This window comes from Urocitellus parryii, chromosome 12, assembly GCF_045843805.1.
Source record: "Urocitellus parryii isolate mUroPar1 chromosome 12, mUroPar1.hap1, whole genome shotgun sequence".
Taxonomy (NCBI): Eukaryota; Metazoa; Chordata; class Mammalia; order Rodentia; family Sciuridae; genus Urocitellus; species Urocitellus parryii.
Genome location: NC_135542.1, coordinates 55,353,789 through 55,497,967, shown reverse-complemented (window position 1 = coordinate 55,497,967; position 144,179 = coordinate 55,353,789). Strand labels below are relative to the sequence as shown.

At 45.2% G+C, this 144,179-nt stretch overlaps 1 protein-coding gene across 3 annotated transcripts; it reads left to right on the top strand.

Moving 5' to 3' along the window:
* The first annotated feature begins 42,945 nt into the window (after positions 1-42,945).
* Xdh (xanthine dehydrogenase) lies at positions 42,946-103,161 on the top strand. 3 transcript variants are annotated; one of them, XM_026412051.2, is made up of 36 exons: positions 42,946-43,062; positions 49,092-49,149; positions 52,194-52,290; positions 53,213-53,321; positions 56,368-56,494; positions 57,401-57,462; positions 63,510-63,578; positions 63,881-63,967; positions 65,302-65,443; positions 67,846-67,938; positions 68,519-68,670; positions 69,779-69,872; positions 71,177-71,286; positions 73,320-73,504; positions 75,552-75,723; positions 77,006-77,089; positions 78,268-78,437; positions 78,798-78,921; positions 80,559-80,678; positions 81,479-81,575; positions 82,438-82,562; positions 83,265-83,398; positions 83,837-83,924; positions 85,008-85,094; positions 89,934-90,125; positions 90,328-90,473; positions 91,186-91,267; positions 91,767-91,862; positions 92,472-92,600; positions 93,237-93,311; positions 95,215-95,267; positions 97,101-97,215; positions 97,977-98,042; positions 99,322-99,510; positions 100,821-100,997; positions 102,534-103,161. In XM_026412051.2, exons 1-36 carry the CDS (start codon positions 43,021-43,023, stop codon positions 102,582-102,584), a joined length of 3,999 nt encoding a protein of 1,332 aa, XP_026267836.2. In that variant the 5' UTR covers positions 42,946-43,020; the 3' UTR covers positions 102,585-103,161. The 3 variants fall into 3 exon arrangements, with proteins under 3 accessions (XP_026267836.2, XP_026267905.2, XP_026267985.2); XM_026412120.2 differs by lacking the exons at positions 97,977-98,042; positions 99,322-99,510; positions 100,821-100,997; positions 102,534-103,161 and adding an exon at positions 95,931-95,949 and having other exon boundaries at positions 97,101-97,176; XM_026412200.2 differs by lacking the exons at positions 42,946-43,062; positions 49,092-49,149; positions 52,194-52,290; ... (1 more) ...; positions 56,368-56,494; positions 57,401-57,462 and having other exon boundaries at positions 63,532-63,582.
* Positions 103,162-144,179: the final 41,018 nt, after the last annotated feature.

The window sequence follows — 144,179 nt, the reverse complement described above, 5'->3', positions numbered from 1 at the left end:
TCTAGAAACATGGAGATAGTATTTTTTAAAAATGTTTCATATACAAAAATATAGGTACTGATATAGTATAGGAAACACAGACTTTGCATTGCTCCAGATCAACTTCTAAATAAAGAAAAGAAAGTCAAGTTCTGTATGAGTGAAGAGTGATGTATTCTAGTACCCATGGTGGCTGCTCTCTGTCCTCTGATGTTGTTAACTGCTAATATGAAAAATAGCTATCTGATTAATTGGCACTTGCACAGCATTTAGAAAGAGAACTTAGAATATATTTGGTCCAAGGACTATGAAAAGGCTCCACTCCAGTCAATTATCAAATCATCTAAGCTAGTATGGCAATTTCTTCCTTCTTGGTTTGACTCAATTATTTGAGTCAATGAACTTGTTGATGGTCATCAGCTCTGATGGGAATGATGTGTCCTTTTCCTACACCATGAACTGATTCCACTGGGGGTGAGCATTCACCTCTCCGGAGCTGTGACTACAGGTAAGAGATGGTGCCAGGCTTGGGAAACCTTGGTTTATGGTTTATGGTTGGGTAACCTTGGCCCCATAGACCAAAGTCTGAAAAACTGTTCTTTAGAAACAAAACAGAAAACTTTATTTTTGAAAACTCCAGAGATTTATTATATCATTCAATAGGGGATAAATAACATGTAGGACAAGATTATAAAAGAAGAAAACTGCTCTCAAATGGTAGTTTGTTTAATTGGTCTCATTTCCCTGAGAATATTTTGCAGGTTCAATTAGGTCCTTCTCTGATAAAACTAGGCTTCCAAACACCTCCAAACACCTCCAAATACCTCATCTGCCTGCAATTCACTGGTTATATTTATGATTTTATTTTTCCACATATGAAGAGCTTCAGGAGCCTGATTTTTCAGGGATCTTTGTTCCCTTACAAAAGTTTATCTACTCCTTCCCTGTTTCCTTGTATAAAATGGGGGAACACAGTTTAACACTAGGTTTCTTTTAGAAGGTCTGCATATAGCATGTGTTCTCCTTCTCTACTGTACTAAAATACACTACATAAATAAAAATATGGCACGAGCCAACACTCCTATTTCAACAGAACAGTTTCTGCAGGCACTGAGATTTAAGTATCCTATCAAACGAAATCAGCCCCACACTGAATTTCCCCTCTGAGTGACTATATATCAGAGATCTCATTACCCTTGGCAGCAGGAGGAATTGGTCACTCTTCCATTCATTCAGGCTGGACAGACAGGGGAGTAAAACCAGGTCTCCTCAACTCAAGTGAACCCAAAGAATCGAGTAGCCTCAAAGGACACCATTTGCTGTTTTAACCTAAGAGTCTTAGCTTGTAGGGTTTGGGATTCGAAACAGGTGGGCCATCTCCTTAGGTTTCCACTTCTTCAGCTCTGTGTACATAAAGTTGACTCTCCATTCAAGAAGAAAGGGAAAATAAATAGATCCTGGGTGGAGGGAGTAAGAACAGAAACAAGGAAACCGTATAACCAGGCATTCGATGTCATAAAACCTTGATAAGAAGGTATTGTGCTTGTATTTTTTTTTGGGGGGGGGAGGAGTGTGTTATTGATGTAAGGTATGAGACTTTGAAAGACATGATGACTGGCTAGGGTTCTATCCCGGGTCTATCTGACCCACTCCCCAATCTATTTTTTTTCTGTTATCCCATACCACCTGGTTTCTTTTAGAAGGTCTGCATATAGCATCTGTTTCTCTTCTCTACTACTAAAGGAAAGGGAGAGACAACTTCAGGGGCCTGTCCTGTAGGGATTGAGAGGCTAAGGGGAAGACGACAGGCTAAGAAATACCCAGTTACAAGGCAGAGAAGTGAACACATGGTCCAAGGAGAGCTGAGAAAACTTTGAAGACCTTGTTTTACATTTTAATGGTTTTAGAAGGCTTTTTTGGTTCCTTTAGCCTAAAGTGAATGGTGCGTGATGGAGAAGGCTGTGTGTTCTACCCAGGAAGGAGGAGGAGTGGCGGGTAGCAGAGTTGTGTGCTGAGAGAAGGGCTGTACTTCCTGTGCAGAGCCAGAAAACAGGGGCTCAAACAGAGAACGAAGGAAAGCAGTCAGGGTGAGGTAGGGTGGTGTAAGAACCAGGTGGAGGTGGCAGACAGGGTGTCAAATGGCTGGATTTAGATTGTATTTTAAGGTAGAGCTAATGTTATTGCTGGTGGATTGAATGCAGTGTGTGAGTGAAAGAAAGAAATCAAGGTTCATGTCAAGATATTTTCTGGCTAAGAAATGGGTTGGAAGACTATTAACTAACTGTTATGGAGGAAGAGCAAAGCAGGGACATTTTCAGAAAGGTAGAAGGGAGCCCAGTTCAGATAGGGATATAATAACTTTAGAACATCTATTAGTCATTCAAGTGAAAACCTGGGGAAGACCATTGGATATGAGTCTGGAGATGCTCTACATGAGTTGCGTGTCAGGGGCAGGGTATGACAGCAATGTTAGGCATTTAAATCCATGGGATTGAGGGTAGGCGCCAGGGGAGTGAGTGTAGAAAGAGAAGAGGGGAGACCCAGGCACTGAGGGCCACTCTGGCTTTTGTGTTCAGAGTCACCACCTTGGCACCATCCTCAATTTCTCTCTTCTTGCATCCCCATCCAATCCATCAATAAATCTCTCTTCTCATCACTTTCTCGGCTATCCCCCTATTCCTGCCACTGTGATCCCACACATCAGTGATCCAAGTAGGATTCTGTCTGCTTCCATTCTTGGCCCCAGTCACCAATTCTCTCCCCCCTCCCCCCAATTGCCAATTCTTAACACAAAAGAGTGCTCCTTGTAGAATGTAGGTCAAATTATGTCACTGCTCTTAAACTCTCCTAGGGCTTCCCTTGTCATTCAGTGTAAAAGAAAAAAAAAATCCTTACAATGACTCATCGAGTGGCTATGCATTGGTTAGTCTGGGATAATTCATTTTATGCCTGTCGTCCTGTATACTTATTATAGGATTACTATAGTTATAGTTATTAATAGGATTAAGTCCTTTATTCTCAAAATGCCCTGGGTTTGTACACATTATTTTATCATTCACATTATATATGTTCTGGAAATGGTGCCCTGACCACCTCTCTGTTTTCATTTCATACTACTCTCCTTTGTCCATTCCATTTCAGGTGCACTGCCTTTTGGATTCCTCAGATGAATCAAGCATGGTCTCCCCTCAGGGATTTGCAACTTTTAGCCCTTGGGTTTGGAATGTTTTTGCTTTCTGCATCTGCAGGGTTGCCCCTCTGTTCCTGCAGGTATCTGCTCACATGTTATTAGAAAACCTTCCACGCCAGGCACATGGTGGGTTCTCAGATGCAGGACTGCCCTCTGTGTTCTTCCCTGTGCTGCAGGGACTGCATGGCAGAGTCTGTTCCCAGTAGACATGCAGCAGTGTTCCACCCAGGGAGGCATCTGTGCAAGATTACTGACCACAGGAAAGAGAAGCCATTCTGTTTATGGTAGTGACAGCATCTCCAGCAGAGGTATTTGTGGCCACAAAAGGGGTTCCAGCATGTCACAGGCTGTGATGATCTCACCTGGGACAGCAGGAACTGTGTGTGGCTTCGGAGGACCTCAGTGACCGAGGCAGGAGTCAGAGGCACCTGGCTGAAGGGCACAGGAGCATGGAGATAGAGGAGGAGCAAGGACTCAAATGAGTGTGGGTTCCAGAAGCCTTTGAGTGGCAGGACAGGTTCCCTGGGGGGGTCACTTGTACTTCTACAGGATCCTGTAGGAGTAGGGAGGTAGTGAAGCAGGCCAGTGTGGACCCCTTCAGAGGTTGTGGGCTGAATCTTGTTCCCCTCAAACCTCGAAGACTGGGTACCTCATCATGTAACTGTGTTCAGAGACAGTCTTTAAAGAGGTTGAAATGAAGACATTGGAGAGGGCCCTATCTTAATCTAACTGGTGTTTTTAAAAAGAAGCGGAAATAGGTTGGAGGTTTAGCTCAGGGGTAGAGTGTTTTCCAAGAATGTGTGAGGCCCTGGATTCCATTCCTAGTAAGGGGTTGGGGTCGGGGGAGGAAATTTGAGCCCAAGTATGTACAAAGGGTAGACCAGGTGTGGACCCAGGGAGAAGATGGCTCTGATAGCTGATTTTATGTGGCAAATATTATGGTTAAATATGATTCTGGGTGTGTCTGTGAGGAACCATGTTTCTGGATGAGATTAACATTTGAATCAGTGACCTGAGCAAAGCAGATCCCCTCCCCAATGTGGGTGAGTCCTTCAGATTTGTTTAAGGACTGAATGGAACAAAAGATGGAACTGAGGGAGAATTCCCTCCCTTCTGGACGGCCTTTGAGCTGGGACGTTGAGTCTTCTCCTGCTTTCAGACACAAACTCAGTCTGAAACTCACACAGTCCACATCCTGGTTCTCAAACCTCTGGACTTGGACTGGAGCTACACCATCAGCTTTCTTGGGTCTCCAGCTTGCTGACTATGGATCTTAGAACTTCTCATCCTCCCTGACCTCATGAGTCAATATTTTATAATAAATCTCTTCATCCATCCATTTATTGGCTCAGCTTTTCTGGACAGCCAGACTAATACAATGGCTGTATGCAAGGCAAGGAGAGAGGTCTCAGGAAAAACCAGTTCTGCTGATACCCTGATCTCAGACTTGTAGCCTCCGGGACTGTGAGAAAATAAATTCCTGTTGTTTAAGCCACCCAGTTTATGGTACTTTATTTTGGCATCCCTAGCAAAAACCCACTCAGGTGAGAGTGGCTTCTCACATTACCAAATCTCTCTTCTCCCTCCTTCCCACTTCCAGTCCCTTTAACACGTAAAACACTGTTTATTCTATTAAGTCACTGTATGCTTAAAAAACCTAAGGTGGTTTCTTTCCCCTGACTAAACCTGGCTGATACAGTATTTGCTATCAAGGATGACAGCTCCTACCGTTGGATCAAACTGCATTCATTGATAAGGGTGCAATTTCGGAGACTCTGCAGTCGATGTGTTACCATGGGCCGCTGGAGGGCTTACTCTCAGTTTGCTTGTTCAGTGGTCTGAAGCCTGGACTTGCCAGCGGCCTAATTCAGTGAAGTTAAGGTGCCTTGACTTCTCTAACGTAATCGAAAAGAGGGACTCCAAAGGCTTAGAAAGAGGAAGGTTGAGATATATTTCTTGTTCTATGTCCTCGGGAAGACCCAGAACATTAAGAAACACAATAATGAGGGAAACACAATGATTCTGTAAAGCTCTGGAGTATCTGTTTCCTGGACAATGTGGGCCCAGTTACTGAAATGGTTGTCAGGGTGGAGCAGAAATCAGATGCTGTGATCCAGGGTGGCTGTGTGATCAATAGACATCCAAATAAACTAATAAATATGATCAGAAAGGTTTGAGATCTGGTCAATAGTCACTATTGTCACCTTGTTACCACAGCAGGGGATTGTGGTCTTTCACTCTGGTCCCTGACAAAGCCAGTTCAGAGACTAGAGGAGAGACTGAGCGTCTTTGAGCAGGCTGCCATACTTCCTTGTGATACTACCACAGTTCTACAGTGAAAGTAGTCCTCTGAGGTTTCCCCAAAGGACCCGCATCCAAACATCATATCACTGTGAGTTGAGGAAGAAGAAAAAACAAGATCATGAGGAATTACAGGCAAGAAATTGAATCCATGTTAATCCCTGGGGACCTGAAACACATTCATGATCTACCAGTGTAGGGACTTATGGAGGTCGGGTGTTAAATGGATTGCTGGTCTAATACTACCTCAGAGTGGGTTTTAGAAAGTCTTTGAATTTTGAAAGTTCCTGGATGTCTGGTTGGAATAGACCTACTGGTACCAGGCAGAACCACCATGTTGGTTTCCTGACTTGTCAACTAAGGATCATTAAGGTGGGAAGATCTAAGCAGAAACCCTTGGAACTTCCTCTCCTTACAGGTAGTGCACCAAAGCCAGTGCCATACATCTGTTAAACTGTGTCACCATCAAAGACTTGAAAGATTCAGATGTTGATTGCTCCAATAGCCCCACTTGATCTGCCTGTTGGCTTGGCCAAAAGGTATCTGAGTCAAGGAGAATGACTGTATTTTTGAAAATTTAATCAGATGCAATATTTTTTTGAAAATTTAATTAGATGCAATTTTAATTGCAACAGTGATATAGTGGAAGCAGATGTCATGGAGACCAGAGGCCACCTGTTCATCCAACTGACTTCTGTTCCAGGACCATTCTACTTTTAATTATGGCTTGCTGCTATGCATGCCCAATGCTGCAAGCTGGGTTTCAGATAATAGCCTGCTCGTAATGAGTGCTGTGCCAATGGTATTTTGGGTTTCATGGTCAGACCTTCAGTCTCAACCAGGACTCAGTACTAAGCCAGGAACTTTTCCCTTCAAGGATAGTAATTATTTGGGTAGGAGACCATAGTTCTGGTCTAGGTGGAGTCTGTATCACCCCTGCTTACCCGAGATTCTATCACTGTCCTTATCTTCCACAGACACTGGGAGCATCATTGGAACTTCTAAATTATAAGTCCCAAGTAGTTGAGCAGCTTTCACTAATTGGACAATTTGCAGAGTCCTCTTAATTTTAGTTTCATTTATAGTTAGCATGCATATGGGCTTCATGGCCAATGAGTCAGAGCAATGCGCTTAAATGTGGTGTAGTGTAACATGGGTTTCCATCCTAATTTGCCCAGGCCAGTCTTAGTTGATTTAGAAGATATAATCTCAGCCAAATAAAGGGATACATAATGTTTTATTCCCTTGAAAAAATGCTTTCACTTTTATAGATCTTTACTTATATAGATTTTCCCCTGTGTGTGTGTGTGTGTGTGTGTGTGTGTGTAATAAAGTATGTCCCTTGGGTAAATATTATGAATTTTTATAGATCCTTTATATTTATTGGGCAGACGTGTTCTTTTTTGAATGTATACTATCAGTACCCATTTCAAATAGCCTGTTTGGGAAAGTATCTAATCTATGAGGGCAAAGTCTCATCTCACCATCCTGCCAAAGTCTCATTTCCCTATCAGGGATCTTGCTCTCTGATGATTTTGAAGAAATTCTGAGAGGATCCTCGGCTTAGGTTCATATAGGGAAGAAATGCTGATGCATAAAGGGTTGGTAGTCCAAACCTGAACCGGTGCACAGTCACCCTCTTTCTTCCTGAAAAGAAGTTTCTGCCAATAAGAATCTTCTGTGTCAATTCCAAGTCTTGGGTCTTGTATTTCTACAACAATCCTCATATGACTTCCCATCAGAAGCTTTTAAAAGCCTACAGCATGAAAATCTTGGTTGACAAATTGAATTTAAAGATACTATTTATTTTCTAAGTATTTGTGTTGTTTTCTAAGTATTTGTTTTCCAATATATGGGAACATATATTGGTCCCCACTCAATTTCTCCATTTTCTACATAGACGCTGTATAGAACACAGGTTTGGAGGCCAGAGAAGAGTCACAGAGTCAGAAGAGAAGTCATCTGGGACTTGACCTGATAGGACTCTGGGCACATGCTTAGCTCAGTTAAGATTTTCTTTTTGTAGTTGCAAACCTTAATGGGATATTACCAATTATAAAAAGAAAAAAAAAACCTACCTGAGCTGGTGGTCTACAGAGTACCACTTTGAACAGGAGAACTACCAAGGTCCAGTCACATCAATGGGGCCATTTAAAAGGCCTCAGTAGCATGCCCTTCTTTATCTGTCCTTCCACAAATCTCTCCTATATCTTGGTTAATACCTAAAATCCCTTTTACTGAGAATTGTATTATTGCAACTTAAGTGAAAGATGAAGAAGCACCTTAGAAGGGAGACAGAGCAGGGGTACATCATTAAAAAGAGAAGAGCCTGTGCAGAAATTGTAACAGATGCCTGGTGGATTTGGACAAGGATTATTTAAGCCTAGAAAGAACTGGACAAGGATTATTTAAGCCTAGAAAGAACTGAATTATTTAGGACAGTTTTGAAATCTTTCTGGAGATGGCCCCAGCCCTCCCTGCCTATTGCAGTGGGATTGGGCAGTCCCACTTGAAGGCAAGGGCATGGTATCCTTGGCCTCATCTCCAAGTGGGAAGCTGGAGATTCTATCTCTGCGGGAAGGGTTTGCTAACACAAAGGCTCATGGACATACAAAGTTTCCTCCCATCTCTGAGTCTTCCTGCATGTGGTTCCCTTTCCTCTTTGCTGAGACAACTTCTTACATTTCATTTTAAATGTCTCCTACTCTGTCTGGGAGCCAACTAAGCTAGGTGCTGCAATTCTTCATCTTTGTAGTGCTTTTCTAAGCACTACAAAGTAGTGTAATTTAAGCATTTATTTGTGAGACTAGTTACTTAAGGCATGTCTTTCACACTAGATCAGAGAGTCCAGGGAAGTCAGGATCATGTCTGTCTTTGTCACACTGCTGTGTCACAGCACATGCTGTTTGGAAAACATTAAGAATTAATGGAGGGCTGGGGATGTGGCTCAAGCGGTAGCGTGCTCGCCTGGCATGCGTGCGGCCCGGGTTCGATCCTCAGCACCACATACCAACAAAGATGTTGTGTCCGCCGAGAACTAAAAAATAAATATTAAAAATTCTCTCTCTCTCTCTCTCTCCTCTTTCACTCTCTCTTTAAATAAAAAAAAAAAGAATTAATGGAACAATTTAGAAACTTGATGGCTCAACAACAAACATAGTGCCTTACAGAGCAAAGGATCTCAATCAGTGATGGTGGAATTAATGGAATTCCTGGTTGTCGGATGACTCTGAGCTCCTTGGTGGCCTTTCTAGAACTTTCTTTCTGTAGCTTTCTTTCCCTGGCTTTGCAGGAAACCTGCTGGCTCAGCTCAGCTTCTTCTCCACTGGGTTAGGAAGTCTGAGGAGTCTCCTGGAACAGGCATCTAATAGAGTCAGGGACTTCGGTGCTGCTCCCACTGCAGTCCTGATGGGACCATGAGCAGGGGTTGAGAGAACAGCCTCACCTTAGGGGCCCATCTATGGAGAACACACAATTCAGTTTAGCTATCAGCACAGTTCCAGGAGCACTAGTAACTGTGCCCTTCTGTTTCCAGGCCCTTTGTGTCTGGGGACACCACTGCGTTCGTCTGGGAGCCTTCCTCTCCTTGCCCACCTGCAAACACCTGCTTACGTTTCCAGACTTGGTCCAACCCTCACTCTCTGTGGACCTTTCCAGGCTCCACCCTTATCCTCTGCCTCTCCCAGGATGGGCCACTCAGTTACTGTGCCTGCTCCTTTCTGTGCCCCAAACGGGCTTCAATAATTCCTCCTAGAAAAGCTAGCGTGGGGCTTTGCCTACATGTGGCTCAGTTCCTTTTAGGAATGCTTTTGCATGCAGATGCAAGTGAGAAATCAGCAATTTTTAGGTCAGTGTCTCTTGGATGATGAGGGCTAAGGAGTCCAGCTTATTATTTCTGCCCCTCAGGCCTTGGCATTTGCTGGGTGCTTAATAAATGCATGAATACACCTTGTCAGTGAATTGAATAACATGCTATGGCATCTGGGGTAGGGACTAAGAGGTGGCCTCTGGAGCCATACTTACCAGACGATAGTCTCCTTCTTCTTCTAGCTCTAGGACTCAGGGCAAGTTACTTACTATGGCCCGGGTATGGCTTGAGTGTTCCCAAGAATCCATTGTGGTGGTGGTCATGAGAAGTGCTGTGAATTCTTTAAAAGACAGGACCTTGTGGGAGGTCCTCAGGTCAATTGGGGACATGCCCTTCAAAGGAATTGCGGGACCCAAGTCCTTCTCTTCTTCCTAATCAAGAGGCAACAACTTGCTCCTCTATGTGCTCCCCCTCCCCATGATGTTCTTCCATCTGCCGGCCTCATCACAGGCCAAACCAATGGGACCACCAAATCTTGGACTTAGAATCTCCAAAACTGTGAACTAAATAAACCTCTTTTTCTTCATGAGCACCCTGTGTCAGGTATTTCATTATAATGACACAAAGATGATAATGTATTTCTTGGCCTCTCTGTGCCTCTATTTACCTGAAACAAGGGATAAGAAGAGTATCAGTCATATTGAAGATTGCCATGAGAACTAAAGAGTCATATAGAAAAGGTTAGTATCTTTTTGGATGAGTATTATTTGGCCCCAGTGGTTAAATTAGCTGCCTTTCTGTGTAGCTGTGCACAAATCTTTATGGGAAAGCTTAGGCCAACGTTGTGAAGTTTTACAGGGTGTGGCTACTGGGGTGGCAATAGGAAGCCAGGCATTGGGGCCTGGCCTTGCTCTTGTGAGGTTCCTTGACCAGGAGCTCCATGTGTGTGGGGTTCTTAACTCTCCTCTCCCCATTCCTGTTTCCTTTCCTTTTAACCCTTCACACCACACCCTGGGTTCACAGCAAGCCTGCACCCACACACATGCCTATACCCACACCTTTGTCCCCAACAGTGCCACATGGCCTCAGAGAAGTAATCAGGTCTCAGTTCTCATTAGTCCTCCAAGTCTTGAAGAGGTCTAGCCCCAGAGGTCACTGTGTGTGAGCAGCTCTCTCTGCTATTCAATATGGCTGTTCCACAGGTGGGAGAACTGGGCCCTTGGCTCAGGTCTTCTTGCTCACCCTCATGTGCTGGGGTAGTTGTGGAAGATGTGGGAAGGGTTTCATCCACTGGAGCATGAGCTGGAAGGGGCTGTGGGTCAGTGAACTGTATCAGATGGTAAATATCTTATGCTTTGCTGCCCACGCAGTCTCTGTTGCAAATACTCAGTTCGCTGTAGCACTAAAGAATCCATGGACAATGCATAAATGAACAAGCATGGCTCTATGTCCCAATAAAACTTTATTTATAAAAATAAATAAAGGATGAGATTTGGCTTACTGGCCATGGTTTGTTGACCCCTGTCCTGGAATATCCTAAATCAAACAAATTCTGACATTAAAAAAAACTCATCATTTTTCAAAAACTTACCTCTGACCTAACTAAAAAAAATCACACTAGATGGATTCTCTAGTCACATAAAGAGCATCAGCTCCCCTACTTTTTTACTTTCTATCACTGCCCTCGTGAACCCACTTCTCTCCTTATTCCACTTGGTTCCATGTGCAGTTGTTAAGACTATAATTAGTTGCTTTCCTGTGCTGGTAATTCTCTTACTGTGCTTCTTATTCTCATTCCATTATATATTTGCCAAACTCTTAGCCCTGAACAATTGACTCTTGGCTTTCTGTGCGACTCTACATCACCCTTCAGACTAGTCTTGCTCTAAATGGATGTCCACATGTTTTAAACAGGCCCCTAGCCACCTACCGTGTTTTGCTCACCAATTGCCTTCCTACTCTCAGTCACCTTGTCCATTCATACACGCTATGGTTTGGATGTGAGGCGTCCCCAGAAGCTCACATGTGAGTTAATGCAAGAAAGTTCAGCAGAGAAATGATTGGGTTATGAGAGCCATAATCCAATCCATGAATTAGTCCTTGATGGAATTAACTGAGTGGTAACTGAAGGCAGGCAGGGTGTGGCTGGAGGAGGTAGGTTCTTGGGAGTATGCCTTTGGGGTATATATTTTGTATCTGTTGAGTTGAGTCTCTCTCTCTCTTTCCTGGTCATGTGAGCCACTTCCTGATCATCATTTGAGCCACTTCCCTACATTACACTCTTCTGCCATGATGTTCTGCCTCACCTCAAGCCCTGAGGAATGGAGCCAGCTGTCTATGGACTGAGACCTCTGAAACCATGAGCCCCTAAATAAACTTTTCATCCCCTAAAATTGGTCAGTTCTTTTAGTCACAGCAGTGAAAAAGCTGACCAAAACAGTACATTTGCTTTTGTAAATAGCTTTATTCCCTGAACCTGAAGGTTATTGTTGCAATTCAGTTCAGTCCTGTATGGATTCTTGCTTCTTCTTATATCATATATATGTGGAGAGTTCATCTGCAAAACAGAGGTGACAGCATCTGTGTTGGGTTCCCTGCATTGGGCCGCTCAGCCTCCATCTCAGGATGGAGAGGCTAGAAAACTGCCTCTCTTATACTTTTCTATAGCTAGAGTTCAGGAGGTGAATTTGGTTTTGCCAATCATACAGTTTGACACTTGCGCATTTTCTTTTTTAAAATTAGAGGTGAAGTGGAGGCTATATTCTTGCAAAGAAAATTGTAAAAACATATGGCATTCCTACAGACGGTGCCAGAGTTCACCCTGCAGCTTCCTGTGAGTAGAGTGGCACTGTCCACGGCTTCATGATCTGCCTCTAATCCTAATTATATCCTGGGCTGTCCACTCTCCAATTTTGTGGGTGTGAGAGGCAGCCGACAGGGCAGTGGCTTTTGCTTCTATAGCCATAGTGACAGTCTTCAAGGTGTCACTCCCATGGCAGATCTGTTCTACGTCTCTGGAGGATTATTCCAAGAGGACCGGTTTGGAACCTGATCTTTAAGCCCTTTCAGTGAACTTGAAAAGATCCAATCCTCTGAATTTAAATCCCTTCCTGCTTGAAATTCTCAAAGTAGTTTCTATTTTCTGAACCAAAGAATGGACCCATGGGAAGGCAGGAGGGGCATTGCCTGGGGAAGGCCAATTGGCTCATGATGAGGAAGGCTCCCAAGGCCACGCAGCTTCCTTCTGTGAATGCACTCAGGGTAGGCCCTGAGCTCCCTTCCTAAGACCAGCTAGCTGTCCTAGGTCTGATGGGCCCGGGATGCTGACTCATGCTCTCGGGGAGAGGATTTATGAAACCAAAATGCTGATTTAACAATGTACACCAAGGACGGCACTGCCAAGAAGAGCAAATGGTGCAAGTGATAGCTTGACCAGCATTTCTTTGGATTGTGGTCCATCCACCCGGAAGGGAACTCAAATTTTTAAAGACAGATGATCAAGGGAACAAAGGAAGAGCCAGAGCAGGGAAGGACTTTCTCCCTGGGCCAGTCTAACTAAGGTCTCGGGCATCCTCTTCCTTGGATTGTGTTGGAATGGACTTTCCAAAATGGTGTCTCTGAGTTCTTCTTTTTTGCTTCCCAGAACTTTCCTTCTGATCCTACCAGTGGAAAGGCAGGCAGACAAGGGGGGAAAGTGCAATGTGAGCATAGATTGTGTCTCCTCAGGCTATCTCCCAATGAGAGGCTCAGCCTTGAGAGTTTTCTGTTGGAATAGAACTTTGCCCTAATTTCTGTCTAACCCTCACTATCTTAAAAGAAGTATGCAAAGATTGATCAAAGGTCAGCTTTGGTCAGGAAGAACAGGCTTAATATTGATAATGAAGAGTAAACTCTGCCTTGAGAGAAGGGACTGTATTTAACAAAACATCTCAATGCACTGTTTTTTGACATTAAAGAGTACCCTTTGGAGATTGGCATGGATTGATTGGCATCCATCAGATGCTAAACTCTACTGCACAAATAATGAAGGCAGAATTTTGAGTGTTAAAGGGCAACTTAAGAGGGGACAAGATGAAGGCAGACCCTTCATCCTCTGTCTTCCTCCCTTCATCCAAGCCACAAGGACTAGTCTAAGGAAAAGGGAGAGAGATGTGGGGGAGAGGACCTAATAAAACTATATGAAACAGAAGGTGAGAAGCTCTGTATCAGCACCGTGGCTTCCTTGCTAGTGTTCCAAAATCTTCAATAAAACCCTACTCTTCATACCTGCCCATGTGAGTGATACATTGGGAACTTAAGAAAAAAAAAGGACTGAGCCCCAAGTTTGGAAATTTATGCAAGATGGAGAATGAAAAAGCTTCACCAGATGTCACAGTGTAAGAATTCTGTGAAAAGAGGGATTAGGACCAAGCAATGGCCAGGAGAATTATGTCTCTATAAATTCCCAGAAATTGTGGCAGAGGGAGGGAGAGTACCAAATGCTTGTCATCCCTAGGATTTAGTTTGGTCTGCCTTTATTTAAATCTGAAAGGCCTGGATAAACATGGTGAGCTGGAGAACTGGGTGCAGCCTGGACCAATGCCTCTGTAAATCTTACAGCTGTAAGTTTGGGCCTAGAGGAGGAGGAGGGCGTCAGTTACAAGAGGACGTAAGGTAGAGTCTTGTGCCCTGCACACGGAGCAGGTACTTTGTTCTCTTGCAAGGAGCTAAGAACTTGGTTTTCCAGAAGTGGAAGCTTTGGTTTCCTAAACTCTTCCTCTTTCCCACCCCATGTGGTTTGACTTCCCTCTTATTCCTAAAAGCATCCCTGGACTCTCTTCTCACTGTAGAGTATGAGATCATGTCAATTTCATGCTTCTCTGGCTTTTAAAAGAAAACAGGTTACCACCTCTTTATTCTTAAGGAATTTTGATAGAGAGCAATAAAATTCCATCCCAGTAAAGACAGTAATTGCAGGGTGTTAAGTACCCGATGAAACACTCTTTTCCTGGAGAGGAGACTATTTTCTTCCAACTGGGAAAAGCAGATCCTGAAGCTCCAGTCATACTGCTTCCTGCCTGACGCTCACAAGAAAGCTTCCATGCCCTTCCCACTTGGGGTTGAAGTCCTGGGATATAAAGTTTCTTGTTATGGAAGAGAGCAAAGCTGAACCAGGAGAGTAATAGACAGCTCTGCGTGCCCTATGGAAGAATCAATGTGGCTGCCAAATGCTTCCCCTCAAAGAGTGTATGTAATAGAGTGCCTGTGAGAAGGTTTGACACCAGGATGTTTGAAGCTTTTAAGTGCCTTAGCTAGAGCCAGGAATTTTTATACACCAGAAATGATTTTGTGGGTAAAAGAAAGTTTTGGACTTCTTCTTTTCTTTCTTTCTTTTTTTTTCCAAGTTCAAGAATAGAACCAGAGTAAAATTTATAGGAAATAAAGATTAGTGAATCACGGCATCATTTTTTTTTACAATAATCTAAACATGGAAGAAAGCCAAATGTCCAAAACCAAATCAACCCAAATGTGGTAAACATAGTGAAGCATTATTTGATTTTACACACAGGCCATAACACAGATGAACTTTGATGCCAGCGTTTATGCTAAGTGAAACCAGCCGGTCGTAAAAAAGAGAAACAGTGTATGATCCTACGAGGTATATAGTAGGCAGAAAATAGGACAATGGCTGCCAGGGCCTGGGAGGAGGAGGGAATGGGGGGGACCAGTTGTTTAATGGGTATGCACTTTGAGTTTTGGAGACGGATGATGTTTGGTGATGGTTGCTCAACAATGTGAATGTCTTTGAATTGCACATTTAAAAATGGTTAAAACGGTAAATCTTATATTGTGCATATTTTTCCAGAATAAAAAGAAGAATGATGTTATATGCAAAATTTTGCCTTTCTTTAATTTATATTTTTTAACCTGTGTTCCATGAAACTATTCATAATGAAAAAAAAATTCTTTTGTGTGGATTAGCTATGAAATCTCCTCATAAAGCACCTTAACCAGAAAAAGCCTCTGAGAAAGCCCGCTCTGTCTGACTTTGTTTAACCCAGCATTTATATGTATATTATTTGACATTAGGACCCCCACGCCCCAGAGATGACTTCAATACCTATCAGAATTAATTTTCTTCAAAAAAAAATATCAGTTTGGAAAGCACCATTTTAAATCACTCTCCAATTTATAGAGTAGATGTGTCCAGAAAGCAATGAACGCTTTCCTGGATGGACCTCAGAAGCTCAATTCCTTACAGATGTATTTTGTGAACTTTGCAATTAGCAAATAGAGATTAATTTTGTTGTGTTTTGTTATTTCAATAAAGAGATCATAAATAAAAAGGTCTCTATGAGTGGACCTACTTACTTGAAAACTAGTTGTTTGGATGCTGCTGATATGAGGTACCAGGTGAATGATAGGCAAATGACTTGCAATTGAAAGTCAATAAAATGATAGTAATTGTCCCACAACTGTTGCCAGGGGTCCCCTTCACCTTGCCTGATATAAGGGGTCTATTGGTTCTGCTTGGATGAAGAGGCTTATGGAAGAAACAGTCTGACTCTTGCAGTTATTATTTCATGCTTGGATTCTCCCTTGTCCCTCCAGCCACAGTTGTAGGAAAAGAGATTCCCTTATAGTGTGTCTCATGTCCAAAATCAGCATTTGGGGGAAATATTTTTACTTTTTGGAAATGAGAAACTTGAATTAGATTACAAAAGTTCTGGCTAGCCCCCTACCCCAAATCACTTTTTTTCAAGTAAAAGAGGGATTTTCCTTTTTCTTGGCAAATCAGTGTTTCTGTCTTTACCTCACAAAAGTTTGAAGTCTAGATGCTTCCTTTTGTTTGGATCAATACTTTTTATAAGTATTTGGAATTTGCATACAGTTTCTATTTCATAACCACAAACCCTTTTCTTGTTCTTTTGCTACTTCTATTGCCAGAGTTTTGACAGATCATTCTTAGAAAGGGTGAAAAATTTTAAAACTTTGAAAACAGAACACCTAAAAATGAAACCAGGCAACGTTTCAAAACACCTGTACATAAGAACATTCAAGAACAACTGTTAAAAGAACCTAAGTAGAGTCAAAGCTGCCAAATCAGAAATAAAAAAAAAGCAATGGAATAAGAAAACAGCCATGTTACAAACTGAATATTTAAAAACCAAGTAAACTGTGGAACCAACCTAGATGCCCTTCAGTAGATGAATGGATTGAAAAAAAAAACCCATGGCATAAACACACAATGGAATATTACTCAGCAATAAAAGAGAATAAAATCATGGCATTTTCAGGCAAATGGATGGAGTTAGAGAAGATAATGCTAAGTGAAGTTAGCCAATTCCAAAAAACAAATGCCAAATGTTTTCTCTGATATAAGGAGACTGATTCATAGTGGGTAGGGAGGGGGAGCATGGGAGGAATAGACAAACTCTAGATAGGGCAGAGGGGTGGGAGGAGAAGGGAGGGGGCAGGGGGTTAGAAATGATGGTGGAATGTGATGAACATCATTATCCAAAGTACATGTATGAAGACATGAATTGGTGTGGATATACTTTGCATACAAGCAGAGATATGAAAAATTTGTGCTCTATATGTGTAATATGTAATGCATTCTGCTGTCATATATAAATAAAAAATTAATAAAAAAGAAATGAAAAAAGAATCTTATAAAAGCAAGCACAAAGGAAAATGGTAGGAACAATTCTAAATAATATAATAATAAATGTAAATGAGTTAAATATGCTAGTTAAAATGAACAATAGATTTGAAAATAGTTCACAAAATTCTGCCATGTGCTTTGAAAGACACACCCTCAACTTAAAGATTTGAACAAGTAAAATAACAGTAAAACAGATAGAAAAAGAACACATGCAGATCCTAAATCAAAGGAAGCTGGTGGCAAGACATTAATTTTAGGTAAAATAGACTTTAAGATAAAATGCACATTTAGGAATGAAGAGGTCTCTCTATAACATTTAAAAGGCTGAAATTGCTAAAAAGATGTCTCAACATAGTTCTAAAAATATAAGGTGAAAATCAGCAAAGTATCTAGAATTACTAGGAGAAATTGACAAATTTAGCATCAGATTAGAAGTTTTCAAGATAATGTTTTTCAGTCCCTGAGAGTTAGGACAGACAAACATTAGGGCTGTGGTCAGTCTAACTGATAATGTATGTCATTTAGCTTTTCAATTTGGTGGAGTGCCTAAGTTAGGGCACTAAGCCAAGTAGTATTCTAGACTTTGGATGGATAAGTGACATACATATATGGTCCCTGCTCTCATGGATCAGATAGTCTTGGCCCTGGGGCAGCACAAGAAGGTGACCAGGACACACCCTCACAGGACATACAATTTGGAGAGACTGAACGGTGGTTAGCTTTACATAGTTTAGACTTTGGTTTATGGGTCTTGTCTCTAGTTTATAGGAACTGCATGGCTCGGGACAGGAGTTTAATCTCAGTCTACAAAGTGGGATGTAATCCTCTCCCCAAGTATTGGTGGTTAATGTGGCATGAATATTTGAATCTTTTATCATAATGCTAGGCATATAAGTACTCAATAATGAGTGGCACTTATTATTACTTGTTATTTACAAAAATGCTTTGAATCAACAGTTGCTGCTAAACTTGATAATCAAGATTTAATAACATTCTGGTAAGTGATGTACTTTGGGGATGGGTATTGAAAAGATGAATTTTTTTCCCCACAAATCTTAGTTTATAGTTTTTTATTCTTTTTAATAAACTTTATGGTTTTGCATATTTTTGGACTCACACTTGATGAACTTGAATGTTATTGTTACTTTTAACAATTTTTTTGTTGTGTGTGTTTAGGATTTCAGAATTAGAATAATGTATTGTGTCTTCACATCCTGGTGAAAATGACCACTTTTCTGAGGACATGTCTTGACATTCTAACATGATGTTTGCATAAAACTCAGAATTTGAAATTATTATCTTAAAAAATATGTTATCAGTACATGCCTGGTTTTATGAGATGCCATTTCGTTTTAAGAGATCAGCATCAGATGTAGCCAAGAATCAAAATGGAGACCCCAAGGCATTTCTGCCACCAACAAATATTTATTACACGCTTCTAAAATGTCAGATTCTTTTCTGTCCAAAATGGTGGCAAATACAGCTATGAATAAGTTTTTTAAAATTTTCATTTTTTTCTTCTTAGTTATACATGATGTCTCATACATAATGGAGTATAACTTCCTGTTTTTGTTGTTATACATGATGTGCAGTTACACTGGTCATGTATTCCTATGTGAACATAGGAAAGTTATGTCTGACTTGTTCTACTGTCTTTCCTATTCCCATACTCCCCCCTCCCCACCATTCATTCACTGGCAAATACCATAATTTCATTCTTCTTTATGACTGAGTAATATTCCATTGTGTATATATACCTCATTTTCTTTATTCGTCTGTTGAAGGACACCTAGGTTGTTTCCATAGTTGACTATTGTGAATTGAGCTGCTATAAACATTGATGTGGCTGTGGCACTGTAGTATGCTAATTTTTATTCTTTTGGGTATAGTCAGAGGAGTGGGAAAACTGGGTTCCAAATTGTGGTTCCATTCCAAGTTTTTAAAGAAATCTCCATACTGCTTTCCATAGTGGTCGCACTGATTTGCAGTCCTGCAAGCAATGTATGAGTGTACCTTTTTCCTCATATTCTTACCAACATTTATTGATACTTGTATTCTTGATAATTGCCATTCTGACTAGAGTAAAATGGAATCTCAGTGTAGTATTAATTTGCATTTCTCTAATTGCTAGTGATGTTGAACATTTTTTCATATATTTGTTAACTGATCATATTTCTTCTTCTGTAAGGTGTCTGTTCAGTTCCTTTGCCCTTTTATTGATTGGTTTTTTTTTTTTTGGTTAAGTTTTTTGACTTCTTTATATGTCCTGGACATTAGTGCTTTATCTGTTACAGATGGCAAAGATTTTCTCCCATTCTGTAGGCTCTCTCTTCACGTTCTTGATTATTTCCTTTGCTGTGAAGAGGCTTCTTAGTTTGATTCCATCCTATTTATTGATTTTTGATTTTACTTCATGTGCTTTAGGAGTCTTGTTAAGGAATTCAGTTCCTAAACTGACATGATGGAGATTTGGGCCTACTTTTTCTTCTAATAGGCATAGGGTCTCTGGTCTAATGCCTAGGTGCTTGGTCCACCAAGAGTTGAGTTTTGTACAAGGTGAGAGATAGCGGTCTACTTTCATTTTGTTACATATGGATTTCCAGTTTTATGAATAAATTTTGATTCCTAATATAAAGGGTCTTTGTAGTTACAGTAGAAACAAGATAAATATAAAAAGCTACTCTCTCTATAAGCAAGAAGGATGTCTACTGCATTGTTCTGGATGTCCTAACCAGTACAAAGCAAAAACTGCAAAGAAGAATAAAAGATACAAACATTGGAGATAAATAATTAAAACTCCTCATCCTCAAAAATATTAGAATAAGTGAATTTATCAGTGTTACAGGGTGCAAGGTCAGTATTAAATGTATTTCTTTATATTAGCAATGAAGCATTGAAAAAAATGAAAATTTAAAAGTAATGCTACTTACATAACATAAGAAATTCCAGCTATCCCACTCCTTGGTCTATACCCAAAGGACTTAAAATCAGCATACTACAGTGACACAGCCACATCAATGTTTATAGCAGCTCAACTCACAATAGCTAAACTGTGGAAGCAACCTAGATGCCCTTCAACAGATGAATGGATAAAGAAACTGTGGTACATATACACAATGGAATATTACTCAGCATTAAAAGAGAATAAAATTTTGGCATTTGCAGGTAAATGCCTGGAGTTGGAGAATATCATGCTAAGTGAAGTAAGCCAATCCCTAAAAACCAAAGGCCAAATGTTCTCTCTGATAAGTGGATGCTGATCCATATGGGGTGGGGGACACGTGGGGAGAATGGGGGAACTTTTATTGGGCAAAGGGGAGGGAGGGAGAGGGAGAAGGGAGCAGGAACGATAGTGAAATTAGATGAATATCATTACCCTAGGGACATGTATGATTGCATGAATGGTGTGACCTTACATCATGTACAATCCGAGAAATGAAAAGTTGTGCTCCATTCATGTGCAATGAATCAAAAATGCATTCTGCTATTATGTATAACTAATTAGAACAAAAATAATAAAAGAAGAGAAAAAAACCAACAGAAACCCCCCAAATACTTAGATGTCCATTGTTCCCTAATTGTTTTATAGAAATTTAATCTCAAACAAAATCTCGGTAGACTTTTTTAAATTGAAATTTATAAACTGATTTTAACACTTACACAAAAATACTATAACAGATCCAGAATAGCCAAAACAATCTTGAAAAAGACAAATTAGAAGACCTTTTCTTTTTAACTTCAGACCTTATAAAATGACAGTGTATATGATAATGCAGCCTGGGTATAAGAATGATAAATAGACTCACTGAATGGAACAGAGAGCTCAGAAACAGATCTACCCATTTTTAAATTGTTAAGTTGCCAAATGGATTGGATGGGATATCAAGTTATGAAAGTTATTTAAAAAATCTTTTTAGATTTTTATTTTTATTTTTTTAGTTGTAGTTGGACACGTATTACTGTATGGGGAAACATGGACCTCAACGTACCTCATACCATACTCAAAAATTAATTTGACATAGGTCACAAACCAAAGCATAAATGCTAAAACTATAAAGCATCTAGGAGAAAACAGAATATTTTGGTTATTTTAGAGGAGATATTAATTTATTAAATAGAACAAAATTCATTAGCCATAAAATAATTAATAAATCATACTGAAGCAAAATTTGAAACTTCTCATCAAGAGACACCATTAAGGAAAGGAATAGCAAGCCACGGAGGGACAGGAACCTCGAGATTTATGTACTTCTAGCAGGTGTTTGAGTTCAGAATGTGCACAGAACCCCTACAGATAAATAATGCAAAGACAAAAACTTCAATTTGAACCATGGGATGCACAAAATATGTCATGTAAATATCCAGTAGGCACATGAAAAAATATTCAAATTTATGAGTCATCAGGGAAATGAAATTGGAAGCACAAAACACTACTTTACTCCCAATCCAGTAGAAAAATGAAAGAGATGGATAATATTCAATATTGGGCAGGATGTGGAGTAGCTAAAACTTATATTACTAATGGGAGTGTAAAATGTTACACCATCTTCAAGGATAATCAAGAAATTTCTTCTGAAGTTAAACATCCCTCTGTTTTATTACCCAGCATAATAGAAGAAAGGATAAAGAAACTGGGTATTCTTACACTGCAATACTATTTGGCAATAAAAACAAAAGAATGAATTGCTAAAGCACACAACAGCATGGATGAATCTCAACATCAATATTCTGCATGAAAGAAGACAGACACAGAAGAATGCATACTCTGGGTTCCTTTACGTGAAATTCGGAAACAGACAGAAGTATTGTAATCTACAGCGACAGAAATCTGAATAGCAGTTGCTACTGTTGGGGGTAAGGAGTGAGGGTTGATTGAGAAGGGGCTTGGAAGAACTTTCTGGAAAGGTAGAAATGGGCTGGGAAAAGGGGTCAAATACATTAGTCAAAAATCATTCAATTGTACACTGAAGATTCATGCATTGAATGGTATGTGAATTAACAATTAAAAACTCCATGAGAAGGTAGCAACTGTCATTGTACCAACTCCTAAGTTGTAAGTTTGAGGATCTTGCTCCTGAACTTCATTCTCCTTCACCTCCTGAGCTCTCCACTTTAATGACTCCATTGCTTCTTCTGTATCCACCAGAGCTTTCTTCACTTCCCTCTTAGCCAGGGTAGAACCCACAGATACCCTCACCTCTCCTCTCTTTTTCCATTGCATTTGCCCGTGGCAATTCCACCCTCCATAGACCTAGACTCTGCCCTTTCTGTGCCTACCTGTCTGCATGCTGCTGTGTGTTTCTGGACAAAAGTCCCATACTGGATGGGTCTTTTCTCTCCTGTGATGACCAATCTTTCTCTGGGCTCACGATTTCCAACCTCATGTGGGAGATTGGCACCACCAGTTGCCACACTGCTGGCCTCAGCTCATTCCGTTGCTCTCAAGGAATATTTGCAAATTCTCCAAGTTTCTAGTTGCACTCTTTCTGCCCTGGGTACCTTTTAGCTCGTGACCTTGGCTTGTATTAATTTTTTTTTTTTAAAAATTACAAATACCCTTCCTCCCCAAACCCCAGGGTGCAACACAAGAAATTCCACCTGTTCCTCTCCACTACCAAATCCAAACACCTGGTGGCATTACCTACCCAATTTTTTTTTCCTCTCCGGTGTCTCAGGAGAGGTACTCCCTCTTCCCCTCTGCAAAGCTGGGCTCCTCCCTAGTGCTCTCGATCCTATCCCCTTTTTGCCTTATAAGGTGGCTTCTTCCATTGTTAGCATTTTGGTCTTCATTCCCTATTGGATCCAGCCAATAAATATTCAAACATCCACGCACCACCCTTCTTGTCTTAACCCCTCCAGCTATTGTTCTGGCTCTCCGTTTCCCTTGGGAGCCTTTCTTGGGAGAGTTGCCTGCAGACATGTCCTCACCTCTTATTTCTTCTTCGGTGTATTCAGTTTGAGTTTCTGCCCCCTCCACTCCATAGAAATGGATCTGGCTAAGGTCACTGTCCCCAACTTCCTGGACCCGTCTGTAGAATTCTAGGCTCTTAACCACTCCCTTCTTGCCACATTATCTGATCTTGACTTCCATGACACTGGACTCCCTTGGTTTTCTATTAATTCCCTGGTCTGCCCAGACTCCTCTGCCAACAGTCCCCTCCCTCGCCATCTGCGTGCTCATACAAGAAGTCCACGATGCTCTTCTCCCTTTCAGTCCTCAATCCATCTGTCCCTGGAGAGGGGGGAGCTGAGGTTCCAAACCTCAGGTCTTGGATCCTGAAGAAAGAAAATTTTAAGTTAGCTATGGGAAGCCAAGCAAGAGAATTTTATTATGAGTGAAAGGACAGTAAGGCGCAAGTAGAGAGCACTCCTGAGAGAGAGAGTTGGTCATCTCAGAGCAGAGAAGGACAAAGGAAACAGGGCTGCTTCCAATTGATGTTTCATGTTGCCTGGAGAGCTGGGGTCCACCTTCTGCATTCTTCATCAGTCTGCCGTTCAACTCCTCCTTCACGTCCAACAGGGGTGGGTTTGACCTTAGTCGGTCCTCTCCAGAACTCTCAGGGTGGCCATCCTATTCAGGGGGCTTCACCTACAAGCCAATCCTATGTTAATATGTGTATCAGGGTCAGTATTCCAACAAACGTTACCTTAGTGCACCTGTGGCTACTGAAGAAATTTCTCTTCTGAAATTCACTGAGAAAGCTGTGGCCATAAATCCTAACTTTACAGTGACCTTGGAAGACTGTGTTACAATGACCTTGGAAGACAATGGGTTCGCCCCATTGATCTTTCTTTCTTGATGTATTTCTTAATTGGCTCCCTCTGTTTCTCCCTGTTTATTCTCAGTGTTTGTGTACCTGCTGTTTTTCTATAAGTTATTAAATTATTCATTTGCCTTAAAAATAATTAAAAGGAAACCAGTGACCCCTCCTTGTTATGAGTTTGATTCCACTGTCATTCCTAACTACTACCTCAAGCAGCCATTCCCATGACTTTGGATATCACAGTATGCTTATGACCCTTAAATGAATATCCGTGACTCTTTTCCCTAATAAACTTTTGTTTTCCCCCTTCCTGACCCCTCAGGCTTCTCCCTCTTTAGGGAGATGGAACTGGAGGAGAACTAGTTCTATCTTTCTTCCAACCTTCTTGCTCAGGGCAAGTTCATCACATTGTGTTATCAATTTTGCCTCCCAGACGCTTGGGGTTTATTATAGACATATCCATATCCATCTGCACACATCTAACCCAAGCCCCTACCATCTCTTGATGCCTAACCTCCACACTGGTCTTCCTGTTTCAACTGTGACCTTACTTTACTGCATTCTCCACGTAGTCGCCAGAATGAGTAGAGTAAATGGCCGTAGAGAAATGTCTCACACTCACACAAACTCCCCCAACCCCGGGGAACTACCCATGGCTTCTTTCCTGAAAAACGCAATCTAAAACCCCTCGTGTGGTCTCAAGCGTGACCTAGCTGTCCTCCCACCCTCCCATCTCCACGCCTTCCCTCTCACTCTGGGGCTTGCCCTCTTCCTACTGGTACCCAGGGTATATCAAACTCTTTTCCATCTCAGAAAGTTTGTACAAGCTGTTCACCCTGCCTGGAACGTTCTTTCCACCACTCTTTGCCTGACTAACTCAGAGTCAGCATTCAGATTCACCATTGCTTCCTCAGTGAGGCCTCGCGCTTACCATATCATGTTTCTGACAGCCCAGTCTTTTCCATTGTAACTTGTAGCCTAATCTGTATATATTTATCTGTATGTTTATTGATTTTATGTTACTTTTCTCTAATAATATTTAATCTCCGTAAGGGTAGAAATCAGGTCTGTTTTTTCCTTCATTGTACAACAGCAGGTACCCAATAGTAGATACCCACTAATTATCCGTTGAATGAATTTGTTGTTGAGTAGAAAGTAGATGAGGATAAGTTCTCTACCCCAGACCTGGATCATTGTCTGATTTTCTGTGTAACTATCCCCAGTCACGTGCAGGCAGCATATAGAATTTTTCTCCTACAGTGTTCTATGTTCTGGTCCTTTGTATTTATTTTTTGTAACTCTTAATGGTACACATTACTAATATTCACTGATATTCCCTTCTCTTCCACTTTGATTTACAGGGAGAATTTTATTTTCCTACTGTGATCAATGAAATCATTGTTTCCAGTGTCTGCCATCCTCCCCTGTGATAAAAGTAATTAGACCTTCCAGTGCTTTTACCATCACTCTTGGCCCTGTGCCTGGTGGTGGGAGCATCTCCATACAGAAGGCTTGTGTTTCTGGATGTCAGGTATTGTTCACATGACTCACTGTGGCCAAGGGTAGGAGCATGGTATGCCAACAGAAGCATTAGGGTCATTGCACCAATCTACAAGCTTTATTTTCTATTCATCATGAGAATGACAATGTCCCATATGGGATTGTTTCTTCAGTCTAGATCTCAGGGTGTTAGATCACCTGATGGCCATATGTCACATGAAATCACTATTTCTGTAAACCATTGAGAATTGGGGGTAGATCACTTTTGCAATTTAACCCAAACTAAGATAACTGATGGATACACTTCCTTGAAGTTGTCTGTGATATGTGACTGATTCTGCCTAAGTGATATGTATCATTTCCATGAAGATTTGCCTTGTTTGAATCTCTCCAGGTTTCAGAAATCAGAGTCTCTTGGTCTAAACGCAGTTGCACATAATGAATTGGGAGCACAATGTAAAGCAGATTATATATTTATGGTTTAGGAGGGAGGGAGCCAGAGAGAATATGAGATTGTTTATAAGGTCTTTTGCACTTAATAGAAAAGCACTTGGTTCTAACTTGATTCCTTACTGATGTCCTTTGGGCCACTAAGCATTTCTTAGATAGGACCTTGGAGCACCGTGGATTCTGATCTATAAAGATTCTGAAGCCCTGATTTGTAAGGTGTCCAAGACCACTCGGTCTAATTTCTGCTTGGCTCTCTGCAAGTGAGAGGAAGAGGACCTGTGCACTTAGTTCAGTTCTGTGACTCCAGGCTGGTCAGCACGCAGAAGCCCGTGCTCCCTCCCCACCTGAGTGGTCACTGGTGTGCCTCAGGATGGAATGTGGGGTGCAGGAGCATTTCCCAAGGAAGTGCCTAAAGAGCACCATTGTTAATTGTTAGATGCGCAAGGCCAGGAAGTTTTGGGGAAGAGTGGTCTAAAATACAGTATAGGGACTGCCAAGCTCCAACTTCTGCTTCAAGAAACATTTCTTAAATAGCTGCTCTGCTCCTGGCCATTACCAAATACTGTCTTCTTAGAACAACCAGGTGAGGAAAATATTACCATTTCCATTATGCAGATGGGGAAATAGGTTGAGAGAATATAAGGATCTGCCTATGGGTGCAAAGCCAGTGACAGGAACGAATTTGAATTTGATGCCTCTTTCCCCCCTGTGCGCCCACACTGCATGTTAGTGATGAGGATGTCCATACTCTAGGTATTCCCTTCTCTGAATCACATCCCTAGCACATTTTCCCTCGAAACCTCTTTTTACTGAACTGGTATTAATTAGACTGTGTGTGTGTGTGTGTGTGTGTGTGTGTGTGTGTGTGTCCTGGAAACAATCGCTTTGTGACAAAAATGAGTTCTTACACATTTGAAAAGAAAGTCCTGAGGGGCAACACTTGGGAATCAAAACAGCAAAGCCTTCTTTCCTGACTCCTGTTGGTTACTCAGGCCCAAGATGTGCAAATGAAACCAAGCCTTGGGCTGATGTAGGGAGCCAGGGGTGAGCAGAACTCCAGTGGGAGCCCCTGGGCTGAGCCCACCCTCTCAGGGAGGCTCCTGGGACCCCTGTGGCATTGCCTACTGCCATCTGAAGACACTGGGGTGCTCCAGAGGAGAGGCCAGGTGCAGGTCCCCTCTGCTCACACCGCTTCCCAGAACTAATGGTGGAGCTTCCCAAGTCAGAGAGCACACCATAATTAGGGGGACCCGCTGGGGCGACTGCTGGCACCAATATCTCAGACAGTGCCGTTAACTGCCCCTGCCCCTATCACATCTGTTCTGAAGCTGTTCTACCAGCTCTTGTTGGTGACTAATCCTCAGCCAGTGGCTCTGCAGGGCACTTTGGGCCTGCAGCTCTGTCCTTGAGGAAGCTGCTGGTGGAAATGTGAACGGCATATCAGGGTTCTGTTAAGCTTTGCACGCAAACAGTGTCTTCCCCCTATTCTCGATGCTTCTTTTCCTTTCAGTGGTTACTGGTAGGAAAGAGATGTAGCTCCAGTTCCTTGTTGAGGGAGAGGGCAGGTGCCAGGCGTGTGAAAGTAAGTCTTTAATCAGGTCATGCCTATTACTGCTTCTTGGAGTTGATATCTGATTCTCATGCCCTGTTCTTAGACTCTGAAAAACTGTATTTAGCCACATGAGTTGGGCATTACCATTATTCTTATCGCATCCTGCAAATCCCAATACAGATCATGCTGCCTCCACTGTGTAAAAATGAAAGACAGCCTACCTGCCCTGGGGCCTAGCAGAAAGGGTCTTAGTGTGGGGCTTTTGCTTTCTGAGAGGGCAAAAGGGGAACTTGGGGGAGCTTTGAGAGGGGAAAGGGACCCTGCAGTGAACAGGCAGCTTCTCCTTCCTCAGCAGGGAAATGGGAAGAGATTGTCTTACTTTCCAGGACCTTTAGTGAAGAGAGGCAGATGGCCCTGTCCCACCCATTCTCTGTGACTTCCTGCCAAGAGCTGACCCACCTGGCTTGGTGTGGAGTCCAGTTGGCATCATGCCACTGGAACCTGAGGCCTCAGAGGTGGGCAGGGGCACCGGCTCACCCCTCTTGTGCCTGGGGCCAGCTTTCCTTGGGCCTTCCTCACCTTCTGCCCAGACCTGTTTTCCCACCTGCCCCTTTTCTCACCTCTTCTTTCTTTACAGTCTCCATTCGCCCATTTTGGCTCACTTCCACCCCTTCAGTAAGCATTTTTTCCAAACCACTTCAGGAATGTTCCTCATGAGTGAGTTTCCTGCAGTTATCAGCCATGAGGGAAGTTCAAGTCAGGCGTAACTCCTGTACAATTGTCTCTCTTCTGGAAAGTCCTATTTTCCTTAAACCAGCATTTCTGGTGACTGGGGTTTATTTAAGCGGAAGTTACTTCCTTGTCCTTGAACTTTCATTGTTGTTGTTTTATTTGTTAAGCATTGAGGGTTTTTCCCCCCCGACTCTTCCTTGTTGGTGCAATCTGGCAATGAATGATTTGTGCTGGTTGGTTTCCAGGCTTGGTGGAAACAGCTTGGTTAAGAGAACAGGGGGAGCATAGAGGTTGCAATCTCAGGGATCCAGTGGAGGAAAAAAGCTCACTACTCTGGAAACTGGGGTTCCACCTCCACTTCTGCTGCTCACTCACTCAATCTATTTCTTCAGGTGAAAATGGGCTTTCCCTCAGCCTTCTGCCACTGAGCAGAGGTCTTTGAGCAAATATTTAATGGCTGCTCTTATGCTATTGCATATACGAAAATAAGTAAAATCTATTTCATACCTTCCTCTCTTGTGTTATATGGCACAAGAGAGGAAGTTATGAAATGCAATGGAAATAGATGAGGGAACAATATTGTTCATGGGTGTGGTTGTGGGTGTGTGTTTGAGGAGCTGATTTCACTGAATATGAACTTTAAAAGATTTTAGTAGGAGAAGAAGGAGAGAAAGGCAGTTCTAGGCGGGGTAAATGACCTGGGCCATGGAGACATGAACATGGTGGTGAGCTTATGGACCAAAATGGGTAGTGTGGGAGAAGTGGCCATAAATGAGGCCAGAGGGGGCCTGGTCTCTGGCCCAGTGGCGTGGCCCTGTGTGCTAAGACAGAGTGGTTGGAACCGGACTTGGAGTCTAGTTGCCTTGCCTTGATTTTTAGGAGAGATTTTTTTTCCCTTTAAAGTTGTGTGTCTTTTTAACTGCTCATCTATTTCCCCCCCCCTCTTTAATAATAAACAATTAGCTCTTTGTATCCGTGGCTTTCACATCTGTGGATTCAACCAACCTCAGACAGAAAATATTCAGAAAGAAAAATTATGTCAGTACTGAACATGTACAGACTTTTGTTTTGGTTATGATTCCCTAAGTAATAACTATAAAAATTATTTTCCTAGCATTCACATTGTAATAGATATTAATAGTAATCTGGAAATGATTGAAACTCTACAGGAAGGTGCATGATGTTGATATGCAAATGCGAGGCCATTTTACATAAGGACACCAGTAGCCTTAAGTTTTAATATCTGTAGAGAGCCCTGGAAAGAATCCCCCATGGATACTGAGGGATGAACCATTGTATCTAAAGCTGTTGGGAAGGCACCCCTTACCAGACCTCCCCTGCATTTACAGGGTATGGGGCAAGGGTACTTATGGAGAGACCTATGTGCTGTATGTTTACATATTTATAAGTTGCAAACTGACATTAAAAAAAACCTTAAATCAAAATACCCTGCGCTCCTCCCTTGACAAACCCTTGTAACTACCTCAAAGATCAGACTTTAATGGACGATTTCCAGACTCTGCACATCACCACCACCCCTCTCCCTCAGCTTGTCTCCCCTCCCCATTGTGACTTCCATCCCCAGCTCTCTCTCACTCTGGGCCAGTCATTTCTCAAGCACGTGAGGCGATAACACAGCCCAGATAGCCAAGCTAAGCCCTCTGCCCCTTGAGTCACCCCAGGGGATCTAGGGAGGGACTGTGGCCTGTGAGATGTGCTGTAAGAGGGCTGTGACCTGGACTCTGAGTTGTCACTTTCCTCAGGCCCAGTGCACTTCTTACTCAGTGGGGAGAGGTCTGTCACAGCAGAGAGCTCTGGAGTGCTGGCCCAGACCACCTCTTGCCGGGCCTCAAGGTGAGGCTATCAGGAGCCATGTCATACCTATGAGGAGACTTGCTTTCAGGGTTACTGTAATGAGTGTGCAGAAACAGCAGATCTTGACTCTAGGAAGACATCTCATAACCTCCATCCCCCAGTGGATGTGTGAACGGAGCTCACCCTACCTCTGGGTGAAGGAGAGTTTCAAGCTAACAACGTATTTGGTCACATCAAAAGAAAACTTGAGAGGCTTCCTAAAGAAAGGATGACTCAAGGATATTCTGTATTAGAAAATACTGGTCTAGGTGGTTACATAAAAATGACAATTATCCGAGAAACCAGAGTGCTTCCTTAATCTGATATGACAACCCTTTCTTTAGCCTTCTAGCCACACCAATGTGGGACGAGAAGTGGGAGTATCCTGTAGCACTGTCACAACCTGCTCAGAGATGGGTGGGACCCAGAAAGCATGAATAAAAGGCCATCATGCTCACAGAAAGGTCTTGTCACCAGGAAGAAGGATGCAAAAGCAATGATACCCCAGGATTATCCCAGGCCCTGATATGCTACACTGTCAGAGCTGGAAGGGACCCTGGAGTTTTATAGATGGGGAAAGGGCTGGCCAAAAGTGACAAAGAAAGGAGCAGATCACTGGATGTCACTGAGTTCTCTTATCCTGGGACTCTTTCCATGGTTTCATCTCAACCAGATATTTGGTTCCAAAATGTTCTAGAATGGTTCAATGGGGCCTCTGTTCATAGCAAAGGTAGGGGAGGTTGGCAAGATTCTGCCTAGGAACAGATAAATAGATATAAATACAGATGAAGATATATAGGTACCGACACAGATATAGATGCAGATAAGGTTTGCTTTTTGAATAAGTCCACAATATTTGCTCAGAGACACATGATTGAAGCACTCCCATTCAGCCTCCAGGCAAGGTGCTCCGAGAGTTTCTTGGAAGCTGCTGCTTCTCTGGCACCCCAGACATAGCCACAGGGGCTGTGTGTGACACATTCTCAGGCAGTCAGCACTCAGGTCCTTATTTCCCTGGTTCCTGCTTCCACATGGCATTCTCAGAATAATGGTGATAATAAGATAGAGATGATGAAAAGGAGAATTTTGATTTAGTGAAAATACTGATGGTCATCAAGACGATAAAATTACAGTGGCCAGGTTACCAGGGACTATTAACCATCTGGTCTGGCTCGTCAACTGGAGACAGAAGGCAATCAAGACTCACAGGGAGGGAAGGGGGGGAATGGGAATAGGAAAGACAAAAATTTGAATTAGACATAACTTTCCTAGCCTCACATATGAATACACGACCAGGGTAACTCCACATCATGCACAACCACAAGAATGGTGTCCTAATTAGAATAAGGTCTACTCCATGTAAGTATAATAAATCAAAATATAATCTGTTGTCATGTAGATCTAAAAAGAATAACAACAACAACAACAACAACAAGAATCACAGGGAAGCCAGGCCTGGTGGCGCACACCTGTAATCTCAACGCCGAGGCAGGAAGACTAAGAGTTCAAAGCCAGCCTCAGCAGCTTAGTGAGACCCTGTCTCTAAATAAAATATAAAAAAAGGGCTGGGGATGTGGCTCAGTGGTTAAGTGTCCCAGATATAAACAAAACAAAACAAAACAAAGAAACAATCACAAGGTTAGGAAACTTGACCAAGAGGCCATGGAGTAGTTGGTCCCTGAGGTCACCATGGCTGCCATTCTGTGCTCACCTTCCTTTGGACCCACCCCTTTTTGATTCATTCCTTCTTCTCTGCTTATTGTGCTGAATCCACCACTCTCTATTCTGGACCATCGGTGTTAGAAAGGAAGGGTTAAAATCTTCCTTTCCAGGTTCATGTTCCCTCCAGGGTCCAGGAAGTCTCCAGCCCCCCAGGGGGCACTGCTTTCCAGAAGCCTCTGGTCATCCTGACAGAATTAAAACCAAGCCCAAGTGTCAGGCAGCTCCCTGAAAGTGCTTCTCCTCTCCTCTTCTCTGCACACCTTGGGACTGGGACCCTCGAGGGAGGTGGCAATTGTTCACTTCTCCTCCCAACAGAGGGAACCTGGGACCCAGGCCCTTCCTTAGGTCCTCAGAGAGCCAAAGTGTCAGATGGAATGCTGGCTACACTGACCTCCCTGGGTCTTCTCCGTTCCTGTAGCTTCTTCACCTTCTACATTTCAGTTTTAGATCACGGAGCTTTCCCTGGTTCTCATAGTCAGAGGTCAGACTTCTGTTCCCTCGGTGGTCTCCATCCTCAGAGCACTTTAAAGTAACGCTAAGAGCAGAAACAGAAAGGCACCGTCTCCGTGTGTTAAAGGACAGGCCTGCAACCCTGCGCCTGCTTGTGTCATGGTGCACGTGTTTCCGTCTCCACCCTCCTCACTCTGGTTCTCTTCAGTCCAAACTTTCTCGCTGGTGCCAAGTCAGTGTCAGTGAAGCTCTGCAAAAGAGGTGTTCTCCCCTCTGCCTCCTCTCCCATGAATGTGAAAGGGCTGTTCTGGGTGGTGTCTGCCAAGGAAAGCCCAACCTTTGCTCTCCATTGCTGTCAGAAGATTCTGGTGTCACAGGACTTGGGTCAAATTTTGGTTTCACCTTACCAGTCATGTGACTTCACATGACTTGCTTAACTCCAGAGCCTAGTCAACTTTTTTTTTTATCTATATAATAATATATATACATAGATACATAGGTACATCGATCGATCCCATAGGATTTTTTTTTTTTTGAAAGATAAGTGGATTCTATAAGGATCACCTCTCCTAGGACCTGGCACACACTGGCAGCTTCATAAAGCTTTGTCCTCTTCATAATGTCTCTCACTGTGGAGGGGACTTCAGACTTCAGGACTGACCTCAGGGCTGGAGGCCTTTGGTGGCACCATCTATAGCAGGAACTATAACTTTCCTAAAAGAGCCTAAGGTTACTTGCTACATAGTAAGGAGGTGTGCATGTCCCAGCATTCCCAATCCCCATAAAATGCACTAAAATCAAACTAATAAATCAAGTTATCCCTTTAAACTCTTTTTGAGAGAGAGAGAATTTTAATATTTATTCTTTAGTTTTCGGCGGACACAACATCTTTGTTTTTATGTGGTGCTGAGGATCGAACCCGGGCCGCACACATGCCAGGCGAGCGTGCTACCGCTTGAGCCACATCCCCAGCCCCTCTTTAAACTCTTAATCTGAATAATTGTTCACTGCACTGAGGTGCAGCTGCATGCTATATATAGTTCATGAGTAAGACTTCATCTTCAGAAAAACATCATGAACCTTCTGGATTACCCACAAATAGCTAAAATCTCAAAAATTAATACACAAGTATACACAAGTGTGAACCATTAACGGGCTTTCCAGGCTCCGGAGATAAGGGCAGACCTTCTCCAAAAATGTGACAGCCCAGGGCAGGCATGGATAAAGCCACCACCAAGTGACTCATACTGTAGGGAAGACTGTCTGGAGGAGGCCAGTCCAGTTACTGATGTCTCCTGAGTTCCAGAAATACTGTACATACTCTAAAGAATAGGTTGGACGTGACTCATGTTGTACCCCTGGTTGCTTTAGGGACTTTTCTCCTTTGGGGGATGTATGCCTTGGGATGTAAACATTGGACTTCTTTTTTTGTTGTTGTTTTTCCCTCAGGAAAGAAGGATTTTCTTCCTTCTAAGAAGAAAACCAAAGCAAATAACAATAACAACCCTGTTCCTGTGGAGCGTTCTAGAACAAGGACAAAGGAAGAATAAGATCAGCAGGCGATCTTCTGATAAACTTCTGATCCCTAAATGGACTTTCCAGAGATTGTGGTAATAAAACTAGGAAGCTCTCAAGTTTTCATGCAAGAGCTGTTTTAAATGTATCCCTATGTAAGTTGGCATTCTATAGCCTTGCTTTGGGGAATGGTGATGTTTAAAAGGGCAATAAAGAGTTTGGGATCTAGTTTGTGCAATGGTGGCTCAGGACATTGTTGGCTGTCTATAAAGGAAAACAATAATATTCTTAGACCTCTTTGACCCAAGAGTTAATCAATTCATAGTTCAATTCTTGACACATCAAAGTCTCAGTAAAGTTGAAAGTAAAAAGATGGAGAAATTACCTAGTACAGAAGTTCTGTGGAGTCCACCATTAAAACAAAGTTTTAGCAGTGGGCACACTTGCGACTTAGTGATGAGACCAGGTTCTTCTACTCAGGAGCTCTTGATCCTGGGTGATGTCCCTCATGCAGTTTTGCATGTGAGCAAGCTAGACATGTAAGCCATGTTCTCTTTTAACTAAAACTTGACTTTTGTCTTTACTCTCATTCATCCATTCATATTCAACAAATATTTCTAAATGAATACAATAGTATCCAATAGTATCATAGTAATATACAGGGAATGTGTTCCAGGAACACTGGTAGATATTTGAAACCTTGAATAGGAATAATAAATATACTGTATTTCTTCCTATGCATGCATATCTGTTCACTTAAAACAAACAAACACCTCCTAACTTTTCTTTGCAATATCACTACTCTTGTTTTAGAATCATTAGCAAGTAAAATAAGTGTTATTTGATCACAAGCACTGTGATTCCTTGGCACGTACACCATGTATATACTGGACAGAGAGTGGACTCTTATTCTTGTGGATGGAGCAAGGAGTTGGAAATTTTATCACAGTACTTGGGACAGGGGACAATTTCAAATTTACAACTTGTTTCTGGAATTTCCCATCAAATGCTTTCAGATCATGGTTGATCGCAGGTCACCAAAACTATCAAAAGCGAAACTGTGGATAAGGGAGTAGGGGAAAACTGTATTGTGTCTGCCATATCCAGGCAGAATTTTGCATTGAGTCAAAAAGACAGCTGAGTGTGTCCCTGTAGAACTTATTGTATAATTAAATGTAATTCTAGATGTTATAGCAGATGAACCGAGAAACCTCAGGGGGTAAACACAGTGCAAGTTCATTTCTCGCTCAGGTAAAGTCAACTAGGCAGCAGGGGTGGGAGAGGGAAGTGTTCAGCTCATTGTGTTGCTTTAAGGACTGAGAGGACTAGAGGCTCCTCTGTCTTCGGTCTGTGGCTCCCAAGGTCATCCTGGGCATTGACATCTACTGTGGGAACTTGGATTGTCACCCATATTACATTCATTAGAACTCAGTCACATGGCTTCATCTGCACAGGGAACCTGGGAACGTCACTCCTAGCTGTGTGGTGGCCTCCCAGTAGGACTCCTCACTAGAGAAAAAGAATGTGACCATTTGGTGGGCGGGTTGACGTCCCTTTCCTGCTGACATCTTATTGGGTGTAGGAAGACAGAAAGGCTCGCCAGGCAGCATTTCAGATGATAAGAAAAATAAATCAGGGGAGGGGTGTGAGGGTGCAATGGTTGTGTAAATAATTTTCCCATCGATGACTCATTGGCCGGAATTGTCTACAGGGCACGTGTGAGCTGAGGCTTCGAGTGAGCAAAGAAGTAAGGACCCCCCTTCTTGAATTATGGGAGAGTGGTTCAGATTAGAGACGGGAGACCTTACTGTGTCCAGGTAGCCACCGAGTTCAACATCATCACCACAAAATAACCCTGGAATTACAAAATTTATTGAGTGTGAAGGATACTGTCAGGATGCGGAAGGATTATGCAGGTCAAAATGGTTGAAATTTGCTTCTGGGCCTTTTGAGTTTTTATGTGTCTGTGGTGCATAATCTGGCTGAAGTTCACATGATTTCGGTTTTGATTCTGTGCCCAATTTTGGATAATCTTTGCAGAAAATCAAAAGTTGATTTCTCAGCAGTAACAGAATAACATGGCCTTTATGCTGGGGACTACTAGCTGAATATCTAACAGAAGATTTGGTGAAAGGATCTGGTGAGAGAAGTCAAATGGTGCTAAGAATACACTAAATGATAGGAAGAAGTTCTGTGTTTAGAAAAAGGCAGAGGCTTAGGAAATGTCGAAACTCATCTCTTGCTTTGTGGACTCAATTAAACAAGGATTTGTTGATATTTCCTGTAGCCCTGGCCCTATCCTAGATACCAGGGATATGGAGATAAGTAGTTCTGCTTCTGATCTCAGAGGCTCACCATATAGGCATGAGAGAAAGACACTTTACTAACCCATCTTTCTTCGTAAAAGAAATAGACTTACATCAAAGGCTATATTTCAGGCACATTGAGAAGGCCATGCATACTTTGCTAAAATCCTGATTTTATTAGTGCCATTAAAGAGATCACTTCTTTGTTAGGGTATTGGTGACAAACATAGAAACTGGCACTTGCTCATCATGCAAAATTTGGCAAGTCCTCTTCTGACCCTCATTTTTCTTTGACTAGAGAGAGAAGATAATAATAACTTCCCTGCTCACTTCACAGGGCTATTATAAGGATCAAATGAAATCCAAGCATGTGAAATATAGTATTCAGGTGTCAAGAACTATTATTAAGTTAATAATATAGATGTCTGGGAGGACAAGGGAGGACTTGGGGTTTGGACAGTGATGCTCTGAGAACATGACACAATCTTTCATCCAGAATGGAGCATATGTTAAGAGTAAAACCAGTGTTAGCTAAAAAAAACAAAAACAAAAAAAAATGCCCTTCAGTGGATGAATGGATAAAAAAATGTGGCATATATACACAATGGAATTTTACTCAGCATTAAAAGAGAATAAATCATGGCATTTGCAGATAAATGGATGGCGTTGGAGAAGATAATGCTAAGTGAAGTTAGTCAATCCCCAAAAAACAAATGCCGAAAATTTTCTCAGATATAAGGAGGCTGACTCATAGTGGGGTAGGGAGAGCATGGGAGGATTAGATGAATTCTAGATAAAGAAGAGGGGTGGGAGGGAAAGGGAGGAGGCAGAGGATTAGCAAGGGCTGTGGAATGTGATGGACATCATTATCCAAAGTACATGTATGAAGACTCGAATTGGGTGTCAACATACTTTATATGTATATAGATATGAAAAATCATGGTATATATATGTAATAAGAATTGCAATGTAAAAAAAACCAAAGTACATGTATAAAGGCATGAATTGGCATGAACATACTCTATCTACAAAGATATGAAAAATTGTACTCTATATGTGTAATAAGAATTGTAATGCATTCTGCTGTCAAGTATTTAAAAAATACTTGTCATCATTTTAATTAAAAATTGTAATAAGTGAAGAAAATGAATGGGAGTTCCCTTAGATTGCAGACAAAGTGCACATCCAGATGCAAACAGAGGAAGTGAGCAGACTGGAGGGTTAGCTGTTGCAGAGCCCAGCAGAAAGGCTTCTGAAGGGAGCTGAAGGCATAGCTAGGGCACAAGGGGCCAGGGCACAAACTCAAGAACAATGCAGACTTCACAACTGTTGGCCCATCCCTGCCTTTCAGAGAACTCTCTGTAAAGTTCTTCCTGAACTGACTCTTCCTCCAGAGAACGCTTTGCCCTGAGAGAGCTCATGATTCCAGAAATAAAAACATAGCTCTTGGCAGGATTTTCATTTTTCTTATCACTTATGATTTCCTGAAAGTGCAGTTCCAAGGGGGAAGAGGCCTGTTTCCAGGAGGTTTTTCTGGGAATTCTGGGACCTTGCATGCCAATGCTGTACAAAGTAAGCCAAGACAACTCTTAATAAAGTGCAGATAAATAAAGGTAATACAATGTAAGTTTTATTTGGCCTATTCCAAGATCACAAAATTCCACTAATTCAGCCCCAATTTCAGAATTCATCCCACCTCGGAAAGAATATTTGGGAGGTCTTAAATTTGGAAAATTCTCATTTTAAAGTTGTTTTCCCCTAATTTATAATAACTTGAAAAATTGCAGAAAGGTATCTAAAACCAGCAAGTTGGCAGAATATGACTTTCTAGTGTTCATCCTTTTGTAAAAATATCAATTTGAACAAAAATACATGAAAGAAAATTCCTTCACAAGAGCCAAGAGAACCAATTAAGAGATTAAAACAGCTGGATGTAGCACAGAAATAAGAAAAGATGAACTGGAGATGGTAGGAAGAATAGCAGTACAAGGACACTCCCCACCACAAGCAGCCAAGAGTGGAGATATCTTCCACTTGGGAGAAGAAAAGGAAAGAGAGCATTAGCCTTTGCCCTGAAACCCAGCACTGGCCTGTCCCAGTAAACCCAGCATCAAGTAGGCCCCTAAAGCCTCAGACTCCAGGATAATACTTGTGTACTGAATCTCCTGGCCCTTGGTGCCAGGTGGAATCCCAGAGCATCCGTTTCCATCCCAGTACTGGAAAACCCCTGTAGACTCAGGTTAAGTGCAATAATGCCAGCTGAGCCTCTTTGTACATGGAAAGAGGCCTTCAGACTGGTACTCATGGAAACATGTCCTAAGTTCACCCTCACAGACCCAGGCTCCAAGACTACTCCTTAGAATCCTATCAACAAATTGGCCCCAGTGAATCCTGGCTCCAGGCTCAACCTTGTGGAACCCATTTCCAGACCTGGTGCCTGATGACCCAGGCATTAAGTTAGCCTGCTTGAGGACTTCAAGAGCAAGCTTATTCACAGACACTTTGCCCCAAATCTCTGGACTGGCCAAATTAAACAGCACCTGTAAAGGATCATTCACAGTGTTTAAGTGGGATGCAAAGATGGATTGATATAAGCAAATCTATAAATGCTATATGAAAAGAATGAAGGACAAAAAATTCATATAACCATCTCAATAGTTACCCAGAATTTGACAAAAATGACACAGACTCTTAAGAAATTAGATACAGAAGGAATGTGCTTCAACACAATAAAGACAAAACCACATTGAACATCATATTCAATGGTGAAAAGTTGAGAGCTTTTCCACTAAGATCAAGAACACGATAGTGGTGCCCACTCTTATCCCTTCTATTCAATATAGTACTAGACATCATAGCCAGAGCATGTAGACGAGAGAAAGAAATAAAAGGTATCCAAATCAGAAAGGAAGAATATTCATTGCCTCTGTTTATAAATGATATGATCTTATGTATACAAAAACCTGAAGACTCCGTGAAAAACCTGTTAGAACTAATAAACGAATTTAATAAAGTTGCAGGATACAAAATCAACCTACAAAAATCAGTAGTATGCCTACACACTAACAGCTATCTGAAAAAGAAATCAATAAAACAATCCTACTTACAATAGCCCCACCCCCCCAAAAAAAAAGTACTGAGAAAATTTAGCCAAGGAGGGGAAAGACCTATACACTGAAATTCTAAAACATGGATAAAGTACAAGAAATTGAAGATACAAATAAATGGAAAGATAGCCTATATTCATGGATTGGATGAAATAATATTGTCAAAATGTGCATATTGGCCAAAGCAATCTACAGATCCAATGCAATCCCTACCAACATTTCTGTGGCATTTTTCATAGAAGTAGAAAAACAATTCTAAAATTCATGAGAAATCATAAAAGATCCCAAATAGACAAAATAATCATGAGAGCCCCCCCCCACCCCATCGCCACCCTGCAAACTGGCGGCATCCACTACTTGATTTGAAATTATACTGTTTTGTTATAGTAATCAAAACAGTATGGGATTGGCATTAAAGAGAGAGGGGGGAGGGAGAGAGAGAGAGAGAGAGAGAGAGAGAGAGAGAGAGAGAGAGAGAGAGTGTTAACCCAATGGAACTAAACAGAGCCTAGAAATAAACTCACATATTTATGAAAAATTGACTTTTGAGAAATATGCCAAGAAAGTACAATGAGGAAAGAAGAGTCTCTTCAGAGGAGGGTATTGGGAAAATTGGACAACTGCAAGCAGAAGAGTGAAACTGAACCTCGTCTCACCCCACATATAAAGCAACTCAAAACAGATTAAAAATTTAAACATAAAACCAAAACATAAGAAGCAAAGCTACTCAAAGAAAACAGGTGGAAAATTTCATAATGTTGGTCTGGCAATTTTTTTTTTCTTTATATGATCTTTAAAGTACAAGCAACAAAAGCAAACCCAACAACTGAGACTAGAATAAATTAAATAGCAGAGACAGGCAAACAGCAGAGTGAAGAGGCAACTTATGGAATTGGAGAAAATATCTGTAAACCATACATCTGGTTAGGATTAGAATCCAAAACATATGAGGAACTCAGATAACTTAGTAGCAAGAAAATTAATAACCCAATCAAAAAATGGCCAAACAACCTGAATAGGAGTTTTAAAAGAAGACATAAAAATGGCCAATGGTGTATGAAAAAATGCTCAATATCAGAGAAGTGCAAATTAAAATATCAGAGAGTTATCAGCTCATAACGGTTAGAATGGCTATTGTCAAAGGAAGAAAGGAAGGAAGGAAAGAAAAAAAATAAGTGTAAGGTAAGGGATGTGGAGAAAAGGGAACCCTCACCCAATGTTGGTGGAAATGTAAATTAAGTTAAACATCCATTAAATTAAACAGTAGGAGGGGTCTCCCAGCAACCACGCTACTGGGTATACTTCCAAAGGAAACGCAATCAATAGGTTGACGAGATGTCTATACTATCATGTTGATCACAGCATTATTTTCAGTAGAGCCATGACATGAAATCAAATTAAGTTTCCATCAATGAATGAAATGCATAAAGAAAACTTGGTAAATACATATGATGGAATCCTATACACCCCTAAAATGGAAACCCTGTTATTTGCAACAACATGGCTGTACCAAAAGGAAATTCTGTTAAGTGAAATAATTCAGGTAGAGAAAGACAAGTAGCACACGATCTCACTTATATGTGGAATATTAAAAAGTCATATTAATAGAAGCAGAGAATAGAATAGCTTTCTAAGGATCGGAAAACATTGAGGAGATAGTTGGGAAAAAATACGAAATTTCAGTTAGAAAGGAAAAATAAATTCAAGAGGTCCATTGTACGACATAATGACTATATTTGATAATGTATTATATTTTGAAAATTGCTGAGATTGTGTTCTTACTACAAAAAAATGTCACATACCTGAGGTAAGGCGCATGTTAATTAGTTAGAGTATTCCACAATGTGTGCATATTTCAAAACGTGTTGTAATCAATACATTCACTTTTTAATTCGTCAATTTAAAAAACAAGGTCTCAGAGGAAGAAAATGGTTGCAAATATTTTACTGAGTAAGAAGTCATCATGGTTTTCAAAGTTTTTGTCAGACTTCAGTATCCGAGGTTCCAACCTGTCAATATAGAAGTGGACTTTCTGAATGACAACACAAACCCTAACTGAAAACTTCTTTTTTATCTTTCAATGCTCTGTAGAAGCAGAGAGGAATCTGGCCTCCAAACTCAAGAAAAAGGGGTAGAGATGCTCTGAGTGGGGAGAAGCAAACCAGGATATTATATGGAGCCTTTATTGTGAGGGACACACTTAACCTAGGTCTCATTTAATTTTCAGAGGAATTGGTTCTTACAAAGTAGGCACAGTAACCCCATTTTTTAAATGAGAATATCAAGGTCAAGAGAGTAATGTTTGCAAAGTTTGCATAAAAGTAGTGGAGGTACTATTTGAGCCCATCTACCTGACTCCGAAGCCTGAGCTCTTTCCTCAGCCCTTCCTTTGAACCTCAGGGTTCCCTGAGAAGTTGGTTAGGGACTGTCTAAGCAGAAGGGGCAGGCTTGTGAAGCTGGGTGGATCAGTGACTAGATAAAAAGCCTGTCAATCACAGAGGCCTGAGGGTTGGGAAGAAATGACTCACTGTAGAACATTCCCCAGGCCCAGTCGTGATTCCTCTTCCCACCTTCTTCCTTCTTCCTTTTATTGTAGGATTTTTCAACCTTGGCTTGATTGACATTTTAGGTTGGATGATTCTTTGCTGTGGGGAGGGGGGCTGCTCTGTGCTTTGTAGGATGTTTAGACACACTGCTGGCTTCTGTCCTCCATGTCTCCCTAGTCCTGACATTGAGACCGATCCCAGACATTGCCAAATGGCTCCTAAGGTGGGAAACCACCCTGGTTAACAACCAGTGTCTTGTACTGACCAGCCATCCCAGTTTGCTCTGGACTGAGGGATTTGCCAGAGATTTGGGGCTAAAATTGGGACAGTCCAGGGCAAATTGGAATGTTTGATGATGATATGAGTAAAAATTCCCTCTTCTGGTTGAATAACAGCTGTGCTGGGAGAAGGGCGGGGTGCTGACTCATAGTTTTCTGGGAAGTCTTCAGTGTCTCTAAGCTGTTGCTGCACCAAGCACATCTGCCTGTCGTTCCTTTATTCCCTGCACCTAGCCTGCTAAGGGTGTAGGGGACATCCTCCTTCAGGAAGGTTGGCTGAGTGCCTGTGCAGGTTGTTAGAGGACTGGGGAAGACCAGAGGGAAAACTGGTGTCTGGGAGGGGAGCTGGAGGGTGCTGGACTACAGAGAGCCCATTGGTTCTGCTTGGGTGGACCGTGCCCATGTATGCTTATACCAGGAGTTAATGGTACTGATGGGGGGAGGCTTTTCAGCTCTGTTAATGTGGTCTATGCCTAGGTGGTCTGTGCATTTTAATTTACTTGGTATTTTGAAACATTTTTATGAGTTACTCTGGCAGCTTATCAAGGGCATTTTCCTGAGAGAAAATTCAAATAAAAGAAAAATCTCAAAAACAGTTTGCTGTCAGGATTGTTTGGTTGTGTTGATGGCAATACCTTTGCAACAGTGTTAAATGTTTCTTTGCAAATTTGTAAGGCACTTCTGAAATAGCATTTGTCCCTCAGCCTTCTGCCCTGTATGTGGTTCTTGTGCCCCTTTCTGGGATGACTACTGAGTTCTGGAGCAGCTAAAAGAAGTCTGAAGTCCAATGCTGGGCTTTGAATCTGGCTCCCTGAGCTCTGTGACCTGTCCACTCCACCGGGTCGTGAGACAACAGCACTTGCTTGGCAGGGCTGCGTCTGTGTTGTTGTAAACCTGAAGGGGTGAAATGCAAGTGTGGACGTGGAGGGAGTGAATCAGCTTCGTCCGGACAGCAGTCACTGATAATGGTGCTTCCCTTAGGTCTGTCTTGCAACAAAACATGAGGGAAATGCCCCAAATCCATGGTCACCTGCACCAAGACATAGGCCCAGCCACTCTGTGGAAGCACTTTTCCTCTGTGCTCTTCTCCACAGCTGAAGAGTGTGACTGGTGTGTAGGGCTGTTTTCATTTTCCTGGATTATGTAAACCAGTGGCTTTGCCAAGAACTGTCTGTGCCCTGAAGCTGCAAGCTGGTTCTCTCCCATTGGCCGACTTGGTTTCATTTTATAGGAGGTGTAGCTTTCAAGTTGCAGAGCAGTGGTAACTGCTAGTGTCTCTTAGGAGTGTGGTGCCTGGAATTTAGGGACTCCACCGGTGACAATGACAGCAGATGAGTTGGTTTTCTTTGTGAATGGCAGAAAGGTAAGCCAGAGTTGACCTTAGGCTTGGAGTCCCTGCTCCTTGGGAGGGGATGCGTGTCCTCTGGAAGAGGCGTATTCTGCTTCTCTCTAGCCTGGTCCTTCTTGTTTTCCTCTCCTCAAAAGTGTTGTTGTGTTTTGTTAATATTGAGACAAGAAACCCTCTCAGGGCTAGGTCACAGGCCAGATACTCCAGGCACAAAAGAGTGAGGGGTGGGGGATTCTGAGTGCTTATTCTGCAGTAGGAGACATACTGGCAGAGCCAGGAAAAGGGACAAAGTTCTAGCTGAGTCGGGAAGTGACCAGCCATACCTATATTTCTGTGTTGAATTAGATATATCTTAATGATTTTGTGGCTTTCTTTACTTGTAGAAGGATCAGGAATATGTTTTTTATGCTAGCATCAGGATATGTAATGTGCAGAGCTTTTGATTCTGATATATTGTGTGTGTATATATATACACATATGGAACAGCTGTCCTGAATGAAGGTGTGGGAACATATACTGACACCTTGTGGCAAACATGATTTCATAAAGGAGACACTCCCCCTTCCCTGGTTCTACCAATAAGTATTGCAAAACTCTTACCTGCTTGGATTAACTGCATTGGTGCACTGGGACCTAAGAAAGGTGGCATGGGTGCGAGTCCTTGGGCATTGCAAGGGTGAGAATCTTTGCAGCTTTAATGCAGGTGCAGGCAGAGAGGGAGTGAAGCCATTCCATCGTCTCCAGCTCTGTTTGCCCTCCCTGCACCAAGAGGTTCACAGAGTTTGAATCTGGCTCCCTGAGCTCTGTGACCTGTCCACTCCACCGGGTCGTGAGACACAGCGCTTGCTTGGCAGGGCTGCGTCTGTGTTGTTGTAAACCTGAAGGGTGAAATGGCAATTGTGGACATGGAGGGAGTGAATCAGCTTGGTCCAGTGCAGTGTTTCAGCTCCTCGCTTGAGAATGGAAAAGGTCACAAAAGAGTAGCTGCAGTTGTGCTTTGTAACTGGCCATGTTGTGTGAATGATGAACATTCCCAAGGGGTCCCCAAAGAAGGGCACTTTTATCTGTCTCGCTATATTGACATTTTTTTTCCATTGAATTGAGAAGCTGAGAGACTTTTGAGGTAATTTTTAAGAACTAAAATGTGCTTCACAGGATTCCCAGACTTACCCTGTCAGGATGTATTTAGGTGGCTAGCAAGAGAATTTTCATCAGCCAACACAACATCAGTGCCGCAAAGACTATTGATGGTGGTGCCATCAGGGGTGCTGGGGTTCAGAGCTGTCTGAGATGCTTCCTTTTCAGGAGTGACACCTTGTGCCAAACCAAGAGGTATGGCAAAGCTCCCAAGCTGTGGTAGTAAGCCTTTTGCATCCAATTGCTTAAACTTCTTTGCCTTCAGCAATTACTTCATGGAGATGTAAGAAACGATTGTTTGGAATTGGCTTCCTAGAGAGGTTCTTACACAAAGACATCTTCTCTGGAATTTTTATAAGTGATTTAAAAAACTATTTCTAATTGTAGATGGACAGAATACCTTGATTTTGATTATTTATTCTTATGTGGTGCTGAGGATCAAACCCAGTGCCTTTCATGTGTGAGTCAAGTGCTCTACCACTGAGCCACAACCCCAGCCTCTTATAAGTGATTTTTACAGTGAGTAGCTGGATCCAGGGACTTCCAAAGCTATGCCTTACTCTAAGGTCTTCTTTAGTAAGCTATCCATTTGCGTGTGATAGCATAAGGTCTTGGTCTTCTTCAGGGATGGCTTGCTGTTATGTTCTGGGTCTAGATGGGAACATTTCAAAGTAAACTGACTTGGTGAAAGATTGTTTTCCCTTGAACTTTATTTTCAGTTTAGGAAAGGAATCTTAAATTTTTAGAGGGCATTATTATATCACACCCTACTATCTCTCTGGAAGCTTTTACTACTGCCAGATTCTGGGATGAATGTTCATGTCTGTAATTTATGAAGATGGGGCCTCTTGAGAAATACTGGAAAGATGAAGACACAGTGCAGAGAGTAAAGACGTGACTGTGGTGCTGTAAACACAGCCGAGTGAGGGACCCTGGTTTAATAAAGCAGCAATGAGTAAGCTTGTTCTGCTTTCATTCTTACGATGTTTCAGCCCTTTCGTGATAGGATCTTGTGCAAAGTAGTTACCAAAGAAGCTGTCCAAACTTGGTGACTTTTTTTTTTTTTTTTTTTTTTTTTTTTTGGTACTGGGGATTGAATCACAGAGCACTTAACCTCTGAGCCACATCCCCAACCCTTTTTATTTTTTTATTTTGAGATAGGGTCTTGCTAAGTTGTTTGAGGCCTTGCTAAGTTGGTGAGGCTGACTTTGAACGTATGATCCTCCTGCCCCAGCCTCTCCAGTTGCTGGAATTATGGGTATGCAGCACCACACCTGGCCTGGTGACTTGTTTTTCAATGTGAGCCTCTTACACAGCTTGTTCTGTCCAGGACTCTGTCTCCCTAGCTGGGGTCTACAGAGGGTGCTAGATGCAAAACATCAAACACCCAGAGGACCTTTTGGGGTGGGACAGGCCTGGGTGCCTACATATCTTAGATCTTCTGGTCTAGAGTCAGAGTCAGAGGAAAAGAGCCCCTAAGGATTTTATTATTGCAACAAAAATCCTTTTGGGTGGTCACTGAGTAATCACTCTGTTTAGTGGAGATGTTGGCGCCTAAGTCCAAGAGGATTCAGCAGTTAGGGTGCAGCTGGAGGTATCTAGGAGTAACTCCACAGGAACCCTATGTGGGCTAGAAAGAGCCTCCTGTTGGCTTTCACTCACTCACTCATTCTTGTGGCCAACATTTATCAAGTTCCTTTCAAGGCATGAATACAGGACAAGTACTGGAAGAATACCATGTCTGAGACCAGGCATTTGCCATTCAAGATCCCATGGATAGGTGAAGTAATGTATTCCAAATGTATTTTACAGGAAACTAGTCTCATGAAATAGTCTTCTTGGATACTCTTAAAACTCTCAGCCTAGTACTTGGTACATAGTAAATGCCCAATTAATGAGGGTGGAATGAATGGATGGATATTAAAAGCCCTGAGAAATCCTGAACTAAAGAAATACAGTTTTAAACCTTATATTTTTAAATTGTTTTAAATTTACAGAAAAGTTGCAAGAAGACTACAAAGCAATTTTAACTACCCTTTACTCAAAAGCTGCTAACCTCTTGTTATAGTTGCTTTATCCTTCAAACATGCACATACGCACAAAGATGTACAGATGTATATAAGTACGCACACAATTTTATATGTTAGGTAATATATATATATATAAATTATAATTTTTTCTGAATTATTTGAGAGTACATTTCATAATCATGCCCCTTTACTTCAAATCCTTAAAATAAGAACTTTCCTAGAGAGTAAGATTTCACTTATAGAATGCAGGAAATTTATCTTTGATATAATACCATCACCTATGGATCTTTTGCAAAATTATAATTCTCCCAATAATGTCATTCTTTCCCACTCTTTGCCCCCAGCCCAGAATCCAGGGCCATGCTTTACGGTTAGTTATTTTGGTCCTTTAATTTGAAATAGCACCGGTTTTCCTTTGTCATTCATGACATTGACGTTTCTGAAGAGAACAGGCCAGTTATTTGTTCCCTTGTTCTTCGGGTGGGGTTTGTCTCATGCTTTCCTGTAATTAGATTCTGAGTCAGCTTTTGGGGAAGGAATGCCACACAAGTATGTTGTCTTTCTCAGTGCGTTCTCTAAGGGAGTGCATGATCGTGACGTGAACTTTGATCTCTTGGCAAACGTGGGGTCCACTAGATTCCTTCACTGCAAGTAACTCTTTTTACCTGTATAATGAATCATCTGCAAACAGATACTTTGAGATTATAGAAATACCTTGTTCACTAAATTTAACCCACTAAGGATTAACTGGATTAATTGTTGTGCTGATTACAAGATGGCCAATCGTATTTATCACCTGATATTCTTCTGTCAGGAATAGCTTTCTCTTCTCTTCCATTTGTTCATTTATGGATCATTTATTTGGACTCGTGGATTTTAATCTTACTTCATGGGCTCTAAGGCTTTATAATCATTATTTCTCTTGATGCTCGAGTTTTCCCAGGGGAATCGACTGAACCCAGTTTTTCGTAAATCCATTTCCTCACCAGGTATTTTTGCTGGGAATACCCATCGGCAGCCTGTTGAGAGTGTTCTGCACACCTGGGAAGCCCTGCAGCCACGCTGTGACGGCAGCATGGCAGTTACCTGTGGGAATTCAATGGAGGGTGGGCCACCGTGGCTGGGGTGGCATGGGAAGCCTTGACTGGACAATAGGGTCTCCTGTGAAGTCAAGGTGCACGTGTAAGAGAGCAAGAATGCTGAAAGGTATGGGGGCTGGAAGATAGAAGAGGGATTTTCAGTTTGGTGTATGACAGGAGGAAGGAAAAACATGCAGGGAAACAACCATCTCTTACTGCTGTGCATGAGAAAGGTGAGAAGATCAGGATTATCTGCATTTATGATTTTTCCTCCAGGAGAAAAAAAATGACTCCTTGTGTGAACTTTGTAGCCAGGATGTTGAACAAGCTAGACTCAAGGGGTGTGATCATATGAGGCAATTAAGTTTATCTCCCCATGTCCTTCAAGCCTTATTCAAAGGGCAAACTCTTGGCAGTTTTATAAACTTTTTGATTACTTGCAGTTACAAAGAGTCGTATTATCTATGTAAGTTGCCATCAGGGTCTCAACTCAGGATGGCATGGTGGGGGGAGCAAGGAAGCAGTTGTTCGATTGATTGGTACTGCTGTCAGATGACTTCTGGCTTTCGGGGCTTTTCAGCTGTTTGGAGCTGACCCTTTTCCTCCTCCTGCAATGAATTTGCAGATTCTTCAGGGGCCACCACAGAGAGCATTCGTTTGCATGTCTCATGACAAGAGTCATATGCTTTCCTCTGGCTGCTTTCCCTCAGCCTCCAGGGTTAGGAGGTCCACTCCACAGACTCCCCATTAGAGGGCTCCTCACCCGCCCTTGGCAGTCTTTTTTGAGAATAATTTAAACATCTCCAAGCCAGTTCTCTCTCCCTCATGGATGGCCTGCACTCAGCCCATGGTCACCCATATCCTGGGCTCTGCCACTCTAGGAGCGTGCACTGGTCTCAGTTTAACCTTAACTAGAGGTTCAAGTGCATCCTCATGAGTTATTAATTGTATGTTAAGTCCACCTATATCTGTTTCCATATTCCAGACTACCATGTCCCCTAGGCTGCAAAGGTGGCGTTATGGTTTTATGTGCCCTGGGTTTGGGGTGTGAGGCAGATACCTCCTTCCCTTCCACTTTAGGAAACTGTGTGACTCAGTACAGTTCTCTCTGAAGAAGCCCTTATCACAGATTTTCTCCCTCAGTCATCTCAAGAACCCAGAACTATCCTGATGATACATGAGGAGTAGTGAAGAAGGGCTTCATCTATTTCCTTGGACAATTCATACTGGGGACAAGCCTCTCACTTTATAGATGGGCTTTTTTTCCCCTACCTTGTTGAACATACAGATAGGTCTTTGGCTTGAGATTTCTCCTCCATTCCTAACTGTGAATCCCCATCCCATACACACCTCTGCAGTGAGCACAGGCCAGATGACTGGCTTTCTCCAGTCACACACAGGGTCTGAGGGTGTCTGCTCAAGGAGACAAAGCCAGAGCCCGCCTCGAGGACCCTCGCAGCTGTCCCTGGCATTCCAAGATGTGGCCCAGAAGGAGAGATGGGATGATGTGCTTGACTCAGGGGAGGCTCTGCCCTGGTCAGCCCAGGATGGGAGGTGCAGGGCTGAGCAGAGTGGTAGAATCTGAGGATTTCAGGTTGTGAGACTGTATGGATTCCGGCTTGTAGTTTATATGTTCCTTCTTATGGGGTTGCCAAGAAAAATACCTTGGTTTTCATTATCGATTTGGCCTATCTCTGCTAATTCTACCAATTCTTGGATGAGACATGGGAGGGAGAAATCAATTGCAGAAGGATGGTCAAGTATACCCATAATGTATTTTTCTTTCATTTTTTGGTAGGTGGTGGAGAAAAATGCAGATCCAGAAACCACCCTTTTGGTCTACCTGAGAAGAAAGTGTATCCTGACTTAAAGTGGGGGTAGGGGAACGGGGGTAGGGTGGGGCAACAGGGTCTTATTTTCTGGGCTTGGTCATTTCCTAAGTGTGAATAGAGCAGCTGTGAGGTGTGGAGGAAAGAGCCCTGGATCTGGAGTCTGGACACTTGGGTTTAGCCACAGTGCTGTCACTCAGTAGCCGTGTGACCTTGTGTCGTCCTTGAGCTCCCTGCAGCTGAAACTCTCAGTTCCTGAGTGAGAGGATTGTTAGCGATCTCCTTGGAGATCTCTTCCAGCTAAGAGTCTAGGACTTCCAATGTGTGATGCTGTGTCTGAAAAAGGACCTTCTCTAGTCCTGGAGGGCTTCGTTCCCCCTGGGAGGAGTCAGTCCTTCCTCGGCTGACATTTACTTTTCCAGTTCCGTCTGGTGTGGAAGACAAGGGTACAAGTGTCTCCTGGGAGAGGGAGCCTGAGGTGGGAGCTGTGGCAGTGGCAGACCCTGGAGGCATCAAGGGCAGGGAACCCCTCAGGGGAGACTTGGGGTGCTGCTGTGCTCTCAGTGTGGGCAGGACTTCTGTCAGATCCTCTGCACATTTTGTCCTTTCAGAGTATTAAAGTATCCTGAGACTCTGGGTCAAAACCCACAAAAATAATAGTAGGTGCTAACCTTTAGTGAGCACTTATTATGCGCAGGCAGGGTTCAAGGTGGTTTGTACCGTTGCTTAATCTCCAGAGCCATCCCATGGAAGTGTACCGCTCCCCTTCAGCAGGGGAGGGAGTGAGGTGTGGGTGATGTGACATGACCTGCCTTACTGCCATCTTCTGGGCAAATGTGATAGAGGTTGGACTGAAGCCGAGAACATGCTATTGACCTCTCATCCCTACCAGAAACTCTCTGGGGGTCTATTGTCAGGACTGTGCTCACTGGTCCTGACGTCTGTTAAAGAACTCCCCCTTCTCCCAGAGGGTTGTCTGGTTCTCTTTCCAGTGATATGTTTGAGGACAACAAAGACTTGTTCCATACTCTCAGAAGTGGCCCTGGAAACCCTCGCCTTGACTGTGGCTCAGTGGTCTCCCATCAGACAGCACAGTGTTTGTGTTTGGTGACCAGAGATTCATAGGAGATGAACCTCGTGGTTCTTTTGCAGCAGAGGACCCAGTGGATAGGATGGGGGACGACTGCATGGAGTTCCGTTTCCAGCCCATCTGCCTGGGAGGTCTGGGAATAGACCTCCCAGGTCTCAGGTGTTGAGATCAGTTTCAGTTTTCTATTAGTTTCAGTTTTAGTTTTGAAGGCCCGGAAACCTCAGAAATGCCTTAATAGCAATAAGCTGTTTGAAAGGTCAAAGTGCAAGTGAAATCCCAAACTGAAAGTGCTGTAGGGACAGACCAGGCAAGGCACTGAAGATGGCAGGAAACAGTTTTATTTGGCTGCAGCCAGGTTCAGAGAGCACAGTTTTTGCTGTAATCAATTAATCCCCTGAACCCTGAGTTCAGGGAGTTTCAGAGTTTTATACCCAGCATGTAAGAGGAGGGGCTCAGAAGTTCACAGTCTGCAGAAGTTCACACAAAAGCAGGTTTTTCTCTCACTGTTCTGGGCAAGTTAACCCTTCAAGGACAACACCTGAGAAGGGGAGAGCTTCTTCTCCCCTTTCTTTCCTCCCCCTTCCAGCTGTTACCATGGAGCCCAATTGTAACTTATGTTAAAAATGTAGACATCTCTGTGAAGCCCAGCTCAAGGCCAGAGGCCTTGTTTGCACATTTCTTCAAAGTATTATACTGGATATGTTTGTAAAAACCTAGTACCAGGGGGTGTCCAGCACCTGGAGTGCTGGTATGTTCTCTGCCAGTGGCCAAGTAAACAGGGAGACACAAAAATAGGAAACTTATCTACATTAAACTCTTTTGCAGAGACTCTTTTGTTGACGGTCCTAAAATCAGCCATGGTGAAGAGTTCTGGAGAGACCCAGTTAAGACTTTTCAGTGGAGAAAGGGGGTGCCACTTCAAAAGTTGGCAAGTAAAGTCCTCACAGGTTATTGTTGTCTGGGCTGAAGTTTACTTTGTGGGAGTTCCCAGTAAGAGAGAAGGCCCTTGATTTCTACCCTGGCTTCTAGAAAGATCCAGAGGCCAGAATACCGTGCTGGACTTCCAGCTCTCACTCCCTGTCTTCATGCACCCCTGCCGATGTCTGAACGGCAGATAACTGCATCTACTTTGTGAAAAAACTAACCAAGGACACAGAAAGCTCTCCTCGGGTCTCAGGTGTGCTTAGAGAGATGGCATGGGGAGGGGGTGCACACCAAATCAGATGAACGTTGGGGCCCTAACAAGCAAGGGAACACTTGTGTGGCTCATGCTACATCTTGGGTCTCAGTTCATTTTTATTTTGTTTATCACTCTGTGAGAAAAATCATAGTTCCTACCCCAGCTGCTAACCAAATTCTTGTGAAGATCTTCTGGGCACATGGATGTAAGTGCTTTCCAAGTATATGATCTATATCATGGCTAGTTGCTCATTTTATCTTGAAAATGAAGGAAGTGACAGGTGAAAATAATCTCAGTCCCCTCAATCTGCTGTAGAGGGCTGGGGGGGTTGGACAGAGGCCTGTCACAGAGAATGTGCCCACCAATTGCTGTTCTCTAGAATCGCCCACTAGTGAGGTAAAGTATCAGATTATCTTTCCGTAGTTTGTGTAAGTATTGGGCCCGATTCTGGTCAACCGTCTCGAAAAAAACCTTTATTTTAATTTCTACTTGCACATATTATGGCTGGATATTTGAAAGCCTCTGATCTAGCTCCAATTTTGGATCCTAGGACTTTATCAGCTCTACAGGCATCCCTGGGGATGCTGTCAGATGAGAACCTGCTGTCTTGCTCTCTGTTCCTGCCCCATCAGGCTGCAGTGTCTCCTCTGAGAAGGCCCTGGCTCTGCTGCCTCCCAGGCGGAGGACCCTGAGCCCTGTGTGGGGATGGATGAGCAGATCCATGAGACTCTGCCCAGGCATTTCCAGCAATCTTGCAGTTTCCTTCCCCTAGTTCATGTTCCTTAACTCGAGACCACACAGTGGGGCTGAGCGGGACCAAGCTTGGCTGTGGAGAAGGGGGCTGCGGGGCTTGCACAGTGATGCTTTCCAAGTACGACCGTTTCCAGAACAAGATCGTGTATCCTTTGCCTGCTGCCTCATTGTCCTTGTGAGGGCTAAGATGCAGGGCCAGCCCGTGAGTGAGCGTGCGAGCGTGTGCATGCATGTGCACAGGTATGTGAGCCTGTGTTTCTGAGCAAGCTCTAACCACGGACAGGGACACTGTACAATGATGACTTAGCAGGTAACTTCCTGGCTCATGACTGTTGACCAGGTTCTCTGAACGGCTGTTGAAATGATCTTTCTAAATTCAGGCTCACAGCTCATCTCATGCGCTCCTTTGGTAGCTCTCCACAGCCCCTGCTGGAGTCCAGGCTCCTCCATGGTGCCCTAGCTCTCCTCTCCAGTTTCCCTTCTCATTGTGTGCCAGCACTCCTTCTAGGCCAAGATAGCTGTGAGCTACAGATGCTCATTTCTTGATCTTGGCAAAAGCTTTTTCCCAATGTCTTTTTTTCCAAGCCTCTCTACCTGGCAAACTGGTACTAGCTCTTTAGGAGTGGACCCCAAATCACCCCCTCCAGGCAACCTTCCTTGACTTCTCAAGACAGGGCTAAGTGCCTAAGTGCCTCTTGTCTGTGTGGATTTCAAAGTGCCCCATGCACAGCCTTCCTGAAGTTTTTAAATTGCATCTTCACACCCACTTTTATTTTCCTGGGTTGACTGCAAGCTTTGAAGGCTGGAGATTTCATCTCATTCACTGTCATTCTCCAGCTCTCGGCTGAGTGCTAGCATATAAATGGCACTCAGTCACTAATGTTGATTGTACATACACGAGAACCAGTGATGGCTAAGGAAAGCAGGCGAAGAAATTCTGGAGGAAGCTCTATTCAAGGGGCTGGTGTTTCCCGTTTCCCTCTCTTTCCCCACGAGGAGTTCCCCAGGCCCTACACTGCTCTGATGACCTGAGTGGACAATGGAGTGACCTTAATCTGGGGTTCTAGCCATTTTTCTGCCAATGCCTGCCTGGCCCCCATCTGCTCCTTGCATCATGTTGCCGTGACTACTGTGGAGGGAATAGGAAGCACCAAGACTCGGCTGCATCCTGTGCAGGTAAGCAGAGGGGAGGAGCTGTGCTCTTGGGGTCAGGACGTTTTGCAGGAAGGCTCAGGCCAAGCTGCAGACTGGTTTGGGGTTGTCAGGTAGAGTTTCACAACCTGAACAAAGATCACTTTCTCTTCTGGGTGCTGTGAGATGGAAAGAGAAGGCTTCCAAGCCCCAAACTCCCTCCTGTGGCCAGAGTGGACCTAACATTGCATGACCCCAAGGGATCCAAGAGATCAACTGAATCTGGTGATCAGGGTGGCCCAGCTGCCCCAGAATGGGAGGAGGAGGGGCAGGGTGCTTTCTCACCTTGTTCCCCAGTATGCTTAGGAGACCCTCAGTCTTCCCAGGTTCCAAATTCTCTGTGTCCCTTGATTAAAGGCTGATCTACTCTCCACTCCTTGGAGAGGTAATTCTGGTGGCAACTTCATTTCCTATCCACAGGTCATACAAGTGTGCTTCCAAGCCTCCACTCTCACTAGGATAGAGGTTATCAAGGGCTAAATAAGATAATAGTGATGGATGAGTGCCTGGCCAAGTCTTTCCATCTGCTTTCAGGTAGAATCAGACCACCTGAAAATGAATTAGAATTGGGAACATCTTTGGAGAGAGTGGGCAATAATAATCTGAGGGGTTTCTGGAGAGGGTCAGGATATCCTCAGGCCAAGTGGAAACAAATGGGAGCAGAGCACGGTGGGAAGGAAAGGCCATTGTTTTGTTTGGGGAAACTGAGGAAGGGGCACTTTGGGATTTTGCAATCACTCAAGGTTCCAAAGTTAAGCCCAGGCCTTAATCCTCCCATGACCAGTTGAAGAGATAAGAGATGTGCCCTTGAGGAGACCTTGCCTTCCCCGACACCTTTCATGACACCACGGAGCCAGGGTCTCCAGAGGAGTGAGCTGGGCCTGTCCCCAGGGCAGGGCAGGGTGGGGTAGTGTTGCTTTGCCTCGATCATTGTATTTCTTAGGCAGGAAATGGGGAAATTACTCGACTTGTCCAACCTGCAGGAGGTGTGAGAAGGGTAATTAGGGCTTGTCATTTCTTTGAAACAAACATGGAAAAAAAAAAAGAATGAATAAACTCTGGGATCTTATCTGTATGATCAGTTGAAACCCCTCCCTTTGCAGTCAGACCTTATTCCTGATGCACTTATTTTGGCACCAACTGAGCAACAGCTGGATTTCACTTCTTGTCCATTCATGTGTTTCTCTTGGTTTTGAGGCACTACACCCCTGCTTTTCCTCCCTCCTCGACGTCAGCATCCCGTGCTGGCTCCTCCTCTGCTCTGTCTTTCCTGCTGTGGGGTCAAGGATGTGCCCTTGACCCCTTCCCTTCTCCATGTCTCTCTTTGGGGGGGGGGGGAGTTTGGATCTCTCTATCTGCAAGGGGCATGCACACCCACGCCTTCAGCTCCCACCTCCCCTCAGGTTAGACTCACTTCCGGCTGCCTACTCAACATGGATGTCTAACCTCAAGCTTATCAAAACCTCATCCCCCTCCCCCCCCAACTTCTTCCTTCACAATCTTCCTCTGCCCAGTTGCTCAGGATAAAAATCTAGGAGTTGCCTTTGGTTCTTTCTCTCAAAGACCACATCCAATCCATCCACAAGTGGGGTCCACTCTACCACCCAAACCTCTAATGACATCTTCATTCTTTCAGTTGTCGTGATTGCTACTTGGGCCCAGCCACCATCCCCTTTTGTCTGGTCGGCTACGCTATCCTGAGGCCTGTTTCCATTCCTGCCCTCTGCCACCCATCCTCCACCTAGGAGCCAGGGTGATTCCTTCAATCCCCCAGTATGATCAGGAAAATTCCTTAAATCCCCCAGTGTGATCAGGAAACCCTCAGTCTTCGATCACACACTTCCTGCTGAAAATCCCCACTGCTTCCCATCACACCCTGATGAAGTTCCCAATCCCAACCCATGGCTCCCTGGCGTGGGAAGAGCTGCTGTGAGCCAACTTCTCCAGTCCCAGCAAGTCCCACCAGTGGCCTTCCAGCAAACCTAGCATGTTAGGCTTGTTCTGGGCCCAAGGCCTTCTCACTGCGGTTCTCTCTCCCTAGAATATGCTCTTCTCTGATTCAGATAGTGTTACTTAATTCAGCGTAAGGGCTCCCTTTCAAAGTGGCTTTTTCTGGCCACTGTGTTCAGCCACCATCACAATGGATCATGTCATTCTGTAAAAACTCTCTGTGCACAAAATCTCCACCTGGGATTCCTTCTTTGTCAGTGTTTTCCTTGTGAGAATGTAGGCTTTGGAGATCTCTCCTTGTCTCTCCTCTTCACTGTTCTGTTCCCAGTGCCTTTACTGTGCCTGGTGCATGAGAGATTCTCAGTCAATATTCATAAAATCAATTAATATATATACAGGATACTAAGGTTATAATATTCTGGCAATTTTATGTAACACAAGAGAGACTCCCAAGAGACCGAAAAGCAGAAGAAAAACAAAAAAGAAAGCCACGTGAATGAGGAAAATCTCCTTAGAGTAAAAATCTTCCTGCTTTGCATGGGAATCCTGTGACGTTCGATGCATAGAGTCAATTCAGTTTGACATGTTTTCCAATTCTCTGGCCTCCACGGGAGGAGTTGCCTCCACTTAAGAATACAGGAATGCAACGGGACTCTAGTTTGGAATAAAAGAGGTGCCCTGTTGGTCCTCCAGGAAGGTCAGTTGAGCTGGACTGCAGGGTAGTGTAGTCAGAGGAATACAACACAACTCTTCCATTCACAGCGTGTTAAGTTCTTATATTTCCTGGGCCTACTTCCCAGAATACTCATTGCACTTTAAAAGGGGTGGCTTACCCATGGTAACACTGCCTTCCTGCCTCCCATATGCCAGGCACAGGGCAAGGGTTTACATGAATTATCTCATTAAATCCTTAGAAGTAAAGAGTAGGACTGTCCTCCTCCTACAGACCAGGTGCCCAGGGCTGGTCTACAGGACCTTACTTCTAAGGAGGGGCTTGACCTGATCATTACCCCCACTGCCTCTCAGGGAATGGGGAGGGGGTCATGCCAACACAGGCATCTGTTTCATTTGTCCCTTTCAGGAGAGAATTGCAAAAAGCCACGGCTCCCAGTGCGGGTTCTGCACCCCTGGCATCGTCATGAGCATGTACACGCTGCTCCGAAACGAGCCAGAGCCCACCATGGAGGAGATTGAGAATGCCTTCCAAGGTACGGGCCTTCAGGCACAGCCAAGGAGGTGGAGTGGCAGAGGGGACCCTGCGGGGGGTGGTCAGGATGGGGTCAGGGTGACAGCCAGGAAGAGGCTTGGAGTGTTGGAACACCCTTTGGAGGAAAGGCGCAGGCCGCCCCAGAGCAATGGCTCAGATCTGCTATAAAGTTAGTTTCTCCTGCTTTGGAGAACACTTGGTTGGCTGATAGACCTCCTGGGGTCCCCTGCTTATGTCTTCCTGCCCTTCTCCAGCTTTGAGGTGGCCTTGGCACTGGGCAGCTGGCATGGGAGACCACTTGGGAAACTGCACAGAGTCCAGTGATACGGCTTCCTCTGATCAATTTCTACCAGCTCAGGATTCTTCAGGGCACAGACCACATAGGAGGAAGGTAGCCAGACAGGACTCAGCCACAGGCAAGGGCTGGCTTCCCAGTTTGCCTCCTGTGAGTGGGCCCAGGAGCCTGTCCCATGTGTCTGCTCCTCTGAAGTGAACAGAGAAGTTTCCCTACCTGTTCAACATTTCAATCTATTATTTCTCCAATTAAGTATTTTGAGTCCTGTGCTGAACAGGCACAAGAGGAAAGATGTAGTCCCTCCTCTCAAGGAATTCACACTCTGAAGAGGAAGTGAGTTTATAATGTCGTTTGATAAGCTCACTGATAAGGCCTGACCAGACACCCTGGAGCACCAGCAGGGGCCCCTGACTGATTCTGAGGGTGGGGGGGGTGTCATGATGGAAGTTTTGAGGTTAGAGACATGAAGAGGAACAGGGACCTTCCAGACAGAGGAGACAGGACAACAAAGGCAAAGCTGTAAATGGAGCATCCAGCTGAGCTGGGCAAGGCCACAAGCCCTCCCCTGCCCAAGGCCAGCACCAACGCTGCAGCTTTTCTCTTGGCCCACAGGGAACCTGTGCCGCTGCACAGGCTACAGGCCCATCCTCCAGGGTTTCCGGACCTTCGCCAGGGTAAGTGGGGCCCCAGAGCAGCAGGGGTCCTGCTCTTAAAGCAGCAACCCTCAGGGATCACAGCTGGGAGGGATGCCAAGGGATAGGGTCTCTGGGAGGAAAGGTGAGATGTCTAGTGAGCGGGTCCTTCCGCCGGGGACAGGTGCTGTGGGGAGTGGATTCTGCAGTTCTTCTCCATAGCCCGGGGCTTTCCTCCCAGTGCAGGCCTGGAGCTCTGCTTTCTAGAAGAGGCACCCTGCCTGAGTGCTGGCTTCCTTCCGTGCTTTCAGGCTTGGCAGCTTTTCCTAGAGACTGGCAGGCTCATGGGCGCTTAGCATGGCATCTCACCACAGCCCAGCCTGGCTCAGCACTTGTGCCCCTCCTCCTTCTCTCTCCTGGCTGTTTCTGAGGTTGGCACTCGGCTGGGCTTATGAAGCTGATAATTAGATCTCCAGACAGTTTGTGAACCCCTGCAGTGTTCATCTCACTCCACAGCCGGGTAGGTGGGCATTGATTATGTGACCAGTGGCATGTACCTGCCATCTGGCACGGAGCGCTGGCTTAGTCCCCTCAGCTTTTACCTGATTTCTCAACGAGGTCAAGTTGCTCCTGTCTCCCATCAAACCTTGTCATCTCAATTTGATTCTGGGTTCAGGAGACAGTTACAGACACCTGTGCTTTGCACTGACCTTTAGAACTGGCACGTCTTGAGAAGGAGAGTTGTGCCTACCTTATCCAAGAAAGGGTGGGGGGGAGGTAGAGGTGGGTCTTCACAAGGACAGACAACACCAGGCCCTGGAGAATGCAGTTGATGAAGTAGTAGGAGGTGTACAATTAAGTGAAAATCATTCAAAGTACCTATTCCGAGTCTGATGACCTGGGTTCAAATCTTTTATCATGATCCATGACCCTGGGCAAGTTTCCTTGTTTCAAAACTGGGAATGATAATAATACCAACCTGATAGTGTTTGTAAAGAATAAGTAGTTCCTTCAAAGCTTTTAGAACAATGCCTGGTACATCTTAAGTTGTCCATAAATGGAGCTGTGAATTATGATGTTGACACATTTCTTCTTCACCCACCGTATGTATGATCTCCGTTAATTGCTCAGGCTTCCCTGAGAACAGTGATTGTCAATCTTGCCTGTTTACCTAGGCACCTGCTCAAAGACGTGCAAACTAACCAGTCCTCACAGTGCCTCATAAGAGAAGGGCATTTGAGTATAGCAGACAGTTTCACTACTGCTTGAGGTCTGAGTTTTATTATCATTGAAGTAATATTCTGTTATGTAGCAGCAACTCCCTCCACCCAGCTGTCCTGCAGGTTAGTGCAGAACAAGGCTGAGCTGCCAAGTGCCTGACATGCAGAAGGTGAGAGGACGTGTCCTCATAATACTCACCAGAGGCCCCCAGGCTTTATTCAGAGACAATTTACCTTTATTTTACACAGAGTTCTAACAAACTTGATTTCCTTAGTTTTCCTGTATCTAGTACACACTAGAAAAGCTGAGCACACTTTTCACAGCAAGAATGACAATGTCCATCTGGCCACAAGGAAGGAAATGGAAAAATCATTAAAATAGGCACATGCAAGACTTCTGGCTTCCGATACATATGTAAGGAGTTTTGACATCTTCATTCCATCCTAAAAACAAGTAAAAAGCTGAACAAACTGAGAAATCAACCACTCTTCTTAGATTCATCCCAAAAACAAGGTTATAGGATGAACTCTTGTTTCTCAAGTTGGAGGCAGACAGGTGGATACAGAGAATCACAACATACTTGGCCATAAACACGTGAGCAGAAACCTCTTTATGAACGAGTCCTGCAACAGGGAAACTTGAGCAGTAATTGATGAATTGCTGGAACCTTAATGTGGACAAGCCTCAGAGATACAAACTCTAGGGGACCCAGGCATGGGGAGTCCTCCTACTTGGAAGAAGAGAAGTTCCAGCCACCCTGGCTCACTGTAGAGAGGAAAAAAGTACCTGAGAGACTTGTGACACTCACAGTTCAGGTACACAGACTCACCAAAAGACAGAGACCTAGAGTTAGGACAATAGGATCCTTCACACTTACCAGTATATTACTAAAGGCCTGTTCACAGCAGATCCTTTTTTCCATCACAGATGACTTAATTTTCAAACAACCCACAAAAAAATTCCAAGCATACTCAAAGGCAAACCCAACTTGGAGAGATGAAACAGCAGAACCAGACTCCACAGGGTGGAGATGTTGAAGTTATCAAACAGGGAATTTTTAAAGGCTGATTAATATGCTAAAGATTTTAATGGGAAAAAAATAGGCAGCATGCAAGAACAGATGGATGATGTGTGCAGAGAGAAGGAAATTCTAAAAGAGAAGTATTTTAAGACGCTAGAGATAAAAACACTATGATAAAATGAAGAAAGCCTTTGGTGGGCTCATTAGTAAATTGGACATATCTGAGGAAAGAATTTCTGAGCTGATGATGTGGCAATGCAAACTTCCAACCCAAAAGGCGGAGAGAAAAAAGAGTGTAAAAAATATTAAACTCAAGAACTTTCGGACAACTACAAAAGCAAAATATATATGTAGTGGGAATCCTGGAAGGAGAAGAAAGAGAGAAGGGCCCAGAAGCAATATCTGAAGCAATAGATGAATGAGAATTTCCTAAAATTAATCAGACTAAAATACTGGAAGCCAGGAAGTTCAGAGAATAGCAAGCCAGATAAATGTCAAAACAAAAACCCAAAGCCATTTGGAGCAAAACAACAACAACTAATCTAGGCATATTATATTCAAACTTCATAAAATGAAAAATAAAGAAAAAAACTCTTCAAAGAATCTAGAGGAAAACACTTTCACTTATACAGGAGCAAAGGAAAGAATTATATCTGATTTCTCAGAAACCATGCAAGCAAGAAGAGAATGGAGTAAAACATTTAAAGCACTGAGAAGGGAAATGCTCCCACCAAATTAGAAACTGCTTTTCAAAGGTGAAGGAGAAATAAAGACTTCCTCAGATAAACAAAACTGAGGGACATCGTTGTCACTAGACCTGCCTTTCAAGAAACATGAGAAGAGATTCTGTAGAGAACCAGGCCATGGGCTTGATCCCCAGCAGTATGGGGTGGGGTGGGGGGGAAGTTTTCAGAGAGAAGAAAAATGACAAAAGTCATAAACTTAAATCTACAAGAAGAAATGAAGAGCACTGGAGAATGAATACGTGAAGGTGAAATGAAAACCTTTTCAATTCTTCATTAATCTAACAGATAACAGATGGTTCAAAACAAGAATTGCAACATGTATTTGACTAATATTGCATTTTATGTATGTATATACATGATGAAAGCAATGGTAAAAAGAGAAAGAGGGAGAATATCTTGTTATAAGGTCTTCATACTATCCATGAAATGGTATATTGTTGTTTGAGAGTAAACTGGGATTTGTTATAAATGTATTTTACAAACTCAAAAAAGTAAGAGAAATACAATGGATATGCTAAGAAAGAAGAGAAAATGGAATATATATAAATGCTCTGTTAAAACCACATCAGAGAATGTGTGAAAGACAAAAGTAGGAACAAAGAATATGGGAAGCAAATAGAAAATAGTAAAAATATGGCAGATACCACTCTAGCTGTATCAATAATCACCTTCAATGTTAATGGTCTAAATATAACAATGAAAAGACAGATATTTTCAGAGTGGATAAAAAATAAACCCCAAATACATATTGTCTACATGCAACCCAAGTTATAAAGACAGATCTAGGTCAAAAGTAAATTGATGAAAAATGATATACCATGCTAATACTAATGAGAGGAAAGTGGGAGTAACTATGTAAATTTTGGACAAAGAAGACTTTAAGGAAAGGTGTCAGGAAAAAATAGGGGAATTAAATGACAGAGTGAGAGGGAATTTTCCTGATTGCTAAAGCTGTAGAACATTCTTTCATCTCTTTGTTGGCCATGGATAGTTCTTCTTTTGAGAAATGTCTACAGCATATTTACTTATAATTGTGAAAATTTAGAAATGGCCGAGGTGTCCTTCTGCAGGTGAATGGATAAAGAAGCTGTGGCCCATATAGACAACGGAATATTGTTCAGCACCAAGCCATGAAAAGACACGGAGGAATCTTACAATGCATATTGCTAACTGACAGGAGCCAATCTGAAAAAGTTACATGTTGTATGATATCAACTACATGAAACTATGAAAAGACAAAACTATGAGGGCAGCGGAAAGATTAGTGGTTGCTAGAGCAGAGGCAGGAGGGACAAAGAGGCAGAGCACAGAGGGTTTTAGGGCAGTGTGAGGCCCTTCTGTATGATACTGTATTAGTGGATACACATCATCATACATCTGTCAAAGCCCACACATTGTCCAGGTAAACCATGGACTTTGGGTGATGATGACCTGTTTGTGTAGCTTCATCCATTGTAATAAATGTACCACTCTGGTGCACATGCTGAGAGCAGAGGAGGTTGTATGTGTGTAGCCAGGGCAGGGAAGAGGGAGAAAGGGTATTTGGGAATTGTTTGTACTTTCTGCTCAGTTTTACTCTGAACCTAGAATCGATCTAAAAACAACAACAACAACAACAAAAACTAGTTTATTAAAAAAAAAAAAAAAAAGCACAAGCCTAGCAGTCTTAGTTCATAAACTGTGAATCTCAGCCTTATCCAACCTCAGAAGACCTGGAGGGCAGTGACTTGTTATTGAACATCACAATAATCTGTGTCATAAACATGCCAATTAATTTATCAAGGAAAAAGATCTAAGTGCGATTGTGCTGGCACCTTCATGATCTGGAAAATGGACCTGGGTGGAACGTCTCCTCCCTCAGGAAGGCCAGGCGAGTGAGGCTGATGCTCCACCACATGCAAGTTCCTCTCGCTTCCGTGGGCCTGAGAACTCCCCTGCATCACTCCTTCGCCCAGAAGATGAAAAGAGGCGTGAGGGAACCCGTCTTCCTTCCTCCTTTCCTATCTAAATTCAGGGGGGAAGGGCGAAGGGGCTGTAGAGAGTTCCAGAATGGACAGAGCAAAGCTATGAATGTGGGAGGCTCTGCGTCTCAGGCCCCATGGGCAGGGGTCGAGACCAGGGAAGGTTCCTCTGTGCTGCCATGGTCTGCCTGTGTTTGCCTGTCCACATCTTCAGCCTCCATGGTCTTCTGAGAGCTGTGTTAGGAAAGATGGTGAATCATGACACACCCTTGGAGAAATGACAGCCTGGAATGGTGTTTCCTGTGACTCACATGCAGAAGGGACTGTTCCCAGCCTGCTCCTTCGGGAACTGACTAACCCAGAAAAGTGCCTGGAAATTTTCCTCACTTTAGTGTCTCAGCACAGCCCCACAATTCCGAAATGTCTTCTGAAGCCCGGAGTTGCAACTCCTGCCTTATTAGGGCAGATGGGCCTGATGAACACATCCTTTCCTGGCTCTGCAAGACCTCAGTTGTGGGAACAGTGATTCTGTTCTTTGTTAGTGTTCTGCCGTTGGCATCCAGAGGCCCTGAGCAGATCCTTCACATGGGTGATGAGTGGTTCCCCCTGGACCCTTCCTCCAGAACAGGCTCACAATGAGGAGTGAAGCGTGTTCAGCTTTCTGGGAAGAAGTACCTAGTAGGTCGGGAGGAGGCCATTGGACACACTGGATGGACACATCTCTTGGATCAGCACTGGTCTTGGACATCCTTGGCAGAGTCCCACAGAATGCCCAGCCTGAGAGACACCCAGCCAAGCCCCATAGATGTAGAGCCTGAAAGTGGAGCCTCTTAGGTCCTGAGAGGACCTATGAGAAAAATACCTTTTGATAAAACAGGATCTAGTTTTGATGGAGACCATTTCCCTGTGACTCCTAAGTGTTCATCCGTGTGTTCTGTAACACACATCAGCAAAGCAAAGGATAAGAGAGCCGAGGCCTTGACTCTGCATGCAGGCAGGTGGGATGGGGTGGGGGTTTCCCTCTTCCTGTTGGTGCTGGAATAGGTACCAGAGCTGGAGTTCAGTAGATATTCATCATCAGGATTCCTCAGATTCTGTGAAATCTCTATAAACGTCTATGTGGGAATGTCATCTGTCTAGGATGGAGGATGCTGTGGGGGAAGTGGAGACAACCCAAACTGCTGCATGAACCAGAAGAAAGACCACACAGTAAGTGAGTCTTCTCTGCCTGGAGCCTGGGGGTAACTCAGAGGAGTCACTGAGCTCTCTCCACACCCCTGGCCGCGGTGGCTGGAAGAGGGAACTATGGCAAGATTTGGGGATGACCAGGTAATGAGAGTGGTGAAGGTGCTCATTAGCCCTGGGGTCCCCTGGCAAGACCTCCTTTCTTCTGCTTCCCAGGAGCTGCCTGCCCCTCTACCAGGGGCTGGGAACCAGCTCACCAGGAGGAAGGGCTAGATTAATCCTGAAAGGAAGAACTGCAGTGCCTTACATGTTCTCTCTTCCTGTAGGTCACTCTCTCCCCATCTTTATTCAAACCAGAAGAGTTCATGCCCCTGGATCCCACCCAGGAGCCCATCTTCCCTCCAGAGTTGCTGGTAGGTGATGCCGCAGGGAGAGTCCAGCCGTGTCTCTGTGCTGTGAGACCCAGAGACCTGCTTTATTTTTATATCCACTAAGAACCTTGTACCTTCCCTGTCATTTAGGTGTCAGTTCAAATTTCCCTTCCTTTTTCCTTCTTTCCTTCCTTCCTTCCTTCCTTCCTTCCTTCCTTCCTTCCTTCCTTCCATACTGGGGATTGAACCCAGGGGTTCTCTATGTCACCAGCACTTTTTATTTTGAGACAGGGTCTTGCTAAGTTTCTATGACTGGCCTCAAACTTGCTACCCTCTTGCCTCAGCCTCCAGAGTAGCTGGATTACAGGCATGAGCCATCACACTGGGCTCCCTTCCTTTTTCTGACACCCCTATGGGGCCACCCTCCACAGCTCCTCACACACGTCACACTTACAGTTGCTGATGTGATGTCTAATGTTCCTTGCTAGATTATAAGCCCCATGAGGGCAGGAAGTGGGTCTCTCTAGCACACTGTGCATTAGTAGCAGGTACCCTCTAGTGACTTGCGGACCTCCTGACTTTATCTACTGTGTAAGCCCACGAAGCCACCTATTCCTCTCTCTGTATCCAAACTATTTCTTTTAAAACAAACTGTTATATTCGAAGGACATGATTCATGGCTTGTAGTTCCGTCTTCAGGACACCTCTGTCGTGCCCATTTTCCCACTGACAGTTATGGCAGGGAAAACAGTCAGGCCACTCTGAGTTTTTCAGATATGCATTTCTTGGGATTGTGGAGTCTCTGCAGCCTCCCTCCTGGGTTTGACAGGCTGGAGAGGACAGATTTGCAGTAGGCCACCACTTCTTTCAGATTGTGAAACCTGGGAAACACCATCAGTTTGATTGGGGGGCTTTCTTTCCCAGCCCAGTGTCACCAGCTGTGCACCAGATCTAGCTCTCCTCCCCTTTCCCTTCTCACACTCCCTCCTTCTCCACCTCTGTTCCTTCTCGCACCTTGCCCACGGCGCCCCCTGGAGACAGCGTGGGGTACTGCAAGGAACCTGGGCTTTCTGTAAGGTCAGCAGGCCCCACAACCTCCTTGATCTCTCTGGGTTGCTCCTTTGCTTGTAAAATAAGACTCAGACGGCCTCCTTCATTGAAGTCAAGATGGGGAAGATGTGTTTACTAAGTGCCAGTGGAGTTCCTGCCTCAGTGTGTGCTAGTCTTCCCTCCTCCCCAATGTACATAGGTCTTTCTGGTGAACTAGGTATTAAGCAAGTCAACAGAGGAGTTGACCCCATTACAGACATAAAGCAATTTCTCGGGGGAATGGGAAGAGGAGGGAGACAGTTCAGTAAGTGTACTACAATTCCCAGAGGCTGAAGGACACTCCCCAGAAGCAGCTGCGCTTTGAAGGGGAACGTGTGACCTGGATCCAGGCCTCCACGCTGCGGGAGCTGCTGGAACTCAAGGCTCAGCACCCTGACGCCAAGCTCGTGGTGGGGAACACGGAGATCGGTAAGGGCCAGGGCCTGGGTACTGCCGAAGGTCTGGGAGGGGTTCTGGACCCTTCCTGCTTGCCCTCACCCTTCGCTGACCTCCCCCCATGCTGTACCCCACCTCTGTCCCACTGACTCCCCTGGGAAACCACTGAAGGGCCCTGGACACTCACTTGATTTCCCCTGCGGAGACCCTGGCTCTGAAGTCACACAGACCTGGTTTGAACCCTGGCTGGCTGTACGTTCCCAGGAAAATTCCTTGGCCTCCCTCACCACCATTTCTCATTCCTTCTATGGGGTAACTCCTCAGAGGGCTGCATTGAGTATCAAAAGAAATCCTTGCATGCTCATTGACTCTTCTCCCTGGACATCTACAGAGTGCCGGCTACAAGCCAGGGTCTCAGGGAAGGGCTTGGGACACAAAGATCAACTGGACATGGTTCCTCCCCTCAAGGCTCTTCTAGGTGAAGAAGGAGGGCTGAATGGAGGCAGAGTCTAGCCAGAGTTTTATAGACGCTGGGGAAGGGGCGTCTAGAAAGACCACACTTTTGCCTCCCACTACCCCTTTTCTGGAGGATGATGTGATAAGGTAAAGGAGAAGGACACAAGTTAGGGTGTCTGACTCATAGCAAGGAACATGTCCAGTGTCAGAGGATCTCTGAGGACCCTTCTAACCTCCTTAAGTCTTGCTACCCCTGGTCCCCAGGGCCATGACTATATGAGCAAAGAACCCTAGGGCCACCACTACATGAGTGGTAAAGAGAGGGAGTGTCACTGTGTGTGTGCTGCCTGGGACTGTGCCCCAACCTGGGATGTGGGACCCACAAGAGTTGGAAAGGCCAGGGAGGCTCAAGATGTGCAATTTCAGCCCCCATGCTCTTTCAGACAGAACAAGATGACAGGGAGGCCCAGGCCCTGTACTCTCCTTCTTTTCTAAGCCTGGTTTGGTTGGTGTCCACCTTGCTAGGTCCCGCACCTAGTGAGGCTCCCAGCTGAAGATCATGGCACAGTCAAGGTTTATCCTAGAGGACCTCTGATTGGGAGTGAGGTGGCATGCCATGCTTTCAAGTAGCCAAATGCAGAGGTTGGGGGTCTCTTGGCTCTGGTTCCTAAAGGAGTCTTCAGAATCTAGGTTCTATCTTCAGCCACAGAAGGGAGCCTGGCTTGGTTTAGTGCTTTTAGAGCAGAGAGCTGGCCCTGCCCTCTTAAGCACAGATACAGTACGGAGTCCCCAGCTGCACTGGTGTGACACATTGTGCCTGGTGAGACATGCCTGTGATGTGATTGTGTGGCTCTGGCTTAGTAGGACTCATGGCAGTTGGTGTTCTCTTTGCTACACTGCCTTTGCCCATATAGTCATGGCCTAGGGTCCAGGGCTTGATTGAAGGTAGATAGAAGGATCCCAGGATGTCCTGACACTGGACATGTTCCTTGCCATGAGTCAGACAAACGTTGGCTTCCAAAAGAAAGGAATTCACACACATTATATCAACTCAACACCCCAGGTAACCACCCACAGCCAGTGCAGGGTGTCGGGGGAGTGGGCTTAGAGAAAGCCAGATCCAGATGGGCCCCAGGTCTCCATCTGCATTCTGTGTTCTGGGGGTGAGGACACCCACACAAGCCAGGCTCGTTGCAGAAATGCACAGGCATGGGGCTAGGCCACCATTGGGTACTGGGTAGGGGGCTCCAGCATTTATCTCCAACCTTTCCCATCTATAGCCCCATGGGTGGGGTCAGGAGAGGTGCTGCACCAACTGGGTCTCGGGAACCCAGGTGTGCATGTATCCCAGAGGTCCTAACTTGCTTAGCTGAGATGACAGAAGCTGGACATGGTTGTGGGCATGTAAAGCCCCACACCCTGAAGAACTCAGATTCTGAGGACTGGAAGGAAGATTGCTCTCATTTTCCTTTTTCGCTTTAATTTTGGACTTCTATCTTTTTATTGTTATATCCTAAACTAATAGTAGCTCAAGAACTGAAATGTGCCTGTTCTTAGCTGTGTGATGTGGGTAAAAGCCTTGATCTCTCTGTGTCTAAGTTTCTTCATCTGTGAGCAGAAACCCACAATACTTATAGAGCTGCTGGGAGGATTAAGTTAGTTAAAAAAGGAAAGTTCTTGGAAGAATTTCCAACATACCCAGATCCCTGTGTTTTTTAATGTTGTTATTACACACACAGCACAAACACACATGCATACACACAGTACAGTAAATTTAAATTCATTTCATTTGAATATGGATAGATTTTTTTTTTTTTGCAAGGGAGAGAAAGACATAGTCTTCCCTAATCCCATGCCTTGCCCACTGTGTTTCCTAACTCAGCCCTACACCGTCCCCAGCACGTGGCAATTGGGAATATGTCATAAAGCTATGCATAGTGGGAGGGGCGGCTGAGGTCTATAATGGCTTCTCTCTCCAGGCATTGAGATGAAGTTTAAGAACATGCTCTTTCCTCTTATTGTCTGCCCGGCCTGGATCCCTGAGCTGAATATGGTGACACATGGACCAGAGGGTAAGGGGTTCACCCTGAGCCCATGGTGGCACAGTGATGCTGGGGATGTCCCCAGGCGGGTGGTGGGTGCCAGGACAGCCTGCCCTTGGCCTTTGGCTGCCATCTGCTTTCCCTGGAACTCAGTTTGCACAGGGGAGAGGGGTGACTAGAGAAGGGGACACCCCTCCTGGCCTTTCCTCCCCCAGGTTTCCATGGTCAGGTGCCAGCAAGCAAGAGTCTATGAGATTTTATTGATTTTCCTCAGTCCTGCCCACACATTAGAATCATTCGTGGGGTGGGGGGAAGTGGAGAAGTAGGGGTGGTAGTGCTTGGGTACTTTAAAAAAAAAAAAACAACGTTAGGACTTTACCCCTGCATATGCTGATGCTATTGGAGAACTGCTAGTTTAGAGGAAAGAAAATGGGTTACAGAGTCCAGAGGCCTGGGCATTTGGTAAGCAGCTGAACCTCTCTGAGCCCTACTCTCCTTGTCTAGTAAAGATGTAGGTCATGGTTCAGCTTTGCTTGAGTCTCTGAGGAGCTGTGTGGGATGTGTCCTCACGGTAGAGGGTGTGACTGTGATTCTGAGTGTGTGTGCCTAGGCATCTCCTTTGGAGCTGCATGCCCCCTGAGCTCTGTGGAAAAGATCCTGGTAGATGCAGTTGCCAAGCTTCCTGCCCAGAAAACTGAGGTGTTCAAAGGATTCTTGGAGCAACTGCGCTGGTTTGCAGGGAAGCAGGTCAAGTCTGTGGCGGTGAGTCCTCGCTCAGAGGCAAGCAAGGCCCATGGGTGTGGGCCTCTCTGCCGAAGGTGGGCCCCAGCTACAGATTCCCCCTGCTCCAGCCCAGTGGGCCCAACTTTTAGTGGTTAGCATTTCCCAGGATGCAGACCCCGGTCCCCACACTCAGAGATTCTGATTCAGTGAATCTGGGATGCAGCCCAAGTCTCCTGGATGCTTCTGATGAAAGTGGCCTTTGGGCCACATCAAGAAATAGTCCTCACCTCTGAAGTTTCAGAGGTACAGCTTCTGGCCTCCCTCTTCTTGATCTTGGCTGGGGCTCTCAGTAGGTGAATGAGAACTGTATTAGAGAGAAGGAAAAACTGGGCAGGGGGTTCCGTTTCAGAGTTTGGGGAGAACCAGATGGAGTCCCCCTGGGAGGAGGGCAGGGTGCACCTGTTGACTTCAATCAGGCTTCAGAGTGGCCCTCTGAAGCAGGCATCCTTTCCATTCCATGTTTAAATTTTATTTTTTTTTAAGAACATAACATTCCACTTCTGTTCCCCAAACCTGCCTGAGCACCTGCCACTTCTGATTGCAGATGAGGAGGTTCAAGCTCAGAAAGCTCCACTGTGCCCCCAAGTTCTGCTAAATCCGTTTCTAGGAAGGACTTTGTTTTCACTGTACACTTCCTCCTCTTTTCCAGTAATGAGAAACCTCAATCTGACTTTTCTTCCTTTTTTTTTTTTTTTTGCCAAGTTGCCAGGAAGTGCAGATCCACATATAGCAAACTGTTCACCCTTAAAGTCTTCCTCCTCTTTTTCCTTGATCTTTATCTTCTATTTCATTTTACTAGCTCCCTGTGGTCTCTGTGATAAACCACCTCAGTCAGTCCTTTCAGGAAAAGGTTGAGTGAGGTCAAACAATTTAAAAGGACTTGTCTCCATTTACTGACTCTTAAATTTCAGAACTGGGACCCAACCCAAGGGTTCTGATTTCAAGTCAAGCACATTTTTCTGAGGGCCCGTGTTATTGGGTTGCTCTCGTCTACCTGGGATGCAGGTCCTTAGTGCTCCCTGCAGACTGTGCCCTCTGCTTTGGGGTCCTGGGGTGGGCTGTCACTCACTCTCTTTGCTTGTCCTAGTCCATTGGAGGGAACATTATCACCGCCAGCCCCATCTCTGATCTTAATCCTGTGTTGATGGCCAGCGGCGCCAAACTGACCCTGGTATCCCGAGGTGAGCTGCCTGGAGCAGAGGTCCAGAAAGAGGGACTTGGGGGAGGAAACTCACACCAGACAGGACATTTTATGGAGAAGCAGAGCCTAAAGTTCAGTGCCCCAGCTGTCCTAAGGTTTGGATTCATGGAAGCTGCAGGCAATGCATCTGGGTTGGAGCCTGGGAGAGCTGTGTCTTTTCTTTGTAGAGAACTCACAACTGGGTCAGCTTCCTGCCTATCTTTCCCCAGGGTGCACTGGGGCCAGAATGCACAGGCTTCCCACAGCTGATTGTTCCATTATGGGGAATCTGCAAGCCATTTGTTAAACATGGCCATTATTTAAAATTAAATTACATAAGCATAGAATGAAATAAATTATTTTCAAAACAAAGGTGGTAAATACTCAAAATCCTTGAATTCCTATTAGACTTCATTTGACTATTATGCCATGCTTTTGAGGTTGTTTACGTCCACTGTATCTGTGCTGTGGAAGTGTTCTGCCGTGGTGCTCTCCTGAGCATCTCTGCCTTGTTGGAAGGTCCCTGAGACAACCCTGGGCTTGGTGATGTGCTAGGAGGATCCAGCACGGAGTCTTCCTCAGGTTTATGACAATGGAAGGACACAAAGCTCAGTCAGCAAAGGGGAAAGATGCATGGGTGAAAGTCCAGAGGACCCCAGGCACAAGTGTCGGGATGCCCCACAGGGGTCAAAGGACATGCTTAATTCCCTGAGCAATGAGTTATGACAACACACGTGAAGCATCATCCACCAAGGAAGCTTGCTGGAGACTCAGCGCCCAGGGTTTTCTTGGGGGCTAGTGACTGGTCACACAGGCATGTACCAGAAGTCAGACTCCCAGCAGAAGAGCGGGTACAGACTGTATAGGTTGTGTCAATGGCAGAGGCATAGTGAGCCATTTTTATAGCAGAATGGTGCAAACCCTTCCAAAATCCATGCTCCCAGATGCCAGCCAAGGGCCATTCTTGTAAGCCTACCTCCTCACAAGGGACAGCAGCCCGGGCTGCTGTGTTAACTCTTTGCTGCACTTGTCCCAGCCTCACATTCAGTGATGTAACATGGTCACTTGGCTATGGAGAGAGCATTTACACCACAGATTGGCAAATGCTATGAATCAGGGATTCCCCTGACACCCCCAGCACACCGCTGCTTTAGGACTTCAGGTGGAGGACTTGGCCTTGATTATGTTCTAGCTGGGTGTCAGAGAGCAGGGAGAGAATGGATTTCACTGGCGGGCTGTCCTCTGCCCACTGTGCAACCCCCAGCCTCTACCTCACGTTGGCCCTCTTCTTCCTGTCTCTATCAGGCACCAGGAGAACTGTTCGGATGGACCACACCTTCTTCCCCGGCTACAGAAAGACCCTGCTAAGTCCAGAGGAGATATTGCTTTCCATTGAGATCCCCTACAGCAGGGAGGTGAGAGGCAGGGGTCCAGGCTCTGCCCAAATTACCCATGCTGCTGGGCTCAGACCTGGAGACAAGAGCCTGCCTCGGGACCAACTTTAGCATCCCTTGACCTTGACACTGATGTTTTTCTCTCTGCAATTTGTCTCTGATGAACCAACCCTATTCCTCTCGGGACAATGGGACATTGAAGGACAGGGGTACACAGGGCATGGGCATAAAGTCACTTAGCTAGACATATGATCCTGAGTGAATCATCTTAGCTTTCTGAGCCCCAATGTTCCCACCTGTAAAGTAGGCACAAATGTTACATACGTGCATGGTCTTGTGGGGGGCTGAAATATTTCATAAGATTGTTCCTGGCAGGTGTCTGGAAGCCGTGGAGGTTACCAACATAGTCCTAAGAGTAAATTCAACAGTTGAGTGTTCCTGTCCCATGTCAAGGACACAGTTTACTCATAGTGAAGAGTGTAGGGCTTGCCTGTGGAGTGCAGAAGATGTCTAAGACCCTCTTGTGCTGACCTTGGCCTTGAGGAGGTGTTAATCCCCTGACCTTGCTCTGGGCTGGCACTGCTGGATTTCTTTTTTGTGAACAGCTTTTCTCATCCATTCGGGCAGATCTGGGTGCCTTTGCCTGCTTTGCTCTCAGGGCCTGGAGTGGCTTGATCTGGGTGGTTCTCTCCTTTCTTAGGAGCCACTGACTCAGGACACATCCCACAATAGGCCTTTTGGAAAAATGGTCTGGAGAGGTGGGGAAAGCAGTGGGCAAGGAGGGTGAAGGGTCTACGGCAGCTCCTGCTCCAGCAAGGGTGTGAGGGATGTTTGCCCTTGCTAACTTTGACCTCTTTCATGAGAATGTGAATCCAATTACAGCAATGATAGCCCTGAACTGGATTCTTAAGGATTTTCTAGCTTGTCTTTGCAGAACATTTTGAGCAGTGACTCCCAAAATTTTGAATTTTACAGATCACTATTTTTTTTTTTTTAATTATGAGTCAAGGAAGCGGGAGGAAACAGGCTTAGCACTACTTAGACTTTATTTTGCCAGGTATGGTCATTAATGGAAAATACCATTTTGTAAAAGAAAGGAGATTTTAATACCCAGAATTCGATTTCTCAACAAAGGATGCTGTTAACCTGATGCTGAGCACTTCTGCACTCGAGTGAAAATGTCCCTGAATGACCCTGAGAGTGAACATCTGGAACCTCTGCTCCAGAACCAAGTCCAAATGCTGGGTTCAGTGCCCAGGAATATGAGCTTAGTCTCAGGAAGGGCTTCACAGCTCCAGAGAATCGAAATCTGTGCCCCTTGGGGGCTTCAGCAGTGGGCTTCATTATGCTTTGGGTGGATCTTTCCTTAACCTCCCACTTGGTGTTATTCAGAATGTGCAATCAGTGGGGTACAACCTCAGCACCTGCACGGAAGAACTGAAGTCAGATGGTTCTTCCCTGGAAAATGACTTCCACTGTCCTCCTCTCCCCCAAGACAGACCCTGGCTCAGACCCAGGGGGAGAGCAGGTTCAGAACACAGAGGGAACATTGTTTCCTAGTGGATCACTTTCTTGCAGAAAATGAGATTTCTCAGTTGACATTAGAATAGTCATGGGAGGGACAAGGAAGAGCGTACCCACAAGTGAGATGGCTTCCGATTACCTGTGCCATCTCCCTGTCCCTGCTTGAGAGGCAGCCAGGTGCTGACTGAGGCTTCATGAATCTTCAGAGAGGTTGGGTGGGCCCTGACCCTGGGCCCCAGGGTGGGTCTCGGGAGCCTACTTCTCCCGGCTAGGATTCGTGTCCCTGACTCTCAGCATTCATGACCAACGGGGAGAAGTCCCGACTCTTTCCAGCTTCTGGGAATGTGACCTGGAACTCCTCCTATAGTGTGGTCCTTACGTCTTGTCTTTGATCCCGAGACAAGGTCCCCACAGCTCTGCGGTGGCATTATCACCTCACTTCCCCTCACCTCACGGTCCTGTTTTAGGCCGGCCACTTGCAGTCCTTGCGAAACAAGGTGGAGAACAGGCATCTACCTGTTCTTTTTTAGGGTGAGTTTTTCTCAGCATTCAAGCAGGCCTCCCGGCGAGAAGATGACATTGCCAAGGTGACCAGTGGCATGAGAGTCCTATTCAAGCCAGGGACCACAGAGGTGAAGGAGCTGGCCCTTTGCTATGGAGGAATGGCCGACAGAACTATCTCAGCCATCAAGACCACTGCAAAGCAGCCGTCCAAGTAAGAGCTAGTACCAGTGAAGCTGCTGTAGCTGCCGTTATTATGGCTACTGGAGTATTACTATTGCCACTACCACTTTTATTATTGCTGCTCCGGCTGTTGCTACAGCCACTGTTGCTACTGATATTACTAGAGATACTAGTGTTACTACTAGTACAGTCATGTTGATCACACAGTATGTTGATGTTTTGAGCAGTGATGGGCCACACATATGACAGTGGTCCCACAAAATTACAATGGAGTTGAAAAATTCCTGGCACCTAGTATTTTTATTGTATCTTCCCACATTTAGATACCTGTAGACACACAAATACCAACCATTGTGTTACAATTGCCTATGGTATTCAGTACAGTCACATGCTGTACAGGTTTGTAGCCTAGGAGCAATAGGCTCTACCACATAACCTGGGCAGTAGGCTATACCATAGGGGTTTGTGTAAGTGCACAAAGAAACAGCCTAACACACTCTTTAGAATATTTCCCTGTTATTAATGACATGTGATTCTAGTTAGTATTACTGGTGCTGTACTACTATCATGTGGCTACCACTGTTGCTACTGTTAATTCTGTTTTTACTGTTAGTGCTTCTGTATTGCAGCTATCACTATTGTTCCTATTGCTGCTGCTTCTGCTACCGTGGTCACTGATATTGCTTACTAGGACTAATGCTGCTGTTACTCTTACTACTGACATCACTATCATCACTGCTGCTACTAGCACTGCTGTTATTCTTACCAATATCATGATTATAACTAGTATTCCTACTGTGGCTATTCCTGCTATTATTATTGTTACTACTATTGCTGCCTTTTCTACTACTGTTATGATTTTTGATACTCCTATAATGATTGTTGCTTGTAGTATTTACACTAATAGCATTACCACTGCTGCCATTACTACTACTGCTATTGCTACCACCATCATTACAATTGCTGTGAGTACTGCTGCTATTCCTATTGCTACTAGTAGTAGTTTCACTGCTGCTCCTACTACTATTGCTACCTTCTAGCTTTGCTGCTATTGCTCCTATTATTACTGCTGCCACTGTGCTAGTGTGACTAGTAGTGTAAATCACTATTGCTACCACTAATTGTACATAAATAGTAGGGTTTCTGCAGCTGTTTTCTGCTAAGAAGATTGCTTCTCGCATACTATTGTTACTACTTCTGCTATCATTACTGTTGCTACTATTACCACCACTGCTATTGCTACTGCTGCCATTGCTGGTATTCCTACTAGTAGCATTGATGCTGCTACCATTACTGCTAACGCCACAGCCACTGTTACTCTGGCTGCTGTTACTACTTCTATTATTAATCCTGCTACCACTATTCCCATGACTGCCATAGGCAGCAGTTGAACCAAGTTCTTCATTGGCATTATCCTACATAATCCTTACAAAACCCACACATGATAAAGCTTAACTTGAAATTTGGCTTCTTGGTTCCACTATTGACCAGGAAAGTAACATAAGTCAAGTTCCACAGCCTCTCCATGCCTCAGTCTTCTCAGTGGTAACGTGGGTGTGAGACTTTTTCCCTACTGTAGTTTTTAATTAAATTAAAAGTGATGATTCACATAAAGCAGCTAGGACAAGGCCTAGCATGTTGTAAAAACTCAGAAGACATAACTATTATTGGGGCTGGGGATGTGGCTCAAGCGGTAGCTTGCTCGCCTGGCATGCGTGCGGCCCGGGTTCGATCCTCAGCACCACATACCAACAAAGATGATGTGTCCGCCGAAAACTAAAAAATAAATATTAAAATTCTCTTTCTCTCTCTCTCAAAAAAAAAAAGTTTTTAAAAAAGAAGATATAACTATTATTATTTTGTGATTTTTAGAGTATATCTACTTTTAAAGGTGAGGAAACGGAGGCCCAGGAGGTGAAGTCACTGGTTAAGCGACTTGCCTCAACTCACACAGCTCTGAGTATCTGAGCCAGGTTTTGAACAGAGGTCTGCATGGCCAGGAGGCACTGGGTGCTGCGCTCCACATGGCATGACTGGGGCGGGGGTGAGACGCACTCCCCACATCTGTTCTCTGGCAGGTTCTGGAATGAGGAGCTAATGCAGGATGTGTGTGCAGGCCTGGCCGAGGAGCTGCACCTGGCCCCCGATGCCCCTGGCGGCATGGTGGAGTTCCGGCGTACCCTCAGCCTTAGCTTCTTCTTCAAGTTCTACCTGACAGTGCTTCAGAAGCTGGGCAAAGAGAACCCTGAGGTGGGTGAGGTGCAGATTCTTGGCAGCAGGCGTGTTTGGAGGCTGGTCAGGGGTTAAACCTGTTTCTTCACTCTGGATGTCTGAAAGCAGGAGCAGGAGCCAGAGACGCAGACATGAGCCAACCAGCTGGCTGGGTCAGGGACACGGACGGGCTCTTGTCCTGCCAGTGTCATGAGCTCACTGGGGAACTCGAATAGCCACGCCTCTCTCTTCCTCCCAGCTGTGGAATGTGCAATAGGGGCCGGTGGACCAGATGGCCCTTCCAGAAGCAGAGCAGACACGACTGTGGCTGTGCATGTAGGAAGGGAGCAGAGGGGGAGAATGGAATGAGGACGAGGGTCGTGGAACACAGGATGTGCCTTCAGGCTACTGTCAGGCTGAGGTGGAGCCCTCCTCCCAAGATTCGTTGATCACGAGCATTTGTTTGTTGCCTGTTACAGACCATGCTACCATGGTATGTAACCATGGGACGAGGGGCAGCCTAGTGTGGGGCAGAACAAGTCAGCAAAGGCCAGCTGGTGTGACAACGAAGAAGGGCGGGGTGTGGAGGGAGCACAGAAGAGAGAGGCGGACAGCTGGGCCAAACCCCTCTTGAAAACATTAGAAATACTTCCATTTTTTAAAAATTAAAGATTTATTTTGGAAAGCTTTAAAAATACAGATTATAAAGGAAAACTAAAATTACCCCGTATTCTTAGGTCCCAGAGAAAGTCACTGCTTAAGTTTTGATTTTTCCCTACACTTCTCTAACCTTTTCCCTACAGGCTGTTTGCCCTGTCTGTCATGGTTTCCATCTGTCCTTCCATCGTCTCTAAACACACCTACCATCTTGCGATCTTTTGATCTGGAGATGTCATTTTCTAAATAGATTTGGGATCACCCGCATGAAGACTTTTATACCCACCTTACCTTAGTATTGTGAATATCCTCCATGTCATCAAGTACCTCCCACGGGATGGAGGGGGAAGGGAGACTTTTCTGGGAAGGGTGGGGAGGAAGAATTCCCAGCAGAGAGAACAGCACGTGTAAGGCAGAAGGGGAAATCTGGAGGGTGGGAGGAATCAAGGAGCTCTGGGTGTGCTAGGTCAGGTGGCTGGAGATGGAGCCGAGGTGGTTGTTAAATTCTGAGGGCTCAGAGCCCACGTCTGGACGAGGTAGACCCCACCAGTACTCAGAGGGTAAAACCTGACGGGCTGAGGGGAACTCTATCACTTGGGGGCACCAAGAAAGGGATCAATGATGCACCCGTGTCACGGCCACCTCTGTTGTCTCACCTCCACAGAACTGTGGCCTGCTGGACCCCACCTTCACCAGTGCCACTCTGCTCTTCCACAAAGACCCTCCAGCCAACGTCCAGCTCTTCCAAGTGAGTACCCATGTGTGTTCTGATATGGAGGCCAGCTCAGGCCACCCCTGACGGTCGATGGCTGACCATTGACCAGTGCCCAGCTTGAATCATACATAGATGTGAAAAGCTCCCCACTCTGGTGCCTACAGGTCCAGCATAAGAAGCGGGAATCATACTGATGGAGCTGTTTCCCCTTTGTTGGCCTAAATTTCTTTCTTAGGATGCCTGTGCCTTAAAGAAAAAACAGTTTTTTTTTCCATTTATCTTTTCTATGTAGGACTCAGTCTAGACTAACTCCAGACGTCTTCCTGAGTAGATGTGCACACACACATACGCTCAAACCATTCTATCAGCTACAAGTTTTTGAGAGTAACTGAGCAAGGGATTAGCAAACGTTTACTATAAACTGTTTAGATTTTGTGAGTCAGACAGTCTTTATTGCAACAACCACCTCAGCTTCGTCTCCAGCCACCTGACCCAGAACACCCAGTGCTCCTTAATAATGGTCCCTGGTTCATAGGATGGCCAAGCATTAAATGTGTTAATAAAAGTAAATTGCTTAGATGATTCCTGGCATATAGTAAAAACACTCAGCAAATATTAGCCATTATTATTACTTTGAAGAAACAAAAACAGAACTTTATTATAAAATTAATATATATCTTAAGATATTTTGGAAAATATAAAGACAAAAATAAAAATCACCCAAGAGAGATTCATTGTATTTGTTTAGTTCTTTTTCCCCCATTTATATATGAACACACATATATGATATTTAGAGCATATATTATTTTCCCTACATGATTAGAATCATGACACAGAGAATGTTTCATGTCTTATTTTTACAATTAGCATGTGCATTCTTTCTTTTTAATAAAAATTCTTCAGAAATATGTTTTGATGGCTGCATACTATTTCATTGTATGCTATAGCATAACCCAGTTCTCAATTGATGGACATTTAGTTAGTTTCCTCCTTTTTTGGGGGGAGGGGTCCCTTGATAGACTTACACTATGAGCACCCTTATCAGTGACTTCTTAGGTGCCTCACTGTTACTTTCACCCCTAAAGCCTTTCTACCTCATTCATTCCAACCCTCTGGGTTTGCTTTGGTATCTGGCCTCAAGGACTCCCCAGCGTCCATGGATCTCTAGGGAAACAGTGTCCTCAGCCTGACTGGTGACCATGCTTTCCCAGGAGGTTCCCAAAGGTCAGTCTGAGGAGGACATGGTGGGCCGTCCCATGCCCCACCTTGCCGCCAACATGCAGGCCTCTGGGGAGGCAGTGTACTGTGATGACATCCCCCACTATGAGAACGAGCTGTCTCTCCGGCTGGTCACCAGCACCAGGGCCCATGCCAAGATCAAGTGAGTGCAGCGGCCGTGGGGAGCCCGTGGCGCTCCAGGGGGAGGGTGCTGGGAGCACCTGAGAGGCTTCCCACACAAAGATGACCTTAGCAAGCGTCTTCCAGCGCTTCCCAGCCTAGAGATGAGGATGGAAGATCGTCTCCAAATCACCATCCAGAGCGCAGCAGGAGGAGTGAGGGCTCTGTGACTCCGAGGAGGGTCTGCTCCCAGGGCTGATGTCCCCAGAGGCGGGCAGGGGCCAGATTGAGAAAGCCTGGGGGGATTGAAAGCTCATTAAAACAAGGCCAGTTATCCAGTCCAGGGGATGGATCTCCTGCTTCAGTTTGCCCACCTGGCTCCTCCCGTGGCTCTTTCTTGCAGGTGCATAGACACTTCAGCAGCTAAGAAGGTGCCAGGGTTTGTTTGCTTCCTCTCAGCTGCCGATATTCCTGGGAGTAACACAACTGGACTTTTTAATGATGAAATAGTCTTTGCGGAAAGTGAGGTATGCTTGGATTTTATTTTGTATGAAATAAATAGAATAAGTATTGAAGTTTTAATTCATGCTCATGGCTCCAATTTGTCCTCATCTTGAAGATTATACATTTGCACTTATCATGACCTTCACTCTGGCTAACATTATTCAGTACAACTCATGGTGGGATAGAATATGTTATTATTTAAAATGTCAACATTTAATTGATGGCTGCTGTTTGCACATAGCAGGGTAACTCTGGGCCTACATGGCAGTAAAGCAAGGCTGGTGATTATAGAATTGGGTTCCTACTTTTATTAAAAGAAAAATAAGAAAACATTAAATGAACTAACTAGAAAAGAAATAATAATACCATCACTTTGTGGATTGATAGCTCACATATATGAAAGTTCATCTATCGATTCCAACTATATGAAATTCTACAGCAACATCGTTTCCAAACCTTTAAGACAGTTTCTACAAAAGTTCTTATACTTTACTATAGGATAGTTCTCAGATGGTCATTTCCTAGTTCTAACACACATCAGATGTTGCCGATCTGATGTGGGTAGGTATCCCTGAAAGTTAAACTCACCTTATTATTAGTGTAAAGGTGAAAGAACAAAAATCTAAAAATATGAAACCCGGAATTTGTAAGGACTCCTTAGAAGAACATATCGTTTTACAAGCTCCAAGAGCCTCCAGGAGTACTGCTAGCATTTTGGTTAGTGGGGATCAGCTATATACACTATCACTGCATTAACCAAGCTCATAATGGAGTCTTTAAGAGAAAATTATCAGAGACTTGCATGCTAAGTATTGGTTCATATTGTTAGAAACCCTATATTCCAAAGTGATGAGTTGGACAATGTATTTTGTTGTTTATTTTAGGGGGAATGTTTGATGGAAATTATCCCTGAAGGAGATTCATTAAGTTTTTATGGAATTGAATTTAAAGAAAAAAAAAACAATTGTTATTCTATAAATTGAAAAATATCTTATTTATAGATCATTGAATTTAAGTCTTGTCTTTCGTGAGCTACTGCTTTTAGGGCTTCTAGATAAAATAATAAGACATGATTGTGGCTTTTGAGGAGCTCTTGGTATAAATCTGGGAAATAGCACATTAAGAGAATGATGAAGCGGACCAGTAATAACACTGAGAGTCAAGACCTAAGGTTTAGTCATGATCTGGTAACTACTAACCAGTCTTGACGGTGCCTTCTGGTCACCACCTCTTCATAGGAAGACTCAGCTTGCTGGAGTACATCTGATTTGACCTACTTGGGCACCTTATCTCCATTCTGCTCATGGCAGACAGCCATAACCAATCACTATACTCTACCCTGTGCAGCTTCTCAATACGCTACCAGTACTAAAAACTCAGACTTGGCCCTTGAGATGAAATCTGTTTCTGATACCAGTGATCTCTCTGTGCTCTGTTCTGTTCTACTGATTCTAAGCTCTTTTTAAGAGGCTCATAACCCCAGTTTTAAGAGGTTCATACCCCCAGTTACTGGGATAAGGAAACTTAAAAAGCCCCAGGACATTCCTAAAATGTTCTTTGGGAACGTGGGGACTTCCTTTGCCTTTTTGAACAATTTGTAAATAGTACACTTCACAAGAGCTGTCAGTCATGTTCTTTGACAATCTGCTCTTGCTCCTAGGTAACTTGTGTTGGGCACATCATTGGTGCTGTGGTTGCTGACACTCCAGAACATGCACAGAGGGCAGCTCAAGGGGTGAAAATTACCTATGAAGACCTTCCAGCTATTATCACCATTGAGGTAACTGCCTGTGTGTAGGAGTGAGCTCCCTGTCCCTGCAGGTGTGGTTAGAAGGATCCTTCACAGGAGATTTGAGCAGCAGGTGGGAATTTGGCTACCTGAGGTCCTCTTCTTATCATGGTGCTACTTAAATGATTTCAAAATTTTCAACTTTACAATGGTGTGAAAGCATACACAGCTACCATTGTTTTTCACTTTCACTACAATATTCAACGAATTACAAGAGATATTCAACACTTCATTTTAAAGCAGGGTTTGTGTTAGATGGTTTTGCCCAACTATAGGCTCAGGTAAGTGCTCTGAGGTTGCTTAGGTAGGCGAGGCTAAGCTGTGATGTTTGCTAGGTGAGGTATATTAAGTGTTTTTTAATTGTGATACTTTCAACTTATGATAACTTGATGGGTACAGCACTCCATTGCAGATCAAGGAACACCTATAAGTGTATTTTAAAATCCCTTACCACCCTCTGTTTTTTTTTTTTTTTTTGTCCTTTCCTTTCAAACATCATCTTGGGCCCAGTCCATCAACAACCAAACAGAGTGGAGTTCCTCTTTCCCCAAATTTCAACTCCAGTTGTTTTTTTCTGGGATTCTTTTCTTTTCCTTAGGATCCATGTACAGCTCAGGAAATAGGAGTATGTCTTCCTGGGCCACAGTGGAGCTTGTTTTAAGTTGGTTCATGAAACTTGTGGAGATTCCTGTCTGAGAAGAGAGGCCACAGTTCAGAGACCTCCTTTCCCCAGGCAGACGCTGTCTTCCTCCCCCTGAGTCAGGCCACTGAAGCTTCTTTCTGATCCTCAGGATGCTATAAAGAACAACTCCTTTTATGGATCTGAGCTGAAGATCGAGAAAGGAGACCTCAAGAAGGGATTTTCCGAAGCAGATAATGTTGTTTCAGGTACAGCTGTGCATTATGCAGTAGGCATGGGGTGACCCTGGTTTGCACATTAAATTCAAGAGATCCACATTGAGCCCTGGAGCAGGAAAAGGCGATTCCCCCAAATTTCCTAATGGAAGATCACCTCTGACATCTCTAACAGAACAGTAGACAGCGTTGGGACAGAGGCTCACCCATATTAACCTCCACTCCCCTGTCCTGGGCTGGCTGTACCTAAGCATCCTAGTATCCTAGAGAGAGTAGGTGTGGTGTTTTCTGATTTGGAAGACTGTCCAGGGAAGTCATATCCCAGATGTGGCCAGCTTGGAGCTGCCAGACCTCTAACCTCTCCATCTGCCTGAAGGTGCTCCTCTGCTAGCTCACCCTCCTCCCCGTTGTCCCTGTCCCTCTGTCTCTGATTCTGTGAAGTCAGGTCCTCAGCTCTTAGCCTACAACAGGCAGCTGATCAGCCCCTTTTGGAATTGCTTTCCACATTGGCTCCTGGTCATCGCGAAGTCACCAGCAAGCCAACTAACTCTCCAGCAGGCCTGACAGCTTTGGTTCTGCAAGATGCTCTGGTTTTCAGCTTTTCAATTACATCTATTAATTCCCTCTTCAACTTTTCTAAATTTGGGGGAATCTGTGATTTTTCAATGACTGCACTAAGAGCTCTCTGCCTGATGTATTTCAGTGTCCTTCTAGTTTCTTTGTGGGAGGTTAAGACTTTGAGACTCTTTCCCACCAAACTTGGGGAAACCAGAGGTTACCTGTGGGCCTGGGGTTCCCGCTTGGGCCACTTGGCAGAGTGCATGGCTTCCTTAAGCAAGCATGCATGCCCCTCTGCTGCAAGGGACTCACGGTGGGGCTGTCATTGCTTCCCCAGGAGAGTTGTACATCGGTGGCCAGGAGCATTTCTATCTGGAGACTCACTGCACCATCGCTGTCCCGAAAGGCGAGGAGGGGGAGATGGAGCTCTTTGTGTCTACCCAGAACACCATGAAGACACAGGTAGATGGATGACCTAGGGATCAGCTCAGGGCACTGGAAAGATGACAACAGAGGCTGTAGCAGACCAGGAGGGCAGTAGGGGAAACGGGAAGAGGGAGATCTGGCTGGTCCTCAAGGGGGCTGGTATCTCTGAGTTTGTCATGTAAGCTTTCTCTGCCTCAGTTTCCTCTTTGGTAAAATGGAGCCTGGTAAGGTTGTTATTATCAATTAGACGAGTTTCAACAGTTGCACCGGAGCCTGGTAATTCTTAGTTCTGATGATTCCGGTGCTAAATAGCTCTGGTCAAATCATGTCTTGCCTTCATTTCCTCATCTTTAAAATGAAGGAGCTGGGCCCAGTGATATTCACAGGGACCACTAACTTAGTTGCTATAGCTCAGATATTATCTATCACCTGTGATGCACAGTAATTGCCAGCATTTTGGGGTAGCTAGTCTTACCCAGACTTACCAGCCTCTGGCTGAACGGAATGAGTTCTGGCTCTGACAACATACTGTGATCTTGTCCCTCTGGTTGAAAACAAGTGTCTGGATGGCTGAGTTCAGTCTGCAGTGACCTTGAGTGTAGGACCCTGCACCACTAACTAGGAAGGGAGGGGTTTCACTCTAGGAATTTCAGAGTTCACAGCAGCAGTCAGGTCCACGCTTGTGGGGTGGGCTCATCCAGATGAGGCATCAGTGAAAGAATTTTTTTTCCTCCATAGAGTTTTGTGGCGAAAATGTTGGGGGTTCCAGAAAACCGGATTGTAGTCCGAGTGAAGAGAATGGGAGGAGGCTTTGGAGGGAAGGAGACCCGGAGCACTGTACTGTCTACAGCAGTGGCCTTGGCTGCATACAAGTAAGTCCCAAAGCCTGCTTCCTCCAGCAGCTCTGGGAAGAGGATAAGGTCACCTCTGCTAGGAAGGCTTTCTGGATTTCCCCTCATTGGAAGTCATTTTTCCCTGCTTTGAATTCTCACAGCTCTTTTTCTTTTTAGAACCCTTGGGCATAAGGATGAGGGTAATATAGCCTATTTCTTTGTGTTCTGACCCATGGGTCCCAATTTTATCTCCTCTACCTAGCTGTGAGCTCCCTGAGGGCAAGGTGTGCCTCTTGTCCTGATATTATCCCCTGTTCCTGTCCTGCATGGTGCTTGCACAGCTGAGCAGCTCAGTACAGGTCTTCTCAGTGTGCCTGGCGGGAAAGGAAGGTCCCCTTGCTGTTTGCATCTCTGAGACTCACAGGGCTGGGTACCATTGAAGGCTCACAGGTTTCTAACCCTCCTGGTTCCCTCCAGGACAGGCCGCCCCGTACGCTGCATGCTGGACCGTGATGAGGACATGCTGATAACTGGTGGCAGACATCCCTTCCTGGCCAGATACAAGGTTCTGGGTGGGGGTGTGTCAGGGCGGGGAGTGCCATCTTGGAAGGACCCTGGAGGGAAAGGTCCAGGAACCCTGGACTTGCTCTTACTTTTTGTATGACTATCTGTAGAGGTTCAAGAAGAAATAGCACCCAGAGAAACTGAAACCAGCCATCAGCAACATGGAAGGGTGTGTTAGAGGAGGCCACAGGACACTCCCCAAGAGATGTCACAGGGTGGTATTCATGACTTCTGTGAATCTGTCAGTGGCCTGGGGTAATCCATCACACAGAGCGTCTAATGGCAACATGCTCACCGCCTGATGTAGAAATCAGAATGACCTCTTAGCAACTTGCCATGAGAAATAAAACCTCCCAGAGTCCTAGACAGGCACAGGTTGTTACAGTGGGCACCTGGTCTGCCAGAGCATGATTGGGAATCACCCCAACTTCTCTCTGGGACGGTCCCTTTTCTGGTTTTCTGTGGATGACTGGTTCTGTTCCCACCAATGCCTCCTTTCCCTGTGCACAGAGATAACTTGACAGGGCTCAGCCCAGCTCTGTAACCTGGGAGTCCTCTCCCTCCACAAACAGGCCTTGAATAACTTCCCTTTGACCTGCTCTGACTGGGTTTCATGATTTGTCTTCTAGAAAGGGATTGCATTTCTTCTTCCTAAGTTCTTGTGAACCTGAAGAAAGCAATGTGATCTTTTGGGGGGTCTCAGTTTCCATACTTGTCAAATGGTCTGTAAAGATTTTCTCTTTTATGTTAAATAAGGTCAAGTATGTGCAAGCACATTCAGGATCTTGCAGAGTGGAGCTTTTAATATCTGCTCGCCAAAAGCTGAGAGGGTACTGTCCTGCCCTCTCATGACCAGCTTTCTTTTCTCTACCTCCTTACTCCTTTTCTCAGGAGCTGGGGGGCGGGTAGGAGTGGAGTGTGGGCCAGAGCGTCTGGAGAGGTCAAGTTCTTCTCCACCTGCTGCAATCTGGTGGTTGCTCAAGGTCACCTTCTATTATTTGTCCTTTTTCCTCCAGCCTAAGTGGGAGGGGGATAATCAGAAAGAGAGGAAGGGCCCTGATGAGATTCACTCTCCTTTTATCAGGTTGGCTTCATGAAGACTGGGAAGGTCGTGGCTCTGGAGGTAGATCACTTCAGCAATGCTGGGAACACTGAGGATCTCTCTCGGAGTGTAAGTAGGATCTGCTCCTGCATCCAGCGGGTGACTGGGAGGTCAAGAGATGCCCCACAGCCCAATGACACACACAGGCCCAGGCCTCCTAGCTTCTTGTCTGTTATTATTGCAACAGCCTTCTAACTGGTTCCTACCTCCAGGTTCTCATCCTTGATTAATCTCTGGCTAGTACCCCATCCGTCCTGCTAGCATCCATCAAAGCCAGCAAAGCTTGTTACAGATCTTTATGGGGTGTGGCCATTGTGTGTGTGTGTGTGTGTGTGTGTGTGTGTGCGTGCATATATTAATTTGCATATATCTGTACATAATTAAAATAAGAACTTTAAGCAAATTAAATTAGTTTAATTAAACAAAAGAATGGATTGTGTATCAGGTAGCCCTTAGAACCAGAAGTGTTCAGAGAACTCTGCTTCAGTGTGGGCAGGTGGCATCTATGGACAGAAAACAGGAGTGAGATCTAAAAACAGCTTGATTGTTTACAGCTGGGCGTTTGCCTCATCTGAACATGATTTGATCTGTTGGCTGCCTGTGAGTAACTGAAACTTGGCTACTGTGTTTGAGATGCAGTTATTTGTTACAAAAGTAAATTGCTATGTTAGATTTCCAGTTAGTTTATGAACTAAGTTAGGTGGCAGTACTTTACATAAGGACTCATCTTCCTGCAAAGTTTAGTGTAATTTAACAATGTATACAGTAGAATTTTATTTTTTTTCACAGTTTTGAAGGCCAGAAGTCCAAAATCAAGGTATTGGCAGGACCCAACTCCTTCTGGGAGTGCCAGCGGGGATTCCTTTCCTGGGTCCCTTGCTTGAGGTGGCATCTTCTACCTCTGTCTGTCCCCACAGCACCTCCTCTGTGTGCCTGGTCTCATCCTCCCCTGCCCTCTCTCTAGCAATGCATGAGATTACGTTCAAGGTCCCCCCACTTCTCTCAGCATCCTTGACTTGATCCCATCTTTCACTACATTAGGTAGTAGTCACGGTTCCCACGATTAGGAAGTGAATATGTCTTTGGTGAGGAATTTATTTTTCCCACTATACATAGAGGTTCCTATAAATGTCCATTAGATCCTGTTGGTTGATGATGGTATTGAGTTCTTTTATATCTTTTCTGATTTTCTAGTTTTTCTATCAAATTTGAGAGTGCCATTGAAATATCCAATTGTGGATTGTGGATTTTTTTTCATTTCTTCTTTCAGTTCTACTGGTTTTAACTTGACATATATTTTTTGGCTCTGTTGTTTTTTAATATTGGGTTCATTGGTAGATGATGAAATGATGATGATAAGTCCTAAGATTTTAGACAATATTTAATTTTCTATTTTATTTGGCTTTTTTCTGCGTTAGCATGGGGCAGAGTTGGTAGGCGCCACCTAATTACTGTTAGGTAGGGATACAAGTCTTCATTTTCCACTGGCTTTTTTTGACACCTGGGGGTGGGGCATCTCCTTCTTCCTGCTGGGCAGGAGTGGACGATCTCAATCTCTCATGTTCTCCCTGGCATCCTGGTGTTCTCCTTATCGCTGTGCTGTGATTAAAGGCTTGACTCCCTCATTAGGTCTCCCTTGAAACCACCCAGCGGGGAATGAAGGAAGAGTGGCTGCAGGTGTGGAAGTCCAAGCTTCTTGTGTGTTCTCTAGGGACTCCAGGGGTGTGGGTGGGGCCTTATCACTGACCACCAAAGACAAGAGTCTCAGCTTCCTACCTGACCTCCAACCCTTCCCTGGCAAGACTGCAGGGGTGCCTGGTGCCGCCTCATGGATGCACAGAGGTTTTACAGGTGTGAGTAGGAGTGGGACCACAGATTCTTTTCCTGTTATTTGGCTGGAGCAGAGTAGCTATTGTCTAAAAGTTTTCAGTTTTGCTGGGTTCCTCCTTTCCTGGTGTTTTGGCTGGAGGGAACAGGGTTTAGGGGATAGGGGGTGCCTCTTTGGACTCTGTAATCATTGGTATTTGTGGATTGCCTGCTCTTGCTCCAAGTTTAAGATTCACGAGGCAAAAGGAATCCACCTGGGACTCATCATCCTGTCATGCCTCATGTCCTGAGGTCCCTTGTGGGCTGGCCATTTTTTCTTCCTTCAGAGTTTCTTGTGTTGCTGTTTGTGTGTGTGTGCGTGTGTGTGTGCGTGTGTGTGTGTGCGTGTGTGTGTGTATGTGTGTGTGTGTATGTGTGCATGTGTGTGTGTATATATATATATATATATATATATATATATATATAAAGTTTTAGTGTCGCTTGGTGGGAGTAGAAGTCCCCATACTGCACATTCATGCTAGGTTTCTCCCAGAATAGAAAACACTGAGTAATGTCAAATGCAATTATTAGGTGCTTTCATATTTCGTCTTAGTTGAGGCTCCTTTGATCACAGTATATACGGTAGGGAAACATGAGAAGTGGGAGTTTGCACTCCTCATTATCGTGATCACAGCTTTAGCAGATGAACTTGGAATGTTGAGTTGTTTAGAAGATAACTAGAGTCCTTGGATGAAATGCAATAATTTGTGAGAATTGACAAATTTACTTCTATGGTACTACTTTTCAAAGCTTATTAATTCTTAGTTTTATAACCATGAGCTACATATATATAAATTCTTTAAAAATGTAATGCTTTTCAGGAAAAGCAAAATTTTCTCATTATACCCTTGGGATCCCACCCCTCTCTGCTAAGGGCCGTCTAATTGGCTCCATTAGGGGAATTTATACTTCAGATCTAGTGCTAAAATTGTTCAAAAAGGAAATATTTATAGTGTTTTCATCATGTACAACACATGCTTTTTTGGTGTTGTAGTGAAAATCGACACTCACAGTACTTGTCCTCGAAAATCTTACAAGATTTTTAATTCACTCTGGTGAATATTTCTTGACTATCCAGGGTGGTAACATCAAGAAACACATGACATGGTTTCTGCCCTTAATAAGTTCACCAATGGCAGGGGAAATAGATTTTAAAAAGTAATAGAAAGTACAAGTTGACAATGTTCTAAGGGAAAGCAGAAATGCACTTAATTGGAACACAGAAAAAAAATCCTCTAGGATGACTAGGGACTGAAATGATTGAAGACACATAAAACAACTGTGGGAAAGAGAGACTCCACCTGGGGAGGTAAACTAGAGCCAAAATGAAACCAACAAAAACAATTAACGCTATCATTTATCTTCTCAGAGAAGTTAGGCATTACACCTGAAAGAGAGAACAGGATGCTGTAAAACTGAAACAGTCCAAGAATAAAAATGTGCTCTTGTGAATTAAAACTATAAAAGGGGTTGAAAGAAACTTGATGACTCTCCCCCAAACAGAAAACAATATGAGAAAAATACAGGAAAATTCAAGGACTAGTCCAAGAGGTCCAAATGATAGAAATAAAGAATAAAAGAAGACAGAAGAGAAGCTACAAGAAATAATACAAGAAATACCTTCCAAAACCAGCAGACATACATTTTGAAATTCAAAAAGACCCTCCAACAACCAGTACAATACAGGGAATTAGGCTTATGCTAAGTCAGATCATTGTGAAAATCAGAAACCTGGAGACAGAGGGATGCTATAATTTTTGGGAAGGTAAAACCAGAACACTTTCCAAGAATTAGAAAGTCTTGATTGGACTTTTCAATATGAGGGAGCTAGAAAACACTAGTACCAGGCCTTCAAAATGCAGAAAGAAACTGGAAAACCCATATCCAACCTAGAATTGTAAACCAACTAAGGATAGGTGTATAGTGAAGGCATTTCAGACATGAAAGATGTTGAAAAGGTCCTTCTTTGTACACCCTTTCTGGAGAAGATATTGAAGAATACATTCCAACAAAACAAAGGTGTAAAACCAAAAAAATATGGGGCAGGGAAGGCATGGGATCTACCAACAGAAGATTCAACATAGGGGAGAAAGGAATCCCTGGGAGACCGAGGGAAACTCTGAAGGCCACAGCTGAGTGGAAGCTTGGTGGCAGCCAATTTCAACTGGAGGTCAGACAGTTTCAGGAATGATTTATTTAAAAAGAGGCAACTGATAGAAATTTTAATGTGAACATATTGAGAACATATTTTTAGAACTGGAGAAAACTTTAAGTTGGCCAACTAGTAAGTGAATGGAAAATGAAGCTCATGGAAAAATATGTCAATTATTAACTTCAGGGTGAACAGTGATATCAAGAAAGGCAGAGGTGATTATAGTGTAAGTACATGGTTCAGCTTTAATATTTGCAGAGTTATTATGTCCAACTGACTATTGATCAGAACAAAATACAACTCTATTGGGGGACAGGAAACTGGTATATTATATGTAGGGAAAAGGCATCAGGCAGGAACTAAACCCTCCCTCTTTATAGGGGAAAGATAATATAAAAGCCTAAAAGTGGACAAGCCAAGAAGTAGCAATAGAAAAGCTATTTAGCGATGTAGGAGTTAATCTAAATAGCTACCAAAGGACAGGTGAGGAGAATCACAAGTGGTGACTGTTGGGGAGGGGAAGGAAGGACAGTGGAGGGGGCTGCTCTTTGTCACAACGTGACCCATACAAGCATTTGACTCTTAAGCTGTTTGCAGTACAACTTGAGTGGAAATAAAAACCAATTTGCAATGAATGTAGTGAAAATCAGCTTTTAAAAAATAAATAGGAAGGTGATGGATGGGTTCCATCTAGAGGTCTGAGAAGGATCCAGGGTCTGCACAGGTGGATAAGGTGCGGCAAGGAGGCTGTTCAAAGGCCTGGGCCCGGAGAAGAGCAGGTGAGGGCGGGGCTGGAAAGGCAGGCATGGCTGCAGCCCTCACAGTTGCTGTTTGAGGAGCCGATGATTATCTTGCTGTGTTCTCTCCTACTTTGGTTTCCTTGGCTTCAGATAATGGAACGAGCTCTATTCCACATGGACAACTGCTATAAGATCCCCAACATCCGGGGCACTGGGCGGGTGTGCAAGACCAACCTGCCCTCCAACACAGCCTTCCGGGGCTTTGGGGGTCCCCAGGGGATGTTAATTGCCGAGCAGTGGATGAGTGAAGTCGCAGTGACCTGTGGGCTGCCAGCGGAGGAAGTAAGCTGGGAACTCGGTGGCATAAGTCAGAATGGCTGAGTCTGTTTGGGGGGGAAGAGGGATTTGTGTCTTGGGCATCTCCCCTGCAGACAGAGGATGGGCAGGTGCTGCTGAGGGGACTGGAAGCTTAACTTTAGGCTGCCCCGCTCCCACCCCAGCATCTAGCCACCAACAAGGTCTCGGTGTCTCTCTCCTTGGGAAGGTGCGGAGGAAAAACCTGTACAAAGAAGGGGACCTGACACACTTCAACCAGAAGCTTGAGGGGTTCACCCTGCCCAGGTGTTGGGATGAATGCCTAGCAAGCTCTCAGTATCACGCTCGGAAGCGTGAAGTCGACAAGTTCAACAAGTAAGCCCCAGGAGGAGGGAGTCCCGTCTCCCTTGGGTTTCCTGCCAAACCCTAAATATGAAGCTGGTCATTTGATGGACAACCTGTGAGGCTGTGGAAGCTGCCCGCTCATTGGTAGCTACCCCTTTAAGATCGTGTAAAGATCCTCAGCCTCCAGGTGGACAGCTCAAGCCTGCAGTCGGCGTCGTGGTCCATCTACTGTGGCCTATCATTTGAGCAAGGATGTGTACACATTATTGACAGCCCTGGCCCAGCACTAAGGACACTGCAGCCACGTGCCTGTCTCTGATGCTAATTTATACACTTGACCCTGGAAATCATTCTGTCTCCCTGGAGTGGGCCTCAGTCTCATTATCGGTAAAGTGGGGATAATTGCACAGAGAAGGCATTGTTATCTTTCTCTCGGGCACAGAGACAGTCCACGATCACTAGGGCACACTGACCCAATGCAGGTTCCACCCAGGGAGACAGAATGACAGTGAGCTCTGCTGCAGCTACACTTCCTTCATTTTGACTGCACTATCGGGGTCCAACTCAGTTATGGTGAGAACTACACAGTTATCGCCATGGGATAACACATGCCAGGGCAGCCTGGGATCCTGGGATCCAAGATGTCCTATTCTGTTTTGATACAAAGATATTGACTAAAAATATGCCCAAACTATTAAAAATACATAGTGAAAACTCTTTAAGAATGTTCCTTTATCTCCAGGGAGAATTGTTGGAAAAAGAGAGGACTGTGCATAATCCCAACCAAGTTTGGAATAAGCTTCACTGTGCCTTTTCTGAACCAGGTACTGGCTTTATATATATATATTCTTCCATCTCCACTGGACTGAGGTCCCATTTCCCTCGCCTGTTGCAGGGTTAATCCCATGGTCACTGGTAACCAGAGCTGACCAGGGAAGCACTTTGCTGTTGGAGTGCAAGTTGAACTTGCATATCAGCATCTGTATAGTATGTCCCAGGACTGTGAGAGGTGGAGATCTGGGGTCCTCACCTTTCCCAACGGCAGGGCTTGGACAGCCACTGTGCTTTCATGTACACAGGGAGGACAAAGATCAAAGACAGATGGCCTGCTTCCCTCTGAGGATGAGACAGATGCAAAAGCACTTTGTGAACTGCCGAAGGCCACCTAATTAGATGAGGAGACTCACACTGTGCAAATGTTGTCTGGGTCTATATCCACAGTTGCTTGCTTTCTTTTTTTCTGGGCTCCATTCCTTAGGCCCTAAGCCTTAAAATGAGTGGGATTTACTGAATTCTGTGTCTGGCATCCTTCTTTTTCCTCAGGCAGGAGCCCTGATTCACGTGTACACAGATGGCTCTGTGCTGCTGACCCATGGGGGCACTGAGATGGGCCAAGGCCTGCACACCAAGATGGTCCAGGTGAGCACCCGGGGCTGTGGACATCCTCTCGGATACTCTGGTGGCTATTGTGAGGGAGGATGCTGTGTGAGAACTGAGCATGTGAGATGTGCCAGGGCAGCCAGGGCCTGGGATCTCAAGTACGTGTGGCCTTGGGCAAGCCTTCTCCCCTCCTGGCCTCAGTTTCTTCATCTGAAAGGGGACAGGCCAGCTCTCTGAGAACGCCTTCATTATCACCATGCCAGGGCCCTGGGGCTCTGTGTGTGAGGTGGGGACGTTGAATACATAATGGCAGCTAGTTTCCCACACTCCTTGAGAGCTCTCACAGGGCCGCCAGGGTAATGGGGTTGCATGATGGTTAGCACATCTGCTGGACCCCTGAAAATTGGCCAAACTGTTTTTTTTTTAAAGGTCCCTTTAGTCATTGATGGGTTTATGAATGTTTTAGCCTCCAAACCATTTTATAAGGGGCTCCTTCAATATCAGCCAGGTGCAAGAACATCCCAGAATCAATAGGATTAGAGTTGACAAAATTCTTTTCTTGTCTCTAACAGGGAACCTGAGCTGTTTTAGGGAGAAGGCAGCCATGATAGCCTCTTCCCTACAGGGTGATGTCCTCTCTTTCTGCAGGTTGCCAGCAGAGCTCTGAAAATCCCCACCTCCAAGATTTACATCAGTGAGACGAGCACTAACACTGTGCCCAACACCTCTCCCACGGCTGCCTCTGTCAGCACTGACATCAATGGTCAGGCTGTTTACGTAAGGAGCCTGCAGGAGCCAGCACGTCCGAGGGCCAGCTCAGGGCTGGGGGCCTGGAGAGCCTCCTCTGGGAGTCAGGATGAATCTTTGACAGTTCCCTGGCTATGGTCATACCTTTGGCTCTGTTCCCCAGGAGGATGTTGCCTCCAAACACTGAGCAAAAAGAGAGGTCCAAGAATCCAAATCCAACTTCCATCAAAGCCAAGGGCGATGGGTGCAGAAGGGGAGGGAAGGTGGAGGGAAAGCCGAGTTTTCAGGGAAGGCACACCCTTTGGTGTTGAAACTGGCCACATGGTAACTGGCTGAAATGGAAATTTGATTATGGGAGGGGTTAGGTCAGACCCACTTGCTTCTCTCCCGTGTAGGAGAGTTTGATGGAAGAAGGCACCTCCTTGGGAGGCTTGCAAACATTCCCTGTTGGCCCAGGAGCTAGGTCAGGACAGGTTCCCTAGTGTGGACCTATGGCAGCCCCTTAGGCAGAGCCCTGTGACTTTTATCCTGGGCCTCAGTCATTCTGGAGGGTGGCAAGGCTGTTTGAGTGGAACCCTGGGCACAGCATGGTTTGGAGGTGGCCTTACCCTGGGCTGCAGAGGGCAGAGGATTGACCTGTCCTGTGTATGGTGGGGGTTTCTTCAGGCAGCCTGTCAGACCATCCTAGAAAGGCTGGAACCCTTCAAGAAAAAGAATCCCAAAGGCTCCTGGAAAGACTGGGTAAGTCTGAGCCCATCAAAGACACTCTTGCAAACGGAGAGAAGCTAACAGCAGCAGGGCCTCTGTCCCTACCCTGAACACTGTAGGAGCATTATGATCTAGTCACACAGGCAGAGGAAGTTGAGGTGGTCTGCAAGGTTTCACAGGACAAGTAAAACTCAACCTCTCTCGACCCCTTTCTCCATAGATGTCAGAGTTGAGGGAAGTATCTTGAAAATATTTGATCCAGGATCCTGACAGCCTGTGGGGATTGGGGTTTGGCTGCCCCAAGCCTGAGAGGGCGGGATGACTGCCAGACACACCTCCCTAGGAAGTCCTGGCTCTCTTGAGCCTGGTCCCACATCACGTTTTGGATGGAGCAGCCTCCATCTCTCTGAGGGCTACCCCTGGCAGCCTCTCCCCTCATTCACTCTTGGGTCTGGGTCCACTGAGTTGCCCTTTGTGAGAGAGCAGGGAGGAAAACATCCTCCAGGAGCTTCCATCACTCCTGTGGCCTTGGGAATAACACAACACCCACTCCAGGAAGAGTGAGCCCAATGCCCTGAATTCTAAACCAGATGCCTGCACACAAGGAGCCCTCAGAGGGAAGCTGCTGAGGACTCTCTCGGGCAGGAGATGCAGCTCCTGCAATAGGCAGGAATATCAACGGAGGCTCCAGCTCTTGTCCCAGTACTGGAACAGGAGAACTGGGCATAAGAGTAACACACTGAATGTGATTGCACGTGGACCAATCTCCCTCAACACAGCCAAACCTCCTCATCTTTCCAGGTCTCACGTAATAACCTTGACTTCCTTCCCACACTTACGGATATCATATGCATAAATAGTGCTTGGATGTAGCTTGTTCTGGTAGTTTGCATTTTAGCATGGACTTGGCAGGCAATTTAAATGTTTCTGTCATGTGACCAGCTGATCTGAGCTTTGTGCTCTACTACCAGCCATGTCATTTCATGTCCCTTGAAGCAGACAACCATGCTTCCTAAGCCACATCACCAGCATGTATGTGCACATACACAAAAAATTATATCATAGGCTTATTGCAGATCCTAGCTCAAAATATTTTCTGTAAGCCTTAGTTTTTTCATCTGTAAAATGAGGATAATAGTACAAATATTATAGGGTTATGGTGAGTATTAAGATAAGATATGCAAAGTGCTAATTAGCATCTGGTACCTAGTAAAGAGCTTGGTAATTGACAATGATGGTGATCCAAATTATATCAAGCACAGTTTAAATCTTCATATGCCAATGCGTGGGAGTATCCCAAAAGCTATTTATTAGACATTTAAAGTATAGACGAATAATTTTATTGCTAGGAAACTATAAGTAAAAGCATAAGGTTAACATGTGGAGTATGAGGAGCACCCTAGACCGTTGCTTTTAAAATGGCCTGAGTAGAAAATATTCACCAAAGAGAGGTGATTAAAGCGGTGAGTTTGTGCTAGTCTTGGAAGTAAAGGATCTGGATAGAAATAGTGGAGGAACGTAAATGTGGGGACGTGGAGGAGTTGGGAAGGGGTCACACTCGAGTTTGGCTGGGGTGGTGATGGTGTGCTGCTGAAGGCAGAGGGAAGGCTGGCTCCTTAACGTCAGGCATCTGCTCCACAGGCAATAGGGGGTCACCCAGAGCTCTAGAGGAGGGAGCTGCCTCGGCAGTGCCGTGTGTTAAGGTGGCTACTCCGGCTGGGCTGGGGAGGTGCCCTGAGGCAGAGAGGCCAGTTAAGAGGCTACTATTGCACTCCAGCCTCCAGACGATGAGGGCCTGGTGGAGGTGGGAGGAGTGAGGAGCCCCTAGCAGATCAGCTTCCAGATGAAGAGGGTGAGCTCATGAAAGCAATGAAGGCAAGTCAGGCTCTTGGGAAACCACACTTGCCACTTCCTGATGGCCATTTCCTCCCCTCAGGTCAAAGCTGCCTACGAGGATGCAGTGAGCTTGTCTGCTACTGGGTTTTATAAGTAAGTGTGATCCTGCCCTGCCCGTCTCGCCATGGGTGGTCATCCTAAGGTCCAGGTCCCCTCCAGCTTCAAATGCTGTCGGTCCATGCTCAGGAGAGGGCAGTTCTACTGAAACGCTTATCTCTCCAATGGGTTTCCACTGATTTGAATCTAAGGGTGCTTTAGATTTGTGGGATTACCAAACCATGAGTCAGGAGGGCAAAAGCGGGAGCTGCTGTATTGGGAGGTCAAGTTCTAGTTCGGGTCTTTGAGTGTACTCCTTCCTTTGGAGAAGTACATGGTTCCTTTGGCGCCTGTTTCCTCCCTTTCCAGATGGGGCCAATCAACTATTGACCTTGCCCCGGCATTTTGCAAGTTCTGGGGTGTCTGCTGCTTGAGTTGGGTAACCCTTGTGTGCTTCTTTGTACTGGGCATCAGACTGCTTCAGAGCGGGTTTCCCTCAGAATGGAAGAGGACATGCAGGGTACAGGGGAACCTTATTAATGCAGTGAGATTTAAAAGAGAGTATGTACCTTCTGCAGTTTTAAAATTCAGTAGCAGTGTGAATAGCTAGAGACCTGCCCATCTGACTAGGAGCTGTAAAAAAGAGTTGGTCATATTTACTGTCAGTCATAATGTTTTAGCTATCTCTGGGAAATTTAACTAGGACCTTTTCTTTCACAGGTCAAGAGATTGAAGAATGGTTTGCTTTAAAAATGTTTGCTTTAAAAATTCTTGCATGAACGTATGAACATTATTAATATGCATGAATATATATTCTCTCTGTATATATACATATACACATATATATGTGTGTATATGTTATATATGTGTGTATATATGAATTGGTTGGCCTATATTCTCCAGGTCATATAATATTGGGCTTATACGAACACAAATTAATGCAGATTTTTTAAAAGTTTCTATTATATTTTTGAAGTTCATAAAAGTAGGGTTTTATAAAGGAGAGCTAGATGAACATGGTGAAGTCCAGAGGTCAAGTGCTGGTTCTGTTGGGAGGAGAAGTCTTGTCCCTTGGTCCTATATTAGTTTATTTTTGTGGTTTCCTGTTCATATCTGTTCACATTACTTCTGTATAATATATAAAATAACGCAGGCCCAGTTTAGTAAACACTGTGTGACACAAAAGATGCACATGCATGTGACTTTTGGGCTTTTGCACGTGTGTGAGTGTGTACAGTGCTAGGGATTGAACCCAGGGCCTTGCTCGTGCCAGGCAGGCATTCTACCACTGAGCTACATCCCCACCCCACAAAATCAGAATTGTATAAGGTTCAAAAAAAAAAAAGTCTATCAAGAAACATTTGTTTCTATAAATAACATTTTTCTCAAATCTCTTGTTGAAATTTTGAAAGTGTCAGGAAGTAGGGAGTGGCACTTACAGATGCCCCCAGGCTGGCATGAAGCACCTGGGGGAACTTTCACTTGAGAAAGGTAAGCAGCTGAGCTTGTGTGACTAACCCAAGCGCCATCACAGTTCTGAAGACTTGGGATTCTAGTTCATTCCATCCTTCAGAGTGACTTTCGTGTCCTTTGTGAACCCTGGCCAATTCGCCACCTCTGTTTCTACCATGCAAAGCCAGCATGCTGATACTAAATGCCACGAGGCTGTGCAGAAAGATTATAACACAGGCCTTAGAAAAATGGAACGGAAAATGCTTGGTAATACCTGAGTCTCATTAAAGTTTTAGAATATTCAAAATAAATGGGATTTTTTAAATAACTGAATGGAGAATAAAATGATTAGGACTTAAAGGTTTTGGAACAGGCTGTGGGATATGGGAAGGGGTAGGCTATCCTAATACATGCAGCTTCTTCCCTTTTCTTTCCAAGGACACCCAACCTTGGCTACAAATTCGAGACAAACTCCGGGAATCCCTTCCACTACTTCACCTATGGGGTGGCTTGCTCTGAAGTAGAAATTGACTGCTTAACAGGGGATCATAAGGTAAGGAGTTTGCAAAACCTTAATCCTGAGGGGAAAAAGAGAAGACAAACAACTGATTTGTAATCCTAAGAGCTGATAGAGTCAGGGTCATTGGTTGGGAAAATAATGCCTAACATCAGGAATAGGCAAATATTGCCTACAGGGTCAAAAAGAACATATTTTAGGCTCAACAGGCCACAGAGTCTCTGCTTCATCCACTCAACTGTACCATGGTAGTTCTTATGTGTTAGCACTCAACATGGATATAAGCAAAGAGCACGACTATGATCCAGTAAAATGTTATTTGTGGACACAAATTTGAATTTTGGATCATTTTTTCTTGTCAAAAGATATTCATCTTTTTATTTTTTTCACCCATTTAATAAAATAACTCTTAGCCTTTGGGCCCTACAAAACCAAAAACGGGCTAGATTCAGCCCCTGGAACACAGTTTGTTGACCCCTTTCTTACAAAGTCTACCCAGACTCAGGTTCAAGCCCACAGGCCCCTGGGAACCCGCCCTTGCTACTCATGCACGAGTGGGTGTACAGTTAGTTCTGATTGCTGAGAGATCATTGCTGCTCCCTGTCCCCTACCTAGCTGCTAGGATCTCAAACTACAGCAGTGACAAGGACAGTCAAGACATGGTGGAAACTTAACTCTTCTGCCTGAGTGTGCTCAGGGATCTCTGTTTGTGAAAACACTGTCCGGGCTGGTCAAGACCCATGTTAGTTTAAACATTCCTTTCTTCTCAAACTGCTTCTGTTTGCCATCTACTGCAGAACCTCCGCACTGATATTGTCATGGATGTTGGCTCCAGTTTGAATCCTGCCATTGACATTGGACAGGTAAGGCCCATGGGAGACCAGAGTGGTGACAGAATGGGCCATGGATGTACTTCATCCCCACGAGGGTCACCAGCCATACAGCAGATTGTTTAATGTTATTTTTAAACAGCCAGAAAATGGCTTGTAGGGAGCCTCCCCCAGAAGGGCACTTAGATTGATGATAGCCCTCCCAACTTTCGAGGCAGGAAATAAATGAATATGGATTAACCTGGAAAGGGCACTCCCACCCCGGGGAACAAGATGATGAATGGCAAAACACTGGGTGTCTGTGTGTGCATATGCGCACGCGCATGGAGATTGAGTTTGGGATCGATGCCCAGGGAGTAGGGTCTGAGGTTAGAAGAGTCCTTTCTCTCCTCCTCACTCTTTCAGCCAAGACAGCCTTTATCCTCCAGGAAGGCAATCGATGTAAGCAATGAGCATGGGGTATGGGAGGGCCCTGGGGGTCAAAGACGTGGGCACAACCAGGAGTTCAGGAATGACCCAAAGAAAATCGCTTTTGGAAAGTAGAGGATGACATATAGCAACAGAAGAGAGAGGGAAGAACAGAGAGTTGAGATGTAGTGAGCAGATGGTAGAAAATAAACATTGCATTTCTCAAAAAACGGACAATTACTGAGGATACGGACATCTAGTCATTAGTCAATCTGTTCACTTGTTCGTTGAGCAGTCACCTGGGGAGTCCCCCCCGGTGCAGGTACTGCATTAGGAACTGCAGAGCCAAGGATGGTTACCAGCTGGCCTTTCCCTGAAGGCTCATTCAGTCATGGTGATGCCCCATGTCACCCTTCTGAGCTGGGACAGCAGTCATGGGGCCAGTGTAGTATGTCAGGTGCCTTAGACGAGATCTTTAAGCCACAGCAGGGACATCTGCTCCCAGAGAACAGGCTCAGTAAGACTGGAGGTCAATCTCCAAGAAACTACTATCCAAGAAATTCCTCCGGTGAGCTTACTTCTCAGTTTGGGGCCACAATTTCTTCAGTGATGATGTGGAAGGAACATCTCCATCTGCAGGTGATAGGTTTTAGTGGGAAATTATGCCTGCCCCATGTGACCCTCCTAGAATTGCCTACAAATTCTGACATTGACCTTCAGTCTTCACGCCTTTGTTTTGTCTAAGCCAAAGGCCAACTAGGTTATTGCAGGGCTGCGGTAGGAACCAGGTGATGAGTAGGGGACTCTGTTAGTTTCCATATAGGTCTTTGTGTTCATTGCTGCTAGTGGTTCTGTCCTTGGGGAGGGGAGAGGCAGGTAATGGTGGTCTTCATTTATCTTGCAGGTGGAAGGGGCATTTGTCCAGGGCCTTGGCCTCTTTACCCTGGAGGAGCTGCACTACTCCCCCGAGGGCAGCCTGCACACCCGTGGGCCCAGCACCTATAAGATACCTGCATTTGGAAGCATCCCAATTGAATTCAGGGTGTCCCTGCTCCGCGACTGCCCCAACAAGAAGGCCATCTACGCATCCAAGGTACTGTGGCTCTGAGTCCGTGCTGCCTTCCAGGATGCCCTGTGGGAGGCCACAGGTGGCAATGAGGGGCTTTAGATACCCACCTGGTGGGTCTGCAAGGGATTCTTCTTGCAGAAAGAAGAGGGCCTGACACTGGCCTTGGTGAGGACAGCAGATGGCTGGGCAGTGCCACCTGAGAACCACTTAAACAGGGTTGAGGGCATCACCTTATTATAGTCTGAAGCCAGCTCCTGCGGTAGACCGAGAATTCCTTAATCATACCCTATAGAGCAAATCCCAATCTACACCTGTATCTCAGGTGTGCATCCCTGGGGCTTGATCCTCAGAGATGGTTTTACAGATGCAGCATCCTTGTGTCCCACGGGAATCAGCATATTCCCTGAGGGTGGGAGAGCAATGTCTGAGCTCACCCTGGAATCTCCTTCAGGGACCCAGACCCAAACTTATGATTTGATCAGCATGCCAAAGGAGTGTAAATAACTATCCTTTATTTCTTCCTTGTTCCCAGTAAGTATGAAACAGAGTTTGAAAATTAATTTAGCTGATCAGTATAATCCTAGACCTACAAAGGAAGGCTATAATCCCTATGAAGGAAGGTGACCAGTGAAATATCCATTGGCTTATCTCACCCTTTACAGTGGGAGGGTCCAGAACACATTGTGACCTTTCCCACTGGCTCCCACACTCTATCATCATTGGAATCACCAGGGTTTGTGATTAAATTGCACCTCTATGGAGCCCACCCCAAGAAATTTTGATTTGATAGGTCTGAGGAGTAGGTTCCTGGAACATGCCTTTAAAATAAGTATCCCTAGTGATTCTGATGGAGGTGGCCTCTGATCTATGCTTTTGGGGAAAATTAGTCAACCTCTATGAGAAAGTGTTTTAATTCCTACTGGTCATGCCCTATAATTCCAGAAGATGCTGCAAATGTAATTATGGTGCCCATAAGATACTCCCCCTAGGCTAGTAACTTTGAAGAAAGGGTTAAAACTCATGTCATGTTTTTGAATCCACAAAATATAATTATTTAATGTAACTTATAAAGGTACATTATATTTACCAAGTGTCATCAGAGGAAATCACATAGCAAGAACTTACAGGAGCATGCCCATGAGGTCCAGACTGAGGGTTCTCAGTCCCTGATGAGTTCTGACTACCTCTTCCTGTTGGATTGGGTGCTGCCCTGCTAGTGCTGGGTGGGGCTTTCTGGCATCACCAGCCCCCCTGGTGTGGACTTGCTGCCTGGTCTCTTGAGTCTGTGTGCGGGGTCAGCTGCTGATGCCCTCCCCTGCACTCTGGCCCTTCAGGCTGTTGGGGAGCCGCCCCTCTTCCTGGCTGCCTCCATCTTCTTCGCCATCAAGGATGCCATTTGGGCAGCTCGAGCTCAGCGTGCAGATTATAGTACGAAGCAACTTTTCCAGCTGGACAGCCCTGCGACCCCGGAGAAGATCCGCAATGCCTGTGTGGACCAGTTCACCACCTTGGTAGGTTGCCTCTCAGACCCTGGTCCCTCCAGGGGGTGCTGGGGATAGGCTGGCACGCTGCAGGGGAAGGTTCTACAGAAAGGAGAAATGCCAGGGTCTCTCGATTGGGCAGCCCTGGGTCAATGGCTGAATTGCTGTGCATGTTGGGTATGCACTTGAACTTGCAAGGGAAGAAGGAGAAACCCCTTTGAAGCTGCAGCTTACCGCTGGGCCTGCCTAGAGGTGGGAGGAAATTGTGGTATATTGCCATTCCCCACAGATTTCACCATTTTCCATCTAGTTTCAGGCGATGGAGAAAACTCCAAATATGCCAAATCTCTAGTGTTGGTCACTAGTATTTGGGGACCCCTCTAATAAAGACACTGTATGAGGCACTAGGGAGATGCGGTGGAGGGGGAGAAGAAATTATTATCTAGATGAGCCTCATTTGCCTCATGATTACCATATGCCACGCCGATACTCTGAACACGTAGGTGCCCTTGAGGACTTTACAGCCTTTTGGGAAACCAGATGATGGCTTTATGTGGTGATTACCACCGTCAGAACACTTTGGGAAGTCCCTCTGTGACAAAATAAGAGCCTGCTAGGACTACATCTTCCACTGCTGGGCTCTCAGAACCAGCCCTGCTCTGAGTTGTGTTATTGGTCGCTGTGTGCACTGAACTCCCATCTCCACTGGGTTAGCAGAACCGGATTCTATCTGATACTCAAGCTGTGTTTCCTCTTTTTGAAATTTGATAGGCCTTTGGGTCTAGCAATGAAGTGGGTACTCATGGACCAGAAGTCTTCCGAGCATGGGGAAAGGGTAGGAGAGTCCGGGAGTGGGAGGAGCAGTGTGCATATCTGCCATCCCAGACCTCTGCATTGAGGGTGAAAGAGCCATATGGGTCCCTGGTCAGGTTCCCCTCAGGTCTGCCTATAGCTTAGCCATGAGATTAAAAACCACACAGACCATGTGTAAGCTCCTAGACAGTGAAGTTCCCACAAACTTTCCATGGCCCACAACCTGTGATGGCCCCCAATGCTGAGTTTCCTTCATTACCTGGCATTGCAAGGCTTCCAAGGAGCTCACAGGTACTGCAAGGTTAGATTCTTACAAACAATCCAATGTGGAACTTAATCATTTAAAGAGGCCCTCTGAGGCCTCCAACCTGAAACAAAGATTCTTTTCTATGTAACAACACATCAATGATTTAAAATCCATGTAATGGATTTGCATGAGCAGCGGATTCTGAGTCAATTGTGCTTTTTAAGGATTGAGTGCCACAGTGAGGAAGGACCACTTCTAAATTGGTCATTACCATATCTCCAGAGCCTAAGGGAATGGCTGCCATATGGAAAGTGCTCAGTAAAAATAAATGAATGGCTAGGAAACCAAAGGGTCCTGCCCTGGGGCATTCCCAATGGCTGAGACTATAGAATGCTGTTTGGTCTTAGAAGGGTGGCTGGCAGTGGTGGGAGGTGACATGTGTAAGGCAGGGTGGGAGGGGCGCCATCAGAAGATCCTGGCAATGAGAGCTCTTCATTCCTTCCTAGTGTGTCACTGGAGCACAGGAGAACTGTAAGCCCTGGTCTCAGAGGGTCTGAAGAGAAAGTCCCCAGCAGAGTGTTCTTGTGCTACAGTGGAGCTTCCATGGAGCAGGGAGCACATACTACAAAACCCAAATCTGTACAAGCTGGACGACAAAGCTGTGATTCAGCAGGAAGAACTGGAATGCATTGGAAGATTTTTAAAAAATATGATTTGCAAACAATGATGATCAAATTTAGAACTGTGAAGCCTAAGAGGCAGAGAGGCAGTTGGGGTCATTTCAAGAATGATGATTTTTTCTAGAATGTTCTGGAGCAAGTCTGTTTTAATCATGGATTTGGGGAAGGTTTAGGAAGTGTTTGTGCGATGTCCCCACTCACTGGACAGCCTGTGTAACCTCAAGTGCTAATGGTGTCTGTCCCTCCAAGAGGATTCCCACAAACCTCCAGAAACTTAAACCAAAGTTGTTCTAAATCTGAGTGCCTTCCTCAGGAAGCCTTTCCTTCAAACCAACGATTACCATCTTATAACTTCAACCATACTCACATTTTACAACGAAACAGTGAGGTGAGATTAAAACCTCTAACTACCTTTTCATCACTAGAGAAAATAATAAAGAATGAAGGAAATCCAGGGTTAATTGTATCTAATTTTGTTAATCTGCATAAAGTAAAATTACTCTATAACACAAAAATCCAACTGTCTCACTTACTGAGAACCTGCAATGTGCTAGATTTCTTCCCTTTGTGTATTACAAAAAAAGATCAAATTTAAGATCAGATTTTCATTTGAAGCCAGAGTAAATCTCACCTGGAAATGATGCTATTGAAATCAATACCAGCCAGAGGGAAAGTGAGGAGGCCTGGGTTCTCATCCAGGCTCTGTCCCTGCCTGTGTGACCTTGGAATGTCATTTCCCCCTTTCTGTGTTTCATTTTACTGCAAAATGAAAGGATTGGATGGGAATAATCTCTGAGATCTTCTTCTGCTCTAAGTCTATAAATACATGACCTGAAAACTCTAGTTATATAAGGGACCTGCAGCTATCAAAGACTTGGCTCTCTTACTATGAAGCAATGTCTGGGCTGAATGAACTCCACTTAGAATCCCTCAAGCTCTTGCGGTTGGTAAAGAACAGAAGAGAGACAAACGTCTCCTTTGGTTTCTCCAACAGGTGATTTCATCACAATGTAGTACTGGGTGGCCGATGAGACATTGTCATGTGCCTTCACTGTCTAAAATATCCAGCCTGCCAGACAGAGTCTGTGGTTCTGGCCATAGAAGGAGCACGATGGAAACTGTGCAGTTGAGCTGGTGCTTGGTGTCACTAATAAATGAAACTGTCAGCTGGTTGGCACTGGAGAAATGCTTATTAGTAATCATAATCACACCAAATGCTAGTATCTTCCACTTCTTAGCCAGATTTCATTTCTAAAAAGCATAACCACTCATGTGCATGTGCATGCGCGCACACACACACACACACACACACTTTGTTTTTTTACAAAAGTCCGTTTTTCAAAGTATTCCAGATGTGCAGTCTCTTTTACAGCATGGTTAAGGCTGAAATTTTAAACATCAAGGTGGTATTTACAGTGAGACGTGCAGGTCTGCTTCAGATGATTTTCTAGAATGTTCTGGAGCAGGACCTGAGACGTCATTGGTGAGGCTCTCAGAGCTGAGCTGTGACTCAGAATTCCCATCTGTGCTTTGGTAACCAAGGCAGAAGTAGAGTGGTCATGGAGCTCCAATGAGCAAGATTTGTGAGCTATAAATCACTGTTATTTAAGAGGCGCTGTCCTCCTCAGACACCTTGCCTTGCTCTGCAGTAACTGCTGCAAACCCGGAGAGGGAGGTGCTTTGGTCTTTGTGGGGCTGCACACCTCCAGCAGTCAGCACCGCCTGCAGTGCAGATCTGTAACCTGCAGAGGGCGGTAGAAGATTGAGCATGAGATGCAGTCTCCAGATGGCACAGCAGCACTGTGGTTAATTACTAAGTTAGTGTTTCAGGATCTCAGAGTAGATCAAATGTCCTCAAGGGCTTCTCCAAGAGCCAGATTTGAAGCTGACTGGCTGGCAAAATCTTCTCAAAGGAGCTCTTTAAGAACATGGGTCAGCCACGGGGACTGAGCTCCAGATGGAAGGTTAGCAGGGGAAAAGCAATTCTTATTTTCTGAGCATCTGCAATGTGCCAGGTGCCAAATTTAATACTTCACCTTCATGGTCTTGTTTAATCCTCCCAGTGGCTCTAGGAGTAGGTAACCGAATCCATGTAATCACACGAAGGAGAAGCCCTACCCTTCGCCATGCCTAGGAGCTAACTCAGGAACATTTACTCCTAGAAACCCACCACAAACAGTGGGCAGCTCCTAGGAGGGGAGACCTGGGATACGTTGGGAGTTGATCTGCCTGTCAAAGTGGACCCAGGCAGGATCATGGAGGCTGATGGAGGCACCAGAACAACTATCTGTTTCTCACAGACAGGGGAGGCCACACAGGCAGGGCGACACTGTTGAAATATTGCCTGAGCCACTGATGAACCTCATCCTCCTCCAGGACCGAGGTGACTGGGAGGCCAGGATGGGGAGGCCAGGGTGGAGGTCATAAGAGGAACCCTGGACAAGGGATAAGCACAGAAATAGTGCTAGCTGATTGATTTATGACTGGGAACATCCCTGAGCTCAAGATATTTTTATTTTTAGCTGAGGGGGAGCTTGGAAACCAGCTCACTGTGCTCCCAGTTGGGGATGTGGGGAAGGGCTATTCATAACAGGCAGCTTCCTTGAACCAGTGAGTCCTGGGAGCACGATGTGCCCCCTGGGCCTGCCCTTTTGTTTTGTTTCTATCCTAAAGTGGGGGAGGACATGTCCCTAAGATAGGAGATAGATCCCATGACCATCCTGTCACCTGAAATAAAGCAGCCCATTCATTGAAGTGGAAATGCCAGGCACTGCCCAAAGGGATTCTGGCGTCATCTCTGACCTTGAACTGCCCTGATCCCGGCCAGCCCCAGGCAGTCCCCCAGACCAACTCAATATCCTGGAGCTGGAAGAACCTTGGGGACATCAAGCTCAATCCATTTGTTTTAGAGATAAGAAACATAGTCCCATAGAGGGTAATTGACTTGTCTAGGATCCCATGGCTCTTTACTGGCAAAGCCAGGCTTACAAGGCCACCAAACTCCTGGGCTAGTCAGAGGACCCTTCTCTGATGCAACCTTTGGGTTGGGGAGTGATAGAAATTTAGCTCTGTTGGTAGAGAAAGGGTGTAGACAGCTCAGAGCCCAAGAGGGACTCCGGGCAAGGAGGGACATTTGCCTTCTATATCTCTATGTCTCTGCTTCTGTGACAAGATGCTACGATGAGATTCTTCCCTAAGCCCACAGGCGGGGAACAAAATAGTAAGTGCAAAAACATCCCCTCATTCCAAAGTGAGGTGCTAAATCGTCTATGCAAGACTTGCAGAGTGGGTGGCTGGAACGGATTTTTGCCACCTTTAGCTCACCACCCACCTCAGAGGAATGAAGTAGTAGAGTGTAAATTTGAGAGGAAGGAGGTTTTCTTGGGAGATAAAAAGCTGTGCATCCTCCCTGCCAACAAGGAGAACGTGTGCATATGTATGTGTGTCTCTCCCCCACCCTGCGGGGAAGGAGACCCAGCATGAGAAACCTGCTTGGGAAGCTGTGGTTGGGTAAGACTGAGATATCGGGGCACCAAGAAGAGGGGACCAGAGCAAACTCCACTTCCTGCCATGGTGGGGCAAGATGACCAGCCGTGCCACTCAGGAGGACTGCGAGGGGAAGGGACCACCTGATGCCCTAGGACCAAAATAGTGGACAGTCAGCTGGCTCTGGTGAGGTCCTGAGGACTACCATCACACCCTTGCCCTGCCTCTCACGTCCCAGCCTCCCATCTTCCCCTCCTCCTACACATCTTCTAGTAGGAAGGAAGATAGCAGAGCTCTCCATGGGGCCTTTGTGACCAGGAATGAGACCAGAGATCTCATTCCTGGAATTGAGCCATAAGTATTGGGAGGAGGGGCATGAAAGTGGGGTACCCAAGCTGCTTGCATTGTTCTGACGTGCTCCTGCATCAACCCTGGGAACTCAGAGCACATTTCTAGAGACTAAGTGGTATGTGACTTGCTCCCCTCTCCCCCAACCATTGTCTTCATCCCATCCTCGAAGGTACCTCGAGTTGTGGCTTTCAGGCCTTTGATCATGCCTTCCAGGGGTAAGACACCAGGAAATCTCGAGTAAGCTTTTCAAAACTCAGGTGGAAGGGAAAATGCAGGAATGAGCCAAACCCTCAACCATAATGAGATATGGGGAGATGGGGAACAGGCAGCACATGGATGACTGTGGTCTGAAGCAAGGTAAGAACAGTTCACATCGTTATATTTTAGCCAAAATAACATAAATGATTGATTGTCATGTCTTAGCTTCCCACCCTGATGTGATTTTCCCAGCATCCTGCCCTGGGCAGACTCTCAGCTCCCCATAGCTGTGTGGCACAGATGAGATTGGGGAAATGCCCATTAGCCTCACCCAGCTGAATTCACAAGCCTTTATCCCCAACTTGCAACCCTATTTATTTTATGTATTAATTTACATCCTAGGCCCAGCTGCCCGAGCGCTGTCGGCTTCCGAGCATCAGAAACATTTAGATATCCTACTTCCGCACAATCTGTTTTTCTACATTGTCAGTATTCACTGTCAATTAGCCATTCCTTTCTACATTTGCAAATATTCCTAGGGTCCATATTTTCAATTCCTAATTGCCATAGCAATTCATTTTATCAAAACAATAATTATCCATCCAGGTGGTGAGCCATTTTTCCAACAAAAATTTAGCACTGACTCTACAGGACTTGCTGTGCTATGTTCTGAAAAGAAAATAAAAACGAATCAGCCTGACATATTGCCCTGAGTAGCATATAGTCTAATAAGAGAAATTTCCCATGTATATCAATAGCCCAAAGGCCAGGCAGGCTATGGCAATGACAGGAGAGACTCGGGGACAGGGGGCTTGGAAAATTCAGAGGAAGGATCATCCTTAATGGAGGAATCAGAGGAAGTTTCTTGGAAACGGCATTTGTATTAAAGGCTGAAGGATGGCATGTATCATTGCTTCACATTACCACAATGAAACGCCTGAGGCATGACATTTATAAAGATAAGTAAGTGATTTATTCGGCTCATAGTTTTGGGGGTTCAAGTCTAAGACTGGGCAGTCCCGCTGATATGGGCCTCTGTTGAGCGCAGTGCATCTTGGGTGGAACACATGTCAGAGCAAGTGCTCCCATCTCAAGCCAGGAGGCAGAGAGAGAAGACCAGTGGTGTCCCCTAACATCCTTAAGAGTATGACCCCAGTGACCAAAGGGCTCCCACCAGGCCTCACTTCCCAAATGTCTACTATCTCAAAAAACTGCCACCTTAGGGACGAAACTTTTATACAGGGACTCTTGGGGGATACTCACCAAAACCACAGCAGTGTATTAGTTTTCTTTTGCTGCTGTAACAAGTGACCACAAACTTAACAGATTAAAACAACACCTATATTATCCTACAGTTCTGTAGGTCGGAAGCCTGGGTAAAGTGTTGCTCTCCTGGGTTCTCGGCTGAGAGTTTCACAAGGTCAAAATCAAGGTGTTAGTAGACTGTGATGCTTTCTGGAGGGTTTGGGGATGAATTTGCTCCTAAGTCCACTCAAGTTGCTGCCCACATGGGTTCCTCACTTCCTTGTGGACTGTCAGTTGGGGGCTGACCACCATCCTCATGCTTCCCATGTGTGCCTCTCCAGCAGGAGAGGCAAGTCCTTGTAATGTGCCCAATCTCTCTGAGCGTTTCTGCCACCTCTCTTCTGGGTGCAGCTGGAGAAAGCTCTGTACTTTACAGACTCATGTCATTAAATTGGGCTCACCTACATGATTCAGGCTCCTCTCCCTATTTTAAGGTCTGTAACCTGCAAAATCCTCTTTGCTATGCCATGTAACATATTTATAAAATCCAGGAATTAGGGCATGGACATCTTTAAGGAGTCACTTTTGTGCCTCCCACAGAATTTACATTTGCCAAGCCATGCCGGAGGGCTCTTCAGGCAGAGAGAATGGAAAGAACAAAATCTTGGAGGCTGGAAACCACCGGTTTGAAGAATCAAGAACAACTCTCCTTCCTTGGAGGGCAAACCAGCTACCTCCTCCAAACGATGAGATATGTGTGTGCCAACTCTTGGACAGAGTAAGATCTGTCGAAGGCAGGATGAGACTAAGATGGCTGAGACTGTCCAAAGCAGAATGAGACTTTTACCAAAGCTGAGACTCCTGACCCAAGGCATATGGAACATTCAGTGACATTCCTGCCTGTTGTGCAAGTGAGATTGTTATTGTAGTATTTCTACACTTGCTGTTCATCCTCAAGATGTAATCATGTGAAGCTGGGCTCCTTTAATAAATAACTTGTTTTTTTCAATATTATATATCCCTTGCACAGAGTTCTAGAAATTCCGAAGAATGTAACCATGACCTGTGATCCCAACACTCCAAACAATTTTGAACACTTTGGTATTTTGTGAGAGGCCCTTAAAACTTGACAGTATTTCCTCCCGGCTCTCTGTGTCTATTAATGTTCTTCCTCCATGTTATTTTTAATGGATGCATAACTTTCTGTTGCATGAATGGCATCACAGTTTATCTAACCGAGTCTCCCCATGTTGACATTTTGGCCTGTTCCCAAGTTGTTTTACTATTAGCAAGGCTGAGATGAACATAACAAGGATTGTTTTTACGGGCATGTTAAACAGGATGTCATCAGGTCAGCAGGAATGCAGAGAAGAGCCTGGGTGTAGATACAGCTGGTAAGATGACTGGCCCTTTTCCCAGTTTCCTTATGGGGGGCCTTGGCAGAACCACCCTGTATTGTTTTGTCCTCAACTTGATCCAGCGGCATTGAGGGCTCCAGGTGGGGCCTTTTGGTAGACAAAGAAAAGGTGCAGGTGCTGATGCTGAAACACTGGGGCAGGCTCCTAGGAGGAGCAGGAGGCAGCGGAGCACCTGCAGTCAAACACAGTGGAGGGCAAGAGGGGGAGGCCCCAGGTGTGTGGGGTTGGCAGGCTCCTGAGCCTTGTGACACCAGGGAGACATGCTGGAGCCTGCTGGGACCCTCTCTGGGAAGTTGTTTCTTTTGGAAGGAAAGAAAGCAACAAATGGCTTGAAGCTTGAAAGAACAAAGCCTTGCTCCAGGGGGGCGGTGGCGATATTAGTGCTGCCTGCAGGTCACCAGCTCCTGCTGTTGCCTCCTGCTTCCAGCCACCCGAACAAACTGCACAAACCACAATACTTTACACTTTTTAGCTGTTTCCCCTGGAGGGTGGAGATTGATTGGGAAGGTCATAGGAATCTTTCTGGGGGTGATGGAAGCATTCGGTATGTTGATGGAATTATGCATCTATCCAAACTCATTGAATTGGTGCAGTTACTAGCTGTGCATTTTGTTATTGTCAGGTGTGGTGGTGCACACCTGTAATCCCAGTAGCTCAGGAGGCTGAGAAAGAAGGATCATGAGTTCAAAGCCAGCCTCAGCAAAAGCAAGGCACTAAGCAACTCAGTGAGACCCTGTCTCTAAGTAAAATACAAAATAGGGCTGGGAATGTGGCTCACTGGTTGAATGCCCCTGGTACCGCCCCCCACCAAAAAAAAGGGGGGCTGTGAATTTCATTATACATAAATGATCTTTAATTTTTTTTAAAAAAACAAAATGTGTTCTAGACTTGCAAAATAAGATCTTGATGTGTTACCATTAACAGAAATGAAGGAAGACAGTAAAAACAGAAAGAAATGCCCAAGAGAGGCTGTTCAGGGGCTGACCTCCCCTCCATAGGATCCCGCAGGGAGGGCTCCTGGGTGTGTGGGGGGGCATTGCACCCTCAGACCTTCAACCCTCTCATCTGTATGAAGCCCCACTTCGAAGGTCTGCACAGTGTGGGGGGTGAAGGTCCACGTGTGAGTCCAGCATGGCACCTGACCAGAGACAGGGAGGTAAATGTGGGGGCCATCTGGAACCCCTGGGAACTTTCCTGGGAAGATCTGCAGCCACCACTGGGCTGCTTATATGCTCTGTGGTTTCCCCTGTGGGAAAGTGGTAAGTCAAGGGGCCTCTGGGAGGAGAGGACAGGAGATATGGGCTGGAGATGCTGCCAACTGCTTATTGCTGAGGGCCAGAGAAACTTCCCGGTGCAGCCCCACTGTGCCTATCCAGGGGGCGTCTGAGGGCAAAGTTAAGAGGAGAACTCAGTGAGGGCCAAGGAAGGGACCTGAGGAACTGGCATTTCTGACGGAAGGACATGGGCCTAGGGTTCAAGGGAATATGTCTTTTTCTTCCCAAGGCAATTAAAGGAAGGAGTCACCAAGGCTCTATGCTCAGAACCTGGCCCTGGCTGTTCAACCTCTCTGCAGGACCTCCTCATTCCCCGCTCTACCTCACAGCTTCACATGGAGAATGCACCTGATTAACACAATACAGTATCAATAAAAAGCAAATTTTGGAGAAATTATAGATGCATGCATCTGTGTTAGCTCTGAGGTTATTTATATTTGCCCAGCAAGATAGATGCCTGTCTTAAATCTAGTTATTGGGAATGTGTAGGCTCTAATTTGTGTTGATGTCAATCTGCATCCCTACACTTCACAGGACTTACCAGATCACTCAGAGCAAAGCAAATCCATAGTAATATACTGACCATATGTTACCATTCGATTTCAAGAAAAAAGCAGTAGTAATGTAAAATTATTACAAATTCAGGATAACAGCAATCTCTTCCAGATGGAAAAGGGGACCTGCAGTGACCTTTGGAGACATGTACCCCATAGAAGTCTGGTCCTGCATGGCTGCCTTCTAGCAATAGGTTGTGGTTCACTGTAAACCTAGGTTCCCGTGGTATGTGTTTGTCAACTTTCTCTCATTGGGCCAGAATACTGAAATAATTAACGAAGGAAAGGTTTATTTTGGCTCACGGTTTTAATCCATGGATTCTTGGCTCTGTCACTTTGGGCCAGTGGTAGCACAAGTACATCATGGCAGGACTGTGGCTGAGAAAGTCTGTTCATATCATGGCAACCAGAGAGCATAGGAGAGAGAAGAGGCCAGGGTCCCAGTATCCTCATTAACGGCCTTCCCCCTCAATGACCTAACTTCCTCCCAATAGTTTTTACCTCTTATAAGACCCACTACCTCCCTATGGTGCTGCTGACTGGGGACCCATGGCCTTTGGGAGACATTTCAGATGCAAACTACAGCTTGTGAGTTTATGAGTTGCGAATAATAATAATTACTTTGATAATCCACTAAATAGGATTTGGAAAATGATCTCATTTTGGGGGAGTACTAGGGATTGAACTCAGGGGAACTTGATTACTGAGTCATATCCCCACACTATTTTGTATTTTATGTAGAGACAGGGTCTCACTGAATTGCTTAGTGCCTTGTTTTTGCTGAGGCTGGCTTTGAACTCTCGATCTTCCTGCCTTAGCCTCCTGAGGTGCTGCTGTTACAGGCATGTGCCACCGCACCCGGCTGGTAAATGATCTTTTAATGTAAAAATTAAGGAAGGACCAGCAAGTGACTTATCAGAAAAATCCTTCAGGCATTCCATGGGGATAAATATGATACCCCGAGAAGCTTCAATGACAGCAACAGAATCACTTGAGCTGGTTATTGAAAATGAAGTGTCGCAGGTCCCAGAGATTCCATAGGCCCAGGAATCTGTATTTTAAACAAGCACTAGAGCGATTGCTGGGGTAAATGGTCCACAGATTTAAACTGCTGGAAATGCCCAAGAAAGAAAAAGTCCCACTCTATGACAGGTGCCTTGTGCACCTGCTCTTCTGAGTGCTTCCGGGACAGGAGTTGCCTCCATGAGCTCTGGGTGGGAGGCAGTGCAGCCTGGCTTATGTAACCAGAGACAGGGAAGACGGTGAAGAAGGGCCCAGTCGGGGTGGGGACATTTTTGGTTTGACTTTTCAGTCATGGCAGCTTAAAGGGGACTAAAGATCTCTTTGAGGGTGATGGGTGTAAGAATGAGGGAATTAACAGTCAGGGCCAGAGAAGCACTGGACAAGGAAGGGGACTCTGGAGAAGGATGCAAGGAGACAGGAGAGCTGAGGAAGAGAAGGAAATGCACATACATGAGGCACCAAGGGCATACCAAGGGATATACACACATTATCCCACACAACTCTTTTCAACAGCAGCCTGAGAGGCAGGAACATTTCCTCTTTACACAGGAGGAGATGGTGGCTCTCAGTGGTTAAATGTCAAAGGCTAAAGGTAAGGGCAGAGGTCAGGATGTCATCCCAGGGCCTGCGGCTCCTGAGCTCTTACTTCACTGTGCGCTTCTTGAGGCAGGTAAACAACAGGCAGCGCTCCATCTGTCCCTGAGTTCTTGCATTATGTCATTCATTCACCCCAAGAATGAGCTCCTACTAGGCGACACACAAGGAGACAGGGGTTGGGGATTGATGGGTAAACAAAAGATGCCGTTCTAGAAATCATTACACACCAAGCACTCACTTTACAAACATTTGTGAGAACTGAAGAGGGAAATTGCTGGCTGTGTGAGAAAGCAAGCAGGGAATCTTAATTTAGACTGGAGGGTCAGTAAAGGCCTCTGTGGGAATGTGATATTTAAACTGAGACTTGAAGAATGGGTAGGAATGAGGGGAAGAATGTTCTAGAAGTGTATTAACCAAAAGAACTTTCTGTGATGATGGAAATTTTCTGTATTTTCCTGTCTAACATGGTAACCGCTGGCCGCATGTGACTATCGAGAGCTTGAAATGTGTCTAGTGTGACTGAGGAGCTGAATTTTTAAATAAATTTAGTTAATTTAAATGTATACATATTAAACAGCCACATGTGGCCAGTGACCACTGTATTGGACAGCACAGCTCTAGAGCAAACGGAAAAGGGATTGGCAGCTTCCAGAGGCGGGAGTGCAGAGGTGCAAGGTGGAGAGTGAGGAGGGTTGAGGGCTTGAAGGAGCAGACTGAGTGTGCAGGGAGCAGGGCTGAGTGTGCAGGGAACAGGGATGAATGTGCAGGAGCAGGCTGAGTGTGCAGGAAGCAGGGCTAAATGTGCAGGGAGCAGGGATGAATGTGCAGGAGGAGGCTGAGTGTGCAGGGAGAAGGGCTGAGTGTGCAGGGAGCAAGCTGAGTGTGCAGGGAGAAGGGCTGAGTGTGTAGGGAGCAGACTAAGTGTGCAGGGAGCAGGCTGAGTGTTCAGGGAGCAGGCTGAGTGTGCAGGGAACAGGGTTGAATGTACATGGAGCTGGGATGAATGTTCAAGGAGCAGCTGAGTGTGCAGGGAGCAGGCTGAGTGTGCAGGGAGCAGGGCTGAGTGTCCAGGGAGCAGGCTAAGTGTGCAGAGCAGGCTGAGTGTCCAGGGAGCAGGCTGAGTGTGCAGGAAGCAGGTCTGAGTGTGCAGAGAGCAAGCTGAGTGTGCAGGCACTTATAAGCCTCTTGAGGGGTTTTCAATTTTATTGCAGTGGGGAAGTTGTTGAAGATATTTTTTTTTGATTCATGAAAATAATTTTCATTATGATAAGTCAATAAAAATTTAGGTATAGCTTCACAAATACCCAGGAGTTAAAAATATACATGGTTAATTAAACAGTGAAGGAAGCCGTTGAGACTTTGTTGAAAAAAATAGTCTTTGTTAAAAATTATAAAGCCTATAATTTTCATATGTCATGAAATTTTGGCCCATTTGTCTTAATGCCATTGAATCAAGAAAGGAAATAATTAGCACTGTAATAAACGTACAAGCTGAAGCTTCTCTGAATAACAGCTAATTATTTTACATATTATAAGTTTATTTTTGAATTATATGTTTTTAGGAAAAATATTTAACCAGGAGACTGATTTTTTCAAGTAAAAATGAATTTCAGCGTACTTGAAAAACCACAATGCAAATAAACATGAAATAAAGTTATAAAAATACACTTTTATGCTTACCCAGCCAAAACATATAAACTGAATTAAATTAGTTACAGTTACTCAAATTTAACTTTCACTCCACAAAAACCTTAGTACCTTGCAAAATGCCATACTTTTTATTGGTGCACTATAATTATACATGATAGTTTCATTTATTATGTCTGTTGAAGAGTTTCAAGAGGAGAAATTTCATCATTTTTGTTTTAAAACCACTCTGCACTGTAGCTAATGGATCCTAGGACTGAGCATGGTGGTGCATGTCATAATCCCAGTGATTTGGGAGCATGAGGCAGGAGGATTACAAGTTCAAGGCCAGCCTTGGCAACTTAGTGAGACTCTGCCTCAAAATAAAATTAAAAAGGCTGGAAGTGCAACTCGGTGGTAGAGCGCTTGCTTAGCATGTGTGGGGCTCTGTGTTCCATCTCTGGTACAGTAAACAAAAGGATTCTAGGGGGCTAAAGTTGGAGAAGGGAAACCAAGGAGGAAACATGGTCACTTCCTAGGCAAGAGATAATGGTGGCTCGGCCCAGGGTGGAAACTGGGGAAATGCAGAGGCATGGGTGGATAAGCATTAATTATAACTTTCAGATAGAGTCTACAGGACAGTTTTAAAGAGGCAGAATCCAGAAGCTTAGGGCTGTGATGTCTAACATGGTGGCCTCCAGCTCCTGTGACTGCTTAAAAGTCAATTAATTAAATTAAATGAAATTTTAAAATGTTGTTGGGCTGCACTGATCACATTTCATGGGCTCAAAGGCCATGTGAAGCTGCTGGCTGCCATTATTAGGCAGGGTAGCATTTAGTGAACATTCTCATCATGGCAGAAACTTCTACAAGATAATGCTAATGTCATTGGGAAATAAATGCATTTAAAGATGGATAAAATGAGATCAAAGAGGCCAGGCATGGTGGTGCATGCCTATAATCCCAGTGGCTCAGGAGGCCGAAGCAGGAGGATCTTGAGTTCGAAGCCAGCCTCAGCAAAAAGGAGGCACTAAGCAACTCAGGGAGACCCTGTTTCTAAGTAAAATACAAAATAGGGCTGAGGGTGTAGCTTAGTGGTCCAATGCCCCTGAGTTCAATCCCTGGTACCTGTCCCACCCCTGGAAAAAAAAAAAGAAGACATCAAAAAGGTCATCAAATTCAACACCTCACTTAGTGGTGATGTGCCAGAGGACACAGTGAAGGTCGCTAGAGGTGACAGCCTACTCCACTTGCAAGCTTTTGAAGCATCATGGAGGAAACAACAGCTTTCCCGAGCAGAGGCCTTTGCTTCTGGAGAGAAGGCTCACTGCACACCCCCAACCCACCCTCCAAGTGAGGAGGATGTGAGTGAGCAGAGGTGAAGGTCCTATAGATGGAGTAATGACTCCCTGTCAGCTGGCTGCACTAGAGAGTTGCTAGCAGTGACTGAGTGAGGAAGGTTCCAGGAAGTCTCAGGACTGGTTCTGACTCAGGCTACTTAATAATGCATGGCAGCCCGAAGAAGGAGGGTGAGACACACACAACACAAACACAGCCCCCATTATCGTTTCCAGCTCCGGGGGCTGCCTCTGGACACTCAGAGAAGCTGTTTTCAGTTCCTTCTGCAGAGAAAGAACTGAATAATGCACAGGGAGCCTTGCTCAGCCTCTCCAAAGAAACACTGGAGACTTGGGATCCAAAGTTACACTGCAGGCTCACACTGGACACACCGGCTACACCCCAGGGGCTCTGTTGTCTCCAAGGAAGCACAAAGGAGAGAAAGAAAAAACACAAAAATGCCTCCTGGTGACCTGGCAATTCAGGAAACAATGAAGAGAGTTCACAGATGTTAGAGAGAGAAAGAAAAAAAAAAAAAGCCTTGTTTTCTTGCCTCTGAGCTTCTGGTCATGGGCAAGGCTGAGCTTCTTATGAGTGCATGGTGGCCTGGAAGGGGAGGCAGCCTGTGGAGCAGGCCTGGGCAGGGGGGAAGGCACAGCAGGAGGAGGGCCCATGTCCAGGGGTACATGACCACCCCCCCACCAGGACGCTGGCTTGCTAAACCTGGGACAAACATCACTAAGTGACATTGGGTTAATCTCTGTGTGCCCTCCCCTGGCTCAGGCAGGACTGTAGGGCTCAGGGTCAGAGGCACATAGATCACCAGACTCAAAGGTGGCTTTGTTGCCCTGACCATCTTCCAGCATTTCTGGTTTCCCTGTACCTTCTTGGCGTGTGAAGAGATGGCCCATGACTATTGCATCCCGAATGCCACATCCCTCATTTTGTACTTGATTTTCTGTCTTTCATATCTGCATTGTCATTACACTTGAGTGGGATAACCAGGAAGTCAGTTGAGTAGTACCCGTGTGCTAGGCACGGTGCCAAGGGCTTCATGCACATGATCTCGGGTAAACTTCAAGCCGAATGCAGTGGTGCACTCCTGGAATCCCACTGACTCAGGAGGCTGAGGCAGGAAGCTCATGGGCCCCAGGCCAGCCTGGGCAACCTAGTGAGAGAGACCCTTCTCAAAAATAAAATAAGGAGGGCTGGGGAGGTAGCTCAGCAAAGGGTGACCAGCTGAAGCACGAGGGATCCCATGGACCCACCTCTCCTCTCTTTTTGGTCTTCTTTCCTCCCTGGGCTTCTAGGCTGGATCCACTTCCCTACTCTCTTCCAAATAAAGCTGCTGCCGGGCTCTGTCTTGAGCCTCGGCAAAGGTACAGGGCTTTACTACCCCTGGGCCAGCCAGTCACTGGACGCAGATGACCTGGGAAGATGATGTGACTTTGATCCAGGTGACTGTACTCTATCGAGGCAGTTCTAAGGGGTTATCAACTGGAAGCACTCACAGCAGCCCAGGGAACAAGTGAAGAGTGCTGAGCTGGGACCTGGCAACTCATCAGAGCATCTATAAGGGCCCAGCCTTTGTGCCGCTCAGATCCTAGTCTGAGGAGCTCTGGAAGCAGCTCCTCCCAGGACTGCTTCGTTTTCCTTTACTGTCAACCTCAGGCCAAAGAGCACCAAGAGACACCCAGATGGACTACCTGGCGCTGAAGGTTGTCCTCCCTGCCCCCACTGAGGAGCGCAGCCCACCTCCTCCTGCGGTTCAGGGCTGGACCAGCTGTAGCTTTAACTAACGCACGCTGCTGCGTTTACCTCTATATTTCGGGAAAGGCTCCTCTGGAATACAAAAAAACATTGCAGGTAGGACTCAGATCATCTTGTACTCAGGAAAGGTGCAGGGTGTCCTCCCAGCCCAGGGGACATCTACCTGTAACCTTCTCCGTGTAGACCTTTCAGCCCGATTTCATGACTGCCTACCTGGATGTGTTATCTGTGTGTGTGTGTGTGTGTTTCTGTTCATCTCTTTCTCTTTCAATCACTGCCTGCTCTATAGGATCGAAACTTTCCTCAGCATCCCAGTCCCTCCCTCTTGAGGAGCAAGACCAGGCCACTCCTTGGTGTCTTGGAAAGTTCCGGAAGGACCTGGTGGCTACAGTCTTGATGGAGCCATTGGAGTAGAAAAGGCAACCACTTCCCCACTTGGTGACAACAATTGGCTCTTTCCTACTTTTTATTTTGGGTTCCATTCTAAGTAGGGACCCACAGGCCTTCTGTATGCACATCATCTCAGGTCTTCCAGGATCCAGAGACACCCCTGCCTCCGGCTTTCCTTACCGAAGCTCCTGGTGCAGAGGTGCCCCGGGCCCCGGCTGGAGTCCACCAGCCTCAGCGTTCTCTTGGAGGGGCTGCTCTGTCTCTGACCTGGGAGGGCTCTGGTGAGTGAGGCGCCCTTTCATGCGCCCCTGGTATTTTTAATCCTGGTGTTTATGGGATCTGAAGCAGAGTGGGGGCCCAGCAGGAGCTCCGTGGCTATTTTTTTCTTTTCCGGGACAATCAGCTGAGCAGGAATTCCAGGCTGGATATATTTACGGAAAGCGGCAGGGGGTCTGGAGGGAGGAAATTCACACACTGCCCTCCATTCTGACCACCCTTCTCCTTTCTGCCCCTCCCAGCCTGATGCTTCCAGCCTAGGACACCATGCAGGGTAGATCTCGGAGCACTGTCAGGGAGAGGGGAGCTGGGCAGAAGAGCTTCTCATCTCATGACAGCTTCTAATCGGGGCTGTCATCTCACTTATGAAAAAATATCTTTCCAGAATGTCTCTGGTAGACACAGCTGTGCTTTCCTCACTCTGGGCAAACTGCTAAAGTCCAGCCACATAGGAGCAAACAAAGAGACAAGGACATCAGTGTGGTCCCTGTCACACAGATACACCCAACAAATACTAAATAAGCAATATTCCTGGCTGACACCACAGACTCTTGCTGACAGCCGGGGCTTCTTTTCCTCCAGCCCCACCCATAGCCCCATAACTTCTCATCCTGAGCTTGCCACATGACCCCCCCAAGGAAGGCCAGCAAGTTGCTGTGTGGGTTTAGAAGCTGGCCTGCGCGTGGCCGACCACCTCCTGCCTCCATACTGGCCCCAAGTCCTCTGCACAGTTTCGTAGGGTGCTTACTAATCTAGGCACAGACAACATCTCTCTCCCACAGTAACCCCCGCTGTTGGCAGGTGTGAAAGGCGCTGCGCGCAGACATCATGGTCTGCTGACTTAATTACTGCTCTTCAGAGCAGCTGGTTTGGGTTTGAATGCTCAGTCATGGCAGGTCTATCGGTGGAACAAGAGCAGACATTGTGAGCTTTAAATAGGGGGTTGACAGGCCACGGCTGACAGTGCCAGCCAGTCAGGCCTGAATGCTCCGCTCTGGATCCCTTTCTCTTCTAGCCTCCAGGGTGGGGCGTGGTACTGAGATGAGCTCTGCTGCCAGCCAGGAGGGGCCTAAAGCCACTCAAGGCAGGGACACCCCCTCAGAGGGAGCTGAACCATACCTGGCAGTGGCCAAAAGACACACGTCCTTTTTCATTTATTCACTCAACAAATGTTTATTAAGAACCGATGGCCAAACACGGCTCTTCCCTGAAGACGCAATGGTAAGCCCGATGAACGTCCTGACTTTGTGGAACTTTGTTCTCTGTTGTGGCTGGCTCTTGTGCCTGGCCCTGAGTTGATGGAGTTTATGAAGGTTTCATGGCACAGTGACTCCTTAAACGTCATGTGGAACTTGGCCCCAGGCCTGAGGGGGAGCCAGGGATGGTCCTGGAAGACCCCAGTGAAGAAGTGTGGTCCTGCCAACATCCTCCTCTAACACAGTCTGGCTGCCCCAGACGGCCTGGGGGGCCAGCTGAATGGCGGCTGCTCCTGCCTCACCAGAAGCCTTTTCTTTTTTTTTTCTTTTTTTTTTTTTTTTTAAAGATAGAGAGAGACAGGAGAGAGAGAGAGAGAGAGAGAATTTTTAATATTTATTTTTTAGTTTTCAGCGGACACAACATCTTTGTTGGTATGTGGTGCTGAGGATCGAACCCAGGCCGCATGCATGCCAGGCGAGCGCGCTACCGCTTGAGCCACATCCCCAGCCCCCAGAAGCCTTTTTTGATGTGATGCATTTAGCAGGGAAGCAGTGGACTGCTTATCTGTAAGGACCGTCCCTTATTTCAGATAGTCTCAGGACTATGAGAGGAAAATCACAGGCAACCCAAGTCATCTTCCAGGAAGGTCATCTTCCAGGAACCGACAAGACCCCTCCTCTAAGCTGCTTAAAGACTTCAGATCAAGTCTGAGTCCAACATGTACCAGCCCCCTGTGGCTCTTGGACCCTCTCTGCTATGACTTGAATACAGTTTGTCCCTCCGGAACACTTGTTAAAATTTGATTGGCATGTGGCAGTGTTGGGAGGTGGGGCCTTTAAGAGATGGCTAGGTAGTGAAGAGGAGGATTAATGCCTTTCTCTTGGGAGTTCTTGCTCTCTCAGTCCTGGATTAGTGACTAGAGAGCCAGCTGTTATAAAATAAGGCAGCCCCTGAGTCTTCTTTTCCCTGCACACACCACTTTCCCTTTCACTTTCCACCATGAGTTGAAGTTGCACCGTGTTTTTACCAGACACCAAACAAATGCTGGTGCCATGTTCTTGGACTTCCCAGACTCTGGAACTATGAGCCAAAATAAACCTCTTTTATTTACAAATCTCCCAGTCTCAGGTACTCTCTTATAGCAATAGAAAATTGACTAAGACACCCTCCTTCCACCCTCAAGCAGCATGAAGAAGCCATGCCTTCTCCCATGGCCTGGCTAGGATTTTCCTAACTTCCTTCACTTCTGAGAGGGACAATTCTGTCCCCTCATAGCACATCTCCTAAAATCATCAGTCAAGTGTGGCAGAGCAGCAATGAACTGCAAAACTAAGGTGTTATTGGCAGTGAAAGGATTTTGACTGAGCATAGGAACACTGAAGGATCAAGCTGCTGATTCCTTTCCTTTTGGGTGACCTCAACTTACCCTCCTGTTAACAAGTGCACCGTGTATACCCTCAAGACCAGGTGAGCCCTGGTCATGCTTCTCTCAATTCTCAATCAATACCAAGGCTAGTCCTTGAACTTGTCATTCACTTAATTCAAAGAAGATGGTTGGTTTTCTCTTGTCTCTTGCTTAAGAGGCCAAGGGCTCAGCTTCTCTGTGTCCAAGGGTAAAATCTGCCCAGCCCTGTAGCCCAGAGGTCCCATGGGGATCTTATGGGGCTCACTTGTCACTTCTCAGTTCACCATCCTGGATGTCCTCAGAGTGAACCATGAAGATGGCAGAGGGCTGACATCGATAAAACTCACAGAGTCCTACTCCAGCCCTCACTCTCTGTATTATCTTGGACAAGTTACTAATCCATTTAAACCTGTTTCCTTATCTGTGAAATGAAGGTAAAATGAGAACACACCTCATTGTTTGTTGGTGAATTATTTGAAGTAACTTAAAGTAGGCATTTAGCAGAGCATCTGGCATATAATAAGCACTCAATAATTATTGTCTATTATAAGCCTGCAATCCATTACCTATAATTCTGATGTCAAAAAAGGTCTGAAAATTGTATGGTTGGTATCAAATTCATTTGGAAGCAAGAACCCATCTTGAAGTGGCATACAGCTGTATTTAGGTTTATTTTTCCCAGTTAATATGAATCTGTGCATGTTCACTGCAGAAATACTAACAAAGCACTACTCTGGACACTGCTAGGGTTGTTACAGGATTCATTGTACACACACATAAGTCTGAAAAATTTGAGGTTCCCAAACACACCTGGGTCCAAAGTTTAGATTGTGAACCTGTATTACTTTAAAAAAATTTTTTTCTAGTTGTAGATAGACACAATACCTTTATTTTATTTATTTATTTTTATGTGGTGCTGACAGTCGAACCCAGGGCCTTGCATGTGCTAAGCAAGCACTCTACCACTGAAGCACAACCCCAGCCCAACCTGTATTACTTTTAAGAGCATAGTTCTGTCCCGATCTTGTTATAATGGTAGATCCTGTCATCTCTGGCACTGTAAGAGCCAAGACCCTGGAAAGAATGTAATTAACTCTTCTCTCTTAGAAGAAATTATGGATTGCTGTTTAAAGGCAGAAGGGACCAGAGGTGGTAAAGTGGGTTAAAGCAATATTTCTCTTTATTCATTAGCTCATGTGATCACTGGGGGATTTATATAAAGTGTCCATCCTGGGTGGATAAAAATCCTTAAGGACCACTTTGCATTCCAGATCCCAGAAGTGTGTGGTGGCCCTGCTACTTCCTGTGTGTTCTGCATTTTATTAGGCCAGGCTGGAACAGGGGGAGCAGAGCACGTGTCCTCCCTCAAGGAATCCATGCTTGAGGACTCAGAGAGCATGCTTGAGACAAGGAGTCATATGTTAGACTATTAGGTGGGATTCACGTCTATTAGAAGGTCATGAAATTGGCATTCGGGTTTGTAACAGAGCTGCCATGTGGCATAGGAATTCAGAAAAGGGATCTTAAATGTTGGGAGCTAGCCTAAGGTCATCTAATGGCTCTCAGAAGAGCCTCTAGAAATGGATTAAAAAGGAAAGGAGAGTGATGGATGAGGTGGAGGGAGAAGTATGGACTTGGGCATCCAGTCCAAATTCCACACGGACTTGCTATGTGGTTTGGGCAACTCGCCTAATCCTTCTGAGCTTCTGTTTCTTCATTGGCGTCATGGAGATAGTTATATCTCTAGCGATGACTATGATAAATGCTAAATAAAATAGTATATGTAAAGCGTTACTAGAATGTTCTTTTGTTTGTTTTGGTAGACCTCGTCCTGGCAGTTTGGTTCTCAGGATCTTAGCTCTCACTGACTCCTGTTAACCTTGGCAGGGTAGAGCCAGAGATGTATGTTCAGCAACAGCATATAAATGGGGGAGAAAGCAAACACACAGCCGTTCAACCCGCCAGAATCCCATGGTGACATTTGACAACTCTCCCAGTAAGAGCCTCCCATTACCTAATTAAACTACATCCTCCATCCAGCAGTAGAGAGGGGAAGCTGGGCTGCCCATGAGACCTTCGCCCTCAAGTCAGAGATGTTTCTTTTAAGCAGATCTCACTTTGTCTTTCCTTAGACCATCTTGACTTTTATAACACACAGCACCACCCTTGGGAAGGTCCTTAGGGATGTGGATCCTCCTGTTGTCTTGGTTTCAATGGCGTTGTCCAGACTCAACAGGTCATACAGACACCAAACCCCACAAATCCTGCAGATCAACAAGGAAAGGGGTGGAGGGGAAGAGGGAGCGTGGTTTATCACTGGTGGATGTGCACCAGGTCTAATCCAGAAGGAAAGTGAAGGAAAAGCCAGGGTGACATGAGACCCTTCCCCACAAGTAGGGAGCTCAGGAAGACGGTCTCAACTCCAGCGGGAAACGTTCGTACCCCCATATAACATACCGAGTTGTTATATAGGGACAAATAGAGTTATTTAATCACAAATGGAAGCTATTGTCACTAAGAGCAGGAGTTTTGTGACACTGTCTTCATCACCATCCACCTTTGCAGAAGATACTGGCCCGTGAGGGTCTTCTATCCTGCAAGTGCTGGGTCAGAAAGAGCTCCCCCCACTCCTGCCACAAAGCACCTGGCTGAAGCAGAGGCCGTGTTGGCAGTTAGACGTAGAGACTGGAAGATTCCATCACCACACTGAGCCATCATCATCTACAGTCCCCGGGTGTTTTGAGGGAATTAAACATGGTGACTGTAAGTGATGGGAACGGACCCCCACGAGACAGGTGATGGTGAATATGTAAATGGGGACGAGAAAAGAGTCTGGAAGACTTGTAGGAATAAAAATAAAGGAATGGATCTTTGTTTAAATTTGTTTTATTATTATTTATTGGCTTAAGTTTCTCATATAATTTGAGTTGAAATTCACATAACATAAAATCAACCATTTAAAGTGAACAGCTCAACAGCTTGTAATAAGCGCATTCTTCTGTGTAACTATCTCCCTTGATTTAATTCAAAAATATTTTTATTATTCAACAGAACTTCTACCCATTAAAAATTCTTTCCAATCATACTTCTCCTCACACTCTGGTAGCTTCTTGTCTTCTACCTCTAAGTACCTATTCTGGATGTTGTACATAAATAGAATTATGTAATTAATACATGGCCTTTTATGTCTGGCTTCTTTTGCACAGCATGATGTTTTTGAGGTTCGTTCACACTGAGACCCATTCAGCACTTTATCCCTTTTTGTGGCTGAATACTACTCCACTGCATTTTGTTCATCTGTTCATCTGTTGAAGGATAGGTGAACTGTTTCTATCTTTTCGTTATTGTGAATAGTCTATATGAATATGTAAATACAGTCCTAGTGACATCTTAAAGATGGATTTAAATGTCTTTGTGTGTCCTCTGCTTGAATGCTGTGGCAAACCAGACGTTCTGAAATATATTTAAAACATAAATAACCCAATCAATAAATGAGCTAAGGAACTGAATAGACATTTTTCAGAAGAAGATGTACAATCGATCAACAAATAGATGAAAAAAATGTTCAATGCCTCTAGTAATTAGAGAAATGCCAATCAAAACTACTCTAAGATTTCATCTCATTCCACTCAGAATAGCAAGTATCAAGAAATACAAGCAATAATAAGTGTTGATGAGGATGTGGGGGAAAAGGTACACTCATACATTGCTGGTAGCACTGAAAATTGGTGCAACCAATATGGAAAGCAGTGTGGAGATTCCTTAGAACATTCAGAATGGAACTACCATTTGACCCAGCTATCCCACTCCTCGATCTATACCCAAAAGACTTAAAATCAGCATATTATAGTGGCGCAGCCACATCAATATTTATAACAGCTCAATTCACAATAGCTAAACTGTAGAACCAACCTAGATGCCCTTCAACAGATGAATGGATAAAGAAACTGTGGTACATATACACCATGGAATATTACTCAGCATTAAAGAGAATAAAATCATGGCATTTGCAGGTAAATGGATGGAGTCAGAGAATATCATGCTAAGCAAAGTAAGCCAAACCCTAAAAACCAAATGCCGAATGTTCTCTCTGATAAGTGGATGCTGATCCATAATGGTGGTGGGGAGTGTGGGAAGAATGGAGGAAATTTGATTGGGCAAAGGGGAGGGAGGGAGAAAAAGGGGCATAAGGGCAGGAAAGATGGTAGAATGAGATGGACATCATTACCCTAGGAACATGTATGACTGTGCATATGGTGCGATGCTGCATGGTGTACAACCAGAGAAATGCAAAGTTGTGCTTCATTTGTGTACAATGAATCAAAATGCATTCTGCTGTCATATATACCTAATTAGAAAAAATAATTAATTAATTAAAGAAAAAAATTAATTAAAGAAAAAAAATCAAGGTACCATTTTCCATGCCTGGTGAGCTATGGGCATCCATAGGCAGCAGAGGCTAGAGACTGGATCACGTCCCTGAGCCTGCGCTTCCTCATTTCTTTTGAGGCACTGTGATCACTGCTTGTCTTCCTCGCAGAGCTGTGAGAAGGATGGAGGTGCTGTCACACGTGGGAGTGCTTCTCCAGCAGTCAATAGATCACACATTAGTGCTGTGACGGTTCCTGTTAGAAGACACACGAGGTGCCACATCTGACTCACTGGCTGTAGACTGGCGTTAGTCACTTTGGCGTTAGTTGCATTATTTGCTTGTGTTAGAAAATGGAGATTTATCGGAAGACTACCAGGCAGCCCACGGAATTGAAGGGGAAGTGAATAACTGGGTCAGAAGGGCAGGGATCAGTCAAGGTCTAGGGGCGGAGGCAGGAACTGACTGCTGGGTGAATAAGCTGTGGTCCTTTTGTCTGTCTTTGCCCCATTCTGCTCAAGGTTCAAAATCTCCAGGAGAGGGTCTGATTGATGGGCTGGCTTGACTAGGGGAAGACAAGAATCCTTGTTGAACTGTTCTGCCAGGGTCTTCACTGGGGGTAGCAAACTGAAATCAAGGAGCTTCTAAAGAAAGAGGGGAAGTGGATACGGGGAGGCCTCCCACACCTCAAACTGTCACTGGAGATCTATTCCTTGAACCCCTTCTGAAGAGGCACAATCTGGTACTGCAGAGAAGGAGGTGGAGTGGGTGGGGAGTTGGGGCAAAGTTTGAGGCCGGGCACCTGCATGCCCTATGGATGCTGCCCTTCTACACCAGGTACGATTCTTTAGGTCCAATCGTTCAGGCCTGAGAAGTCTGAACCAAAGTGCATCTAACAACTAAAAATACCCAAGCTCCAGGGAACCGGCAGAGAGAGCTTTTTCCAAAGCCAGCCAAGGTCTTCCATGCATGTAGGAAATTATTCATCACACCCTGTGCATGAGCTGTCTTTACACTTTAAAAATAAATAAATGTGAACCAAGGCCCACCGCGCCCCTCCTTTCTTTAACTCTTCATCTCAGAAATAGTTGGTAACCCCCACTGTTCATGCCCCCTAGTGGAGGTTGCCCTGCTCCCTGGAAAAACAGGAATTTCTTATCAGATCAACAGGAAATTCTATTTTTACTTGATGTTCAAATTAAAAATATCACAGGGAGGCAGAGGCCCTCCCATATCCAAGCCATGCACTAAATTTATCCCCTAGCCGAGGAGCTATGATCCCAAACTGTTGCTTCCAGGGTTCTCTCCCTCTAAGGCTGGTCCCACATGGTGGGGGAGACCAAGATCGTTGACGTGCCAACTTGGTTTCTTTCTAATCCCAGGTGGCAGTGTTGCTGTAAAGATCACTGAGGGAACTGGAGGAGGCTGGTATGCTCCATGTGAGTCCTGGCTGGGCTTAGGAAGTTGCTCTACAGGCATCCATTAGGAGGCTGAGCCAACTCAAGAGAGCAGCATCTCAATGCTTAGTAAAGGCCACGGACAACAGTGGCCCTTTTTCTAAAGCAATCAAGAGAAGCAAAGCCAAAGTGTATTGAGGTCTGATTGTGTGCCTTATACTTACTAGAACTGGCCTGGCCATTATGTCTTTTTAACCCACACCAGTGTAAAGTATTATCGATATCACCCCCCAATTTATGGGAAAAATACAGAGGTGGAGAGAACTTGGAATCCAGGTAAATCTTTGATTCTAGAGTCCACACTCTTTTGTCTCAATCACCAGTATTTTGTTTAACATCTTGCTGCAGGTCAGAAGCAAAGCTAATGGGCCCAGTGGCTCCAAGTATGAATACTACCAGCTGGATGATTGGCAGGCTTGCATGAATCCTTTCTCCTAGAATGAACATCTGTGAGTTTAAGAGGCAGCTACTTTTGCTGAACCCTAACCTTACTACAAATCATTACCTTCCTGAGAGAAGAATAAGAAATCCCCCCAATACCCAGCTTGCTTGCACTTGCAAGTCACCTAACACCTTCTTGTAGCCCTGCAGATATACCTTTAGCCTTTTGTGTAGGATCTGTATAAACCAATATCTGATTTTCTGTGTGGTTTTGATACCTGGGCTTCCATCTTGACTCTGAATCTGGAATCTTTATGAAATTCACTTATCTCAGCACTTTGGTTTCCTCATCTGTACCATTAGGAGGCTGGGTTTTCACATGGTCAGCAGAGGGCTAATGAACCCTCTGAAACCTCTTAAGATTTCTAGGGTGCTAATCCCATTCATAAGAACTCCACCCCCATGACTGAATTGTCTCCCAAAGGCCACCTTCTAATGCCATCACCTGGGGGATTAGGATCTAACATATGAATTTCTTGAGGACTGAACATTCATTCCATAGGTGTTCCCACCCCTGAGTATTTCAGACCTCTGTCCTCCCTGTTCTCCGTATAAGAAAGGGGGCACCCACTCTCAGATCCTTCTTGCTGTGAGGTTGACCACTCTCTAAAGGAAGCTGGACATTTGGCTAATGGCTGTGGGGCAGTCTCAACTTGTGACACTATGTCCAGTCCTGAGAAATGGTCTGCCACATTTTAAAACCTTGATCAATTTCCTAACTTTCAAAGAATTGGTTATATTCATACAGAAGTAGTATAAGGAAAGAAGATCAAAAGAAAGGAAAAAAGAATTAGAATGTGTCCCAGATAAAAACCCAGTAACTCAAGTTAAAAGGCTGACAACCCTTAGAAGATTCAAGAATTGGGTCATGGTATAAAAAACAAGCTCACCCCTCAACATTGCAAGGGCTTGCTGTATTGCCAAAGACAAGGTACCTGTGGAATCAGTTAAGGACTTTGAGAAGTGTCAATTGAGGGGGAAGCAGTTAATCCAGGGCCTGGATGGATGAGAGGCAAACATAAACTCAGATGCCTGTGGGCACAAAAGGCTGAACTCAGAGGTATGGGAACTGGTTCAAGGGTGTCAGTGTTTTCATCTGAACTCTGTCTCTGGAGAGATAGCATTAGTTATTCCCATGAAGAGACAAGATGCCTATGAGGTAGCTAGGAGACCCTCACCATACCCTGTGCAAGGCGCCATGATGAACACTGCCCAGAGGATAGTGCAGGGAGGGGAGACAGAGCAAGGCTCAGACCAGAAGGGATTTTTGTCCCAATCTCATTTTAGAAGTAGAAAACTGAGGCCCAGGAGCAAGGGTGACTTATCCAGAATCATGTAGCTAAGTAGTAGAGGATGGGGGTTAAAATGTCAGACTCTCAGTGTTAGGCCCTGTCTCTGGGGTCCTATAGGATTGGATCAAGAAAGAAGTATTAGACTGGATGTTAGGAGATCCTGGTTCTAGCCTTGGGTCAGCTACTAACAATGTGACCTCTTCTAAGACTCAGTTTCCCTATCTGTAAGATAAGGAATGGGACTGTATGGTCTCTTAGTATCCAACTTAGAACAGTCAGGATGAGCTAGATTTTGCAGTGATAACAAACAACCTCCAAATCTCAGTGGCTCAGGAAAAATGGCTTATTTTTCACCCATACAAAGTCAACATAACAGGCTATCAGGGACTCAGGCTGATGGAGACTCTACCTTGACACATATTTCATGGGGAAGAAAGTATGGCAAAATTACATTGGCTTTTAAAGCTTCTGGCCACAAATGAAATATGTCACTGCTATTTATATTTTGTTGGCTAAAGCTAGTCCCAAGGTCATCCATCATGTACCCAGAATGAGAGGAGATTGGAAATATTAGACAACTGGAAATATTAGGCAATACCCATAGGGTGCCTACAGGGTGACAGAAACTGTAGGGAGCTGTGTGATTCAATGGGGAGGGAACACTGCCCTCGGGGACTTCATGAGATGACATCTTGAGAGGCCGCCCTGAACTGCAGAGATTAGAAAGCACTGAATCTAGAAGGGGTGGCAGGAGAATAGGCAGGCTGTGGCAAAGGCTGAGACACGCTAAGTTAATGGGGAACCTCTAAGAGAAGGGACCTAAACCAGATCATGCAGGGCCTTACAGGTGGTCAATACCAGGGCCTTGAAGGAGTGTGTGCCTTATTTTTGAGGCCATGACATTTCTGAGCAGGAAAGCAGTGTGTGGGTGGTTCTAACAGCTCCGGAGAAGAGGCAACAAGAACACAAAGGCATTAGGAGGCCATTGCTGTCCTTTGGGATAGAGAAGAAAAGGCCCTGAGTTTTATTGTAATGGGGAAATAGGCCAAATGCAGGAGAGAGTCATGTGAAGGAACTTAGCTGAGGTCTTGGCCTCTTAGACGATGGCTTGGATTTGGTGACAGGTGATGGCATTTAAGGAGCAAGAGGGAGGAGTGAAGATAAGCAAAGTGTTCCGTTGAAGAAAGGGCAACTGGAAGAAATAGGGTGCCATCCATAGAGACAAGGGGATCAGGATGGGGAGCTGAGAGGGGTTGGGGAGAAGGAGGTAGGGACGGGCACTGTTCAGGGGTGAGGAGCAAGTCTCTTTGCTCCCGACTCTGGGTGTGGGAGCATGGATGGGGGAGAAGAGGTGGCTGCAGTCTGGATGTGACATTTTAAGCCAATGTTACCAAAACCCTCAGAGAAGTTATGAGATGCCCCTTGAGTTGTCTGCCCTGTGTTCTTTGAGCATATGCACTCATATCCAGTGGCTTTAGTGTCTAAAAGGGAAGAACAATTTGTTTGGGCACAGCCTGCAGTTACCCTGACAGATGTGTGATTCTCAGGGACTCTTTTGGGAAGGAAAGGGGATAGCTCTGCCCATCTTGTGGCCTGAGAGTCTATGGGAACTCCCGCTGAACTCTATGGTAAAAACCACGCTGAGGGATAGGCAGGACACTGTATGGCTTGGAGTCATGGTCCAAGGCGTAGGCTAAGCCCAGTGCCACATCAAGGGTGGACCTGAAGCATCAGGCATCCATCTCTCTAAGGGTTATTTGTGGGTATCTCTCTGATTGCTCTTCATGGAGGAAGGGAAGTGGCTAAAGGAGTTGACAAGCTTGTCCACTGAGTCCCCACTACAGGTGACCAGAGGAGCATCTGCCTCTATTAGGAAAAGATGGAAATATCTGACCCCAGATACCCAGAGCTTAGAGAATGACTGCCCAGAAATCTGAACAGCCCCCAGGCTGCGGCGTGATTCCCATTTGGTCATTTTGGCCATTTCTAAAGCTGCTGCCATCGTCTGGAATTAATCTGGAAAAGATGTTGACATCCCCTCTCAGCCTCTGCTGCTTACGATTCTCCTTCAAGACTCTGAATAGGATTATTTAAAGCAATAATGAAAAGCAAAACAGGAAATTCTTATCCTTTTCAGCAGGAAATTCTTCAGCTGTGTGGAAGGTGCTGCCCTGGGGGTTTGTGCCCTCCAGGAACTGTTTGGAAGTGATTTATGATCCAAGATGGCGCCAGTCCTTCCTCAACCCACTGGCGTAGAAGAGGGAAGGATAAGCGGGACCCTGGGAAGCAGGATCTGCATTATCTTGGAATGTACATTTCTGTTGATAACATATTCGTTGTCTCCAATAATAAATTATAGTACTGTTTTTTTGTCTCGCCCTGGAATGGGAAGTACCAAATTCAGGCAAAATAAAGATGTTCCATTTCAGATTTGAAAAGTTCCATTCTTTAGCATGTATCACTTCTTGTGAAGTCTTAGGTGACAGGGCTTAGGAGAGAAGGTTTACACTTTGCTGAGAATGAATTCCGTACATCTTGATCCTTCATTGTATATTATTTTTTCCATCTCACAGATGTGGGGAAGTTCTTTGGGGGATCTTGTATAAGGGCACTAATTCTATTCAAGAAGGCTCTGTCCTCACAGCTTGTCTTAGTCAGCTTTTTCATTACTTTGTCCAAAAAAACCAGACATAGAGGAGGGAAAGTTTATTTGGCTCACAGTTTCAGAAGTCTCAGTCCGTAGATGGCTGACTCCATGTCTCTGGGCCTGAAGTGAGGCAAACATCATGGTGGAAGCATAATACAACCCAATCTCCTCCCCAAAAAAGCTGATCAGGACATAGACACCAAGATGCAAAGAGAAAGCTAGACTCACTGGGGACAAAATACACACCCCAGAGTCCTGCCCTCATTGACCTATCGAGTCCCACCTTACCAGCCTGCATTTACCACCCAGTTAATCCATTCAAGTGGATTAATGCACCGACTAGGTTGAGGCTCTCAAACCCAATTATTTTACCTCTAAACTTACTTGCCTGGTCTCACGCATGAGTTTTGGGGTGAGACCTCATATCCAAAGCATAACACAACCCAAACTCCTCCCAAAGACTGATCCTGGGGATTAGGTTTCAACATCTGCCTTCGGAGAAGACATGGACATTCAGACCACAGCAATTCCCACTTTACAGACAAGGGAATGAAGTCTTAGAGGGCTTCAGTGACCTTTCCAGAATCAAATGACAAATAGCAGCAGAGTCAGCTGTTATTCCCTGGTCCCCTGGTTTCATCTTTCCCAGATGTCTTGTTGACTTCTAACTCCTGACAGACAAAAAGAGGAGAGGTTTGGCAGCTTTGGGAAATTTCTAAACCCTGGGAAAGAGGATACTCAAAAGGACCCAGGTGCCTCATAATGTGACAATCCTGTGCCTTCTGCTTCCTAAATGAGAAATCATTTAGAGGAGGTGGGCCCAGGATGGAGGAGTCTGGGCAAGTGGAGGCATCAGAGGGATTCAAAAACACGGCCTCTGCATGGATATGGCTGGGTGGGAGAAGGAGGGGTAGGGTGGTGGACACTAGCAGCTGGTGTGTGTGCTGCAGGTCTGAGTGTTCCCTCCCTGAGGGCTGTGGACCCCTAGGATATATCTGAACTGATAGCCATGCATGTACAAATGTCATTACCTGCCGGGAAGGGCGAGAAACACAGAAGATTCATGGGAGGTCCTTGGAGGAGAGGCAAGCTCTGAAATTTTCTGGGGTAGGGTTTAGGGGATTTGCAGCCTAGGGGAGAATGTTCTGATCCACAGTAGAGAATGGGCTAGTGGCCTGAGCTTTAGGAGCTGTTTTGATCAGGGCTCAGGACTAACGGGGTGATGGCTTGACCTTGAATGGAGGACAGAGAGCCACAGGTGAGTGACCAGAAGGCTCTGGATAGCAAACGTGAGCTGAGCATGACATAAGAAGTAGCAGAGAAAGGCCGAGACTTTAGGCCTGAGCCAAGCTAGCAGAGCAACTGAGAGTCTGTTTCCATAATTTATAACCCTTCTGTCCTTTGTGTGGCAAGATACTTCTCAATGTAATAAAAATTAGTATATAAAAAATTATCTGCCTTCCTTTCCCAGTTTAACCTTTCTACCTCCTCTAGGACTCAGTATTATCTTGCTCCATCCCCTCCCTGTTCCCTTTGTGTTTTGTAGGATGACCCACTCACTCCTTCCGGTTTGCCTAGGATTTGACTGATTTTAGCACTGAGAGCCCCATGTCCCAGGAAACTCCTGAGCACATGGGGACAGCAGGTCACCCAGAAGTCACCCGAAGTTCTTTTCTTCATTCTTAACCTTTGAACATACCCACGTCTCCTCCTTGTCAAACAATTCTGCTTCCCTTGAGCTCCTAGTCCATTCTTTTTAATCTTTGTATTGCTGAACTTCTGGATCTAGGCTGGGCTCTCACAGTGTCCCCTTCCCTTCCAGATGACACCTGACCCCCTTCCCCGGCTCCACTTCCTAGCCCTCACTCTTGGTAGCTGTTCCGTCACGTTCAGTACCACTGGATTGTGGGATCACACTTCCCCCTCCCATCTCTGAAGTTGCTGTTGCCCTGTCTCAGGTTTGGGGGTGGGAAACCTTCCCTTTGCTGCCCATTTGCAACACCCCTCAAGGGCCAGTTCTTGGCTCTGTGCCCTTGCTGACTTCCATGAAAGCCCGCAAAAGCAAGGCTGGCAATGCAATCTGTCAGGCAGCAACTGTGTGCACAGTGTAAAGAGGTTTTTGTCATTCCAAGGAGTCGGCCAGCCTTGGTTGGAATACACAGCTTTTGGAGTTCAACTTCAATATTAAGAAAATTTTCAGGAAGCCACATGATCCTTCCTGAAAAATGGTGTATTTCCATGCAAAAGGTACAGCAGTGAATCTGGGTATACCATAAGCAAGAATTCACTTCTCTAAGCTTTAGCAACTATCTTACCTTTGACTTGGGAGAAAAGTCCTTGCCTCACATTTGGTTGAGAAGATTCTTCTCCTTCCCTAATTCTGCACCATCCCACCCTCAGGTAGGTGATCAATAAGTTCCTAATCACAGGTTACCCCAGGGCAGTCATGACCTTGGTGGGAACAGATGAGGAGCCTAGTTAACCTGGGAACATGGTTAACATAGGGAAAAAAAATCCTCCAAGCTGATAAAAGTCATTTCACTCATCACTGATTAATTTATCTTTCCATTGCAATCAAAGGGCAGAGTGTGACAACATAGTGAGCCCATGATGATAAACAACTAATGCACAGATAGATAACAAGTAATTTCAGACATGAAGAAGGTCGACAGCTTGAATATCTAAGCTATTTTTGGTATTGAGAATCACAAGCCTGGAAAGGATTTGGAAGAATAATTTGTTTATTATTCTCATATTTTCTCAAATAGCTTATATTTTCTATATTCTAGGTTTTTTCCCCCAAAGTGTGCCCTTTTCTCCTTTTTTTTTTTTTGGAACAACAATATAAATTTCTTCATTTCTTTCTTAAGAGTTGTAGGGTGTGTGTGTGTGTGTGTGTGTGTGTGTGTGTATTTTAAAAGCTATGTAGTTAAAGGCAGAAACGGGTATATCTCTATTGTTAAAAAGACTTCATTGGAGATGGGAAGATAAGATACCCACAAGAGCAGTGCTTGAAAAGACTTCCTGTTGCTAACCCTGGATCTGCCACTCCATGGATAAAAACCTTGTTTTACTTCTCACATCTCATCCAAGCCTTTCCCTTGATGTTTCTCATCTGTAAAGTAGAAGTTGCAGGAACAGCGCTGGCCTTAAAGAGTTGTTTTGGGGCTCAAATGAAAAGCACCTAAGGAACTTAGCCCGGTATACACTATGCTTTTAAGAAATGTTATCAATTATTAATGACTTCAATATTCACAAAACTTCTGATTATGTGACCTTTATTTTATTATCACCCAAGACTAATAGGTGGCAGATTTGGCCTTCCAACCTTGGCCCCCTGATTCCAAAGAAGCAACATTTTCTGATGGATGACTCTATCTGCTTGTCACAGTATATGGTCCCAGAAATACCAAGAGCTTCTGGAAAGCCAGATGGAAGGCATCAGTCCCCAGGGAGGCAGGTTTCACAATCGTCTGGAAGTAAGTGATGGTTCCAGACACTGGGGTTACCTGAGGTCTTTGGGTGCCTCTTGGGCAGAGGAGAGCCCCCAGTGGAGCAAGGAACTTGAAGGTGAATGGCTGACATCCAGCACACTTCTGCTGCCAAAGTGTGTCCTTGTCTCCATTTGTCCACCTCAACTTCAGAGGGCAGAAGGGGATGAGACGGTTGGAAGACACTCCACTAGTTGCCTGGTCAATTCAATCCACCAAGTCACCAGCATTGGTGTGTGACCCATAGTGTACAAAAGACAGGAGGTTTCTCTGACCACATCCCTGAAGGGAGGCCACTCACGGGGCCTGTACTGACTTGTCTAGTACCAAATACCTGCAGGTCACCTATGATTAGTCCAAGCTATTGGGAGGAAATGACAGGTATAGGAAACACGAGCCTGCCCTCGGGTCACTTAAGCCTCATTGGCAGACAAAGTAAAGACACTGGAAACCCTTAATAAGCGATTTAGTCAAACGTCATCAGGGGATGAATTTGTGAGTACTGTTAAGTTCAGGAAAGGAGAGATCACTGTGCCCTTGTGACCAGCACTGAAAGAAGGTAAGATGGCAAGAACCAGAGTGGGCTCATTCTCTACGTGCCTTCTGCAGAAGGTTCTTGGTGGGCAGCACCAGGAGGAAGGGGACAAGAACCATGCCTTCCCCCAAGCACCACAGCGAGATGAGAGAAAGGAGGGCAATTGTTATTAATTGGTCCCCTCCCTGTTCTAGGTCCATTACAGATGTTTCATTTTTTTTTTCTTTCATGAGAACACTGTAATTCTGGGTTTTACAAAGGGTTCAAAACCTGCCCAGGTGATAGGCTGCAGAGGTAATAGGCTTGGGAACTGAGAGAGAGGACTCTTCAATACCATGCAGGGTCCTGAGTCTTCCGATTGCTCATCTGGAGGCACTTTTCAAAGCTGGACTTGCTTAACAGAAACAGGATAGGAAGGTTCTGGGAAGGTATTTTCAAAGTTGTTCTCAGGAGCTTCCCACAACGGTGGCACTGCTAAACAAAATGGGTCAAAACAGTTATGAGAATGACGCAGACATAAAACATACACAAACGCACACCAAACATACACCAGCATCCATACCAATGTACAGAGATATAAAGCACAACACACATGTACACATGCAAACACACAGATACACATACATAAAACAAATCCATGCACAAGGCTTCTCTCCGTCTCTCTCTCTCTCTCTCTCTCTCTCTCTCTCTCTCTCACACACACACACACACACACACACACACACACATGTGGTTGCTGAAGCCTGTAGGTACTGTAGTGCCTCCAATACTTTGATGAAAAAAAAGTTGGATTAAGTCCAGAAACTACAATAACTGAAATAACTCGTGTGAAACCATGCAGGCAGCAGGAAGTCAGAGGAAGGGCATTGGAAGGATTATTTCACTTTTTATCCTTGTTTAATTAATGCTCACAGAGAAGGGGGGTAGACTGAAACAGATCATTTTTTCCTCCATTATAGATCTGCCTTTTTAAATCTAAAAATGACTGTGGTTTGGGATACATGAATGATACATTTGGTTTCCAAGGGAAATTTCATTTTTGCATTGGAAGAAAATTAAAGAGTTCATTTTTTAAAAAACTAATCTAGAGAGTTGCATTTCCTGAACAGAAAGAAAAAAAAATATCTTTCCCTTCTCATGACTTATCTCATTTTTCTTCAATAATAAATTACCTTGGATTATTTTTTTTCCATGCATGGATCAAACTAGACCAACCATCCAAGGGGATGGTAAGACATAATGATCTCAATGCTTGGCCATGGAAGAGGGGCTCTTGATAAAAGAGCTGAAGTGGAGACAGAGAAGGGAGTCAAGGGAACAAGGAAACCAAGTGCTCCCCAGATAAACTACAATTGTAAAGATTAACAAATGATAGGTAATTAATGAGATGATCAGGCCCTAAGCCCCAACTCTCAGCATAAACTACCCCTGTTAATACCCAGCAGTGATTGCTTTTATCTTGTCTAAGTGACAGGAGAAAGAAAGTATCAGATATACCAACTCCACTGACTCCAGAGTTCACACCAGATTTCCTTTTCTGCCATGTACAGATAAAAAAATTTTTAAAGTAGAAAAACTTCATTTCTTAGAGAAGTTTTAGGTTCATAGCAGAGTGGAGCAGAAAGTTTGGAGAAGGCAAAGGAGGGGTTGCAGGTGTCTCATTGCCCAGAATGATGGGTGTGGATTCAGCAGCATCCTTACCTTCAACAACAGGGAGGGAGGGATAGAGTGGAGGAAGCAGTTTTGAGATTGATTTCATAAGTAATTTATTAGAACTGCCTATCCCTGTATACCTATAGCCTCTTCTGCTATCAACACCCTGCACTGGGTGTATATTGGCTATAATTGATGAACTTACACCAACACACCTCTATCACCCGAGACGCGCAGCTTGCACCAGGGTGGGCTCTGTTGTAGAGTCCATACATTCAACAAATGCATAATGACCCTAATTCCTTTTCAGAGGCAGTTCTACGTGCATGTTTCAAAGGCAAAATATTCTAATGACCAGATTGTCACTTCTGGAAGACATCATATCCAGAAGTAATTGATCTGAACGTGTGGGTGGCCAGGGACAGTTATAAAGAGACAGAACTCTCCAATGGTGAGTATCTGAAACTGAATGGACATGATGATTTCCAAGGTCCGGTCCATCCCCAAGATCCTGAGGTTCTGAAATCCAGGCAGCACTCCATCAGGAGTGGACCTTCTGAGGCACTTTCTAGAAGGTTTACCCACTCTACCACTAGAGTCCTTGTCACAAAACCAACTGGGATTCACCACAACCAGGTTGCTGTTTCAAAAGTATTGGAAGAAGAATCTTTTCTCTCAAGACTTTTCAGAGGTAGTAAAGAGATTGAGAAAGATGGATAAAATCTGCAGGGTTTACAAAATCACTAACTTCGTAGAACTTACAATTATTTATATAATAAACTACATTTAACATACAATATGGCTGTGGTATGAAGAGTGATTCCTCTTCACTGAGAAACTGGCAAAACTCCAGGATGAATGCACCACAGTCCCCCAGCTCTGGACCAGGAAAGACCTGACCCATCAGAGAAGCCACGCTGGGTCTTAAGAGTGCTACTGCAGCAGCATACCAGCAGGTTGCTACCAATCTGTGGTCCTCTGGATTTTAAAACCCACATTGAGGTTATCCTGACCCCCTTCAGACCTTCTTTCCTTCCCCCGGCTCTTTGTTATCCACTGATCTTTTATAACCTACAAGTCTGTAATTTTAAAATATCTCATCCTTATCACTGGGACTTTTCTGCCAAATGTTCAAAAGCCTCGGTCTCTACATGCAGTTGGCTGTTGTAGGCTGCTGCTCGAGGACACGATTGTCATCAGTTTCACTCCTAAGGTACCGTCCTTCTTTCTAATGCACACTGTTTGAAAATCTGGGGCTGGAGCCACACTCCAGGAAGGGATGTTCTCTCCCTCACCTATTGGCCTCTGTCTTTTCTGATCTGTGCATATTCCCGGAACAGGAGGGAATTGCTTTTCGACAAAAAAGAAGAAATTATAGATTGAGAAATCTTGAAAACACTGTTATTCTGCACAGAATGTTGTGACTGGTGCAGGGGCAGGAGTCCTCAGGAGGCCCCGGGGTCCAGGTTCTTGGCATCCAGAACAAAGCATTGAAAGAGACACAAGAGTTCGGCAAGCAAAGCAAAGGTCTCTTGAAAGCAAAAGTACACACTCTGGTACAGCAGAGGAGGCTGAGCTGCAAGTAGCTCAAGGCCCATCTACACAGTGAAGCTCACTTTTACTGGGCTGTGCTAGTTCTCCCCCTTCTCCCCTGGGTGGATGTGGGGTTGACTGGCACCTTGAGTGACAGCTGAATTTGACATAATTTCTCTTCTACAGTTGCAGCTGGGAAAAGGGTGTGGCATGGGCCAAGGGGGCTGATCTCTGCAGCTGAGGAGGCAGCTTGAAGGTGAGGGCTGGCTGCTGGCAGCCCTGACCATAGCGGAAGAATTAGGTCCTTCACCCCTGAAGGGATCTGGTGGCACAGCACAGTACCCACTGCTCTGGGTGAGGCATATTCTGTGTTCATAGGAGCTTATTATCTGGATGGGTAGAATGAAATAAGTATGCAAATGACAATGCATCAGGTGACCTCTGATAGGTGGAACTCCAAAGCTCTGGGGTTTTGCAGATGGGAATATGGTGGGAGTGGAGTGTCACATTTCCGGGAATATTTATTTATATTGGGTCTAGTTTGAAAATTTTTGTCCTCAAAAGTAACCAGATTGAAATCCTTGGTGGGTAACGTGGGGCTTATTTTAAGCACGCAACAGACCAGGGCCACTGATTAGATGATAAGTCAGTCCCCGGGGCTGAGGAGTGACATCTGGCCAAGTGCTGCAGCTCAGAGTCAGTTTGCTTGCTTTCCCTTTGTCTCAAGAAGTTCCAGGGGGCTGGGGCTGGGGCTCAGTGGTAGAGCGCTTGCCTAGCGTGTGTGAGGCCCTGGGTTTGATCCTCAGCACCACATAAAAATAAATAAATAGAATAAAGATATTGTGATAAAAAATGCTTTAAAAAAAAAGTTCCTGGAGAGGTCAGGGCTATCCTTCTTGCCGGCCTCAGTTCCATGGCTCTGGACAACTGGGGTATCAAGAGGACAAGCTGCAGCTGCTCTGGGGCTGGAATGAACACTGTGCTCAGGGCCCGCTGACTTCCCTGCACTGAGTCAAATCTTCTCATTCCATTGCGTGTTCCTGAAGACTAGGATTTTCTGGAATGAGGGGAATTGCCTCCTACGGCCAAGAAAGCTGTGGCGGCATTTAGCAAGCAGATGAAACCTGGAGGGAAATTCTGCATGTTAGTGGGTGCTCATGGTGACATGTCCAAATGCCTGCCTGACGCTCTCTCTTGAGACTTCTCTGCCAGAATGTCAGGAACCTCTTCCACTGGGCTCCCAAAGCTCCTGTTAGACTGTGATCAGAGTTAGAGTAGTAGCATCTGACCCCATAGAGACACATAAAATCTCTTGATTTTTCAGATCAGGCAAACTCTACTGTAGGTAATGGAGCAGACATGGAAGATGGGAATGGAGTGGTGTGTGTGTGTGTGTGTGTGCGCGCTCACACATTCGCAGACACACTCCTATCACTGGTCAGTGAGGACAGAAAGCCCAGTCTGGAGGGGTGATGCAGCCTGGGACTGGGTGGGCAGGAGAGCAGAAGAGGGCATGGAGCAATCTGTGTGAAAGGACACCTGGGCTGAAGTCGGATTTCACCAGCATCATCCTGACACCAACAAGTTGGAGTGTCTCTCAAAGGCGCACCCAATCTCTGTCCCTTCCTGTGATACCATTGGGAGGATACGAGGGTCGCCTCCTTTCCACATGGATCTGGTATGTGTCTCTGCCTTAGCTTCTTGTCTTAAAAGATTCAAGACTGAAAATCACACAAGTTGGCAGAAAAGGAGACGTGACCTTACACAGCAGTGTGACTGGAGGCTTGCCATGGGGTTGTTCTGGAGGATCTGCCCTCACCTCTGCGGTTCTCAGGGAGCCAGCACTGGGGCATTGGAGCCAGGCTGTCTGTTGCCCCCCACCCAAGTGAGGCATCTGGATACTCATACACCCCTCTCAGCACCAGGTCACGGTGCTGGAAGGCCAGGCAGGGACTCAGAACTGTGTATTTCCCAGGGTGGCAGTGGGCCCCAGTAGTCCAAGACCACAGGCACCCCCAGGTAATTTCCAGGCCCCCAAGCACTTTTCAAGTATCAAGATTGTGGGTGTGGCTCTGCTCAGACCCTCCACCTCTCCTCTTTGATGGTCATCTTCCTGTTTCTTCAGGGCTTAGTGACTTTCCTTCCTTTCTGTAGTCAGGATTCTCATCTTTCCACGGATTGTGACCCTTTTCCAGCATATGCCGATGGAGCTCTCCTGGATAGTGTTGATGTCAATGGTGAGCTTTCCCAAGACTGAAATGACCTTGACATGGGGGAAAAATAAACAGAAGGTATCAGACGTACCAACTCCACTGGCTTGTCTTGATGCTGGAACTCAGGTCACACAATACCCACGTACCTGTTCTTTCCGGTCTCCCTTCTGTGTTGTTGTGTGTTTACAGACTGATCTGTCCTCAAGCCATGGTTGCCATTATTTTTCAGGGGTGCTCCCTGGGTAGGGTCGGGGGACCTGCCCTTCCTTCAACCCAAAGGGAAGCAGACAGAACTGCGAGTGCTCTGCTATCATGTCCTCTTCTGATAATATCGAGTGTCCCAAGTGTGCTCATCCATCCATGGAGATTCTTAGAAAGTAATAACTGTCTGAAAAATTCCCCAGAGTCATTCTCTCTGGAAAGAGCTGCCCTACTCTTTTCTCTTCATTTTTCAGAAAGAACCACTCTAATGCCTCCTCCCAACCTGACGCAAAACAGACAGACAGACAGACACACACACACACACACACACACACACACACTCACTCACACACTCTCACACACAAAAACACCATTCAGGAACCTTCCCCTGCTGCAACTAGGCCTGCTTCATGCATCTCAGCAGTTCTAAGGCACCAGGGTTAGGTGGGCCAACACAAGGTGGCAGGTGGTCACAGTGCTGTCTACTGCTGTCAGCCACTGGTTCTTCTGGCTTCACAACAGGGCTTCCAGCTGACTCGAGCATAGACAGGAAGTTGCAAAGCCAGGAAGCTTTTGCCATGGCTGCTAGGTTCACCTCCAGCAGGAGCCACTTGAACAGATTCTCAGGAGTATAGCTGGTTGGCAGCACCTAAAGTCACTTCCTGAACGTGGTTATGAGGGAGTTTGGGAATTGTAGTTTTTTTCTCTTTCCAACTGACCCCCAGCTCCACCACCATAACATGTCCAGAGTAGCCCTAGGAAAACAAATATCCAATTCCCAGTACCTACATTCCTGGGAAGAAAGTACACCCTAACAATGTTTGACACCGTAGGTGCAAAATTCTCTAGCAAAAAAAGCAACAGTGAAGGATCCGGCCCTGGGATGTGGCAGAATGTGACTCACTGAAAGCCTTTCTGCAAATCATCCATCCTTTCTGCTTCAGGTGACCTCCATTCTTTAAGGCAGGAAGTTGGTCTCCTAAGAATTTTTTGTCCTTCTGAGGTCTCCTGGGCATGAGAGTAACGGTTATGCCAGGAAATCAGTAGCCCATGACTATCAGTGGCTTAAAATTAAAACGATTAGAGTTTATACCTTGTTAATGCACCTGTCCCACCTAGGTCAGGAAGGGAGTTTAGAGTCAGGACTCAGACTGACCAGGACTCCATCATCAAGCTTGCTCCTGTGTGCCTTCCTGATGAGGCAGGAAAAGCACAACTTAGCAACCTGCACCCCTGTTTCTGGAAGGCTCTTTTGTAGCCAGAGCAAGTCACACAGCTCGCCTAACTTCAAAGGGCTGGGAAGCTCATTTCTCTTTGGGGCCGGGATGAGAGAACCAAATCTTGGTGAATAGCAAGGGGTTGAGTCTTCCCTCTCCCCATTTCCCTCACTGCTCAACTGGGATCGGGAATGCTTCTCCATAGCCATTTTTTTCTTTTCCTCTAGGCACTGGAATTTTCAACTCTGAAGACACTGATAAAATTTTCACTTGGAAATGACCTGTGAAAAACTAGCAGTCCCCAGAGGCAAATTCTCATCATGCTCTTCCTCAAACATACCAGAGGTTCTCAGTTGTCATGATTTGGTGGGCTGGGAAAGCTGTTCAGTTTTGTATAAAAAAAAATTCTGCTTCTCTTCCTTGGATCTAGAAGGAAATAAGATAAGCCCTAGAGGCTGGCCCCAGTAGCTCCCTCTGGTTTAGCTCAGGCACCCACCCTCAGCCTAGGCTACCTCTGACCATCTTCCTTCCAATTTGAAGACAAGGTCCCCATGTTGCCTGTACCCATGACCCATCACACTTCTTCCTTGTATAATCAATGCTATTATGAAGACTTCATTTCCCCATCAGGACATGAACTCTCTGATCTTCTAGGACATTGATTTGATCCATCTAGAATTGTTCCTGCTACATAGATGGATTTTATGAAATTCATAAGATGGCTCAAGGAATGGATCTTTATATTTTCCCTCAGGGTCTTCTCTATGGCAGGTACCCTTTGTCTTTCGAGTGAAAGATGTATGGATGTATGGATATATGACTGGCTGCATGGCTAGATGCGAGGGTGGAAGAAAGGACACATTGAAGAATAAGTGTTTGAATGTGTACAAGGTCAATTAATATCTCATAGGGAGAAAGAACAAGTCCACTCTTCTTCCCAGATACGTCTGCTCATTCTGATGAGCCATCTCAGAGATTGGCTCTTCAAATAGAAGGGACCAAATGGAAGTAAGGATAACTTTGATCACTCTGCAAATAGAGCCCTATGAGTAGCAGAGTGTCACTCGCACATGTAAATGACGATTCTCTGGTCATGATTTAGCTCTTTGAGACCACGAGCCAGAAGTGTGGGGTGATCCTGCTCCTTTGATGATTACTGTGGTACAGGCTGATCGTGTGGGAGAAAGGAGCAGGACAGGAATGCAAGAGGTTCCCGTCTAGAAGATGGCTTTGACAGGTCTCCGCTTTCCCAGTGAAATGTCCCCAAGCTGAGACATGAGATCTCCTCAGGCTCCCAGAGTCTGGTGGGACCAGGCAGCCAGAGGGCACCACCCAGAGTGACCTGCACCTATTTCCTCCACCTTTAAACAGCCTCAAGTATCATCTCCTCTTTCCAGGGAGAGCAGAACAGAATACACATGGAATCTCCATGCCTGGCAGATCCCCCTGAGCAGACACTTGAAGATGAGGCGGGGGAGGCAGGGAGATGTAGAAGGGCAGGAACGTGGTGTGCGTATCCAGGTGAAGGTGGGGACAGGGACTTAGATGTTCCTTTTCCCTTTAAAATAAAAAAAAAGCAAGAGACATCTCCATCGTCTGCTATTTCTTTCCCATTTTGCCATCAGCCCAAAGTAAGATGCTGGGGACGGTTCCTCTGCTGGTCTTGGCACGGTGGAGTTGTGTCCAGAGGAGAGCTCTCTCTGCCTTGGCCTTTCTTTGCTGTTCATTTTATATGAAAGACATGTGTGTTTATAGAAGGAAGCCCAAAGGTTTGGGGACCATATCCACACCAGAGGGGCAGGGAACTGTGACCTCACCAGCTCCATCTGGGCTGGTCACCAGTCCAGGGGAGAAGAGCACCAGGCCATGGGATAATGTTTGTGAGAGCTGGCTTTTTTTTTGGTCTCAGTGAGTAATTCCCTCCCAAGACACTGCCAAGAGCCCAAGTAAGAACACAGCCCACAGAATGATGCTCTGTGGACAAACAGGTACCAAAGGATAAATGTGCTGTATTAACATGAATCCTAATGACAAACGCACTGCAGTAGTAAGCACATCATAGATACATAGAATATTCTCTCATATAGTCTGAACATAGATATAAAATAAGTTATACTTGTTTCATTTTCCATCACAGTAGGAGCATAGGCAACAAAGTGACTGGATCAGTGGCCATGGAGCAAGCCAGGGGAGAGACCACAAAGGAGGGTATAGGGCACTGAGTATGGAGGGGACTTGCCAAGGACACTGTAGAGTTTCTGGGGACCTTACTGGG

Excerpts from the sequence above, each read along its gene's own strand:
- Xdh (XM_026412051.2), top strand. The coding sequence starts at position 43,021 with ATGACAGCAGATGAGTTGGTTTTCTTTGTGAATGGCAGAAAG. Across the intron at positions 78,922-80,558 it reads TAGTCTTTGCGGAAAGTGAG|GTAACTTGTGTTGGGCACAT; the intron begins GTATGCTTGGAT and ends TCTTGCTCCTAG. Across the intron at positions 98,043-99,321 it reads CTGCCATTGACATTGGACAG|GTGGAAGGGGCATTTGTCCA; the intron begins GTAAGGCCCATG and ends TTTATCTTGCAG.